This window comes from Pavona decussata, unplaced genomic scaffold, assembly GCF_977016875.1.
Source record: "Pavona decussata unplaced genomic scaffold, jaPavDecu1.1 SCAFFOLD_322, whole genome shotgun sequence".
Lineage (NCBI taxonomy): Eukaryota > Metazoa > Cnidaria > Anthozoa > Scleractinia > Agariciidae > Pavona > Pavona decussata.
In genome coordinates this window covers 842501-985000 of record NW_028145712.1, presented here as the reverse complement: position 1 = coordinate 985000, position 142500 = coordinate 842501, and the positions used below count along the sequence as shown (strand labels likewise).

The following is a 142500-nucleotide window of genomic DNA, read 5'->3' as shown; positions in this document are numbered from 1 at the left end:
CTTTCGCGGGATGGCCGCGTTCCACGCGAAGAGAACACATAACCTTCTGGCATCCAGGGTGAAATAAGACGGGTGGGTATTGCTATAAAAATACGAAACTGACTTCACGATGCAAAAGCGTGTGCACAAGCTAAATAAAGTTATCGTAGGAACTCTTGAAAACTGCAAGCCAGCATGGCACCTTTGAGAAAACCGTACGATTTCTTTTTGATAGTAGAGTTTAATGTCGAGTGTGTTACAACTCCTTTACAAGCACGAGCACGAGTCAGGCGTAGTTGCCTCACTTTGGACAACAAATGGTTCGGAGTGCGGTAGAAAGCGAAAAAGGAAAAACAAAAGAGTAGTACTGACAGTAGTCCTTATTAAGGCAATTTGGAAATAAACACATTATACCCGTGATATTAAAACTGAGTTTGAGATCGCCAAGACCTAATCTTTAATACATCTACTAATTTAAACTAGTTTTCACATGTTTTACCATCACAATCCTTTTTGAATTGCTTGCACTGATACGTGTTCCAGTATTCATACTATAATGGAAAAGAAAAACCAAACAGTTAGTTCTTTGTTTAGCCGAAACAAAGGAGGTGAATTTAAGCGCATTCCGGCCCTGTTTTCGTGTAAACGGCAACAATTGGGGGAGCAAGGATGGCACAGTGGTGGGAGCACTCGCGTCCGAACAATGTGGCCCGGGTTCGATTGCCGGTCTCGGGGTCATATCTGGGTTGAGTTTGTTGTTAGCTCTCGTCCCTGCATTGAGGGTTTTTCACCGGGATTTTCCAGTTTTCCTTCCCCTACACAAAAACCAACTTTCCCAAATTCCAATTCGACCTGGAAACAGTGGATAAAAGAGCCACTTTGTGGAAGCCACTAAAATTCCCATTTACAATCGCAGACGACCACTGCATGGGCGATGATATGGACTAAAACAAGCATTACACCGCACTAAGATAACCTCAAGATCCTCTTTCAGGGTTGTAAAAGGGATTATTTGAATTTCTGGGAATCAAGGCCAAAAGGGAAAAAATAATAAATTTTGTAAGCCAGGGTCTTCTCAGAAAATGAGACCAGCCATGATCAGTGGTAAAGATCTGTTCTTTTTGCAATGATCATATGCAATACTAATTATGCGCAACACAGATTCAAACGTTAGAGTAACAGCGAGCAAGCAGTATGAACACTGGGACAACAGCTAAAAGCTTTTACTAGAATGTGCTCGTGCAAGGGTGTTTTTTCTCCACAGACAAAAATCAGATGTAGAAGTACATTAAACTGAAAGGCTGTTAGTTAGGGTACAAGCACGTTGTTGCTATGCAATTTTATCACTCGGCGGCCATGTTGAGTCTCGGAGAATTTCGCACTGCAAGCCTCGGCTAGACGCGAATTCAGTGCGAAGCTTGCCGTGCCAAAACAAAGCTTTTTATTCTCCCGAGACTCAACATGGCCACCGTGTGATAAGGGTCTATTACTTAATATTAATAGAGGGGCTCAGCTTTCAAATCTCCTAAGCACAAATCCAAATCGAACCAGTTACTTTATCTCACAATCCCAAGATCAGAATAAACGACACGACCCCTACCGACTTCTCTGAGTATCCATAGTGGTCCACAACCTCGCCAAACTTGCAGCCCTCGTCATAACATTCCTCATCGATATTATCTTTGAAGATGTTATAGAAGTTGAACGCTTCTTTCTTGTCCAAAACAACCTTTTCACGCGGAATCAGTCTACCTGGAAAATATGGAAAGTCGTCTTTTTTAGACTGCGTAACTTGGCTGAAAAGAAGAAGGTTTAATTTATTGCGACGCGCATTTGGTATACTCCCATTTATTAAAACTGGACCATTGGATCAGTTGCAATCCCAGAGTTTTGATTGGCTTAGCTCCTGAGTAAACACTGGACATTAAATTGTCTTCTGATAGATAGCCAACTCGGTACTATGCACCTCCAGTTGGCTATCTATCATCTCATATCTAACGCGTGCTCGTGGAATAATTGTTAAACATAAACTGTAGATAAATCGATCTTGGTCTTTTTGGTTTTAAAATGGTTATTATATAAGGGTGAGGTATTCCGTGAAATGAATAGGGACAATCATAATGACTAGGTCTGAAAATGAGTTAGAAAAAAATTAACATTTTGTTTCAAAATTCAACACACCAAAAAAAAATTTGAAGGGTTTTTTCTTTCCTCAGCAATATATTATTTCGTCCTCCAAATCTTTATGTTCCGTTGGTGCGTTAATTATTGCGCATTTTTGCGCGCCTTACTTGCAAATAACAAAAGAAATCAACCTACCTTGACTTATATCAGACAGAGCCACAAGGACGACAAAAGATAACAACATCATCATTCTAATTGAAGCCTAAAAATAAATTAAGCAAAATTATTTTAATTTAATTATTTTAGGCGCCAAACAAGCAGACATGAAAAAATGTTCATCACTGTTATAGCTGAAACGAACCTATTTTGAATTGTTCACTTGGTCACTAAAATCATATAAACTGTAATTCAAAATTAAAACACGGAATCCTGCATAATTTGGACGCTTATACAGTGGCATGTCAACGACGTTCGATTCTGGTTTAAAATTCATTGTTATAGTTCAGTTTGTTTTGGGAAAATTAATGTTAATCAAGACATTCGAGTCCCTGGCCCTTTTAGAAGCTAACCGAGGCAAACTTCCCTTTGGCAGTGTTCCAACCGGTTTAAGTCTGCTCCTGAAGGCCTTTCACATTCACTTTCGCGATGAAAGCTATTCAGCCGTACTGTCCTGTGGTACTGTTATTCATGCCCTACAATGTCTCAGTTTTGACTTGAAAATCCTTAAAGTGGCATAATATGTTGATAAGTACTTTTCATGCGGTGCTGTTTATTATGCTGTACACGAGGCTTCTAGCTATTGTGTCTACGGACGAATTCTCTAACCATTCAAATGAAACTGCTAGTGGGCTAGCGTCTTTTCCCAGTGGTCCAAAAACGCTTCACAGAAGTTTAGTTCGGTCCTTATGTTGTACAAGGTAGTTCTATCTTTTGGGTCTATGGTCTGAACACTTAAATAAAAGCAGTGGATTTCTTTGGTGTTCTTTGCCAATTGCTTAATGTTTTGAAATTTTTAAAACAACAGCTCAGATTTTGGGGGTGCCAGTGCAGAGGTTGTCTAAGGTTTCGTTAATGGAAGCTTATTTTGGGCGATTTACGCCAGTTAGATATTAGTTTAGATGCGCATTTTAAGCATAACAAATTGAACAAAAGCAAAATTTAAATGACTAATCTTCCTTTGTTTCTTAAATAGATTGTTGTTATTAGCTTTGAATTTTCAACAATGGCTACCTGCCATGCCAATATTAGCTTTTATTTCAATTCCAAAGGGCAAACGGTTTCTTTGCAAAAAGGCGCAAAATGAAAATGGCGCGCAAACTGCTCGGGGAAGTTATACCTCGTTGATTTGTCATTTGAACTGAAAACAGAGTGAAAATATTACAATGGCCATCTTTCGTTTCTAAAAACATTCCTTTTCATGGAACGGAATACAACTTAGCTGTATCTGGATAAACATTCTGAATTTCATGATTAAATAATAGAGGGAAATTGTGGAAATAAGCGAATTTTAGTGAGCAATGAAACGCTAAAATAGAAATTAACGTATGATTCCTGACAAAAACTTTTCTATTGAATGCGGGCAGGCATGAATTCCCAACAGATATGGACAAAATAAGGTTAAATTGTAAAAACGGAGAATATTCAAGTATCAGACTTCTTACCTGTGTAATATGGTCCTCAGTTAATCGCTGCCGGGACAACTGGCCACAAGGAAAGTAATTCAGTCGTACTTATCTTGATCAATTAAAGACCGCTGTTTACTCAGCTTGACGTTAAGTGAATGGCACTGCTCAGCCTTAAACAAATTTAACGTATTTGCATAATAATGCTACTCACGAAGTAAACACGGAATTATTAGGCCAGTATGGCATATACCATATGCCTACTCTAGGCTTTATAATTATTGTCTATCTCAACATAGAATGGCTTTTGAGGGACAACTAGAGCAGTTTAAGATTATGTCAGTAGTAGTTTTGCGCTTGCTTTGATTTGGCTTCGTTAACCAAATAGAAGACAAATGGATAAGGGGGTTAGTCTCTAAAGAAACTGCGGTGCTGTGTCGGTGGGGAGTAGAAACGAATGTTTGGTTCTTATCAGAGTTGATAAGATACGTGGCCAACGTAAAGAGATTTGAGTGCTGAAGTTTAGAGTCTAGCCCTTCGTCAGAGCGAATCCAACTGGAAGACAAACGAAAATCAATTCTCTCTTTCTCGTACCCGTTTTCCCGCGCGTCGCATTTTAAGTTCTCGTTGGTTAATATTGTTGCTTACGTCTGTTGTGATTGGCTACAAAAGGGCGGTTTTCTTTAGAGTGTCGCAAACCAACACCATTTTTTATTTACTCTGATCAATCACAATAGCGACAAACAGTGCAAGAAATCAATGCAACTATGTCGCCAGCGCTAAGCGTGAGGAAAACACGTGCGACCAAGTCACGTTTGATTTCGGTTTTTCTTCTCATTGGTGGTGAGAATTCTGTTTAGCCATCACAGTTACTTTCGACACTCAACTGAAAACCGCCCGAAAGACTTTGGTTTTAACTAGTTTTACGACTAAACCGCGCTACGTTATTTAGGACCCCTATTTGAGCATGATTTTCGACGCAATGTTGTCTATTATTTAAATGGTTGTTTCGTAGTTCTCTGGTAATTGTGGTCATTTCACGCGTTACTATAAATTGGGTAGTTTCTGGTTCCAAAGCGAGGAGACGGGAGGGGGGGGGGGGGAGGGGGAGAGGGGAATGCGGAAATTCAGTAAATTTTAAGAACACTATGGATAATGAAATGTGGAATGTACTCCACTTAATAGGTAGAAGGTAGAATTGTTATTGGCCCATCTAGCTTTACCATTACCCCACCATCCAGACGCTGTCCCTGTATACCTGTCTGGCAGTCCATTGCTTGGCCTGTTGTCCACGTAACATGACTAGGGGCTACTAGGACGTGGGGTTGGACTTTGGTAGGCAACGAGTTTCGCTCATTATCAGTGTAAAATGTTCTGGGATTTCGACACATGATTTAATAACGTAACGGCAATCGTATTCGAGAAAATTTTGATAGACGATAGTTGTGTGCAATTTTTTGAGTGACGCAAACAACACATTACAGATAAAAATGTCGCATATAAAAACCGTTTGCAAAAATTGTACCGTTTTAAATCGTAAAGCCTCAAGGATGGTGCCTCCTCTTGCAAAAAGAAAATTAGGGGGTAACCGCTCATTTTTGAGTATGTATTTTAAATTGTCATTGCTAAATTATCCCTGAAAATGCGTGATTATCTCAATTTTCTTTTTCGGTTTCAATAGCTCTTGCTAAGATCTTTTCTCGCATGGTCATAAACAGCCCAAAAATTACCTCTGTATTAGGGGTACCCCATTCCACAAGCTTAGATTTGGGAGAGGGTGGGGAAGGTCGCCATTAGAACTGTCTTCGCATCAGCCAATCTGAGAGCTGACCATCTGCTGTGTATTCTGTGAACTACTTAGGAAAAAGCCTTTCCCTGGCTGAACAAACGAAGCTACAATCACCTGGCGACAAATCAGCATCTGGGTACAGAAGATAAATGTAGCCGACGTGGAATGGTGCGAGAGAAAGAAAATTAATGGTATTGGTTATTTTTCAATATCTTTTTCATCAGTTGACGGCCACTCTACATCGCCAACCTCGCTCCCAGGGTCTGGAAATGGAATATATTGAAATTTCTTCTGTAACTCCACAAATTCTCCCGAGGGATTAAAATAAAGGGCTTGGGAATTGAGGAAGGAAGTTAACTGAAAGCTGGGAACACCGCAATGGTTTGGCAGAGGGATTCTCAACATGTTCTTGGAAAATAAAGAGGTTCTGTTTACTGCGTGTCAAGTGAAGACTTTTAATCGCTATTTTCTACTCGAATCAAATGATCATAACTCACAATTGCATTTCCAAAATGACAAAAACTAATGTTTGAATAGATTATCTCAAATTATACCGTACTAAATATACGGATAAAAAAAGTCACAAAAATTGTAACACAATTTCTGAGTGCGTAAATGAAATTACACGGATGGAGTCAATTAAAAACCTGGGTAGCGGAAGAATTAACTAGTCAAAGTAGCATTACATTACCCCTCAGTCGAATGACTGTTTTTAAGGGGCCTACCCAACATATTTTCCTGCCATTACACGTAGAGAACTTTAGATTCTAGTACGAGTAAGATTTTTCCAATAGAGAAACGATGCGCACCCGTGAAGTGGTGCCATTTTAACTGGAAAACGAGATAGCCGTCGTTATTTAACTACGCGTTTTTGGGAGAACGGCGTAGTGGCAGAATCAAGTCCTCAGAATATAGGTAATCTTGTACTTTTTGTATCACAAAAGGGCTTAGCTTTCATCATTCAAAAACAACTACATAAAGTTCGTCGCTGACAAAAAGTGAAATCGACCCTCCTTGAATATATCTCTTCTTAGTACTTCGCTGTGTTCTTAGTAGTAGTCGTACTAGAATCTAAAGGACTCTATTGCAGAGTCTGCTGTGGAAATGCTAGTATATATGTGTATATCCCCCACACCCATTATTTCTTGTGTAATCCGCCTTATCAACTATAGCAATTAAAGACTAAGCTGATTGTAATAGGGTCGCACATTTTACAGAGTGACCAGAATGGGGTCACATTTTAACACAACTGCCTCATTTGAAAATTAAGTCTTGCAAATTTAACAAACTAGTGTTAATTCATGTTAAGAAAACGTAGTAAAAAGGTTTCACAAGGTGGACGCATAAACACACAGTGATTAAAGCTGGTATCGCTAAATTTACATGCAAAGAAAAGCGAGTAAGATTTCTCTATACTAAACTAGCCGCAGAAGAAGGTATAAGGGGTAAGGGTTATAACATACACACCCAGCTAAAGGTGACCCAAGCATTCACTGATATAATTTAACCGTCCTTAATCCACAACCACCTGATGTAAACGGTATTGGGATATTTGAGGAGACAGGGTCGGTCACTACTGGTCCCAGATTGTTGATTTCTTTCTTAAGAAGGATACAACGAAAGCAACGAATCCTTAAAATGTCGATGAAAAACCTTAAAGACCTTCCATGAGCTTCTGATCTTCGAAGCGTTTTAAAAAGTCCTCATATTCGAAGTGACTGACAATGTAACCCAATAAAACTTTCATCAGGAGGCTAAAAATGTGGCTTGTATGTGGGATATACCCTTTATAATTAGGCACCGTCCACACTAGTCCCAGTAAATTTGATAACGCATCATTCTTTTCCACCGGTTTGTCCTTCCGTCCACACTAAACCGGCGTATTCCACCATCTGAAACGAATCTTTATAGAAACTTGGATTAATTAATATTTGAAAACGCAGACGTTTACACATAGTGTACACATGCTCCACTGTGTATTTCAGTGTTTCTAGGGCGGAGGGGCTTTCTATTAAAGACGGCAAAACGATTGTGCGGACGGAGAACAGTCTGATGCATAATGGGGCGTAAACACCGTCATTTTAAATTTTACCCGGATTAGCGTGGACGGTGCGTTATAATCATAACCCGGCCCACGATAACAGCTAAACATCAAAGCGGAAAACAAATTATCGCAAATCAAAATCTTCGACATTTCAGCGGTAGTTCTAAAATACCTGAAAGTAATCAACGAACATTAACACCAAGGAACACGTGATCGTTGTTTAACTGGGTCTTCTAAACCACCCTACAACTGTACTAACTGATTGCTTATCACCAATTCTAGTGACTGAAAAAGGGAAATCTCCTCTTGCGGAAAAACTTTCTTCGTAGTTTCATTAACCTCCTCTCCTTTATCGAACCTGCAAAATAACAATAATATTTTATCCTGTTATCAATGAGGAAAACAAATTCAACGGCAACAACAACATCAATAACTACAACAACAACAACAACAACAACAACAACAACAACAACAACAAGAACAACAACAACAACAACAAAACTAAAACGTCAGCAACAACAAGGAGTGTATTGTAGGACATCATACACCATATTCGTATTCTAACAATTGAAATACGGCGAGTGTAAAGTGCACTTCCTTACTTCAGGACAATAATTATATATATAGTTCCTATTTTGTACTAGATTTTATTATTCTCTCTAGATATCAGCCTTGTCACTGAACGATCTCCTTTAGCCGCGGATCCCCTAATTTAGGAGTGTTTACATGGCAAGCACGGTGGACAATATTTTCACAGATCTCAGTGAATTTTGCTTTCTTTGCTGTTTGTCTTTCGCACCTCAGCGCCACGCAACGACAGACTTAGCTGGGCAGTTCGAACCATCGTTGTCATAATCGACATTGTTCTTTGGTGTCGGCGAATGAGGTTCAAAGAGCATCAGCTGAAATTTGTTCTTGAAGTAATTTGTCAAGATTTTTCTAAACAAAAATTTTTGGCCTTCAGTTACGTCTTTTACTTTTGAAGACACTTTGAACGAGAAAAAAAAATCATATATTTAGGTTAGAAATAGAAACTTGTCTCCTTTCTAACACCGAACCGTGGTAAGAACAAATACAAAAATTTACCGGATTAACAAACGTACCTGAGGCAGTTGGTTTAGCCTGTAAAATCATAAATTCGATCTTAGAAATAACACTGGCGTCCAAGTTATCCGGGGACGAAAGGCTAATCATGTGGTCTGGAGATCCAAGGGCAATTTTGGTCAGCTCTGATTCGCTGACCTCAGGAGTGATCCCAACAGCAATTACGTTGGAGGTGACTTTCTAAGAAGGAAACAAAGTGATACATTTGGCGTTAATGAAGTTCAACAGAAAGTGTTATGTATTCTGGAATTCCCCATAAAAGTGTTCTCTATTGATAGGCGATTTTCGAGTTGTTTTGAACCTCAAGATGAAAGCGAGGCTTCGTGCATAGTTTTTATCGTGAAAATCAGTTTTCATTCAAATGCAAAAGACTAGTTTCCACTTGAAAAGCTTTGCATTTAACCTCGCATTCGTAATAATAAAGGCAAAAGTAATGGTAAAGCGGTTTTCAGTCGCATTTGATTTGGGTTTGTTTTGTTAATGCACTTTGCTCTTAGTTTAAACATTCGTCCAACTGTCTCAATTAATTAGAAGTGAAACTGATCAACAAACCAACCAAAATTTTCTGGCACACGTTCTCCCGCGCTTAGCGCTGTAGCACACTTTTGATTCAACTTCTGATTGGTTTATTGTGATCAGATAAGCCAGTCCGAATTGTTACATTGGTTTTGACTTAATGTTCTTCTGCTTGCGAATAACACATTATAGAGGGAGCCCATTACTTAAAAGCCTGTCTCATGGGCTTCCTCGCGACCTTTATTTCATCATTATTCCCCTTTTATTTTATTATAGTGGCAAAAATAAACTTGAAACTGTTAAGAAACCGCTGTCATCGACCTTACAAATAGGAACTTCAGGAATCTGGATTGGATTCCCGAACTGCATCTTTATTACAAACTGATGATCAGATTGATGCTTTTTAAGCGTGGTTCTGATTGCAATTTCTGAATGCTGGTATACATTTTATGAATTTCCAGAAATGTCTGAAAAAACGTGTCAGTACATGGAGAGAAAAGGTGTTCTCTGCAACATCACGGAAAATCCTTTCATTTCATGATCTAATCATTCCTCCTCAACAGGATTTAATCGCTCCTTCTCTGCCAAATTAGCCTACGCGAGCAGATGCGTTTTGCATCTCTCATATGTTGTAATTCCTTTCAATTCATGTAACTACTGACAACACAGGAAAGATTATAAACGCGAACAAACGATTCCAGAGACCAACCCAACAGTGGAGCTCAGTTGTGAAAAAGTTTACCCTTATAATTACGGCAAAAGACTTCCTCGAAGGATTTTAAGACTAAATTGTTTCGTCACAGCATTAAATAAATTTTAACTAAAATTTTAAACACGGATTCCAAGATAAGCAGCGTTTGTTGTTTTAACTTTTTTCTTTATAAGTGTAGCTAGGTAGATAGATAGATAAAATAAAGTTATCGTATCGTATCGTATCGTATCGTAACGTAATCCCCGTTTACCTTAATTGCGGGCGATAAAACGCTATCATAGGGCATAGATTCAGGATCAGTGTTCTCGGACGTGAACACAATCATCACGTTCTCGTTCTCTGGACGGTTCCGGCATCCCTCGGGGCAGAAAAGATCCAGCTTGGCTTGCATCATGGCAAGGTCGGTACGGTGGCCCCCAGGAAGATACTTTATTCCCTGGATAATCGGCGACACGTCAACGTTATCCAATAAAGGCTTCAGAGTCATTACAAGTTCGGGTTCTTCGCTGTAGACAATGAATCCTAACTGAACTGGCTTGAAATGAGTTCTAATGGAAGCGACCAACTCTGCCACAAATGTCTTGAGCTTCTTAAATTGTTCGGGAGTCACACCAAATGAGCTGTCGATGAGAATTGCCAAGTCCAACCCTTTGGTGGGGGGCTCAGTTGTTGGTGCAGTAGTCTCAGACGGAACGGTCGTAACACCTGTTAAAGAAAACATAATACAGTGAAACCTTTCGTATAAGACCTATCATGACACCAGAAGGGATGATTGGTTAAGGCCAATCGTAATAACAATTAGCCCCGGCTTTACGTTCCAGCATTATTCTACAACATTTGCTGGTTGAACAATAAAACGTGGCTTGCATACAGTGGTGGAACCACATCAACAGGTAAATGGAGATCCAGCTCTCGAAGGCTCGACTTGCTTGTCTTCGTAAAGCGAAATATCTCGGCGCCTTGACTCGGTTTTGTTTTAAAGAGTAGGGGGAAGGGTTGGGGGCTCCCCTGGGTCCGTCACCGGAATAGGCATTTTTTAACACGATCAAAAAATCGTTAGTTTTTTAGTCATTTTACCTGTGGTGATTGGCTCGGTTGTTTCCTCCTCTAGTAGAAAATAAAGGAAAACAAATAAAATTATTAAAAACAGGAACATTGTATAATGCAATTCCAGGGTTTTGATTGGCTTAGCGGTCGTGGTATATGAACCATTGTACCATGCCCGAGAAATAGCGGCCATTAAATTGTCTTCTGGTTGTTCTTGTGAAGCGAAATCAGCAAGATCTAGCAGTATTTCTTGATTGTTTGTAATAAAACAATTATTCCACTCATGCTTGTTGAATATGAGATGATTACAGCCATCTAGGCGCGTAGCACCTCGTTGACTATCTATTGTCCAACGCGCGCTCGTGGAATAATTGTTAAATAGACTAATAAGCTCAGGACCATAAACTATTTTATTCCAGTTCCATCACTATATTCTATTGAAAATAGCTCTATTTGTTTCTGATTAACAACAGTTGGTGAAAAATTGTGCGCACGTGCGGTTTGAACGTTATATTGATTGTAAATCTCACCGGATGTACTTGGATTGGTGGTTTCCTCCTCTTCTAAAAGTAGATAGAAAAAAGAAAACAAAAGAAAGCAAAAACAGAGGTAAGATCTAAGATTATTGAAATGATTGATCCGGTAATGACAAGAGAAGCTGTAAATATACCTGAGGTAGTTGGACCAGTGGTTTTCTCCTCTGCTAATGAAACAAAAAACAAAAAACGAAATAAACAAAACGTAGATATAACGGTGACAGAAAAAGTAGATCAACTTGAAAAGCGCAGCGTTCAGCAATAAAATATCAACATACCTGATGTACTGGGACCAGTACTTTTCTCTTCTGTTAAAAAAATCGTAAGTGTATATAAAGGTCAACGATGGTGACAGAAAATGTAGTATGAGTTACAACTGTAAAATTACAGCACTTTCGTACTGAACAATATCTTTAGTACTTGTAAAGCGATAAATACAACAATAGGAAATAACGATAACAGGGAAGCCAATACTCTTGACTTATTATCGTACAGTTTGCTTGAAACTTACCGGATGTAGATGGACGGGTGGTCTCCTCCTCTGATGAAGTTGTTGATTCTTCTACTGCAAAACAAACATTGAAAATTTAAGTTTTGTCCTTGATTTGTCAAAATAATAGTTTCAAGCAGTATTAGGAGGATTACTAGTTCCTCCTAGATGGGACATATTGCAGGGTTTCCCTTCAGCTTTACATGGGTTTCCTTTTCAAACTATCAGTGTTCGTTTATACACCTGTGTGGTGAAAGACAAGGGCAAGGGCAAGATCGTTCCTGTTAGGGGGGGGGGGGGGGGGGGCGGGGGGGAAGGGAAGGGGGGGGGGGGGAATCTATGGAATTTGGTGGAGGCTTGCGGCTCAGTTCTCCAAAAGATGTAATTTTCTGGTACCCATTTTCAGATCTTCTGAAAAGAGTCAAGATTTTAACCATTTTGGTCTGATTAATAATCACCGGGTGTGGAAATTTTCGGTACAAATACGAAATGATTAAGCTTGTCTTAACAACAGATGAATAACATGCAAAATGTATGAACATCAGCTGTAAATCCCAAAAGGAGTAATAAAAAAGCATCACTTTGACCAGAAGCTCATAATTTCAGAAGTATTTCAAATGGAATGATGTGTACCATTTGATTTTCCAACTGGAATTTCCTGGTTTTCCAGGTAAATGGTAAGCACCCAAGGTCATCCCCTTCCTTCCCCTGTCCCCCCCGGGGGCCAAAATAACCAAGATCGACGAGCTGATCCCGACTAATAAACCACGGTGCCTCCACAAAAAGTGAGGATATTATTTCTTAAAGTCAGTTCAATTTGTTGACTAAAATGTAGTTGGACCAGTAGTTTAAGCTTCCTCCTCTGTTAAGAAACAATACCACAGCTAACCAAAAGTAAACAGTGATGGGAAATGTAGCGCAAAGTTCTGGCAATTCTAAATTATCTTATCCAGGTTTCAATCTAATGACAACAGAAGCTGTTATTCACTATACCTGATGTCGTTGGACTAGTGGTTTCCTCTTCTGAAAAAATAAAAAACATAAACAAAAGATAAATGCAATTTGTAAGTGACATAAGAATATTGTACGATTGATAATAATAAACTATGGAATGATAGAGATTTTAGTAAAACATTTAGCACAAAAAGGAAAATACACACGATGTTGAAGGGCTAGTGATTTTTACGCGGGATGCCCCGAGGGGGCATACCGTGTCTTAAAACGGGTCGATTTCTTTTTTTTTTTTTTTTTCTTCGTAGTAGCTACAAATCGGTACATTAATTTATTCATTAAACTCTCCCCTCTCCTACTCGGGATGAATTGTTCTGATTGTCTTCAACAAAGGCAGGCCAATCAAAATCCATTCTTGTCGCTTATATCGTGAGGGAGGGGACCTACTCACCCCTACCTGTGTGACGTCAATGCATCATTTGATATATTTATTAATGACGGATTAAATAGTCGCGCCATATTGTTTTAACATGTTCTGGACTCAAGTGTGCCGTTTTCAAACGGAAATTTCACCATTTTGAAGCGGTAAATCGAAAGAATAACTTCTAAGAAGCACCCGACACGTAAAACGGTGGAAATTGGTGAGTTCCTGGCGAAGGAATCGTGCTTTGTTTGACAGTCTTAGACCACGACGCGAGACTGAAAAGAGGTCATTGAGAAGCTTACGTTATCGTAATGGAATTTCACAAATTTTCCGTAGCCTCCCACGCAGACGTTCTTGGGGGTTCGTCACGCGTTCCTGCCCTAAGAACGTCTGCGTGGGAGGCTAAAATTTCCGGTGATACTCTGAGTCGCGTAACACAAAGGAAACAACGTAACGCGATCGTCGTGACTTAAACTATTCCACTAGCAAGGATAGTCTTATCAATCGGCAAAGCATACAGTTGGAATAAATGAATCAGCCCCAGCATCACGCGTAATGCCAGTGTAGCAGGCATCTTGTTTCTTCTGTTAAAAGGAAACTTAAAGAAAACGTAGCACATGAAACCTGTCTCTGATACAGCATATTAAGCGAATGATAAGGCATCCAATGTTCGGCATTCATACTGGAAACTGTTTGGCTAAACTATGTAATGTTAGAAATTTAAAATCGTTTTGTTAATATATATTAAAACGATTGTTTACGATAGTCTGGGTTATCTTCATATGCTTATATATATATTTGTACCCCTGAACCTGCCGCAGTCAAATCACTGTCATGATGTCTATCATAACTGATGTAGTTGGAGCGGTAGTTTCCTTTTTCTCCTCTGAATAAAGACGGAAATAAATAAAAAAGCTAAATAATAATAAAAAAATGCCAGAATTGCGTGGACGCATTTTGTGGGAGAAATGAGTTTAAAAGCTCGGCGAACGTGCTTACATCTCTGTAAATGTATATGCTGATCTCATCTATCACATTTTTTCAACACGCCTCATAAATAGACTAATAGTGAAAGCGATAGACATTTTAAAAGACAGAACTGAAGATGACAGTAGAACTGTTGAAACATGTCTTTTAAAATATATAAAAAAAACGTTGTGTCTTTTCTGAAACTGGATTGAAACTTTTGAATGCAAGGGACCCCACGATGCACAAATAAACTGCTCTGAATACTTTTCGTTGCCGGATCTCTTGTGATCAAAATAAACCAAACTGATTGCAAGGCTGACACTAAAACAAAGGGCAAGTTATTTGAGACAACATTTCAACTTGTACCACTAGTCTTCTTCAGGGCCAGGGTTACAATGAGAAAAAAATAACAGCTCTTAATACCTTCAAATGTAAACTTTTAAGGGTCGTTATTTTCGCTCATTGTAACTCTGGCCCTAAGGAAGACTAGTGTCACAAGTTGAAATGTTGGCCCAAATAAATTGCCGTTTGCCTTTGTAAAAGTAAAACTAAAGTTAATTTATTTATACACGTCGGTTAAATTTAAATCTAGAAGCTTGTGGGGCCGTGTAATCAAACAAATATTACAAACAGAACAGAAACTCCTTAAAGTGGGAGGTCGTGGGTTCAAATCCCGGCCGGACCAACACTCAGGGTCTTTAAAATAACTGAGGAGAAAGTGCTGCCTTTGTAATGACATCTGCAAATGGTTAGACTTTCTAGTCTTCTCGGATAAGGACGATAAACCGTAGGCCCCGTCCCACAACACTTCAATGTTGATAACCCTGTGGGACGTTAAAGAACCCACACACTAATCGCAAAGAGTAGGGCATGGAGTTCCCGGTGTGCTGGTCTGGTCTTTGTGCTGTTTCATTATAAGTAGTAATGTAAACCGCATTTGAATATATGCATATAGAAAATGCGGTATATAAATACCATTACCATTACCATTACCATTAGTGCCATTACGACGAAAAGTTTTTATTTTTATTTCCCCCCTTTTCGTGTTCCAATCCATTTAATGAGTACGTAATTGAAAAAATAGCTATAAATTAGCTTTATACAAGCTTACTGATCCTGGGAAAAAGTGGCCGGAATAAGTAACCAACCGGCAGGGAGGCCTACTAGTCGGCTATTTACCGGCGTTGAAGCGTGGCCAAAGGATTTGAACAGGGGACCACCCCGAAACAAATGCAAGCTAGTGGTCAGAGAGGGGACTCGAACATGGGACGTCCAGATTACGAGTCGGCGCCTCTAACCACTCGACTACGTCGCCTCCCTCCTGTCAGCCTTGCAATCAGCTTGATTCAAGTTAAAGTTAGTAATCTTTGATTTTCTCTTTTTATCCTTTTTCTTCTTGTCGACCTTCCTTTAAAGCAGGCCGGGTTACAAGCCTCTTTGTCTTCACATCGACGTGAGCAAAGGTTTCACGACCAAGGTCCCTCTCTACCTTTTGCTATTTATGTGTAGTTGAACGTTTTGAGAGGCAGTTTTGCCCTCACCTTTGCTGTAAATGTAAAATTAGTTTCTGCCTTGTATTAAGTGAAAATCTAGTTCGAGAGAAAACAGCTAGTAAAGTGGCCAAAATATGGCCCACTTTGGGTGTCTTGAGTGTATCTTATACCAGCAAACAGAGCTCAACAATATCAATGTACTTGACCAAATACAATAAAAATAATTGTGGGAAGGAGCGTGGGGCATAATCTGTATTACAAATAATTACACACCTCGTCCATAAAGCTCCGTCCTCATACAGACCCATCCTTCAGACTCCACAGGAAATATACGAACGTAAGACGCTTTTACAGGGAACGGTAATAATTGCTTTGATGTTGATTTGGAATCTTTGTTGCCATTGAAAATCTATGAAATAAATAAGGGTTATGAGCTTTGCAAGTTCAGAGTAAAAGCTGCGACTAAACGATCAAACATTTCCGTTCAACAACGTCTTAGAAAACATTTTTCGATGTTTAGCAGCTTTAATTTAGCGTTCTTTAACTCTCAGGCGCGCTGCAAGGACTCGGAGTGAGGACGAAGGCCGATCGTGATCGGGCAAAGCCGGACTCCTCGAAAGAGAGGTTCCACAGTAGCAAACTTCGACCGGTAGTGGAAGGGTTGCCAAGTTTGAACATTTTTGATTCAACATTTTGCGTTATGAACAAATGTTCAATTCTTGATCCCCCTCTGCGCGAGCAGGAAATATAAACCAATCAGAAAACGGAGTTTGTATGGTATCACAACTCAAAAAGCGTTATGTGGCTTAACTTGTCCGATGTTTGGTCAACACTGTCTGCCTGTCTAGCCACCGAATTTTTTCTGTGAAAAACACGATGTTGGACGAAAATGTTTGATCGTTTAACCAGGGTTTAATGCGATTCCCTCGAAATAAAAGTTGTCGGAAAATTTTTTCAAACTTTCTATGATTTTTGCTGGACAAATTCACAGGCCTACGGAGGAGCTGCGATCCGCCTAAGCTACCTCGTGATAGATTGAAATATTGAATTTGAAATTTGAGTCTATTTAATCAGTCCTTGCGACTTCTATTACTATTATTATTTGCGACTTCTATTTTAATTACAGATGAATTTATTGGCAGGGAAGCACATTATAAAACATTATTGACCCAAAACGTTTTTTGCGTGCTTGTTCTCAGTATCACTATTTAATGCCCAGGAGTGGCGGTGAAAAAGCTCGTGTTTCTGGCGGTGACTCATTCGTCCTATCGTTATTTTTTCTACAATTTTTTCAAGACAAAGAGGGCAATAGGTGAGTTAAAATTACGAGATAAAAAAGATCCACTTATAAGTGGAATCATCTTAAAATCTCTGAGAGTTCTGAGAGGCAACAAACTGATCAGTCTATTAGATCTGATTTCAACGATATAAGCGTATAATCACTCGATCCTGTTCATATATAAATGGAAATCGCAAACCGTTCAGTAACATTCACTTAAACAGCCGCAATTAAAGATTTAAAAAAACGTCCACCACCTTCGAGAGTACAATGATTAAAGAGTAACGATGGGAAGTAGTGCTCAATATAGTTTTCATTCGGATTTGTCACACTTTGCTATTTCTCTTATGTAACGCAAATAATCAAATTCAACGTTTTAGAAAGCTTGGCTCTAGGAAGGGCACCTAAAATATGACAGGGAAGATAAACTAGTACCTTCGTAGATCCAGATTGCTTAAGAACTTGCCATCTCTGTCCGTCCTCTGAATAACTCAAATAATAAGATTTAACGTGTTCGTTTCCCCCACTGAAGCCAGTCCCCTGGGTTGCAATAGCGCAGATGGTTTCTGCCTGTGGTAGGTGGATCTCTAGGTATTCTCTCCTTCCTGAATCCTCAGCAGCGCACCAGGCCATTGGGCCGTTCAATCGACCACCTGACGGGGCATACTCTCCATATGAAGAGGACCCTGTAAAGCTAGAGCTTGGTAGCTTCCCTCCTTCTGCGGCACCAAGCGGGTTATCCTCACATGGTACTTCTATAAGGAATAAAACGCTGATAAGAAAATGTGTACTTTTGTATGTTTTCGATGGAAGTGACCATGGCTTGCGGCGTGTATAAAGCACGAAAGCGAGACAGTCCACGTGCACGAGCAGCTTTCAAATTATTACAATCTCGCCTTTTTAATTTTCGCTCCCACGAGTCTCCTATAGCTCAGTGGTAGAGCATCCGAACTTAGTCTAGTAATCGGAAGGTCTTAGGTTCGACTCCTGATAGGAGCACTCGGATTTCCTTCCTCCGAGTTTGCCTGTGTCACTGGCTGAATAATGCATCATTCTTTAGGCCTTTTTATTTGTAAATTATTTTGAGGTTGAACTCAGGATTTGATTATATTTCTTTATAATGATGAACATTGACTGACCACGCACATCAATATCCAGGCTAAAGGTTACTTTTTTGCTTCATAGTGACTTTTCCAACTCTCAAGACAAATTGCAATTTCATCTGTGGTTGAATGCAATGTTTTTAGGATGTCTGAAATTTATACTGCACGGCTATTTAAACTTCGCTACAAGGTTTTTTTCGGGGGTGGGGGGGGATTTTAATTGCTTAGCTTGATTGTTTCCTACCTGTTGGCGCTGCTGTGGTAGGAACCTCATTCACTCCTGCGGAAGATAAAAATGCTGATTATTTTACACCCAAGAGTTTGTTGTATGCCATTCTTTGGGAAGAAGGTGTGCTTTTACATCAAGAGCGGTCTCCTCGGGGGAGCAGATATGGAGCAGTGGTGAAAGAACTCGCCTCCCACCGATCTGGCCCGGGTTCGATTCCGCGCGCTTTACAGTGGCAAGACAAAAAAACCCAGTGATACCCAAGACGGGATTGCAGCTAAGCTACCGAGTTTACTGTATTTTAATAAATTTCGATTGAATTATAACAACTAAGGCCTACAACTGTGACGAATTTTTTTTGTTTTTCTCGTCGAAAAAGACATCGGGTGACTATTACCAGACTTCGGACTACTGTTACTAAACAAATATTCGCCTCAGGCTCAGTAAATATTGGTGTATATTCCGCTCGACTTCGTCTCGGGGAATATTCACCAATATTTACTGGCCTGAGGCGAATAATTGTTTCACTATAATCACCCAGGTGTTTCTCATAGAAAAACAAGAGCCGTCTGAAAATTGTCAATTTTGTTTGTTTGTTTCAAATTGTCAAGGAACAATGAACAGAGACGCGCTGCAGTCTGCCGATCACATGCTCAATCGATAAACTGCTCATACAAGCAGAATGCAGTATTCTTTAACTGCTGCTTCATTGAAGAGAAGCAGTGACTTCTGTGAATGAATGTTAGGTTTCTCCGACCGGTTTTACAAAAAAGATGGAGATGAAACAGGCTGTTTGGTGTAAAACACATGGATCACAAGTGTTAGCGATAGCGCTTCGTCGCACAATTTCTTGTTGATGGCTTCATCGGCTATTAAGTGGACACCCTCGCAGATAAGATGCTTCAGGTAGGAGTTAAGTTCTTGTTGGCTTCAGTAACCAAGTAAACAGTTGTCGCAGATGAAAATTTTTTTTGTTGTGAGGCGCTGACTAATTTTCAGATTATAAAAACTGCCGTCTTCTCTCCTCAATGAAACGTAAAACTTATAGAGACATTTTTTTCATCTCGTTTACTTCCATGCTTTCAAATTCTGTCTTGGTGAAACCATTCTGTTAAATAAAGAAAATCTTGCGCGAATTTAATTTGTTGTTTTCATTTTAAGCTTATATTGGTATCGACATCGACAACATTTCCACTGCAATTTACAAGGTTTTTTTTTATTACAACTAGCAAAACTTTTATATCTTGCTTTCGAAAAGTGTCACCTCGGACTTAGCTGCATCTTTAGTGCCTTTCAGAATTGCATCTTCTTTCATCCTATTTATTTCTTCCTCAGAAACATCAACAAATCGCTAAGCGGTCATTTTTTTTAAAAGTGCTCCCGCTATAATCACCTCGCGCGTGGTGATAATAGTAGGATATGACGCAATATTTGACCAATGAGATCAACAGAATCTCTATAATCACCTGAGTAATTATACTAACTTCCGATAACCAGTGCCGGATTTTGTACCAAGTGACGTGTTTTGTGCCAACAAGAACGAATGTTCCTGTTACGCGGCGGATATTGCATGATGTTATTCATTTTGATCAATTCCGGGTAAGAAAATATATTGCGAGAAAAGTAAAGAAAAGTAAAAGGATACTTACCAGAAGTAGAGGATTCACCAGGTGCTATTGCAAGGAACAAAAGAATTAGAAATTATGACAATATGGAAAGGATATGTTACGTGAAAAGAAAATGCGGATACTTGAGAAAAAAAATATTACCAGCAGTAGAAGATTTTTAGATGATTGTTAGATGATTTTTAAAGGAAACAAAACTGGAAGTAAGGAAATGAAAATTTTCCAGTGGTAGAAGGTTCTAGAAGGTTCTTAGATTACTAAAAAACGTTTTTTTTTGTTAAAAAGAAAGCTTACAATGACACAAAATTCGGCGCTGTCAAAAACAAGATTGAAAAAGAAAATGAGATCTTACCTGCGGTAGACGATTCTTCTCCTGGTGCTGCCAAAGGAAAGGAAATTGTTAGAAAATTGAAAAAAAAAAGTTTTTTTGTGATGCTGGAAAATGAAGAAAATACAAAGAGAAGAAGGTGACTATTTACCAGCAGTAGTTGATTCTTCTCCTGGTGCTGAATAACAAAACGAAATTGTTAGATGATCTTTGAATGATACAATACTGAAAATATAAAACGAAAATTTGCCAGTGGTAGGAGATTCTTATGGTCCTTGAAAAACTTTTAGAAACGAAATTGGAGATTTAACATATAATATAAAACAAAATTGGGCCCTATAAAAAAGAAAACTCAAAACTAAGGTGAGATCGTACCTGCGGTAGATGATTCTTCTCCTGGTGCTGTCAAAGAAAACAAACTTATTAGAAAATTGAAAACAGATGTTTTTGTGATGCTGTAAAATCAAAAAAACACCAAAAAGAAGGAGGTGACTCTCTACCAGCAGTTGATGATTTTTCTCCTGGTGCTGAAAAACAAAACAAAACTGTTAGATGATCCCCCAATAATACAATACTGAAACTATAAAACTGCAAAATTTTCCTGTAGTAGAAGATTCTTTTGGTACCAGAAAAATTGTTAGAAATGAAAACCGAAAATTTGCCCTTTCAAAAACAAAACTGAAGAAGAAAATGAGATCTTACCTGCAGTAGAAGTTTCTTCTCCAGGTGCTGTCATAGAAACCGAAATTGATAGAAAATTGAAAATGGAAAATGGTTAGATAATCCTTGAATGATTAAATACTGAAAATATGACAATGAAAACTTTCCAGTGCTAGAAGATTCTTATGGTACCAGAAACAGTGTTAGAAATGAAAATGAAAAACTTACAAACATTTAGAATCGGGCCCTCTCAAAAAGAAAAATGAAAAAGAAAATGATATCTTACCTGCAGTAGATGTTTCTTCTCCTGGTGCTGTCAAAGAAAACAAAATTATAAGAAAATTAAAAATTGAAAATTGTTTGAAGATCCTTGATTGATACAATACTGAAAATATGAAAATGAAAATTTGCCAGAGGTAGAAGATTCTTATTGTACTAGACAAACTGTTAGAAAAAAGATGGATTGGGCCCTATCAAAAAGAAGACTGAAAAAGAAAATAAAATCTTACCTGCGGTAGATGATTTTTCTCCTGGCGCTGAAAAACAAAACGAAATTGTAAGATTATCCTTGAATGATACAACACAGAAAATACAAAAATGAAAATTTTCCAGTAGTAACTGATATTTATGGTACTAGAAAGGTTGTTAAAACAGGGAAATGGAATTTTTTTTACAATATAAACTTGGGCCCTTTCAAAAGGAAAACTGAAAAAGAAATGATATCTTACCAGCAGTAGATGTTTCTTCCCCTGGTGCTGTCAAAGAAATAGAAATTATTAAAAAATTGAAAATTGACAATTGTTACATGATCTTTAAATGAAACAATACTGGAAATATATAAGGAAATGAAGACGGTAGAAGATTCTTATGGATGGAATCAGATATCACGCGATTCTTTTTGGTCAAAAGCTAGGTAAAAGAAAATATAATGAGAATAGTAAAGCGTAAAGGCATATTTACCAGAAGTAGAGGATTCTCCCGGTGCTATTATAGGAAACAATAGCGTTAGAAATTAAAACAAAATGGAAAGGATGTGTTATATTTATTAAAAGAAAAAACGGCACTATTTAAAGGGAAAGGAAAACATTACCAGAAGTGGAGGATTTTTCTGGTGCTGAAATTGAAAAACAAAGAAAAATTGTTAGATGGTCTTTGTATGATACAATAGTGAAAAATATGAAAATGAAAATTTGCAAGTGGTAGAGGATTCTTATTGTACCAGAAAAAATGATATAAATGAAAGAGGACCTTTTACTGATAATAATACAAAATTGGGCCCTATAAAAAAGAAAACTAAAAACATAAGTAAGATCGTACCTGCGGTAGATGATTCTTCTCCTGGTGCTGTCAAAGAAAACAAAATTATTTGAAAATTGAAAAACAGATGCTTGTGTGATGCTTGAAAACCAAGAAATTTCGACTGGAAAAAAGGAGGTGACTATTTACCAGCAGTTGATGATTCTTCTCCTGGTGCTGAAAAACAAAACAAAATTGTTAGATAATCCCTGAATGATACAAAATTATTAGAAAATTGAAAATTAAAAATGGTTGGAAGATGTTTGAATGATACAATACTGAAAATATGAAAATGAAAATTTGCCCGTGGTAGAAGATTCTTATTTTACTAGAGGAACTGTTAGAAATTAAAATGGATTTGCCCTTTATAAAAAACACTGAAAAAGAAAATGAAATATAACCTGCGGTAGATGATTGTTCTCCGGGTGCTGAAAAAAACAAAACGAAATTGTTAGATTATCTTTGAATGATACAATACTGAAAATACGAAAATAAACATTTTCCAGTAGTATAAGATTTTTATGGTACTAGAATTATTGTTAAAAAAGGAAAATGGAAAGTTTCTTATGATATAAAATTGGGTCCTTTCAAAAGGAAAACTGAAAAAAAGAAAATGATATTTTACCTGCAGTAGTTTTTTCTTCTCCTGGTGCTGTCAAAGAAATAATAATTGTTAAAAAATTGAAAATTGAAAAAGGTTAGATGATCTTTGAATGATACAATACTGAAAATATGAAAATGAAAATTTGCGAGTGGTAGAAGATTCTTATTGTACCAGAAAAATTGTTACAAATGAAAGAGGACCTTTAACTGATAATAATACAAAATTGGGCCCTATAAAAAATAAAAATAAAAACGTAAGTGAGATCGTACCTGCAGTAGATGATTCTTCTCCTGGTGCTGTCAGAGAAAACAAAATTATTAAAAAATTGAAAATTTGACCAAAGACCAAAAAAGAAAATGAAATCTTACCTGCCGTAGATGAAACTTCTCCTGGTGCTAAAAAAACAAAACGAAATTGTTAGAATATCCTTGAATGATACAATACTAAACATATGAAAATAAACATTTTCCAGTAGTATAAGATTTTTATGGCACTAGAAAAATTGTTAAAAAATGAAAATGGAAAAATTTTTATAATATAAAATTGGGCCCTTTCAAAAGAAAAACTGAAGAAGAAAATGATATCTTACCCGCAGTAGATTTTTCTTCTCCTGGTGCTGTCAAAAAAAACAAAATTATAGAAAATTGAAAGTTGTTTGATTATCCTTGAATGATACAATACTGAAAATATGAAAATAAAAATTCTCCAGTGGTAAAAGATATTTATGCTACCAGAAAAATTGTTACAAAAATGAAAATGGAAAGCTTCTTATAAATAAAAATTTGACCCTTTCAAAAGGAAAACTGAGAAAGAAAATGATATCTTACCTGCAGTAGATTTTTCTTCTCCTGGTGCTGTCAAAGAGAACAAAATTATTACAAAATTGAAAATCGAAAATTGTTACATTATCTTTGAATGAAACAATACTAGAAATATAAAACGAAAGGAAGACGGTAGAAGATTCTTATGGATGGAGTTAGACATCACATGATCACTTTGATAAATCTCCAGGTATAAGAAAATATAATGAGAACAGAAATGCGAGCTAAAGCATATTTACCAGAAGTAGAGGATTCTCCCGGTGCTATTAAAGGAAACAAAAGTGTTAGAAATTAAAACAATATGGGAAGGATGTGTTATATTAAAAGAAAAAAGGGCACTATTTAACGCGAAAGAATAACATTACCAGAAGTGGAGGATTTTTCTGGTGCTGAAATTGAAAACCCAAAAAAAATTGTTAAATAATCTTTGTATGATACAATAGTTGAAATATGAAAATGAAAATTTGCCAATGGTAGAAGATTCTTATGGTACCAGAATAATTGTTAGAAATGGAAGAGGAAGTTTAACTGATAATAATACAAAATTGGGCCCTATAAAAAAGAAAACTTAAAACTTAAGTGAGATCGTACCTGCAGTAGATGATTCTTCTCCTGGTGCTGTCAAAGAAAACAAACTTATTAGAAAATTGAAAAACAGATGTTTTTGTGATGCTGGAAAACCAAGAAATTACAACTGAAAAGAAGGAGTTGATTATTTACCAGCAGTTGATGATTTTTCTCCTGGTGCTGAAAAACAAAACAAAACTGTTAGATGATCCCTCAATAATACAATACTGAAGCTATAAAACTGCAAAATTTTCCTGTAGTAGAAGATTCTTATAGTACCAGAAAAATTGTTAGAAATGAAAATGGAAAACTTATAATAATTTAAAATTGGGCCCTTTCAAAAACGAAACTGGAAAACAAAATGATATCTTACTTGCAGTGGATTTTTCTTCTCCTGGTGCTGTCAAAGATAAAAACATGATCAGAAAATTTAAAATTGAAAATGGGTTGATGATGTTTGAATGATACAATATGAAAATGAAAATTTTCCAGTATTAAAAGATATTTATGCTATTAGAAAAATTGTTAAGAAAGGAAAATGGAAAGTTTCTTATCATATAAAATTGGGCCATTTGAAAAGGAAAACTGAGAAGAAATGATATCTTACTTGCAGTAGATTTTTCTTCTCCTTGTGCTGTTAAAGAAAACAAAATTATTACAAAATTGAAAATCGAAAATTGTTACGTGATCTTTGAATGAAACAATACTAGAAATATAAAAGGAAATGAAGACGGTAGAAGATTCTTATGGATGGAGTTAGATATCACATGATCACTTTGGTGAATTTCCAGGTAAGAGAAAATATTATGAGAATAGAAATGCGAGCTAAAGCATATTTACCAGAAGTAGAGGATTCTCCCGGTGCTATTAAAGGAAACAAAAGTGTTAGAAATTAAAACAATATGTAAAGGATGTGTTGTATTAAAAGAAAAAACAGCACTATTTAACGCGAAAGAATAACATTACCAGAAGTGGAGGATTTTTCTGGTGCTGAAATTGAAAACCAAAGAAAAATTGTTAAATAATCTTTGTATGATACAATAGTTGAAATATGAAAATGAAAATTTGCCAATGGTAGAAGATTCTTATGGTACCAGAATAATTGTTAGAAATGGAAGAGGAAGTTTAACTGATAATAATACAAAATTGGGCCCTATAAAAAAGAAAACTTAAAACTTAAGTGAGATCGTACCCGCAGTAGATGATTCTTCTCCTGGTGCTGTCAAAGAAAACAAACTTATTAGAAAATTGAAAAACAGATGTTTTTGTGATGCTGGAAAACCAAGAAATTACAACTGAAAAGAAGGAGTTGATTATTAACCAGCAGTTGATGATTTTTCTCCTGGTGCTGAAAAACAAAACAAAACTGTTAGATGATCCCTCAATAATACAATACTGAAGCTATAAAACTGCAAAATTTTCCTGTAGTAGAAGATTCTTATAGTACCAGAAAAATTGTTAGAAATGAAAATGGAAAACTTATAATAATTTAAAATTGGGCCCTTTCAAAAACGAAACTGGAAAACAAAATGATATCTTACTTGCAGTAGATTTTTCTTCTCCTGGTGCTGTCAAAGATAAAAACATGATCAGAAAATTTAAAATTGAAAATGGGTTGATGATGTTTGAATGATACAATATGAAAATGAAAATTTTCCAGTATTAAAAGATATTTATGCTATTAGAAAAATTGTTAAGAAAGGAAAATGGAAAGTTTCTTATCATATAAAATTGGGCCATTTGAAAAGGAAAACTGAGAAGAAATGATATCTTACCTGCAGTAGATTTTTCTTCTCCTTGTGCTGTTAAAGAGAACAAAATTATTACAAAATTGAAAATCGAAAATTGTTACGTGATCTTTGAATGAAACAATACTAGAAATATAAAAGGAAATGAAGACGGTAGAAGATTCTTATGGATGGAGTTAGACATCACATGATCACTTTGGTGAATTTCCAGGTAAGAGAAAATATTATGAGAATAGAAATGCGAGCTAAAGCATATTTACCAGAAGTAGAGGATTCTCCCGGTGCTATTAAAGGAAACAAAAGTGTTAGAAATTAAAACAATATGTAAAGGATGTGTTGTATTAAAAGAAAAAACGGCACTATTTAACGCGAAAGAATAACATTACCAGAAGTGGAGGATTTTTCTGGTGCTGAAATTGAAAACCAAAGAAAAATTGTTAAATAATCTTTGTATGATACAATAGTTGAAATATGAAAATGAAAATTTGCCAATGGTAGAAGATTCTTATGGTACCAGAATAATTGTTAGAAATGGAAGAGGAAGTTTAACTGATAATAATACAAAATTGGGCCCTATAAAAAAGAAAACTTAAAACTTAAGTGAGATCGTACCTGCAGTAGATGATTCTTCTCCTGGTGCTGTCAAAGAAAACAAACTTATTAGAAAATTGAAAAACAGATGTTTTTGTGATGCTGGAAAACCAAGAAATTACAACTAAAAAGAAGGAGTTGATTATTTACCAGCAGTTGATGATTTTTCTCCTGGTGCTGAAAAACAAAACAAAACTGTTAGATGATCCCTCAATAATACAATACTGAAGCTATAAAACTGCAAAATTTTCCTGTAGTAGAAGATTCTTATAGTACCAGAAAAATTGTTAGAAATGAAAATGGAAAACTTAAAATAATTTAAAATTGGGCTCTTTCAAAAACGAAACTGGAAAACAAAATGATATCTTACCTGCAGTAGATTTTTCTTCTCCTGGTGCCGTCAAAGATAAAAACATGATCAGAAAATTTAAAATTGAAAATGGGTTGATGATGTTTGAATGATACAATATGAAAATGAAAATTTTCCAGTATTAAAAGATATTTATGCTATTAGAAAAATTGTTAAGAAAGGAAAATGGAAAGTTTCTTATAATATAAAATTGGGCCATTCGAAAAGGAAAACTGAGAAGAAATGATATCTTACCTGCAGTAGATTTTTCTTCTCCTGGTGCTGTCAAAGAAAACAAAATTATTAGCAAAATTGAAAATTAAAAACTGTTATATTATCTTTGAATGATACAATACTGAAAATATGAAAATGAAAATTTGCCTGCGGTAAAAGATATTTATGCTACTAGAAAAATTGTTAAAAAATGAAAATGGAAAGCTTCGTATAAAACAAAATTGGGCCCTTTCAAAAGAAAAACTGAAAAAGAAAATGATATCTTACCTGCAGTAGATTTTTCTTCTCCTGATGCTGTCAAAGAAATAAAATTGTTAGAACACGTTGAAAATTGAAAAGTTGTTGATGCAGTGATACTAGAAAATCAAGAAATAACAAAAGAAGATCAAAGAAGGAGACGACTATTTACCAGCAGTTGAGGATTTTTTTGGTAATAAAAAACAAAACAGAATTGTTAGATAATCTTTGAATGAAGCAATACCGAAAATAAGAAAATGAAGACGGTAAAAGACATTTCTTATGGTACTAGGAATGAAAATGAAAAACTTATTAGAAAATTTTGAAAAAGGAGATGTTAATGTGATACTAAAAAACGGACAAAGAAGGCGATGACTATTTACCAGCGGTAGAGGATTCTTCTGGTGCTGAAAAACAAGACAAAATTGTTAGATGATCTTTGAATGAAACAACACTGGAGGTGGTAGATGGCAGAAGATTCTTATGGTGCTAGATACCACGTGATTCATCTTGATTAATTCCACGTAAGAGAAAATATTCGAGAATAGTGAAGCGAAATAAAGCCTATTTAGTTGTAAAGAAATCACCTTTTGATCATTAATTAAGATAACATTTTACTAATATTGATCATACCTGATGTATCAGGACTAGTGGTTTCCTTTTCCTCCTCTGAAAGACAAAAATAAATTCGAGAATTGCATGTTCACGTTTTGTGCACCGGGATCAGTACTAAGACCTCGATTACAGTTTCCTTACATTATTATCTTACTCCATTTCCCAACGTCCTTCCATCTTATCTGTGACAATTTTCTCACATACTCCAGGAATGTATCGCGACTTTTCATCAATTTTGCAGTTACTTCCGGATATATTTACTTTCCAGTATCCCAGACAGCTTTTTCCGATTCACTCCGTTTGAATTCTTAATTCTAATTTAAAGTTTAAAGAAAACGATAAAAGACATGTTTCGACAGAAACTTCTAATATAATTGTAAACATTTTGTCGGTGTAGGCAGAAATTGAACATACCTTATACTTTTATACATACCTTTTAAATTTTATTTTGTTTATTATAGCGTTAAATTTTGATTGCTAACATTAGGGTTAACGTCCGCATTTCTTTTACGTTTCCTCGTGTAATTCATCTTCTCTTTGTTTTAAAACTGTCTTTCATAATTTTTAATCAAACTTTGTTGGGTATACACACAGATATGAATGGCAGAGATAAGTACATAATAGATATCAAAAAGGTCGCCCAAAAGAGAAAGGCACGAACGGGACACTCCGACCCTTACGAGGCACCCACCCAAGGGATTAAAGAAGAAAAATATGACTCTATGTATGGTGACATGAACGATCCTGCGAGATGGTCCACGAATAGACCAGGTCCATATAAAAAAAAACTGACATTAAAAGAGACTTAAACGTATTCTTCAGAAATTATGATAAAATAAATGGCATTGATAAAAAGCCACCAATACCTACAAACCTCTTCCATAAAGCTCCACCCTCATACAGATCCAACTTTGAGACTCCACAGGAAATATGCGAACGTAAGACGCTTTCACAGGAAACGGTAATAAATGCTTTGATGTTGATTTAGAATCTTCGTTGCCATTGAACATCTGAAATGCATAAGGTTTGTCAGCTATAAAAGTTCAACGTAAAGCCACAAAAAACCATCAAATTTTTTTGTTTTATTTTATTTCATGAACTGATGATATAAACGTATAATCACGCGACCCTGTTCCTTTTTGAAGGAAAATCCCAAAATCTATTTTTATTAATGCCCAGTAACTTTAACTTAAACAGTTGCAGTTAAATACCTTCAAGCTACAACCACCCATTTAACATGATATCGTTCCCAGGGTTTACCAAATTTTACAGCTTTTAAAGAGGGACGAGAAGAAGTACTGCTCAACAGACCTCATTTGATTGGTCACACTTTGCTATTTCTCTTTTGTAACACAAATACAGTCAAACCTGTGTTAAGAAATCACCTCGGGGAATAGCTAAGTGACCGCTTAATACAGGTTGCACAATATACGTCAAACACAATAAAACTGAGATTTTATGTAACATTTGACAACTTAGTGTACACCTTATGCACAAAAACGCTCACAAAACTACTTACTTTGGTAAGAAACTGAAGCCATAAAATGGCAAACAAATGGTAAAAAGGTAAAATGGTAAAAGAAGAATACAGTATAAAAACGGAATACAAAACAGTAATGTCAAGATCCTACAGTCAGCATTGTACATGCAGGTCGTTATAACTAGGCTAGGCAGGTCAAGACAATAAAAATAACTCGTTGGGACTTAGGCGACCGCGACGCTTAAAGGGGAATAATATCGGGAATTTTGACCTTTTATCGTTAAAATGGTGCGACAACACCTTCACTTAGATACAAAATAATTCTAGAACATCATGAAAATAGAAATCAACTGAATTCTTAAAAGCGACGACTCATGACCTGCTCTAGTGCATTTTCGCAACGAAAACGCGAAAACTGGAAAATAGCTAGCCTAGCTTTTTTCAACGTCTGTGTTTCTTTCAAAACCATTTTTGACAATTTTTGATATTTTTTTATATCAATAATATCCGATAACTTTTTTCAAGTTGCATTCCATTCTAACCCAGTCCATCTGTGGCCAGAGACACCCATCGATGGTCTTAGTACACTGGGGGGGGGGGGGGGGGGGATAATTTACAACAAATTTGAGCAATACGTTAAAAAAAACCTTTCCCGTGATACTTCCCCTTTAATAGAGGTGAAAATGTTCGGAAATGTTTTATAGAGGGTAACCGCTTAATACGGTGCCGCTTAACACAGGTTCTACGGTAATCAAATTTAACGTTTTACAAAGCTTGGCTCTACGTAGGTCACGTAACAAATAAAACGGAAAGATACACTGGTACCTTCGTAGATCCATATTGCTTAAGAACTTTCCAACTCTGTCCATCATCTGAATAAGACAAATAATAAGATTTAACGTGTTCGTATCCCCCACTGATGCCACTCCCCTGGGTTGCGATGGCGCAGATGGTTTCTGCCTTTGGTAGGTGGATCTCTAGGTATTCTCTCCTTCCCGAATCGTCGGCAGCGCACCAGGCCCCTGGGCCGTTCAATCGACCATCTGACGGGGGGAACTCTTCATATGAAGAGGATGCTGTAAAGCTTGAGCTTGGTAGCTTCCCTCCTTCTGCGGCACCAAGTGGGTTGTCCTCACATGGTTTTTCTATAAGGAATAAAATGCTGATAAGAAAATGATTACTTTTGTATGTTCAGTCAATGAAAATAATTGTGCCTTGTGGCTTGTGTGAGGCACGGAAATCATACACTATGTGCGCGAGCATCTTCCAGATTGTTACAATCGCGCTTTTTCATTTTTGCAACTGATTTGAAAAACTTCAAGTGGTGTTTATTTTGTTTTGTTATGTTTCTTTATGAAACCAAATTCAACCTGCGTTTATGGAGCAAAGCAGTGTTGACCCATCATTTTATGATCCGTGACGCCAGCATTCCGCGTATTAAAACAAAAATAATAAGCCCTTATCCTTGCTTTGTTCTGTTATAAAGCATACGAGGAAACGGCGGGAGTACTCAAGAATTTTGGGAGAAACACTCACTTGCGGCTCATAAGTTTCATCCAACTGAAGACAGTTATTTCATGCCCTCGTCACATCCTTGCTTACTTTATAACAGAACAAAAACACATACAAGGCTTTATCAAGTCAAATTGCAATTGCATCTGCGGTTGATTCAAGCGAAGTTTACAAGATGCCTGATGTATACGTTGTAAGTGAGCAGAGTCCAAACCTACTGAGCTGATTTAAAAAAGTGAAATTCTAAAACAGTCTGTAATGAAGCCAATGAACGTTGTGCCGCTTGGACTAATGACACAAATGATGGATCAGAGAATTAGCTCTGCAGTGTGTGTTATTAAAGTGCAAAAGCGAACCCATGAATTTGCCTAGCGTTAGCCCTGGTAAGGAAGTGGGAGACCGCACGAGGCCGCCGGGCAAAAAAAAAGATCTTTGACCTCGGCGGGAATCGAACACACGGCCCCCAGATTTGATCACCTTTGCTCTACCGACTAAGCTACCTTCCAGACGGGAGCAACTACGAGGTCAAAGATTTTTTCTTTACCTTGCGCATTGCATGGTCTCCTATTTCCTTTCTAGGGCAGGGGCCCATGACTGACTAGAGATAATGCTTTGTGGAATTCATGAGTTTACTTAGCATTTTAACTTACGCTGCAGAGTTAATTATTCCCTGCCTTCAGTTTAGTGTTAGCCTGAGTATCAGGCTTTTCGGGGGGGGGGGGGTGGGGAGGGGGAAGAGAGGAAGGGGAAAAGGGAAGAAAAGCCTGACACAGAAGCATTGAGACGAGTATTCCGCCCCCTCGATGAGCATGACGCTTCGCCGTAAACAGTAGCCAATCAAAATAACTTCCGGTCATGAAACTGTCATGTCAGCGATGACCGCTGTGAGAGATTTGAATTGAAGTTACACAGACAGCTCCATTGCAAAAGACTCCCCAAACAAAATATTTTCTGTTGAGCACCACTGAGCAGAATTCGCGACTAGATACAGCTTCATTACAGGAGGAAAATACAAATCTCACAGTTCAGAACGGCAAGAAGTGATGACAAAAACGCAGCCGTAATTAATCAAAAGACAAATAGCCGTGATAAGACACACAAGATCTCAGCTACGAAAACAAATAGGCGGCCGGATAAAGATTATTAAAGGCCGAGTTTCACGGTTAAGCGCATGCGCGAGATGACCGGGCAAGAATAAGTTGTACGGGTCGACACTAAATTCGATGCGAGCTTGTGGTTGAACAATCTGTTGAAATCGCGCCCGAATTTGGATCATCCGCCCTTCATTCTTCACTTTTTATAATCTTTGTTGCTTGTTGTAAATATAAGATCAATTTTTGTAAGGTTAAAGTGTTTTAGCATCCAAAAACGACATTTTGTCGATAGATCGTCAAAGGAGACGTCGCGGCCAACCGGCGACGGGACTGTCTCTGGACTCTCTTGAAGCACAGATCAAGCGGACAGAGTGGAGTGCCCTCAGTGGATGTAGAAATCCTGTGTGGTTAACAAGATACGTCCACCATACGTGGAAAATTGGTAAAGGGATAAGTCAGTTTAAAGTAAACAACGATTTTGCGGCACATCTGCTTTCGCTGGAAATGGCAAAGGTCACCGACTGGCTTTGGATGAACTCGCGAGGATTTTCTAGCTTTCAATCGTACTGTTTGTTCATTTGGAAGTCAACTGTCAAAAACGAAGAATTCGACGGACAAACAGCATCAAACATCAGTGTTTTGCCTTGGATGGAAAACAATTTACAACACCGAGACGCGAAGCGAATAAATATCTGATCAAATGTGCGAGCTTATAGTTGTAGTCGTCTATTACTGCTATTAGCGGGCTCGAATAGCGGGCAGTAGAAAAAAACAACAACAACAACAACAAGAAAAAAAAAAAACAAAAGACTTGCGGCAAACTACACAATCTTCTGTAAGGTATTCATTTATCTATAAAATTATGGTCATTGCGAATGGCAAACGCAGGTTTGATTTGCCACCATGGCAGAGTTTTCTCAAATGCATTTCAGCACCTCGAAAGGACGCTCCGAGTGTTGTTGTTACTAAACGGTCGCATCGCTTCTTGAAGCTTGCAGTTTTCTCGTTCTTCGCCTTCTCGCTGGTCTAATAAAATCAGGCTATCGAACGAACACACTATAGTAAGTTAATCACTGAACGCTGATGAAATACTGGTTTGAGGGAACTTCTCGGCTTTTCGAACCGCGTGTAATAAAAAAAGGTCGATGCCGCGAGATATCGACATTGTACTAAAATAAAACCGTATACGTTCGCATAAGTTCATAAGTTCTGGCATTTCTTGAATATCATGGGACATGCACGAAGCAGCGCTGCAAAAATCCTGATGTATTTTACATGGACAGCCTTTTTGTTTCTTTCTGAAGCGTGACCGAAACACTGGCCGGTCAGTTTTATTTTTATGCCAGCAAGTTATAAGACTTGCCTGCCGTATCCTGCCGGTGTTTACTCGCTTCTAATTGGTCCAAAAACAATTGGCTTGACAGCGCTTACGCTATCGCTCGCACATGCGCCGAACCGTGAAACTCTCCCTTTAAACAGTTCAAATCCTAACTAGAGAGGCTGTACTGTCACCGGACGCACTGAAACAAGCCAAACGTACCAAACCCAAATAAAATGCCTCAACGGGTATAAGAACTACGTTTGCAGAACAAGCCGCAGCACTCGTAACCAGAAATGACGGAAAATGAGCTTTGATATCAAAATACAAAACATGCGACAGTTGCATTGTTTAGTCTATCATGATAATTTTTGTTTCCGGCGGTGTGACGTAACCTTTTGTGTTTCGTCCAATCAGCGCCAACGTCCAAAAATTCGGACGTTCGACACAAGCTTCAGAAAGGATTTGTGCCAGGCCTTCCTCTCCTTTTCTCCCTCTTCCTCTCCCCCTCCCCCTCCCCTTAGGAAAGCCTGATACTCATGCTAGTTTACTGTTGCTTGGAAAATTACAACGCACGGCAAAAACATTTATCGGAGAAAAATTGGCTTCGCTTGAGTTTTCCTACCTTTTGGTGGTGCTGTGGTTTTTATCTGAGCCAGTCCTGCGGGAATAAAAAAGCTTTTTTAGACTCAATCAATCAATCAATCAATCAATCAATCAATCAATCAATCAATCAATCAATCAATCAATCAATCAATCAATCAATCAATCAATCAATCAATCAATCAATCAATCAATCAATCAATCAATCAATCGATCGATCGATCGATCGATCAATCGATCGATCGATCGATCCATCGATCGATCCTAACCAATCCTCCATCCATCCGTCCATCGGCCTGATTCAAAACCTATCTAATTCTGCCAGAGATTGTATAGATCGGGCCGATTTTCGTCTGCGCGTCCACTCATTTTCTTTGTCAAATTGAACCAAATCGTCCCGATTAATCTGTACGCAAGATGCAGTTGACCTGCTTATGAAAAGAGTCGAGGATTACGTGTTCACTTACCAGACCCAGTCGTTTCTATGACTGCAGAAGGTGTCACTGGAAGGAAAGAAATTACATTGAGCATTAATAACATAAACAGTAACCATTTTGGTCAGCCCATAGTGTGAACTCCGAAAACATTGTAATCCTGTGAAATGAGCATTTATATTAGCTAAGGGTAAGCGCGTTTGTTATACTTCAAACGTTTATGACGAAAGCGCTGTTAGGTTGCTGTATTTTAAGCGTTTTCCTTTCATTCCTTTTTGACAAGTATGTTGATGTCTTCGGGCTCTCTTCCACCCTAAGTATCCAAGCAATGCTTTTTTTTCTTTTTTTTTTTTTTTCATAATAACAAATTTATTTGGTAAAGTAGAAGCAATAGGTCTCATTGTGGCCTAAAAATGAAATCGGGTGATGGGAAGGATAATAAAATGATGAAAAATAAAGGAAGGAATGTTAAAGATAAAGAAAACAATATTTACCAGCAGTAGTAGATTCTCCAGGTGCTAGAGGAAAAAAATAAGTATAAGAAATAAAAAGTGAAAAAGATGATATCATGATTAAAAATGAAGGAGGAAATGTTGAGGACAAAGACAACAATATTTACCAGCGGTAGTCGATTCTCCTGGCGCTGGAAAAGAAAAATAAGTATAAGAAATAAGAAACAGAAAAGATGATATCATCATTAAAGATGAAAGAAACAATGTTGAAGATAAAGACAACAACATTTACCAGCGGTAGTGGATTCTCCAGGCGCTGGAAAAGAAAGATAAGTATAAAAAATAAAAAAACGGAAAAGATGATATCAGGATAAAAAATAAAGGAGGGAATGTTGAAAACAAAGACAACAATATTTACCAGCAGTAGTGGATTCACCAGGTGCTGGAAAACAAAAATAAGTATAAGAAATAAAAAGTGGAAAAGATGATATCATGATTAAAAAAGAAGGACGGAATGTTGAAGACTATGACAACAATATTTACCACTAGTAGTGGATTCTCCTGGTGCTGGAAAAGAATAATAAGTATAAGAAATAAAAAATGGAAAAGATGATATAATGATTAACTTGAACGAGGGAATTTTGAAGACAAAGATAACAATATTTACCAGCGGTAGTGGATTCTCCTGGTGCTGGAAAAGAATAATAAGTATAAGAAATAAAAAAGTGAAAAGATGATATCATGATTAAAAATGAAAGAGGGAATGTTGAAGACAATGACAACAATATTTACCAGCAGTAGTGGATTCTCCGAGTGCTGGAAAAGAAAGATAAGTATAAGAAATAAGAAACGGAAAAGATGATATCATGATGGAAAATTAAAGAGGGAATGTTGAAGACAAAGACAACAATATTGACCAGTGGTAGTGGATTCTCCTGGTGCTGGAAAAGAGTAATAAGTATAGGAAATAAAAAAGTGAAAAGATGACGATTAAAAATGAAAGAGGGAATGTTGAAGACAATGACAACAATATTTACCAGCGGTAGTGGATTCTCCTGGTGCTGGAAAAGAAAGATAAGCATAAAAAATAAAAAATGGAAAAGATGATGTCATGATTAAAAATGAAGGAGGGAATGTTCAAGACAAAGACAACAATATTTACCGGCAGTAGTGGATTCACCAGGTGCTGGAAAACAAACATAAGGATAAGAAATAAAAAGAGGAAAAGATGATATCATGATAAAAAATGAAAGAAGGAATGTTGAAGTCAAAGATAACAGTATTTACCAGCGGTAGTGGATTCTCCTGGTGCTGGAAAAGAAAGATAAGTATAAAGAAAAAAAAAGTGAAAAGATGATATCATGATTAAAAATGAGGGAGGAAATGTTCAAGACAAAGACAACAATATTTACCAGCAGTAGTTGATTCTCCTGGTGCTGGAAAAGAAGAATAAGTATAAGAAATAAAAAGTTGAAAAGATGATATCATGATTAAAAATGAAGGAGGGAATGTTGAAGACAAAGACAACAATATTTACCAGCGGTAGTGGATTCTCCTGGTGCTGGGAAAGAATAATAAGTATAAGAAATAAAAATTGAAAAAATGATATAATGATTAAAAATAAAGGAGGGATTGTTGAAGACAAAGACAAAAATATTTACCAGCGGTAGTCGATTCTCCTGGTGCTGGGAAAGAATAATAAGTGTAAGAAATAAAAAGTGGAAAAGATGACATCATGATTAAAAATGAAGGAGGGAATGTTGAAGTCAAAGACAACAATGTTTACCAGCAGTAGTGGATTCGCCTGGTGCTGGAAAACAAACATAAGTATAAGAAATAATTAGAGGAAAAGATGATATCATGATGGAAAATAAAAGAGGGAAAGTTGAAGTCAAAGACAACAGTGTTTACCAGCGGTAGTGGATTCTCCTGGTGCTGGAAAAGAATAGTAAGTATAAGAAATAAAAAGTGGAAAAGATGATATTATGATTAAAATTGAAGGAGGGAATGTTGAAGACAAAGACAACAATATTTACCAGCAGTAGTGGATTCGCCTGGTGCTGGAAAACAAACATAAGTATAAGAAATAAAAAGAGGAAAAGATGATATCATGATTAAAAATGAAGAAAGGAATGTTGAAGACAAAGACAGCAATATTTACCAGCAGTCGTCGATTCTCCTGGTGCTGGAAAAGAATAATAAGTATAAGAAATAAAAAGTGAAAAAGATGATATCATGATTAAAAATGAAGGAGGGAATGTTGAAGACAAAGACAACAATATTTACCAGCGGTAGTGGATTCTCCTGGTGCTGTAAAAGAATAACAAGTATAAGAAATAAAAATTGAAAAAATGATATAATGATTAAAAATGAAGGAGGGAATGTTCAAGACAAAGACAACAATATTTACCAGCAGTAGTGGATTCACCAGGTGCTGGAAAACAAACATAAGTATAAGAAATAAAAAGAGGAAAAGATGATATCATGATGGAAAATAAAAGAGGGAAAGTTGAAGTCAAAGACAACAGTGTTTACCAGCGGTAGTGGATTCTCCTGGTGCTGGAAAAGAATAGTAAGTATAAGAAATAAAAAGTGGAAAAGATGATATTATGATTAAATTTGAAGGAGGGAATGTTCAAGACAAAGACAACAATATTTACCAGCGGTAGTGGATTCTCCTGGTGCTGTAAAGGAATAACAAGTATAAGAAATAAAAAATTGAAAAAATGATATCATGATTAAAAAGAAGAAAGGAATGTTGAAGACAAAGACAACAATATTTACCAGCAGTCGTCGATTCTCCTGGTGCTGGAAAAGAATAATAAGTATAAGAAATAAAAAGTGAAAAAAATGATATCATGATTAAAAATGAAGGAGGGAATGTTGAAGACAAAGACAACAATATTTACCAGCGGTAGTGGATTCTCCTGGTGCTGTAAAAGAATAACAAGTATAAGAAATAAAAAGTAGAAAAAATGATATAATGATTAAAAATGAAGGAGGGAATGTTCAAGACAAAGACAACAATATTTACCAGCAGTAGTGGATTCACCAGGTGCTGGAAAAGAAACATAAGTATAAGAAATAAAAAGAGGAAAAGATGATATCATGATGGAAAATGAAAGAAGGAATGTTGAAGTCAAAGACAACAGTATTTACCAGCGGTAGTGGATTCGCCTGATGCTAGGAAACAAACATAAGTATAAGAAATAAAAAGAGGAAAAGATGATATCATGATGGAAAATGAAAGACGAAATGTTGAAGTCAAAGATAACAGTATTTACCAGCGGTAGTGGATTCTCCAAGTGCTGGAAAAGAAAGATGAGTATAAAAAAAAAATTGGAAAACATGATATCATGATTAAAAATGAGGGAGGGAATGTTCAAGACAAAGACAACAATATTTACCAGCAGTAGTCGATTCTCCTGGTGCTGGAAAAGAAGAATAAGTATAAGGAATAAAAAGTGGAAAAGATGATATCATGATTAAAAATGAAGGAGGGAATGTTGAAGTCAAAGACAACAATATTTACCAGCAGTAGTGGATTCGCCTGGTGCTGGAAAACAAACATAAGTATAGGAAATAAAAAGAGGAAAAGATGATATCATTATTAAAAATGAAGGAGGGAATGTTGAAGACAATGACAACAATATTTACCAGCAGTAGTGGATTCTCCAGGTGCTGGAAAACAATAATAAGTATAAGAAATCAAAAGTGGAAAAGATGATATTATGATTAAAAATGAAGGAGGGATTGTTAAAGACAAAAACAACAATATTTACCAGCGGTAGTGGATTCACCAGGTGCTGGAAAAGAAAAATAAGTATGAGAAATAAAAAATGGAAAAGATGATATCATTATTAAAAATGAAGGAGGGAATGTTGAAGACAATGACAACAATATTTACCAGCGGTAGTGGATTCTCCAGGTGCTGGAAAACAATAATAAGTATAAGAAATCAAAAGTGGAAAAGATGATATCATGATTAAAAATGAAGGAGGGAATGTTGAAGACAAAGACAACAATATTTACGAGCGGTAGTCGATTCTCCTGGTGCTGGAAAAGAAAAATAAGTATAAGAAATAAAAAATGGAAAATATGATATCATGATTTAAAATGAAGAAGGGAATGTTAAAAACAAAGACAACGATATTTACCAGCGGTAGTGGATTCTCCTGGTACTGGAAAAGAGAAATAAGTATAAGAAATAAAAAGTGGAAAAGATGATATGATTGAAAATGAAGGAGGAAAATAAATGTCGAAGACACAGGCAACAATATTTACCAGCGGTGGTGGATTCACCAGGTGCTGGAAAAGAAAAATAAGCATGAGAAATAAAAAATGGAAAAGATGATATCATGATTAAAAATGAAGGAGGGAATGTTGAAGACAAAGACAACAATATTTACTAGGGCCCAGCTGCTTGAAGCCCGATTAAGCTAATTCTGGATTAACCAGAATTTTGATTCGAGTTTAATTACTAAACAATAAATATTTTAAAAAAGATTTGCGTCCCTCAGTTTTGACTTTGGCTTTTCTTCACTATTGGCTTAAAATTAGATTTTACAAACATTTTTAACGAGCGAGGTGAAAGCCTTGGTTATAACTTTTAATCGTAGATTAGCGTTAATCGGCTTTCGAACAACTGGGGCCAGCAGTAGAGGATTCTCCTGTGCTGAAAAATAAAAAAATATTAGAAAAGAAAACAAAAAACGGGAAAGATGATATTATGATGATGAAAAAGAAGGGAGAATGTTAAAGAATCTTAACCAGATGATATATAATTCATAGATATCACTTTCACGACGAACTGATCGCTGTTTATGTATCAGTCTTTAAATTTTAAAGACTGTTTCCATCTTTTTTAGGTTATTTAATATACATAATCTTACAGTAAAACCCGTTATAAACGCTTATCTTTACTTTAAAGTTTAAATATTAGGAGCCGCTAATTTTATTTCATTGAAGCCACGATTCTGAAGGAGAATTAGTCAAAGTATATTGAACTGTATTGACCTGATAAAAATTGACCTTTACCTAAGTGTCGGCCAGTAATAAGATTGGTTTGCCTGTAATTCCAAGGGTTATTAAAAGAAACAAAATAAAAGGTAAACTTACCTGAAGTAGTTGATTCTTTTGGCCCTGAGAAATAAATGAAACAAAATGTTTGAGATATACTGAGATTCATGGAAAAGTCGATGCCATGATATAGCTATGTTATAAAGTGTTTGCCCATAGCCTGCAAAATGAGAGGGCGTAATGTGACATTACGTCACGACATGGCCTGCGAAATGGGAGGTCGTGATGTGACATCACGTTACGACATACGTCTCCGTTTTTTTTCTGAAAGGCCGATCCTCAATTCAACTATCCCGGTTATTCTTAATTTCTCCATAATCTCAGAAAAGCACCCAAATTGACTCAAAAGAAAAAAATAGAAAACGCTTAAATTTTAAGAAAACAAAATAAATTTAACAGCGAAATGCTGGAGTGAACAACAATAATAATAATAATAATAATAATAATAATAATAATAATAAAAATAAAATACAAATCTTGACGTGGTTGCTATGAACACATCGAGGCCGGTCACGTGAACAATAATCTGTTACGTCTGCAAAATTTTGCTAGATCCATGTTAAGGAAATACAGGAGGTGTGTGGCTTTCCTATTAAGGGGGGTTACAGATGCGTTGCAATCGTTTCCAAGGGGTGTTGGCTTTTTGACCGTTCGGAGACTGGTAACCTGAGTAGCAGGCGTAATCGGGGAAGGGGAGGAGGAGCGAGAAAAAGTGAGAGAAAGAAGGGGGGACTGGGAAAAGGGAGGAAGCAAACGCCTTCCGTATAGACCCTCTCCACTCTCCCTAATCCCCCTTTTTTCTCTCACTTTTTCTTGCTCCTCCTGTCCTTTCCTGATTAACGCCTGCTACGCATGCACAGGCCAGGGGATTAACAGCGAAAAATGGGAGGAGAGAGAGAAATCTCGTTCTGCGGTCCTTTCTTATTTTATTAAGTCTTTTTTTTTTTTGCTGTCGATCAACAAAAGACCAAGAAAAGGTTTTGCTGCGCAAGCTGGTGTGGGAAGGTTTTGTCTGCCCCCCTCTGCCCGATCCTGGATGGCAATAAGGGATGATAAACTTGATGCCAACATAGCAAAGAATATTGAAATAATGTATACATGAAGAAACTGACAATAAATGTCGCTATAATAAATGAAAGCAAAACAGCCAACAAAAAGTTGCGTTTTTAAACACAACGGATAATAAGGACGGAGCCCTCATATTTTAAACTTCAACCGTTAGGCCATCAAATTTGTTGTCTTATTTTGGTCCTTGAGGGTACATGGTTACTTTACTTTCCAGGTTTGTAACATTAAGCTCTTGTCACTTACCTTTGGAGGAAGGTGGACATTGGCAGTCGCATGGTTTCACAAAGCAGGCCATGACATCCAAGTACTCTCCAGGCTCTGGACAATCATCTACCACGCAAGATCTTTCTCGGTTCATCACCCCTCTCCCTTCATCAACACTACACTCTGACCACTGACTCCAAGTCCCGTACGGGGACTCACCCTGCACCAGCAGGGCTCCTTTGTAATCAGTAGAGAGAAATAATGAGGACTCAGGAACACTGTATTATTGTTAAGTTCGCGACAGTCGGCACCCAACGGGAATATTTTGAATGATAACGATGAGAACTTGAAAGCTAATTTGTACCCTCAAAAGTTCATCATTTATTTGTAATGGTAGTTTTAGTTCAAAATTTTCAAAGTGTTCCTCCGTTTTATTTGAGAATAACTGATTAATCGTTTTAAAATTCTAACGTTAAATTAAATAATGCGATAATTCAATTAATTAGTCCCCACTTTAAGCATCCATGACAGCAACGACAACGAAAACGTCACTTGAAAATACAACTGAGTCGACGTAACGTTATTTCAACTACTTGGCGATTATTCCAACTCGTTTAATTTGTGTCAAGTGGCCGAACTATCAAAAAAAAAAATTGGTAGGAACGGCTATCAAGTTTAGACAGAGAAACCCGCCCATGCAGAGAGCTATTGGTGTTTTCATTAATTCCTATTGTTTTTGTGCCGTTCTTGTATTCGTCACCGTAGTAGCGGTGTGAATTCCTTATCAGTATACATTGGCAAGTGCACTGAAATGAATATCATCCTCAGCACGGTTTTCTTTGCGGAAACTTTACACAAGGAAATTCCTGTCTCGCACTATTTTCCTCCTTACATATTACCACTATAATGTACTATCTGATTATTTTAATACTGCAGACCATAATTACTCACCTGTAACACACAGCACGAAGATACTAACCAGCAACATGATTCCACGAGAACTAAATGAGAGGAAAAATTGGAGGTGTCAGGTGGAAGAAAATAGTATAGTTATATTTCAGCAGTGTAAACATCCTTATATTATAAATGTTCAAGGTTTTCAATAAAACTAAGAATGACTTGGTTGGACACAGACAACATTTCTAGGTCCGGGAGAGGAGGGAGTCCGCTCAACTGAAAAGTTTCTTATGGGGTGGCCCCGCTTCGAGGTTTAATCTCCCACTCTTTCAAGTACTTGCTTTTGCTGTCGCGGACAGTACCCCTTAACCATGAAGTACCGTAAATCCTCGAATCAACGAGTTTCCAAACTAAGCACCCCTCCCGCATCCTGTTTTTTCTGGTTGACTACTGAGTCAACTGGGCGTTGATCGTGTTTATAAATCGTCGTTTGTACAATCATAGGTAATTCGGAACCAAGGTTGAACTGCTTTTGACTATAGTTACATTCATTATAATACAAGAGACAATATTCTTTTGCAGCGTATGGAGAACCCCTCAGTATTCACAACATCCACCAAGTCCACCGAACACACCAAGACATAAATTAATGTAAACAAATCAAGGGCTTGTTTCTCGAAAGTCCCGATAGTTTAGCGGGCTCTAAAACTAAATTATGCTTACATTCAGCTCAACAGAGATTCAATATTTAACGGCGGTGCCTACCAATACAGCAGTAGTTTTGCGCAGTTTATTGTTATGCAGAAACAGCAGATCTTTAAGTAAGAACTATTGAAATTCAAAGAGGAAAACGGGGGTAGCCGTGCATTTAGGCAATAATAAATCCGAAAAAAAATTAAAATACAAAGCAATGTATGGCGTTTTTCTTCAAATTGAACCGCAGTTATCTCTGAAAATGCCTGGTTACCCCAAATCTTTTGGGACACCAATAATCCATTTTAAGATCTTCTTTTCTCGCATAGTTATAAACCACGCAAAAATATTGCTATGTTAGTAGGCACCGCTTATAGGAAATCCGGGTTTCTCGGAACATGACGAGATTCGCAGACCGTATGCACAGTAATAAAAGGAGGCAATCGTTCTTAACGATTTTGCAAAGCTTTAGAACTCTGTGAAACATACTGGGAAAAATTTACTAATAATCAATTGAAAATGGATTAAAAAAACTTATCGGCCCCACTATGTTATCGGGACTTTCGAGAAACGGGCGCCGGGCCACAACGCATATCAAGGGAACTTTTAAAAGTGTATCTGAACTGATTCTCTTTCTAAAGAGTAGCTTGACCGAAAGTCCCGGTTTTAGTTCTCTGTTTTGGCCACCTACTTGAGCCGAGTTCAACTCTTCTAGAATATTTGCTTTCTAAAATTGTTTGAATGATCCTCACCAGCCATCGTTGTACAATTCAGTTCTCAAGAATAAGGAAACAACTTTATTTTTCTAGCTCCGTGTGATGTATTATCATTGAATTTAACGAAGAGATCATAAATTCTTTTCTCTCGATTTACATATGAAAGGAATTTGATCTTTAAGAGGTTGTATCGGTACTAGGATGTTTGTTGTAAATCAATAATTAGAATGCCAATTCATGTCAAGAGGGCGCCAAAGACAACGAGAACTTTAAGATGCACTACAAACAGCGATCTGTCTTCTCTATCAGAAAACGCTCAACTTTGGACGAATTCGGGAGGTAGGCAACACACAACGGACATCACCGCTTCCTTTTACTTGAGTGCTTTTGCTCAACGTGTCACTCAGTAAAAAGGAATTTTTCAATAAGCAATAATCGATGTTAATTTTCTGGAAAACGCAATATCAATTGCTTTGGAAAATTTATAAAATTGAGTTCGTTGAAAAACATGGTTCAGTAGAATACTTTAAAGTTTTGTTGTTGTTATTTTACCAAATTACGCGATGCGAAACAACTATGCAATTAGTTAGCGCAACGGAGGTGGGCAACGCGCGAAACCCAAAGTCCGATAGTTCATTAACTACAAAGTATTAAACTCTTATAACCTAGATGATAGTTAAGTAAGCTTAAAATTATCAGATACATTGGGAGCAGTCCAGAGTAATAAATAAACCGAGCTTTTACGAGTTTATAATTAGAATTATGAAAGAATATACGAGCCGACTTTGTCCACTATGGTGTGACACACTAGTTTGATCAAAACTTATCACCAAAACTCGTTACAGCTATGAAAAAATTGATCGTCATCTTCTTAGAATAAATGTTTCTACGTTTCCTTTCAAAGTTAGGGTATTATCCATACGAAATCAGGACTGTCAATCTCTTGCAAGTTTATAATACCAATAATATTTACAAGCTATCTTCTCTTTCAAGCTAGACGGTGGCGTAGTATATGCCTCAGAAGGAGTTCGTTAAGCGGTACGTGACATGAGATCAAGGGGCCTGATCCTAAGTATTATTTCTAAACAATAGGTAACAAAGAAATATGCTGATAAAGAAAATTAAAAATTAAAACATTTAAAAAAATTTCTCTCTACACTATGTGGGTGCCTGGGAAAGGCAGCAGTAAAGACTGAACAAACCACCGTTGACAGCCTCAAAGAATACAATTCAGTTCATATTCTCTACGTTCCAAAAAGTACTGAACTCTCAACCAGGACAATCAATATAATCAACTTTTGCCCCTCAAAAAAATTTTGCCTGACTTCGCCGATAGGCATAATTAATTATAAATTACATTCGGCATGCCAATTAGTTATCCGACAACAGAGCTTCAGAGACTGCATGTGCCTGAGCTGTACGAGTTTCTTTACTACATGCAGTATCTAGAGAATCGATAAATTCAAAGGTACGAGGTATATAGTCGTTTCTAAATAAGCCACCGTTTAATTCATGCAGGCGCCAATTCCTCAAGGGGCGGCTGAAATTGGCGGGAAACTGCAGAAACCGTTTCCAATGATCATAGATTGAAAAACTAAAATATTACGGATGGCAAGAGCCGTAAATTTATACAAGCCGAAAACTCAGACCAAAGTAATAATAAAAACTCTGCAAATTTCTTTCAAGCGCAATTGATCGTGACAAATTACAAATCGACAATTATACCAGCAGAGACTGATTTAAGAAAACCGCTCTGGTCACCTACCGCTGTGATAGTTAAATAAGCAACTAAAATTTTGAATCAAATCTAGCTTAAAACACTACGAGTATTTCCTATAACAGCACCGAGCATTGCGCTCGAATGAATAAACATTCAGTAGGCTTGACAGTCCAGACCAGTATAGGCTCATACTTAATATTATACAAAAAAACTTTCCAACTTACCTCTCGGTTGCTTTGGACAGAAGATTATTTTTGTAACTTGGATCTTTCAGCCAAGAATGTCAGCTTCCTTTCTGTTTTGGAAACTTTGAAGCTCTAAAATCACCGAGAAATGCGTTCAAGGAAAAATTTTCTCGGAGGACGATTTCTGGAACGAGCGCCTGTACCAGCTCAATGGAGCGAATGAAGCTCTGGTACGGTGGGGAAGGAAATTAATGCTATACATGCTTTGTTGTTCATTTGTGAAAGGAAATCAGTCAACCGAAAAGTAAATAAATTAAGAGTACGTTAACTTCACTGGTATTTCGAGTTTTTCGTTGTTAATCTTTTCCTTTGAGTGTCTTGAATTAAACAGGGGCAATTTCAGTTGAACGCTCTTTCAAGATATTTTATGAAAAGAAAAGTGAAAATAAAAAAAAGTGATTTGAGTTTTGGCGGGATGAGTTTGCGCCAGGTCAAATAAAATTACAATGTGAAAAAACTGCCAAAGACACAAGTTACATTAAGTTCTTTTGAATGTGTGATATACATACACCATGTAAAATAATTATAAACCGTGACTGAAATCATTTTAAAGTCTGGCGGGAGTTTGCCCTGCGTCCGAAACTTTCGAACTTTTCGCAGCAGACATTGTTTATTTGAACAAACAGCCAGAAAATGGATAATAGATGATTTGTAAACAAAAAAAAAAAAAATCCAGTGTAAACGTTTTAAGAATGTTAAACGATGATGTCTGAGATCCCAGTTAGGAAGGTTGAAAGGAAAAGAAAAGAAAGAACTTAAGAATGTTTATCTGTTGGCTTGCATGAACTTCTTTTATTATCAGCAATAAAAAGAACAGAGGCGGTAATTACTAAGGTCCTTTGTTTTCAAATAGATATACCCGAATACAATAAGTTCTTTATCTTTTATTAAAAGGTCTAAAAGCCGTTTGTTCTAAGATGCGTTACGCATGGAATAACTCAAGGATAACCGCGCGCGCGCTTATTTTCAGGCTTGCAAAAAATTACATCGTAGTTGCTAACATTTCTTTTTTTCTCGGCACATATCCTCGAAAAGTCTTTAAGCTGTCAGTCAAGTAACGACTGACATATATCAAAATGAAGAACAGTGGGAGGAATTCAAAAGAATAATATGCAAAAGTTTGTACCTCTTTCTAGTGTCCAGGCAGATTTTTTCTCGGTCAGCATAATTAATATTTGGCGCGCATCCAGTTGCTTCTGCCTAATAACATATCAGTGAGAACCGAGGGCTTAGCAACTTAACTAAGGAGCTCGGTCGAACTGATTTTAGTGGGTCACCCGGTCAGCTGGGCTGGTTCAGAGATATCAACACGGCTTTTAACACATCGCGAATTTTAAAACTGCCATTATTTGTAAAATTCTTATAGATTAGCCGGGATTTTAGTCTTCGATACCAGGGTTAGCGTTTTCCATGTGGTGTCATTCACAGGACTAGTCTGTCGGCTACCCGGGCTGAGAACTGCTTCAAAGGAAAATTTCCACTTCAAAACAGTTTCCCTTTTTGTATTTAGCGAAAGGCAGGTTATAGCAGACAATAAAAGTACATTTATCTGAAAATAGTTGCATCAAAGCACGGCTGAACAAAGAAAGGTGAACTGACTTAATATATGTGGAATGCGGTCAGAAGATTTGTTTTAACCTCGCGAGAGAACTGAAGAGCGTGTATTACGGAGCACGCACAGATACGGCTGTGTCAGGGACGAGCTTTGAACCACCACAACTGTTCCGGACTCTGTCTTGTCCTTGTTATTTTTTGTAGTTCGTTGAGTTCCAGGTTTTCAGATCAATATCTCGAACTTGTGATTTGTCAATAAAATAATCTTTTACTTCTTCTTCGCTGCTAGCGGCGGGCGGAGTAAAACCCCTCCAACTTTTTCTGGTCTCTGCCGTCTTCTTTGCAGCCGCCAAACACACCCCCACAGCCCGTAGCGCTGACAAACAGCAATGTTTGGACCAGCATTCCCTTTTCGTTTTACCCAATAATTATTATTTCAGTCTCCTTGTTACAAGTTGCCGCTCAACATTATCGGTGTAAACAGAGCCACCTCGGCTCATGTAGTTCAGGTGGAGTTCAGTCGGCTGATTGCATACAGCCGACCTAAAAAGAGAGGGAGGGATGTGATCGGCCAAACTAGACAAAAAAGGTCAGTTATATGTTGTTTTTGTTCACGTTGGACTGGAATCTTCAGTTGAAGTCAAGGTGAATCATTTCTACCCGTAAGCGGGTGTTTAAGTGATTGTTTATGATGCAGGCAAAGAAAAAACAGATGAACTCAAGTAGGACAATCAAACCAATCAAAAACCAACTTAATATAAATAACAACAACAACAACAGGAACTCTTTGGATCCAGTCAATAAGTTCCCCTTTGCATATTTTCACTAGACTATTTAAACTGTTGATACACACACACGCTAATTATAAATAACAACGACAGCTTTTAGTCCACACCTGAATATATTTTATTAAAACGATTAATAAACCCTTTTTCCGTACTTCAGTGAATAATTGACGCCTATAGGCTTAGCAGGCAGGGCCAGTCTACATAAAGCAGTTTTAGATAAGACTGGATTTTTCTGCAGTCGTTCCGTGCCTTCAGCAAACCATCTTCAGCCAAGTGATCCAGTGAAGCCGGCACAAGAGAAAACCCTCCAAATCGCAGAGAGTGGTTGCAGAAAATTCCCATTTATCTTAAGATGCTTTGTGCAACCCGAGCATGGACACGCCTGATACTCTGGCTCGTATCTTAGTTGTAACTTTTTTCCTCTGTTCGGTTATATATACCAGTCTTAAATATCGTTGTATAAATAATTTCTTTTTCTCGCTATTTTATCTTGATCTTTCATCTTGTAGGATGTCCCACACCTCAGTATATTTGTTCCCCAGTACCTGCAAATATAAAATATAAAATTGTCACTTAATTTTGATACGATCAACAACTATTTTGCTATCTCTAGATGTAAAACAAGCAATCAGCTTTGCCAAATACGTGTATACAATGGAGAGATTCAGCATCGAGAATTCACCTGATGTTTGTGGTGTTAAACGAAAGATCTCCTCGTAAGCTTCACGTTAACTCAATAATGAGGGGAAAAAGCTTCCCCACACGGTGGGGGTAATTCCCGTTTTTGAACGAAAACGCATTAACGTAAATCGGGACGAAACCATGACTACAGGGGAAGTATCAGGGAAATTTGACGTTACGTGAAAACTCTAAAAGATTTTTTTTTGTCAACAGAAACCTTCTGAGGTATTCTTTAATTATTTGTTGTAAATTAACACCCCAGTGTACTAAGACTATCGACGAGTGTGTCTGGCTACAGATGGACTAGGTTAAAATGGACTGCAACTTGAAAAAACTTAGGGCGCGTTTTTTTATTCACAATTCTGGAATGAGAATGGACAGAATGTAAAATGCGCGCGTTTTTCTATTCCGCATTCCTATTCCGGAATGAACAGAATGCCATTCCATCCATTCTGCTCCAAGGGGCAGAATGAACAGAATGTTGCGAATGAAATCCAAGATGGCGGACGGCGAGATGAGCGCTGCGGATTCAAATACGTCTCTACAAGGGAAAAAATTATCAGGTTACACTTTTGGACAAAATGAAATTTTGCTTCTAATTTCATTGTACCAAAAGTACAAGGAAAATTGCTGCGATAACGGCTGCAATGGCAGCCTCTTCGTCGGCTGCCATATTTGTTACGCGATGTTTACTCGGCCAGGACTAACGGGCGTTTTTTTATGCAGACAATCCGAATTATTCCTAGCATTCCGTACCAACCATTCTTATTCCAGAATTGTGGATAAAAAAAACGCGCCATTAGGCTAACTGTTTTCAAGTTCTACCGTTTTCTTTCGCGAAATACACTAGAGCAGGTCATGAAGTTGTTCCTATTAAGAATTCAGTTAATTTCTTTTTCTTGATATTCTAGAATTATTTTGTAACTATTTTTAAGGCGTTCTCACACCTTTTTCACGATAAAAGGTCAAAATTCCCGTGATACTTCCCCTCTACTCGTGAGAATGATAACCAGGATTGAAATGAACGCGTGGCGGGATTGTTGTAATTCAGTATATATATGTACATGTGACTATGTGAAGAAAAGAACTAATTCTGCGACATGAACTCCTTTTGCCAATTTCACCACAACCAAAAATACTTACCCTGAACTGAAAATGTTCTCTGTTGATGAGAATTTTTAGCCTGGTATGTCGCACGTTAAGGCGGCAATCTTTTCCACTTTGGATTCCAAATCCTGAAAACTGCTGAATAGCTTCATTTTGGGCCCCGCAATTTGGTACAGTACCCGCTCCTCCCGTTCGTTGGGTCCAACGCTGATGGTTATCATGTTGACATTTTTCTCATCCTGATGAAACACGATTAAAAAAGCAAAATATAGTAAAATTATAGGGTAAGCTATTGAAGGGTCCAGATCAAGAGGGCAACGCAAAAGCGCTGGAGGGACATACTCTCCAGGGACTAAGCAACTATCTCAGTGTCTCTCGATGATGCTGCATCTCAAGAAAGCCAGGAATGGTCACTGAATGGTCGAGGATTGCATGTGGACCCTCTATGTGATTTATCCATACAAACATAGGAGTGAGTGAGTTAGTCAGGGATATTTAAGAAGGAAGATGTGGTTCATTGGCTTGACACGAATAATGTCGCACGTTTTCAAGGCATGGTCCTATTTTCCTCGGGCACTCATATACTCAGTCGCTCATCATTTGTTTAGTCACTCAGTAACAAATATATTTAGTCATTGAGTCACCCATTTATCAGTTGCTTATTCACCTCACACATTTTTACTCCGTTATTCATTTACAGAGTCACGCAGTCACTCATTATTTTGGTCACTCATTTATTCACTTAAAAATTAGCGACCTTCGATCAGGGACGACGGCGATGCCACCGAGAAACGTAACCCAAAAAATATATTCGTGTTTTCTGAATTACGTAAATTGTGATAGTTACAACTGATTTAAATTACGTAATGCCGCCGAATTATCCAGAAGCTGAGTTCGTTGGGGCAGCTTTCACGTTCAGAAACAGGGAAGGAAAATTCATCCTAGGGTGTTCACATCCTCCACTGAAACCTTGAATTTGGTCATTTCACGTTGTTCTTTTGCAGTTGACGGCAAAAAATGTACCACAGTGTTTGATATCAGTAACTACGCAAGTGCAGAGCCAGTGTTGTTTTTCGAAAGTTCATTACACACACTTTTATCATTATTTTTAACAAATATATAAAGACAATTTACACAACCCGCGTATAGCATTAGCTAATCTTGGCGGGTATTAGTAATAGACAAAAATTACAATATTGCTGCAACATCGGTACTACAACGTAAGACTGTGATATGCCGCAGTTGTAAACGAAACAAAAGGCTATTAGGTACAATAATTAGTAATAAACAAAAATTAAGTATTAAAGCTAAAAGACAACAATATTGCTACAATATCACTATAATATAAGACTAAGACATGCAATTTTAACCGAAACACGTGGCGAAACACATAGCAATAATGTATTGTACAATAATTATTTACATCAAATTTCAATATTAAAGAATGGGCGTCAACGTAATAGTTCCAAGTACGGTTAAAAGATAATTTATGAAGTTTTCTTTTAAAAGCTCTTTTTGTTAGCCTACGCCAGTCGGGGTGTAGACAGTTCCACAATCTCGCACCAAACGCAGAGAAAGATTTATTGAGAAAGTTCATTGGTTTTTGTTGTTGGTGGTGTCGTCGTCCTAGGTCCCTCATTATGCATTTATTTTGTTATTGACGGAAAAGATTATTCATCAGGGTAGGCAAACAGCAGCCTCTTTTGTACTTCATACTTAAATTCCTTAAATTCAGCTGTTTGACTTGGTAATATTATACCCCACCCCCCCTCCCATCGCCACCCCAAAAATGAGAAAGGCTATCTTACCTTCAAAGAAGATACCGTCTCAGTTATGTCATAATCCTGTCCGTTTTGGATTATTCCGTCAGTCACGAAAACGGCCACGTTCTCGGAGTCTGGTCTGTCTCCTCTTTTAGCGGTGAATACGTGGTCATGAACGTATTCAAGTGCTATGTCAAGGCGCTTTCCACTGAAACTGGCTCTTGGTGTTAGGTCAGGTGTTAGGTAACGCAGAATTGCTGCGACGGCACCACTGCTTTGAAAGAACAGTTGATCAAAGGAGATGATGCTGCGGGCTATTCGATTGTATAGCACTATGTGGACGTGTGTTCCATCCAGCGAGATGTCGAACAAGTGCAGTAAATTGCCAATAAACGTTCTTGCATTATAGAAATGCTCCAATCCAAGTTCCTGTGAGACTTCAAGGACAATCGCCAAGTCTAGCTTCAAATCTTTGCACTTTGGAGGAACTACGACAAATGTAAAATAAATTGAAATAAAAATGACAATGGAATGGAATATAATGTGTAAATGCTTTGCTGATAGCGGATCGAAGTGCACTTAGCTGCCTAAGCTTAAGTTAACAGCAAGAGAGGATTAGCTCTCTAGTTCACAGAGACTTCACTTATAACCTGAAACAACATCGAATGACGGCTAGAGAGATGATGAATTTGCTCCAAATGGAAACTCAATTTCAAATTTTGTTGACAGCAAACAAAAGATCACTACTGCTTGGCAGCTTAAAGCTGACAATTACCCCACCCTGCATTCTTGGTTTCACAATGGCCTCGTAGAAATGTAGTAACAGTTTGTGTGTTTTACATCGATGTAATGCGCTTGTGAACCGTAATTACATGGAACGCGCGTGCGCAATATAAATTTATTATTGTTGATCATTATTATTGATCAAGGCAGGTTCCGCGAACCTAAACTGAAATTGCTTAAATGCCATTTTTGGGCAAATAAATAAGAAACTTCTTGTTCAACTACTAAGTTTTGTAAAGAGCAAACTGGTTAGCTCTGCTACCAGTTAAAAACTTAAAAAAAAAATGTTTATTTGCCCTACAGTAGTCCTCAATTTAAGCGATCCCGTGCTAGACTTCGAAATAAAGTTGAGTGATTTTAACATGCGTTAAACGATCTCGAAAGAAACAACATACAAGCTTCTTTCGCCATCGAAAGCTGCATGAGGTTTCTTACCATGAGGGCAGTAGATGTCACCGCAAGCCCGAACTTCTGAGTACTCTCCTTTGCAGTCGTCTCCACCCTTTCTGGGTGGAGGAGCCGTGCAACTTCTGCTACGTATCTGAGTACCTGCTCCACAAGAAGCACTACATAGACTCCATAGGGACCACTGGGTATAATCTCCATCAACAGCTAGGAAAGAAGGATGGTGACTCATTCATTGACCGGAAGTGAAGTGACCTAGAAGGAGAGGGGGGTTGGGTGCTGAAGTGCCCCCCCCCCCCCCCCCCCCCCTACTGTCGGAGAGATTCGAAGACCCTTTTGGGGTTTGAAATTAACATTGTGGAATTTTTGGGGTTAGAAATTTTATAGTGAACGTTTTTGGGAGGAACGATGTTTGCATAGCCATACAGAGCTTTAAGCGAAGGTTAATGGAACTTTTTGATTTACATTCTGGACTTCCGGGACTTTTGCTTGGGTCTGGTTTGAGCAAGGTGGGACTTGCTTTTGTGTCTGACAACTTGGCCTTATTCGCAACTCTCCGTCTCCTTTAACAAACCTTAGTGCCCTCTTCCCCTGGTGGGCGTGAATTCCAAATGTAGAAATATTAGCCCAGTGCCATTGAATTATTTCTTCTCTTTGACAATTTAATCCTCTGAGATCGCGCGGAATAACGCCTGATACTAATCAAAACTCGGCCAAAATCAAGGGATATTCCGCCAGATTGTGCAGGATAATTGTTTTATTATTGGCCGAATGCATCTAGAATAAAAGCTCTTATATCAGACGTGGCACCCTTAACCCGTTTTCACTGGTCAATAAATTACGAACTTTTATTAGTCTTCTTAATCATAGTAGGAACATATTTGTTCTACTAGCTCTTGTTTTTCTTGACAATTAGATCTCAACTCCTGAGGAAATTAAAGCTATCTGATAAGATACTGATCAAGTTACGAAAACAAAGGTTTGGTGAAAATTCTTAATACTTTAAAATTACAAACGGTCACACTGCAGTTTATGGGTTTTTTTTTGCGCTATGACACCATGAAATTAAACTTACCACAAACCATTTTTTTTATTTGCTTGGCATAGCTTGCGTATCCAGAAGAGCTGTCTCGTTGCATGACCAGGACATTGTCACCTCCTATTTCTTCCAGGACCTGTCTATTTATTGGTCTTGCCTTTCTCCCGTAACCCACAGCAACTATATGAACTTTCTTTTCATCCTGTAAGTAATAAACAGAGAAAAAGAAAACATCTATAAAATAAATGTTTAATAAAGTAAAAATAAAATAAATGTTTAATAAAATAAAATAAAATAAAATAAATGTTTAAAAAATAAAATAAAATAAAATAAAATGAAATAAAATAATTAAATAGTGGGAATTTCAGTGGCTTCCAGGTTGAATTGGAATTCAGGAATGTTGGTTTTTGGTAGGAAGTAAAAACTGGTTTTAATTACCTGTTGAAATACCCTCGGAACAGGTACGAAAACCAACAACAAACTCAACCCACATATAGCGTCAACACCTGGAATCGAACCTGAGCCACAATGGTGGGAGGCGCGTACTCTCAGGACGCACCATCTATGCTCCCCTACATAAAATACCTCCCCCTTCCAAAAACGACGAGAAACAGGAAGAAAACAAACTCTTACTGATCACCTCGGCAAGGTAAAATATGTCTCAGTTTGTGCCTAAAGAGCGACTTAAAAGAAGTTCAATGGAAAGTACAGTATATTGCCATTAAAGTGCTTCAGTTTAGTTGAATGCTGGTAAGGCCACAATGTTTTTTCTTTCCAAGCTGTTCCAAACCATGATTAATTTTGACCTTCCAAAATGTTAGTGTAAACAATCGCAGTTCATATTTTTCAAAGTTTATTTTTTCCCTCTTTGAAAGAAGATGTTGAAAATCATTAACGCGAGATACGCAAAATGGGATTCCTTCATGGTTATCTTCTCTTACATCTCCGTTTCGATTTTGTTGTGTTCTTTTGGAAACTATAATTTAGCGCTGTCTTTCCATTTTCATGAGGCCTTGTCACCCAGACATTCCTAAACCCAGACCCCCGCAGCATTATTGACAAAAATCATCGTAGGCACTGGGAACAAGGGTTAAGGGGACGATATCAAATAAAGTTTTGAAAAATTTCAAGGGGGGCAAAGAACTAGAACTAATTTTCACTTATTGGTAAGAAAGAAAGGAGGAACTACAATAAGTCGGTTTAATTTTGCATGTTGTTACATATCAAGAAATGGTCCATCCTACCGGATCAGATTCCTCATTACACCTGTGCTGAAGAGCCTTTTGTTGCTTCTTGCTCTCAGGGAATTTTGTCGAGAATTGACGAAGATGAGGTAGTGATTATTGGAAAATGACGACGTATTAAGTTAGCTGCATTAGGGAAGTGGGGTGTGGAAAGTTGCACGTTAAGTTGTCGTTGGGACTGGAGTACCCAGAGAGTAGATTTGGCGCCAAAAATCTTGGTCGGTGTCTTTGAATTTAGTGCAGCAGCGAAATTTTTTATTGGTAATTTTCACCATGAATGGTGGACCCATTTCGGCTCTCCGAAACCAGTAGTGTATTCAAATCGATCCTAAACTAAACCTGATCATTATTTTTAGGTTTTCATTGGTGCAAATGGTTGTTTTGTCTTTTTGACAAAGTGATTGTGCTTAACAATCTGCAGTCATCTTAAGAAGCAGGACTTTGAAAATACAAAAGTTAATTAATACTTTACCCTCAAAGGAGGAATCGTCTCGTTGAAAGGAAGCACTTCGGCAGGTGGATAGGGCCTCCCATCCGTAAACACAAGCAGAACGTTTTGTTTATTCTTTCTATCTCCCGCCCGTTTGGTGAACAACTCTTTTCTGACAGAGAGGAGCCCGTGATCGATTCTAGTTTTAAAAGTAGTTTTTCCCACCATGTTGCTGATCTTGGCTTTCAACATCGGAAGCGCTTGAAAGTTGCTCTTGGCAAAGTTGAACTCGAAATGGCTGTTACTGGAAAATGTTATCAAACCAACATGCGTCTTGCGTTTTGACACGCCAATCATGCCAAGAAAAGACGGAAGAAGAGTCTTCAATAAGGCCTGTAAACTTGTTTGAGAGACACTCCATGACTGGTCGAGGAGGATCGCAAGATCGAGTCCCTGCTTGCAAGGCGATTTTCGCGCTATAATATAAGTAGTTAAAAAGAGATTCAAAACCATCCATTCATAACAAAAAAAGTGGCATACACTCTTGAGCTTGAGATTAACCAAATTTCATACTAAGAACTGCACCCCAGACTGAAAGTCAGTGAGAACGTAAGTTTGACCGTTCGTTTTTTAATTGTGTACAGTCGAACCTGTATATAACGGCCCTGTATTGAGCGGCCACCCTCTATTAAGCGGCCAGTTTTTAAAGTCCCGATTTTTCGCGCATACAAACGCTGTATTTGGTACCTGTATTAGGCGGCCACCTCTATTAAGCGGCTGCGGCCACCCTGTAGCAGTCCCATGTTTGTCTTTCTTTGTTATTTTTACCTGTATTAAGCAACCACCCTTGAATGGAAACTAAGCCATATGCACAGTACCATGGATAACAGGAATTGTCGCTGGGAGTGCCGACAGTCAACGACTTGCTCTACAAACAAAAGTTTCAAATTCCGAGGTGCCAAATGCACGTGTCCCACTTGTTTAAGTCGCTGTAATTCTTACCCTATTCCTATTTTAACTCGAAGAATTTTGTTATATATTGTGTTACTTTTAATTAGCAACATTACCGTTATAACTCAACTATGAAATGACGGAATGTGATGTTTTGTTGTGAACTGCGAGTCACGCAAGTAAGTGAGTTAGAAATACAGTACTGTACACTGTACAAGAGTAAAGGACAATTTATTGCACAGTGCTTTTACACAATATTACGTATATTACGTATATTATACCATTAAGTCACAAGTTGGCACTGAGCTTTGTTTAAAGTATTGATCTCTTGAAAGAGTGTTGATTGTCCTATTGTTTCCTTGCATGAAATGTTTTTGTATGATACACCATTAAAATTGACATTAGACAACGCCCAGTGAGTATTTTTAGTGATCCTGTATTAAGCGGCCAGTTCCTCAAGTCCCGAGGGTGGCCGTTATATACAGGTTGGACTGTAGTTTGAAAATGGTAGACCAAAACCAGAGTAAACGCGAAATTACCAGCGACACTCAACTGAAAACCGCTCTAAACTTAATCTAAAGGTTTGGGATAAGATAGTTGTGCGCCGTCGCTAAACATGTCTCGTGGCTATTCCACTCAAATTAAACATTTTACATTGCTGATATACAGTGCATGTTTATGTACCACACCGAATACCAATCTATTGTTTTAAGTCAGTGTACCTTTTTTGCATTTTTCCAGATTGCAGTCCGTGATATTTATGGCTGTTCCTAAAACATCACAGGATTTTCCATTATCTTGTTGAGGTGGGTTGACGCAGAGTCTGTGACGCATCTTTTTACTTCTCCCGCAGGTGTGGCTACAAACGGACCACTCAGTCCAGTCGCTGTATCCACCGTCAATGTCTGATAACAATATTTAATAAATTATTCCACGACCGCGCTTTAGATATGAGATGATAGATAGCCAATGAGACGCCTAGCGGTTAGTCGGCTATAATCATCTCATATCCAACAAGCGTGAGTGGAATAATTGTTTTATTAAAAACGACCAAGAAATATTGCTAGGTCTGGCTATTTCGCTATGCAAGAACAACCAAAACACAATTTAATGATAAGTATTTCTTGAGCATGGTATAATGGCTCACATACGCTACAATGATCCAGTTTTTAATGATAACCATAACAATGATAACGATGATCACTCAAAACATGCGATCAATAATAAAAATTCCAAACTGGCGGTCAAGAAGGAATGAAGAAAAACAGTTTGTATAGTCCATCAAATATTTTTACTGTGGATTCATTATCCCTGAAAAGCCTTTCATGTGGATGGTTAACGTTGTAAAAAATCTTTCACTTGAAGCATTGCTCACACTGAAGCTTTAGCATATATTCTCCAAGGATGATGTCCTTCAGTTTTCAAATTTGAGTCGTTTCAATGCGATGAAAAACATTCTATCAAAATACGAACGCTTTTTAAAAGGTTTTTAAGAATTCAGTTTTGAGTAGATTCAACATTTAAAGGTTTTGTTGACAACCCATTATCGGACGCTGGTTCTTGTGTCGGATACATAGTTCCAAGCCTGTTTACTTTATATTTTGAGTGTCCGAATTCGCCCAGCAAGCTTACGGACTTTAGCCTTAAAACTGAACCAACTCAGTGAGGACGGTGCGTCCTAATACAGAAGTATTTTGCACAGTTTATGACTACGCGTGGAAAGCATATCTAGTATTGACTACTGGAATCCAGGAAGGAAATTGGGGGGTAGCGGGGAATTTTCTTTTAGAAACAATTACGAAACAATTATTCTAAAGCGAGTCTTTGTTAGATCACGGAGGGTCGTGCGTTCAGTCAATTCCAATCTGGAGCTCGGATTTTTTTCCGAGTTTTCCATGATGCGAAAACTAATTATACTAAAAAGCGGTTAAATACAAAGCAATTTATGGCGTTTTATTTCTAAATTGAAGCTTTTTTTATAATGCATGGTTACCCCCTCCCCCCTAATTTTCTTTTTGGATACCAACAGCACTTGCTAACTTCTGTTTTCTCCGCATAGTTTTAAACTAAGTAAAAGAATCCCTGTATTAGAAGGCACCGCCCATAGGAAACCCGAGTATCTCGAGATGCGTAAAACGTATGTTTGAAATTATTTCTTTAAAGCTGATCTAATGTTCTAACGTGATAACAACCCTCTTAACCAAAGTAGAGCTTAACGTTTAAACAAAGTTGGCTATAATTCCTGCTTAGTCAAGCATACGGATTTTGAAAATCAAGTAAAAAGTCACAAACTGACACATGTTAGAGAAAATACGAATGTTGATGCTGAGGCTAAATTGAAAGGTTCGTTTTGACGCAATACATCAATGACGAGGAAGAGTTTTTGTTCATCCGATTTCCAAACACCGAGGAGAGAGTATAAAAAGCGCGAGTTTTTTTAAACCAACTTTGTGGCTTATTGATAACAGACGAAACACTCTTTCCAGTGTTTGACAAAAATACAAATCAAAAGTTCTCCAAATCTTATGATAATTGAAATCTCATTTTCAAACCTCCTTCACAGTAGTGATTTTCCTTGTTTTCTCTTCAAGAATTATTAATTAATAAGCTTAAGAATAACTCTTTCCAAGTTACCTCCACAAGGTTGAGTGTTGCATGGGCGTGTATCCTCAAAAGGCCCCAAATCATCACAGTTTTTACCATGTTTGGATGGTACTGGGTTTGAACATGTTCTGCTGCGCTGTTGCTGACCCCCTCCACAGGTTTTGGCGCATGCGCCCCATTCATTCCATTCTGCGTAGCCTCCATGGACGACTGAAAAGTTCACAAAAATTTTTACGATTAGAACCCAAATTGTCAAGAAATGAAATTTTCATCAATTGTCCGTAATACTAAGAATTGGCGGACAATAAATTGAATACAGTTGAAATATGCTAGTTATCCAATTTGGATTCCTGTCGTAACTGTTTATGTTCTTCTTAAGGTTAATTCCAATTCGATCTGGAATCTAAGGGCGACAGGTTTGTCAGTCGTAATATACTGTTAAGCGTCACCCTCGTTAAACAAAGTTGAATTTGAATGTAAGATTTCCAACAGTATACTAACGAGAAGGGTGATGGAGGTAAAGAGTATTTATCTGTTTTTCACGTCATATTGTCCCCGCTATTCAGTGCAAAAGTCTTTTAACAATACAAAGTCAAATTATTTTTAAAGGAAAATTAACGAAAGAAACGTTACATGACGTTTCGACGACTTCACGTCATCATTATTATTGCCACTTATCTTAATTCTCTCACAGCATTTGATAATGATGACATGAAGTCGTCGGAAACGTCATGTGACGTTTTTTTCGTTAATTTTCCTTTTAAAATGTTTCTCAAAATAGATCTTGATAAAAAGTCAAGTTGGAAGAAAAAAAAAGGGAATTGCAAGCGTTTCTTTTTAGTGACCATTATAGCTCTCTTTATTTTTATCAGTTATCTTATCAATTGTATACTAACGGCAAGTCGATTCAACAATTTGTGGCAGTTTTTGCAGCGCATCATAAATGTCTTCCACGAAGATGGCATGACCCCGCTTTCCAGCGATTCTGGATGCTTCTCCCTTGTCCCAGGACACAGCCACGATGTTTACTCCGTTGTCCTGAAAAAGATAAAACTTCCTTCAGTCAGGCTTTGCGGCTGTCGGGGTTTTCTTTGTCTTGCAATTTTTTCTTTGCTCGTATCTTTGCCATGTAGTTTGTTACACGATTTAGTCACCGTTTTCACTTTGATGTCGATCTTTAATAACGTCTCGCCCGCTTCCGTCTGGTCTTCCTGCCACCCATTTGTCAGGATATTTTAAAACTTAAGATTTTAAAGAAACATTTAAACAAGAAAATTAACGATAATAAAGCAGCATGACGTTTCGACGACTTCGTGTCGTCATTGTCAAATGAGTAAAACGGAAATAACGGAAAGGCATATTTATAGGTATTGAAAGTGAGAAAACAAATTAGCATGAAAGCTTTTATACTAATTTCATTTGACAATGACGACATGAAGTCGTCGAAACGTCATGCTGCTTTATTATCGTTAATTTTCTTGTTGAAATTAAGATTTTAAGCAAAACTATTGACACTGCTGTAAAGAACACCTTAAAGTTCAGTCAGATGTGGCTCTAAAAAATTCGGAAATTTTTGCAGGCGTTTTGGTACGAAGACGAGCAAAACTCCCCCGTTTCCATGAAAACGTATATAAAATTTTCAGCTTTGTCTTCGCTATTTCAAAAGACAAGACTCTCAAATCTGCAGGACTATTTACTAATTACTAATGAGTTTTTGTCTGTATATCATTTTCTAAAATCATTTTTCAAAAGGACATGTACTTTTTTTTCTGAAACATTACTCAATTATTAGTTAGTTAATTCCGATTTCTGTAGCAGCTTAAATTCTCATCTAAAGCATCCGAACAGATTTTATTTGTATTAGCTTGCAAGAATATGTCATTAAAAGACCGCAGAACGATCTGGGAAAACAGGGAAAACATTTTGCGTGTTTTGCTTAAGGTTCTCTCTTGGTTGCCCCTGATTCATAGATATAACCTCAAAAGGCAGAAGCGGAAAGAAAAGGAACATTTCAGCTCTCTTACTTCTAAGCTTGGTACGATTTCTTCATACAAGTGTGGATTAGGTGTCGTCCCACCAGTGAATACAAACAGCACTCGCTGTTTGTTTTTCGGTGCTGGCTTTCTGAACATGACATCGTGTGCTTTTATTAAGGCTTTCTCGGTCCAAGGATGGCCTCCGGGCTCTATATCTACCAAAGCTGCATCAATGGCGCTTTTTGCCGCGTCGAGGGTTTGGTATTCTTTGTCGTGAAGTCCGAACAAGATACTTGCTTCATTTGAGTACGTTATCACACCCAAATGGGTCTTGTTGGCGTCAATGGCGTAGTAGCTCAAAAACCGCTCAACAAAGAGCTTCACGTTCGTCCACTTCTCTCCCTCACCGTAACTTGAAGATGTGTCGATAAGTAGAGCCATCTCTATTTTATCATGGCAGTCATCTATTAAAGAACAAAACATTGTTAAAAACTAATTGAAATGCGATGCGATAAAGTAAGGCCTGTCATGGTTAATAATTATTCTACGAACGCGCGTTGTAACTGTCCGCGGCATTTGGTTCAACAATTGTGCTGAGCGCATGATGTTGAGGCAAATGTTGAAACCGTTTAAACGGGCCTTAAACTGAGAACAAAATTTCCCTTTGGAAAGTTACAAACTCAGCGAACTAATGGTAAGAAAAAAAATCACTTTGTAGCTGATTTTAGCCAGGGTATTAAAGCAACGACAATGAAACCTAGAAGGTAAATAGTACGTCCATATATGTTTCATACGCCACATCCACAAAATGGCACGAGCACGTCATATGATCATTTGTAAGTCACACCTCTCGATTAATCTTCACTGCACAAGTTAATTTGGAGAGTAAAGGTTAAGGAATAGAAACATTAACTGACTACTTTAACATCAACATACCTTCGATATGAGACCCTGAAACAAAGAAAACGTACTAAATGAGCAGACTGAACATTTAAAATAGAGTGCTTTCGGAAGTATTTAAGTTGAAAATCTCTCAGCGTCGTTCGCCACAACCCGGTAAGTACATATCCCCTAAACTCAACTCTTCTTATAAGTTGAAAGAAACGATTAACCTTTTAATGAATGTTAAAATCCAACAGAGTTGATAAGGTAATCTCGCCGCCGTAAAGAAAATCAAGTGCTGATAGTTCTAGTTTTAGTAGCCCTTAGTCAGAGTTAAGGAATTGTGGATTGTATGTGATTTACATTTTTAAAAATATTTTTTTTTATTTCCTCCACTTAGCACATACTTACACATTATGTTAACATTGAGTTTGTACATTATATATTACTTAAGAGTGGGTGGGAGGGGGGGCATCTAGGTTAACTAACATTGTGCCCTTACTACAATTGTTGTTATTGTAAATGAGAAGAATAGTTAATTTTGATCGGCATATCCATAAGGAGTAAGATACACGAGTATTAATTACACAAAGTTCGTTTGAGAGCAGAACAGATATTTGTACAATTTTTCGGACAATATTTGTGGTTTATATAGTAGGGGTATCGAATAGTCTTTGCGGGCATTTGCGAGCATGCGAGCGGTGTGTTTATTTTTGCGAGCACGAGCAATTGTCAAATTTTCCTTGCGAGCAGCGAGCACTTTAGAAAAATACAGATGGCGAGCAGCGAGCACTTCGGGTACTTCGTAAATTTTCCGCTTACCGGAATCTCTCTTTTATTAACAGGATACGTTGTTTTGCACCAAGTAATAGCTAATAATCTGGCTAACACCTCCAAAACAGAACAATAGGTGCAAAGTTAGGGCGGTTCAACCAGTCCCAGCATCTTACAGCCAATTGTACTAATTGTGCCCTGCTTGATGCCAAATTACGCCAAGTGAATAGATGAAAGATCACATATTTGAACTGCGGAACTGCACCCCTCTCAAGCAGAAAGCCTGCGACGATGATATATGATAAAGAATAAAACAATAAACGAAATGCTTATCACGGAGCTTCGTGCGTTTTCCCGATAATACATACAGCGCCTCCAAAACAGTTACTGGCTGAACTGTTGAAGAAAGACTGAAGCCAGAGGTAAGGATGTTTCAACCTTTTGTTTTAACCATATCATAACTGATTTATCGTTTATATATGAATAAAAGATAAGTGCAAAGCAGGATAACGAAATTTCGAACAATCGATCACATGCTAACGAGAATGCGAGCATGCGAGCAGTTGCAAAAATTTTGCGAGCTTGAGCAAGCGAGCGCCCGTGTAATTTTTGCGAGCAATTCGAGCAAAGGCCAAATTTTGCGAGCTCTTTAAAATTGAATGAGACCATTCGATACCCCTTATAGTGATCATGAGCAGTGGAGCTACAGTGCTATTGGTGAAAACATGGTAAAATGGAAAACTTGGAAACATTACTCGAAATAAAAGCGTTCGTCTATTCCGTGGGGATAAAGAGGACCGATTTGAAGGATGAATTTCTGCTCTAAACTTTTACGGCTTTCTGTACATGTTATCATGATGTGGAGAAATTCCACAGACAGCCATGTGTATGTAAGAATGGCTACACATTTTCAACGAACGAATAAGGTGGATTGACCTTTTAGCTAAGTTTAATCTAAAACCTCATTCGAACTCAAGTTAATTAGGCTTAAACTTCAAACCTTACATATAAACTGGTTTTAAGCTTTATTACACTCATTTTGAAATCACTGGTGATCCTTGCAATCTGATTGGCTCTCAACAGTGCAATTTATTCCCAAATTGCACCATTTTTTGCTCTAAATTGCATCCTTTCTTTAGCCCATCAAAATGGAATGAAGTAACAAAAAATAGAATATTAATATTGACAATAAAACTCCGTGATTTCAAAATAGGTGTAATAAAGTGGTAATTGAACTTTGTGTCGTGCAATTTTGGTCTGAAATCATACTTGTGATTTCAAATCAAACTCGCGCTGCGCGCTCGTTTGATTTTGAAATCACGCGTATGATTTCAGACCAAATTGCACTCCACTCAGTTCAATTACCAATATAAACACTTGAAAATTTTAATTAGCAAAACGACTCAGTGGAAACCGAAATAAATAAAAATGTGAAAATTACCGCGTAAACTGAATCATATTCATATACTTATATGCAAATTCCAAAGAAACCAATATGACTGAGATGAACTAACGCAAACTTTTACGCCTCGCAATTATTTTATGAAGCGTTATTTCTCTATCAGATTGATGTATTATTTGTTCATAATTCAAAGCTTACCAGTGACAGAGAGAAAGCCGAGTGGTGCGAGGAGAAAATAAAATCGAAGCATCATCACGCCTCCTATAAAAGAGCAAATAGCAAAAGATGAGTAAATAATAAAAACTGTAGCGCCGGATTGGCTACAATCATCCAAAAGGGCGAGTGAAACAATTGTTTTATAAAACAACAACAACAACAACAACAACAATTAAGACCAAACAAAAACAAAACAAGAACTTACTGATTTCATCTTGTACCATTTCAACCTCTATTTTCGGGCATGCTATAATTTACAATTAGCTTTAAAACAACACACAGTTTTAAGTTTGAAATACATGTTTCGGATGACCTACATCCACCTTCAAACTTAAAACCATGTATTGTTTCTTAAAGATTATTTCTTGCCTGCTGTTATTCCGTAAATTTACAATTATCCTGCGAAATCGTGCGGAATATATACTTTTAATTATTTACCACTACAAATTCATAATTTTAATTTCAATTTTACTCATATCACCTGATACTTAGCCGACGAGGCCGCAGGCAGAGTTGGCTAAAATCAGAGGATATTCCGCAAGATTTGGCGTCATCTGACTGCAACTACCAGAATCCTACAGTTTGTTGTTTTCTCATGCTAACTGGAACTATTGTTCTTTGCTCTCCACTGGGATTACAAAATTTAAATTTGAAAAGGAAAAATAAATGAATTCTCGGTAGTTGTAGTTGAATGATGCCATCATGAATTTGGCCTGTTGCTTATTATTCAACAACAAAGTATAGTTTTATTGCAGAAAAGCTGGCTAAGAGTTTTTTTTTTTCCATTTTTCTCCCCGAAGCACAAAGTTACGTATATCGTAGGATATCTATAGGTTATGGACAACGATGTTCAGTGCACCATGACCATATTTGGGTAGTGTTACAATGTGTTGAATAATTAAGAATTGGTTCATGCTTAGCGTGCGTATATCGAGTTATGGATGCACGCGGAAAGTTTGGAGAGCACGAGAGAAGCGTAAGAGTTGCTCGAGGCGTAGCCGAGAGCAACTCTAGCCTCTTGAGTGCGAATCAAGAAATCTAGATCTTGCAGATTTCGCTTTGCAAGAACAACCAGAAGACAATGCATTAATCTTGGTCTCTACCGTATGCAGACAGGGTTTCTAGTTTGACATTAATTTTGCTTTCACTCCTACACAGAAAGTTGCCTCTACGATGTTTAGAGAAAAAAAAAAAAACACCGATGCTTTTTGTTTTAAATTGTCATGACTTTTTATGGAGTTAACGTCTTGTTTAGCTTGAAGCAAATATTGTCTGTCATTTTAAAACACAGTCGATGCACTGCTGTAAACAAAGGGAGAAAGTCACTGAGCTTCCATAATTCAAACGCACTATATCAGCGGAGCGAAGCATTTGTAAAAACACAGTCGTTATTTAAATACAATTCAATTCAGTATTACTGTGACAAGTAGCATAGCTCTATAATGACATGCTACAACGATTACTAGAGAACCAAAAAACCAAATAGCCGTGCCAAGAAACACAACCCCTTGTGACAAACACTAGCCCGGCCCGGCATTGCAACAATTACAGAAGGAAGCTCATTGCATGATACAAGCAATGATTAATTTCTGTCCTAATATTGGCAAATCTCAACAAGAAAGGCAGTTGAAACTATCAAGCACTTGCCAAACCCAGCTGAAATGCCCTATGTGGCATAAAAACACCTTCGTTGAACACACGGAATAAGAGGTCATATTCAAAACGAAGAAAATTCAAAAGAGGAAACTCAAAAATCATTAGGCGCAAATGACCTGTCGGATGATGAACATATGATGGTTAAATCCAAACCCGCTACAAATATTTGCGAGCAGCGCAGGCTTTTAAAACCAATTTAACTCTGAAAAAAAAATACTTGTATAAGCTAGATTTAAAAAGGCTAAAAGAAAAGCGCCAGAAAGTGGCGTAGACTTGTCAGTCTTTATTTACACACCAAATTCTAAACCATAGGCAGCCCAAACTGACAAAATCATTATTTTCATGAGAAAACCGGTACTGGCTTTTGCCTCAAAACATTTTCCAAAATAATTATTTGGAATTCACATTGATGGCATATTTTTTCAGTCAATTATTCGATTTTCTTGTGATCAGTGTGATGTTAAAAACAAATTGAGTTTTCCTGGCGGGGGCAGCTTCCCCCTCTGCCCCCGCGCCATGTACGGCCCTTTTCAGTCCCTAAATGCCAGCATTTCTAACTCAGTTCGTGTTAGATTTGGGAAAACTACCTACCTTCTTACCCTTAATTGCAGACAAGTTGGATCGCCTGCGGAAAAGGAGTCTTCCTCGCTGACCTAAACTCTATCTGAAAGACAAGAGAAGCTGGCGTAATAAAAGAAAAACACCTAGAAAGCTCTGCTCAACGCAGTTCACCCTTTCAGTCACTAATGGCTCGTTCAGGACATTCAGATACACATAAATGTAGCTTTAAGTGGGAAATACAACAGAATCGTATTATTTTTGCTACTTTCACCCTGTAACCCTTAGCTTATTAACTTGAAGAATATTTTTGCAGAATACTGTCTCACAAACATTTAGATTTAGGGGCGATTCTTAGACTGTTTCCAAGACAAAGGAGGTGGCTATGGGCGAAGACCTAGTATTTTTTTTAGGGAAATTTAGAAAAATTAAACTTAGCTTAAGAGCGGTTGAAAATTATATTTAGGGTTAATAATTAATAGACTAGCAACTAAAGCTAACTGATGAAGCTTATTCCCTTTGTCGCCTGTAAGCCATGTATATATTATGGTTCAATTTTTGTTTATCTATGTTTTATACTAAAAGACAAAAACTACAAGATATATATTATTTTAATCTTCATATCGCTGTTTGTAAGTACTTTATATCGATTGATACAAATTGTCCTTCTAATGTAACCATGCACATCAATTGTATCTTTTAGTCTAAGAGGGAGGCCGATTTTAATTAAATTTTCCGAAATCCGAATCCCGCAAGGTCATCTTCGTAAAGCAAAGTTGATTAATTTATTTTTTATTTTGAATTCTTTTCGAAGGAAACTGTTGAACGTTCAGTGCCACTTTTGCCTTGTTTTTGTACAGTCTGTTCTAGTCTTTGCCATGCGCATGTTTCCATGGGAGCTACGCCATTCTCAGAAACAATGATAATGCAATTATGGTAAAAAATTTATGAGAAGTATCCAATAGTTTCTTTGTATGCATGACACCTTCCTCTAAAACTGTAAGTTTTGAATAAGTTTAATCTTCGAATTCGAATAAGCGTGACTACAGCAAAGACGCACTGGTCATAATCGACAGTTTCTTTAGTCCACTGAAATAAATCTGTAATTGAATCGCAATTCTTTTATTCAATTTCTTAAGTCTTTTGTCTTGAGGACCGCATAAATTCGCGTCATCAGTGGTTTCAGGGTGAGCTTGCAAGCCCTAAAAGCATCCAATTTAACTAGTACTGAGCTACTGCGTTCGTTATGAAAGGGATACAATAAGCATCTCTGAGTTGTGCCTCGCGAAAAAAAAAAATCACCCTGACGATACTACTTTACCTTTCAGTAGCTTGTTTAAAGTCAACAAGCAAACAAAAAAAAAAAAATTAACCAGGATAACGGCAGTGAATGTCTTCCGTTCCTCCATACATGTCCAATCCAGTCGAGCTGATACGACCCGAAAAGCTATTTCAACCGGTACAGATAGACTATTTGAACTAGTATGGCTCGTTCTCAAAGCCTGACACTACGAAGTACATAGTTTTGGACATCTATAAGCAAACATTTATAAACAAATGTTAATTTAACCCAGAATTTGTTGAGAACAACCTTATAATTACAGGTCGTAAAATGTTTGAATGTTATTCTCGCTAACTTGACCATGAAAGGCGCGGGTTACGTTGTAACTTAATTCCGGTTAAACGAACCTTGTGGATATTTAAATTGAAAATCCATTACTCGTTTACTTCCCCAATACAAAACAAACAGTTATAAAGTTAACTTAGTCTAGAATTTGAGGAGCTCAGCCTTATAATTGCAAGTCGTAAAATTAATAAGTGCTTCTCGTTAACTTGAAATGTGGGCTACGTTTTAAGTAAATTCCGGTAAAACGGCATCCATTGACTTTTGTAAATGCAAAATCCATTACCTGTTTAATTTTCACGTGGTGGTCCTTTGGGGATTCTATTCCAGGGCTGTGTGTTAGATACCTCTACTGAAGTCTGGTCGAAAACCTCAGAGCACTGATAAAATATACGATTTCGAACTACCATGGCAGCAAAATTTGCATGTATAATCAATATGTGCAGAAAACGCCACAAAAAAACAAAACATATTCAGTGCTATAAATGAATGTCAAATTGAATGTTTTCTTCGTATTCGAATAAACAAGAAATGAAAAAAATAAAATTAAGGGTAAAATAACGTCTCTAGGTCGGTTTATAATATAATAGGCGAGCAAAGATTGTCTTGAGCCGTTTAGCAGAAGTGTCTAGCAAGACTAACGAGGCCGCCTAAACCATAAACTGATAGCAATTAAAAATATGCAATCTGCCTTCTGATATCATGAATATAGACAACTTCTGCCTCAATGTGAAAATTTTGAGAAAAGTATTAATCAATTTGTGGAATACTTTTTTTCCGTTTTCGCCAGTCACGAGAACCGGTAAAGCAAAAACGATCGAAGAACATTCGAAGAAATTTTTTTGTACAGAAAAAAACAATCGCACATTGTTAATCCTAATGTTAAAAGGCGTTATCCTTTGAAAAGGTGTTATCCGCCTATTCATTTCGATATCAAAGTGTAAAGCTTCAGTACCTAAAATGTTGTAAGAAATTATTGTGTTATAGGGAGCTACAAGATTTAAAAATTCCCCAATACCATTAAACGTCCAATTTTAATTTTTCATGCGAATATCTTTGACAAATGTCACAAAAATCTATCGTATCTACATACCGTAATGATTCAATTTAGAACCATCCTTACAATAAGCGTCCCCTATCTAATAATAACCACCTCAGAATGTCTGCTTATCGCGAAATCGAGCACCCTATCTCAAAAGCAATCCTCGTACTGAAAAGAGCCCTTCCGCATATTAGCCCCCCTTGATGGTTAGTGACAGTACTGAAGCTATGGACAAAAATGACTATAAAAGCATATATCATTACGATCCTTTTCTGACTGCCTTGCTTTCCTGTTTTGTTTATTTGGTGTTACGCGCTCTCATTTGTTTATGCAAGCAAGAAATAAACACCCTCTCTTGAGCTCTAAAAATTAAACAAGCGCCACGGGTGGTATTCAGAATATTTACTCTCAGTACTACCAATCCACTTTAAGTAGACATGTTTCAGTTCTGGAAATCGAGAGCGATGTTTTTGTATGTTGTTATTTTTCTGTTCAAATTCTGTTTAAATTCAGCGCGGATATACAATTGAACTGAAGAAGCAAGGATGCAAACTACAAGGCATTATTTATTTTGTCAAAACAAAAGCAAAGTTTAAGTACGTCTAAACATAAGTAAATATTTTTTTAATAGGAGATTGGCGGCTTTAAATTCTAACATAAATGGTTTTATCCCTTTACACGCTTATAATTATGGCGCGTTTTTAGTGTCAAAATTCAAACTATCAATTCAAATATTCGATCCTTCAATTCAAATCTGCAATTGTTCGGTTCAAACATTCGATCCTTCAATTCAAATCTGCAATTGTTCGGTTCAAACTTTCGATCCTTCAATACAAACATTCAATCCTTCAGTGCAAATATGGAATGGGTCGATTCAAACATTCCATCATTCAATCCAAATATGGAATTGTTTGTTTCAAACATTCGATTCTTCAATCCAAACACCCTTTTCTTCAATCCAGAAATGCCATTCTTCAAGTTAAACATGCATTCATTGTATTGCCTGGCCTATCATTCAGTTCAAGCATGCACTTCGTCGATTCAAACATGCCATTTTTCAATTCAAACATTTGATCATTCAATCCAAACGTGTATTTCTTCAATCAAATCCTGAAACTCAAACACTACACCATAAATTCCGCGTTCAATTTCGATAGAAAATGCTGAAATCCTGCTGTTGAAACATTCTGCACTTTAATTTTAAGATATGAAATCCAGATTATAAATTCAAACATAGTCTCGATTCAAACATTCACTTCGGCGATTCAAACATTCACTTCGGCGATTCAAACATTCAGCTCAGCAGTCCAATCTTTCAGTTCCTCTCCAGTAGTCTGGAACCGAGGGGACTCTGTAAAAGAAGGATACGGACGGGCGGATGCGGACGGCGGATTAAATTTATTGGTTAATTGTCACCTTCTAGGAAATGCTAGCTTTGGCTTTTTTTTTAATTTTTTTTTTAATTTGAATTGATTTAATATTTTATTGTCAGTCAAACAGCGAAAACGCTATGGGATGTTTCTTCTCGTTTTTCAACCAAATCAGTCTGAGTTTGCAGTGGAACTCGGTACATTAGTCGACACACCATCCGGAAAAACAACAATTTCACATTATTCATGAACATTTACAGGATAATCTGATTAACAGGTAAAGTACTGTACGAGCTTTTGTTAGGCATTAAAGATTGGAAATCGTGGTTATTGTTCAAACAGACAGATCGATACAAGTTATTAAAAAATTATTTTAAGATTTCCCGGCGTAGGATTTCTGAACGTGTCATTTTCTTCCCTTTAAATTTGTACACAAGCGAAATTTTCCTTGCAATATGGGGGCTTTTTTTGATCGGGTTTTGCGTCTTTTCGGTTTTGATATTCATTGCGGATTTTGGTTTTTCTCATCTTGGAACATTCAGATTATTTTATCTGACAGAAAAACATGTTTTTTTCGGTCAGTTACTGGTTTTCCTCCGGTTGCCTCGGCGGCGGCCTTCAGTCCCCAGTCAGGTCAGGGGTCGTCTTCTCCGTGAACTTGGTACAGTCGAACCTCGATTATCCGGACTCGTTGGAACTTGAATAAAATGTCCGGATAATCGAAAATATGAATATTAATGAGACAGGAATGTAAAAAAAATGTAATAAAGAAAGCAGAATTTGTCTAACCAACCGGTTGATGCTTTGAAGCTTTCGCGATTGGTCGAACCAGGCCCCGGTTGTTCAAAGAGTGGATAACTTTATCCACCGGATAAGTCGCTATCCAGCGGAGCAAATGTACTCCAACTACCGGTAACGCCTTTTGGCAAGTTTTCCACACAATCCCATACTTAAATTTGACATATGTTTCTACTCTATTCATAAATTATAGGGCTATTGGGAAAATCTTGCACGCATCTCATCTGCTGGATAGCAACCGATCCAGTGAATAAAACTATCCGCTCTTTGAACAACTGGGGCCAGGCGTATAAGGTTTTGTCCAATTGCTCTGAGACGTTCGCAAATCTGACGCAGGGAAGTCTTTGGACGTCTTAAAATAATTTTTTAATAACTTGTATCGATCTGTCTGTTCGAACAATAACCACGATTTCCAATCTATAATACCTAACAAGAGCTCGTACAGTACTTTACCCGTTAATCAGATTATCCTGTGAATGTTCATGAATGTGAACGTGTTGTTTTGCCGGATGGTGTGTCGTACTTATGTACGGAGTTCCACTGCAAACTCAGACTGATTTGGTTAAAAAACGAGAAGAAACATTCCACAGCGTTTTCGCTGTTTGACTGACAATAAGATATAAAATTAATTCAAATTAAAAAAAATAAAAATAAAATTTAAAAAAAGCCAAAGCTAGCATTTCTTAGAAGGTGACAATTAACCAATAAATTTAACCGTATCAGCATCCTATTTTCTTCCACTTTTTCTTCTTTTTTTTTTTTTTAAAGCCCCACCCGCCGTCCGCCATCCGCCGTCCGCATCCGCCCGTCCGTATCCTTCCTTTACAGAGTCCCCTCGATTCCAGACTACTGGAGAGGAACTGAAAGTTTGGACTGCTGAGCTGAATGTTTGAATCGCCGAAGTGAATGTTTGAATCGCCGAAGTGAATGTTTGAATCGAGCCACTGCACAACTACATTGTGAGACTATGTTTGAATTTATAATCTGGATTTCATATCTTAAAATTAAAGTGCAGAATGTTTCAACAGCAGGATTTCAGCATTTCAATCGAAATTGAACGCGGAATTTATGGAGTAGTGTTTGAGTTTCAGGATTTGATTGAAGAAATACACGTTTGGATTGAATGATCAAATGTTTGAATTGAAAAATGGCATGTTTGAATCGACGAAATGCATGCTTGAACTGAATGATAGGCCAGGCAATACAATGAATGCATGTTTAACTTGAAGAATGGCATTTCTGGATTGAAGAAAAGGGTGTTTGGATTGAAGAATCGAATGTTTGAAACAAACAATTCCATATTTGGATTGAATGATGGAATGTTTGAATCGACCCATTCCATATTTGCACTGAAGGATTGAATGTTTGTATTGAAGGATCGAAAGTTTGAACCGAACAATTGCAGATTTGAATTGAAGGATCGAATGTTTGAATTGAAAGATTGAATGTTTGAATTGAAGGATCGAATGTTTGAATTGATAGTTTGAATTTTGACACTAAAAACGCGCCATATATAATTAACTTTCCTAACGAGACGCTAAATCGCAAATGAGGTGACACAAAAAGGGGTCTTGACTAATCATTCAGTGGCAAAATCAACTATCGTTTGTGCACGTCGGTAAACACCATATGTTGTTTTACAAACTTCAGATCTTCCATTGAGGTCCATTTAATTTGACTGTCCAATACTGTCGACCTGATACAATTTTTAAATCGCAATCGCTGCACCTGGCACACCTGGCGATTTTCGCCGATCGCGGCGATCGGCGTATAAAATCGCCAAGTGTGTCGCTGGAGGCTTAAGGGCATCACTTAAATGCAGACGGGTTGAGGAGATGAGGTGGTGTAGGAGGGGTGGGAAGGGTAGGAGACAAAACCAACTGGCTGTACGTCAGCATACAATGACGTGATCGTCTCAAGTTACACATGGTACTGAGACAATCATCTTACATATGGCAAATAACTGTTCCATGAAAAAGGAGCTTTTGAGGTTCTTGGATATTGAAACCTTTGGAGTGGTGCCTTAAAAGAATCCTGGTGGTGATCAGAAGCCTTGTTTAATAAGTCTCACTCGTTACAGTTATTGTCCACTAAACTGTTGCCAATTAATCTCAACGATATGCCTCCCAGGGGAACTGAAAAGCTTAGACGTTTCAGTAGGTGGCGAATGATGGAATGGACTCGGCGTGTTCTTGACGCCTTCTTAAGGTCAGTGAGTTGTAAAATCAGAGACGAGGTCTCTTGAAGAGAATGTGGTCGATCGTACTCAAAGAACACCTATTTTAAGTGTCATTTTGAATAGCTTAAAAACAGTTCAGCTTTATTAACAATAATCATACTGTGCCTGTAAACGCAATGCCGTGAAAACGCCCAGCAGCATGGCGCCAATATCCATTTTTATTATATGGCTGGCTCCGCGAGCGGGCAAGATGAGTCAAATCCTGCGCTGTGATTGGCTACCCGAGTGGGCAAGAAGGAGCTATCTTGCCCGCTCGGGATTACCCGTTGCCCGTCTTCTAGGCATTGAAAGTTTAATCCCGAGCAACAACGCAATCTTTTCTTCGATTTTCTCATTGTTCTGGGGGAAAATTCTCACTAAAATTTTCGGTCAACTCTCAATACCTAAAGTAAAGGAAAGAGAATGGAATAATCTTGGTGTAGTGAAAATTTTGTTTCAGCTACAATGGATGTGAGTTGAATCGGTGAGTTGCTCTGTGTGTAGAATGTTAAACTTATCGTCTCAAGTCGAGTACTAAATTGATCAGTTCTCTAGGTTTGCAATGACTTTATTTAAATCAGGGTAGTGATAGTTGCGTTAAGTGTTTAGAGCAGTTCAGAAAAGTGTTTTTCTCAAGTTCGCCGAGGAAGCTCACGTTTTAATTCATGATTAAGCCGCGTCTTGCTATTTGTAGTAAACAACACAAAAGTTTTGCCCAGTTTTCTGATTAATGGACTGTGACGCCTTGTCTTTCTCTCAGGAGTGGGAGACCCAGGAAGTGATAACTAGTTAAAATGGCCTCAAATCAGCCCAAAATAACAAACAGACAATAGGCAGTACACCTTAGAAGCAAGGTATGTCATTTTTATTAAGAACTTTCCAATTTTTTGTACCTCCTAAACCACTGATCGTAAATGTTCCCACACAAACTCTTATATTTGCGCTGTGACCACTATTACGCAAGATGACTGCACTGCTCACAGCTTGAGCTTGGGCAGCCTGTGGCCGGCTATGAAGAATTTCTTTCCGAGCAGAACAGTTTCACTTTCTGTTTTGTTTTTATTGTTGTAGTTTTAACTTGAAGAGAAAGCCATATAATAAATCCGTTATTGACCAAGCTTGTTCGGTCAAGATGGCTGGATATTGGCCTGGTTTTTTTTTTTTTGCTTTTTTATAAACGCAAAAAAGAACTTGGCCAATATCCAGCCATCTTGACCAAACAAGCTTGGTCAATAACGCATATGTACACCTTAGTGAAGAGAGACAATGTGGAGGAAAGTTTTTACCTTGTCTGATCACTAGACAACTACCAGTTGATCTGACGGCAAAGGCTTGTGTCAAACCACCCACATAAATATCAACGCAATAAGTTATAAGCCACCCAACGGGAACCAAATTTTGGCTGACACTTGTCAAACCGGTAAGAACACGGATATTTGGTTTTATCGGCCGAGTTGATAATGGTAAATTGGCCACCGTAAAGAAAATCAAGTGTTCACGTTTTAGGCATTAGCCCTTCGTCAGAGTGAATCTGAACCCGACTCCACTCTGATGAAGGGCTAACGCTCGAAACGTCAGCACTCGAATGTCTTTACGGTTGCCATATTACCATATCAGCCCGGCTGATAAAACCAAATACTCGTTTCCGCTCCCCACCGACGCAGTACCACAGTTTGTTTGAAAACTAACCTCCTCGTCTATTTCTTACAAACATGACTTGTCCGTTTCAACTATTAATTTTTAGCCAATTGCTTTGTTCTCCAGAATTGACGAAAAATGCATTCGAAAATTATGCAAACGGTGGCAAAGGGTCACCTAGTTGAATGGTTTTTCTTTTTCGTTCGATTTTTTGAAAGCCACAGGCAATGATCTCCCGATTGCTCTCATTACAAAATGACTTGTTGTGTTCGGTCCTATTCCACTAGCGCCTATACAAATAAAAGCCATGAATCGAACTTCAAAAAGTCGACGCCACATTTTGAAGTCGCTATCGTTTTTTCTTTCCCAGCCATTCCCAACCAAGTAAACTTGATCAGTTAGTTTCCGAGCGTAGGAATAGCCACTTCAAATAACAGCGAACTGACAATTTAGGCTGCCATTTATGCAAATATATCTGTTGGATTTTCACCGGCAAAGAGATTCTAAAACCAAATGAAAACTAGTGTTAAAAAAATCTTCTCCTAAGCCAAGTGTGTTATTTCTCCTTGACTCTCCACCTCTTCAGCCGGAAATATTCAACCATTCTCTGCCCTTAAGTCTCTGTGATGTGAAATATTTTCTTGACACAGCTGAAATGCAGTTTTGCCCTGCTGAACAAGAATTCCAATCAGAGACGATATCGAAGATTGCTCGAGTGGAAATACGCTGTCTCGGCGATTTCGGCACGGTTGCCAACGTCATTTGGTCTGCCAAAGTTCTGAAAACTGAACCATTGGTTTTAAGACCATTTTTCTACAAACACAGACCTTCTGTGCATTCTTTGCTTTTCGGATAACGTAGTCTTCAAATTATAGTGTAGCCTGAGTGCCTACGTTTTCTACTAAAACGTAACCAAGTTGGAATCCTGGCACTTTAACGGCTTATCCTGGGTCATCACCCATCGGAGTCGGGAACGCGACAGTCGGTCAGAAAAAACAAACGAACCACTCAGTTCATCTTACAACAGAACTATTCGAGTTTATAAGCCACAAGAATTGCATGGCAACTGTAGATTACTTCTTGAGTTTCCTCGAAATTGACTGGTTGTACGACTTGTTAGCTACCACTGTAATCAAAAAACTGAAGAGAGACATGGCACTATATGGAATTGAGAGAGAAATCGCGAATAAATCAACCCGGGTAATCAGCGTCAACAACAACTCAGAAGAATTTGCCTTCAAGTTTATTTATTCTTACTCGAGGATAAACCTTAAGCTTAAATGCCAATAATGCCAATCTATTGCGTACTGAAATTAAAAGCGATGTAGTTCCTCGCGAAGCGAGGGCCGAAGGCCCGAGCGTAGCGAGGTTAATAAATTTGTCGGGCCGAGCCGGCCCGAGCGGAGCTAAGCCGCGCGAATTCGAGCGAAAAATATATTTATATATATATATATGTTGATATATGTTTATATCTTTGAAGGTGTCCGCACAATGACGTCAGACTGTCTGGCGTCGTCTGGAGCAAAATTTGCATACATCGCAAAAAAATATGCGTGCATGATCAAATTTCAACTGCAATGTTCATCAATATTCACTGGATACAGAACCATCTCCCCAGAATCTTTTCCCTTTCTTTTAGAAATCTTTTTTGTGAAAGAGTGCATTAAAGAAATTACACGCTTTGTGGCCGCGGTAAATAATTTTCCGTGGGAAATAAATTCATCGAACACGACAGCGCTGCACGCCCGTTGTACATTACGTCGCGACAGAAATAGATTTTCAACCGCAAACTAGCCCGTGGAACTACGAAAACACTATGCTCATCAAAAAAAAACTCTTATGCGCCTTCTAATCTCCTCGTTTGATGCTACAATACGAGTAAAGAGGGCTTTCCACCCAGCCCCAGCTTCGCGAGGTTTTGCGAGTCACGTATTTCTAGTTTAGAAAATATAAACGAAGTAAAAACATTCCGTAAAATTAGGGGCATTAAATACGAGAAAATATACTCGACTCGATTTCTCTCCCACTTTCTCCAGTCGATACGAACAGTCAAGCAGAGCAGAGCAGCGCGTTGCATTGTGGTGTCCACAAAATTAACCACAATGCCTTGTCCCTTTGATCTTACCGCAACCACAATACTTTGCATTTTGCAAGAAAGGTGAACGAAAGGCCCCATACGTATATGTTTGTTCCGATTGCAGTGCTGCCTTGCTCGGTCGTTTTAAGTTCCCTCGCTGCGGCAGCAATAAGTCATCTCCTTAGTCTGATGGGAAGTAATTTTAGAATCTGGACTATTCGAAACTTATCATTCTAATGCTGTCTATTCCTTTTATCCCTATAAATTGAATCCTAGAAAACGTTACTGGTGGCTTGTATGATTGCATGACTGCGGTTTGACAAGTTAATACTGCCTGGCTTGTCTCAAGTCATAAGCCCATTTTTTCCCTTGCTAGCAGTTGGTAAGCATCGTTCTCAAAGCTCAAGGAGGTCATTTAAGACAGCTTTACCCTATCACGAAACTTTCACTTTTTTTGTTTTAATAAATGCAGGCAATAAGAATTCTGCTGTTTTTATTTGGTGACATTAACCTATTGCTGTGTTTACAATTGACTGTTTTACCGAGGTATTGGAGTTTACTTACCTAGGTAAACATTTTGCGTATGTAAACGCCAACTGATACCACGGTAATCACCGCCCGAGACAAGGTAAAAGTTCGATTAGCCCTGTGATCAGGCATGGTTACGGTCGGTAACAAAGGTCGAGATGACAGACATACATTCCGTGGTGTCCAGATTGCGTCAGTCTCATTCGATCACGTTTTCGCAACTTCATTTTCACGTTTGTTTTTTATCTACCTATTTGTCATGGCAAAAGACAAAGACATTAATCCTCACGACGACGAACAACTCGAGAGGTAAAGTTAACATCATTGAATTGCTTATTTGTTTGCCAAATGCGGACCAACCACTCGGATAATGTAATCGAACGTACGTCTAGATATCCTGAAGTTCTCTTTCCACCAATCTTTAACGAAACGTCCGTGCAAAAGGGTTTCAAACCAAATTTGGTTTCTCGGCCATGACCACACACGTCAAACGCACCTTGTCTTGCGGAGAGCAATAGGCCTTATCACGGTTTTCGACGCCATTTTGACGAGTAGGCAAACACGTCTGAAATAACAGTATGCAAATCCGATGACAAATAATTTTCAAAAAACAGCGCTTCTGGAAAATTCATGAATTGGAAACTTTTGGCACTAGGAAAACGATTTTAAGAAAAAAAAAATTGGAGGGATGTAACTGTGCCTGAAAGCGTCCAGTCGAGTTTTGAACTTTCCATACATTTGTCTGTATAGCGAACCAGCCGTGAACTGCTACTAAAAATAGTTCGCGGGAAAAAATGAAGGGAAATGTATGGAAAGTTCAAAACACGACTTGGCGCTTTCTGGCACAGCTACATCCCTCCAATTTTTTTCTTAAAATCCTTTCCCCAGTCCCAGAAGTTTCCAACTCATGATTTTTTCAGAAACGATGTTTTATGAAAATTATTTGACAACGGATTCCCATACAAACACTGTTATTTCAGACGTGTTTGCCTACTCGTCAAAATGGCGTCGAAAACCGTGATAAGGCCTATTTGGAGCAAAACAAATCGCTTTCGCCTCGACTTCTTGAGGTGCTGCAGAAGGAAAAGCCGCTGAAATCTTGAGACTTGCGTTTGCAGCTAAAGGACAAGAAAATGTAACGCGAGGACTACAAGAGCCACAGCTTCTGTTATAAACGCGGGCATTTTATGCATGGATTTTAGAATTTGTCGCCATTTCGATTTGATCGTGATCGTGATTGATGACAGGTTTACCTCGCTTATTTGAGCCAGTATAAACACTGTACAAATGTACCAAGGTTTAGTCAGTAAATGATTACCTCGGTAAATGCTCAAGTGTAAACACAGCATATGAGTCATTAAGTGTAATAATAATCTTAGTTTATTCATTAACAGGTTTGCAGCGAAGCTTGAAAGTTCGAGAACGGTTTTAACAGATGAAAATGTAACCTGATAAAAGTTGTTTTACTAGTTAGAACAAATTTCTCTACTGACTTTGTCTTCCTGTAGCTTTAAACTAAAACTCTCAATAACAATACATTAAAAATTCCATATTGCAGCTGACTCGAGGCAGAATCATTATTCATATTATTTTATTTACAATGTTATCCTGCCGTTCTGAAGAAAGACGGAAACATTGTTCTTGCTCTCAATTTGCCTTTATCAAGGCATCAGTGTACAAATGGTGTCAATTGATGTGCTTTTAAAATTTTTACTGATATCAACAATATTACTTTAAAAAGCCTATATTAGAGACCCTCCGTCATGAAGCGTTAATGGATAGTGACATGCACTGACATGCACTGACGCTGTCTGTCACTGTATGTCTGTTTATTTTTCAGCCCAAGATAATAACCTTTCAGATAATTACCTATGTATTACTTAAATAAAATCATCGTTTTTGGCCGCCTTCCATTAATCAGCAAATGTATTTCCTGGCTTTCCAAACTGACAATATATTAATGGTAGTTTGTAAAAATTCCTCTCTCTTCCGTTTAACCTTCTTGTCTTTTTTCTCTTCCGATTGCATAAAAATTCAACCTTAGTTGTCCCTACGTCTAGGTGATACCAATTATTTTCTTCACTGTGATTTTCACAATTTGACGAATTTCTCGATATCGCCAACAGTACACAAGGGGATTCAACGAAGAATTGAGAAGGGCCAAGAAATGTGTAGCGAAATATGGTGCCAAAAAAGAACTTCGAGAACCGCTAGTTTCATATAACATTAAGACGCAAAAATATGGAAGATAACAGATAACAAAAACAACATAAATAAACAGAGCATTAAAGGCGGACTTCTTCTCTCGGTGTAACTCCATTTCTTGACGATGTGCCTGTTGAAGTTGACTTTGTATTTGGTTCTGGTGATATCTCACAACTTTGTAAATACGAATATATGCCACGCTTGTCAAGAGAAATCCAATCCATCCTACAACCGCTGCTGCCATGCCAAAGTGCTTTGTAAGTGAAATGATTATGGAGGAAGCAACACCACTTGTCAGCCATAAAGACACCAAAGCGATAACGACCCGTCTTGAAGTGACAATTTCTTGATATCGCAGATGAAGAGAAACAGCGAGAAGTCTATCGACAGCAATGATGGTTATATGAAGAAACGATGCATAAGCGAGAAAAAACATTGGTAAATAACAAATTGTTAAAACTGCTGGACAGAGGAAGTCGAAGTCATAGCTTTCATTCACTGCCATCTTCAACATCACCGCCATTATGACACCGTGCATTAGCTGTGAAAACAGTCCAACAGCAAGATCTGAAAACGCGAGGCTTAGGAAAATCTGCTTCAAATTATCTGGCATCGATGAAGCTTTCCAAATGGCGTGAATAACAAGAAAATTTCCGAGAGTAGCCACGAGCGAGAGGATGAAGTTTAAAACACAAAGAGTGAACATGAATGTTGAATGCTGGTAAACGAGTTGTGCCAGTCGTTGTAACCTTTCATCGCAAAACTGGCCGGCAGGCATGGCGAATTAGAATCATTCAGAACGATCAGTCCCCTGATTCAAATTGAAGTACATATAATTATGAAGCCTGTTGTTAGCACCAATGCGTTACGTGGTTTTCGATAAGACGAGACTGAGGAAAATGTCATTCAGTTTGTTGGAATCATAATAACGGACAATATGACGGTAATAAGGCATTTGAAGGCTTTCGCTTAAAGGTTCAGTCTTAGCTTAAATTTTGCTCTGTGAATTTGAATTCGTTCAAACATAGAAAGTAGCAGGTGTTTTTTTTTTATAAAAGAGTTAAAGGCAAATTCGGCAGCTGTCGTGAATAACAATGGCTTCGACTTTGACGTTGTTAAGCTAATTAGGCTGTATTGACAAGGCACTATCATGAAACTCTAAATACATAGAGACAGACAAATAAAATAATACCACTGTTGTTTATCTCTTTATTTCTGAACGTAACACAGTTATCAAGTCACGAAATGAGTTCCCGCGCAAGTGATGCCTACGAAGACAGCTTAGTCTAAAATCAACCCTACAAATACCGGTTTAAATTAAACGTTAAATGTAGTAATGTTTATGTGAAATGCATAAGTGATTCACTAGCTAAACACACATACAGCTTAAACTTCCTGTCGCTTCAAACTAACGATCTCCAAGGTAAAGTCGGATAGGAGTTACGGGTAGTTGCGACTACCGCGTAGATGGGAGGAGCCAATGAGCCACGTACGGCAACCGAAAGTCAAATGTTTCCTTGGTTGGCGTGGTTTTGGTTTTTACCACGAACCGGAAAAGTTTTTGTTGATGACTGTGGTATTGACGTTACAAACGTAAATAAATAAAAATTTCGCCGTTAATTTCCTCTACAGATAAAGAAAAAAATTTTGCAAAATAGTGTATCTGTATATTAAAAGGAAAATCAATACACATAAATATATATGCAGAGAGAATATTTCGCAGTTATTGAAGTTTCATTAACGGCGAAGTTTTAACTCTGTGTAATAGTGTAGCCTGAATATTTCGCCATCATTGAAGTTTCATCAACGAAATTAAACTTAAGTAATTGCGAAATATTCAATCTATACTATTATACAGAGTGAAAACTTCGCCGTTCATGAAACTTTAGTAATTGCGAAATATTCAGCCTATACTATTATACAGAGTGAACATTTAATTTCGCCGTTAATGAATTTTTTAACTGCCAAATTTGGGTTTGTATTATACACAGTTTCTTAAGGTGGCCGAACACAGTTTGCGCGCGCTTTACAGATTCTGTTAGTGATGCTATTAAGCGCGCACTAGGGTTGTGGTAAACAAATTCTATCGATCCCTCGATTTTATACCAAATGGATCACAAAGGCGAGTTTTGCTCTTAAAATAACTCAGTTTCTCGTTTGTGAATCCTTCTTCATTTATCACCGAACAAAGAAAGCGAGTTCACGAAGAGCTAATTCTTTTTGCACGCTTTATATCTCTGCTGAGAAAACCTAATTAAAAGCCACGCATGCGCATTTGACCAAAAAATTGTGACTGGTTGTTTTAATGAAAATGAACTGTTTTCTAAGGAACCGCTCGTTAGAATTTCGTGAAATTTGACAAAACAGTCGTTCTCTAAAAGCGTAACTCGCCTACAAACAAAAACCAAAATCTAACAGAGGGTAACTTCAAAAAACGTTAAAGTGTAAAACCAACATTTACAGGAGATCTCTCTGTTAAAATTACATGAAAGGAGCGTCACCTTGTCAGAATTTTGTGGGTTTTTCTGGATACAAAAAATGGAAAAAATCTAACGAGTGCATTTTCTGAAAATTAAGAAAAACCATTATTTGTGGACGGCAAATAGCTTGCTGCGTTGCCATGGCAACGGCACCTTGCTCAACAAGAAGTATCAAAATTTATTCCTCCTTTGTTAATCTTGCACCATGCTAATTTCGGGTACCCAAAAGTACGTAGTTTTGAAATAATGTTTACTAACACCTGTATACTGGAAAACTGTGCGCGGCCACCTTAATTCCAAAATCTCATTTTTGTCTTTTATAGTATTATAATTGCAAATTTAATTTTCATATGTCAAAGTACCGAACCATACTTATGCACAGAAACTAGAACCATTTCTCTTTGGCTGCGGATGGCTAGGATAGAAATGGGTTGCAACTTGAAGAAAATTACAATTTTTCCAAGGTCTCCTGTGTTTCTTGGAGAAATGACTAAAAATTTATTATACTGAGTTTACTCTTGCTTGGAGAAATCATTTCGTACATAAATTATTTTCCTCCCGGTGCTCTAAGAGCAATCTTATTTTAGAGAAGAGGTTCTTTATCAAATATCTGAACAGTTTTTTACCAACATACGTATACAGCGAAAGCTCCGTGACAGTGCCCCTTTAACAAATTAAGTATTCCTCCCTTTCTCCTGGCGTGAGCTTGTGCTTCCTGTACAACTGTGGTCTCTTTTTGCACTGAAATTCGGTCAGAGTAATAGTTCGGTTTTTTTGTTGTCTTGCGTTGTTGATAACGCGAGCTTTTTTCGAAATCGAGCTTATTTGCTGACAGTTTGCAATATGCGTTTTACTTTTGGCCTGATGTAACACATTTCTTGGACCGCTATAAAACTTGCTATGAATTGTTATTTTGGGGGACGAATGGGAGTTTCATTTTACAACTTGCAAAAGGATCATATTGTGAACGAAATAATAAAAATAATAATAATAATAATAATTGTAATAATAATAATAATAATAATAATAATAATAATAATAATAATAATAATAATAATACACTACAGAACAAAAGGATCCTATTTAGGACGGTGCCTACTAATGCAGAAGTATTTTTGCGGAAAAAGTAGATTTTAGCAAGGGCTCTTGGAATCCAAAAAGAAAATTGAGGGTAACCACTCATTTTACAGAGATAATTAAGCAACAATAATCCAAAAAAGCAGTAAAATACAAAGCAATGTATGGCGTTTTTTTCCAAATTGAAGCCTTATTATCTCTGAAAAATGCATGGTTACCCCCAAGTTTCTTTTTGGATACCAAGAGCACTTGCTAAGTTCTTCTTTCTGCGCAGCATAGTTTTAAACCGCGCAAAAATATCCCTGTATTAGTAGGTATCTCGAGATGCACAGAACGTATGCGCAGTAACGAAAGTAGGCACCGTCCTTAACTGATGTTTAAAATGATTTCTCAGTTAAAGCTAATCAAAAGTTCTGACGTGATGACAACCCTCTAAGCCAAAGTAGAGTCTAGAGTTTAAGGTCGCCGAACACAGGTTTCCAGTATACAGGTGTTGACATTATTTGAAAACTGCGTACTTCTGAGTACTCGAAATTAGCATGATGCAAAATTAACTAAGAAGGAACAAAATTATGATATTTCTTGTTGGCAAGGTACCGTTGCCATGGGAACCCAGCAAGCTATTAACCGTCCACAAATAATGGGTGTCCTTAATTTTCAGAAAATGCACTCGTTAGATTTTTTTTATAAACTCCTGTAAATGGTGGTTTTGCACTTTAATGTTTTTTGAAGATACCCTTTTTAGTTACGCTTTTAGAGAACTACTGTTTTGTCAAATTTCACGAAATTCTAACGAGCGGTTTCTTAGAAAACAATTCATTTCCATTAAAACAACCAGTCACAATTTTTTGGTCAATTGCGCATGCGTGGGTTTTAATTAGGTTTTCTCAGCAAAGATGAAAAGCGTGCGAAAAATCTTAGCTCTTCGTGAACTCACTTTCTTTGTTCGGTGATAAATGAAGAAGGATTCACAACGAAAAACTGAGTTATTTTAAGAGCAAAACTCTCTTTGTGATCCATTTGGTATAAAATCGAGGGATCGATAGTATTTGCTTACCACAACCATAGCGCGCGCTTAACAGAATCTGTAAAGCGTGCGCAAACTGTGTTCGGCCACCTTAAATAAAGTTGGCAGTGTGAATGGTCGCGTTTCCTTATCAGGACATGGTGGCATGCACTGTAGCTCGGTAAAGAACGCGATTCAGTGCTAATCTCCCAGCCTCATTCGAGTTGGCTGTAACTGACCAATCACTTTTTACAGTCTTCACAGCCAATAACATCACGGCTTACTGACAAACTTCGTTGACCAACCAGAAACATATATATACCATCTACTGACGTTCCACAATTCACTTAACTCTGAAGATAAAAGTCACCCCAACAGTCCTTCTCAGGACTACACTTACCCGGATGATCATAATTTACGTACTTATGACATGACTTCTGGGTTCAAACCATCGTTTGTGCAAATATTAAAAAATTTTATAAACGTTGAAAGTCGGTGCGGACAGAATCCCCACTGATCTACAGTGTATTGCAATGGCCCGCATATATCACATAATCTCATGGCGGTTTATAATTCTTCTGTGGGGTGAGATCGGCCGTCAGCATGTAGGAGCCACTGGAAACCTCTATCAGTCCATATTTTAATCTCACCCACCCACCCACCCACCCAACCCACTCATGGATGTGAAAGACTGATGAAATCAGAGATAGAGCTAGACCACTACACCGGTGACTTAACTCGTCCCCTACTCTTTTCGAACAGTAGTGTGTGGGTCTTTCAACTGATTGTTAGGAACAATTTGTGTCGACGGGACCGACAATTTATTGTCCTTATCCGACAAGACTAGAAAGCCTAACCGTTTTCAGACGTCGTTACAAAGGCAGCAATGTCTCCTCAGCTATATAAAGACCCTGAGTGTTGTTCCATCCGGGGTTTGAACCCGCGCCCTTCCGCACGGTAGTCCGGTGCTCTCCCAACTGAGCTAATCGGTCGGCGAAAATGCAAAAAGTGAGTCTGCACACAGTCTACCTTTACTTATGTCTACTACCGACCGAGTGTAACATAAAAAATAGTATTTCAGTTGTGACCTTGCGCTGTCCGCTGAGATCTAGCCTATCAGATCACGCTGTCGTTTTCAGGGTAGTCGGGGCGCGTATTATTCTCCTCCCAACAATACCACCCCCGAGAAGACGACTGCGTAAGAAGCTTACTGAGACAATCTAATCAAATAAAATCAGATTACGGTGTTTGGCTCTGAAAGGGAACAAAATATAACTAAAATTATATGATATCTCGCTCGACCCGGGGGCTTATTTTGCGTACTGAATTTTTCAGAGTTTTAAAACTTGACTATGAAAAGGTGCTACGCTCTACGTCCGTCAGGGTACGCAAAAATGACAATGAAACGCTAATATTTTTCAACACAGATTTTATTTGATCCTTATCACCCCTAAGTATACAACGTATGATGAAACCCGTTGAATATATGTTCCTTTGACTTGTTTAGGCTTAATGTTTAATTAGGTTTAATATATGTTCCTTTGGCTTGTTTAGGTGTAATTTCCCATTAATTCATCTTTTGATCAGTTGTCTTCATAATACTTCCTCTATTACTGCAATGAAAGAAAGTTATTAACATTACTGCAATGAAAGAGAGTTATCGATTAAAAATGTCTGATACCGCTAAAATGAAACTGCCATTGTGCATAAGCATACGTGCAGGTTATTCGAATTCATTCAAATTGAACTAGCATCTTCAGTAATATGGTAGTTTTTATGTAGCCGGTCAACAAGGCGTTCTGTGGATAATAGGCGAAAAGAAAACAGTGAAGCTGGGCGAACCGGGGAGAAACTGAACACTTTCCAATTGAGAAACTATAAAATCAAACCAAACAACCAACCAACCAAACAAAAAAGCAGACAAACAAACAAACAACAACAACAACAACAAGAAAGAAGCAAAGAAACTTCGAATTTAAAAACAGAAAAGAAACACATTCTATCGGCGTCTAATACAATTCAAGGTAGAGTTAAGAATCCAATCTGCACTCCGTTCTATTTTTAGTGCATTCACAACTAACTAACCGATGAGTGGGTCAGTTTCTAAGAAACTGTAGTGTTGCTTGGGTGGGGGTGGGGTGGGGGGAAGTGAAACGAATATTTGGTTTTATCATCAGAGTTCATAAGGTAATTCGACCAACCTAAACAGATTCGAGTGCTGACGTTGCGAGCGTTAGCCCTTCTTCAGAGGTCGGATTCGCTCTGACGAGGGGCTAATGCTCGAAACGTCAGCACTCGAATCTCTTCACTTCGGTAGCCAAATAACGTTATGAACTCTGTTGATAAAACTAAATATTAGTTAAAGCTGACTTAATTACCAGTGGCGGATCCAGACCGTTCTTCGGCAGGTAAGCGGGGCCCCGCTCTCGAGCACTCGACCTGTTTCTCCTCGTAAAGCGAAATATCTCTGGAAGAGGGCCGGGGTGGGGGGAGGGGGGAAGGTTGAGGGGGGCAAAGCACCCTCCCTCCGATTCGCCTCCCCTTTATCCGCCACTGATTACTTTTTGGGTGTGCGACTTGAAGTACATTCGACGCCACTACTGAAGCGACGTTATGAATTAGGCAACCACAGCGGTCATGCATAACATATGGTAAGGAAATCGCAAGTGTGACTTGGAGGGTAGTTTCCTTTGAGGTCCGCAACGCGAATTTAGGACGTCGTATGACGTCATAATTAGGTCATGTTTGCCAATTGGCGGCCATATTGGATTTCTGGATTTTCCCAAAACTTCAGGAAAGTGCCGAAATTGAAGGAAAAGTAATAAAACCAATAAAGAAACACTAATATGAGGTAAAATCATAAACGTTACGGTAAGAAAAGAAATTTCTCTTCATTTTAAAAAGGAATATTCTATTTTCTCTAGGCACTGCCTGTCAAAAATTGGTTTCCATGGTAACATCAATCGACACTAACCGGCTACATCAAATAATTTCAGGATAAATTCCTGAAAAAGTCCTAAAGTTTCAGGACGTTTTCTCAAATATTAGAAAAGTTATTTAGGTTCAAAGTCGCCGCGGGGACAGTCCGCCCCCTCCCTTCCCTGGTTTTGATAGGGTTAAAACAGGGTAATCTTAAAAAGTTTAATAAGTACACGAACGAATAAATTTATTGAACATACCCCATAGCTCATAAGCCACTTTTGTTGAGGATGCTGGGCTATTCATTGGATGCAGTTACATTGCATGCATGTTCCAGAATATCTGGGATTCTTTCCCTCATGTCAATGAAATCTTCCACGTAGAACCAATTCTTTTCTCCAGCCATCACGTTGAGATCCTCCTCGCGAATAGACGGTCCCACACCAAAAGCTAACACTTTCACTTTTTTACCATCCTTTGATGAAGAAAAAGACAAAATGTGCGTCATTATTATGAAGATGATCAAAACATCACTGATCACTTGACTTGCAAACTTGATAGCTCCGTTGGTAGAGCACTGCACCTGTATCACAGAGGTCGTGGGTTCATCTTTAGCATGCGCAGTTGCGTTGAAAACAACGATGGTCTCTCATTTACTCTTGACTTACGATTGTTGAAAAAAAAAAGCATTTAAGATAAGAAATGTTTTTAAATTACGAAGCGCATAAGGATATATGGTTTCGAGCGCTATTAAGAATAGGCCATTTCCGAGTTGCTTTGAACCTCATTATGAAAGCGAGGCTAAATGCAAAGTTTTAACATGAAAATTGGTACTCATTCATATGCAAACAAAACTAATTTTCAGATGAAAAGCTTTGCACTCAGCCTCGTCGGTTCATAATGAGGTTCACAGCAACTCGGAAATGGTCTATTGGAACAGTGCAACCTGTTTGCTTTCGATAAAACTGCTTTTTGTTTCACACTTGGTATTTTAAGGACGGTGCCTACTTTTGTTACTACGCATACGTTCTGTGCATCTGGAGATACTCGGATTTCCTATGGGTGGTGCCTACTAATCCAGGGATATTTTTGCGCGGTTTAAAACTATGCAGAGAAAGCAGAAGTCAGTAAGTGCCCTTGGTATCCAAAAATAAAATTTGGGGTAAACAGGCATTTTTAAGAGATAATAAAGCTTTAATTTGGAAGAAAAAAACGCCATACATTGCTTTGTATTTTACTGTTTTTTTTTAAAGAATAATCATTGCTTAATTTTCTAAAAAAAAAAAAAAAGCGTGGCTGCCTCCAATTTGCTTTTTTCGATTTCAGTGGCCCTTGGTAAGATTTGCGTTCCCCGCATAGTTAAAAACCACACAAAAACGCTTCTTTATTAGAGGCACCGTCCTTAAATCAGTGCAAAAGACCACTCACCTGGACAATGATCTTTACTAACCTATTCTAATCTCGGTGAGTTTGCCATGATTTTAGTCGAATTGAAAGTCACGGCTAAGGCAGATTCAAGGGTACATGACATGTTGCACCGCGCAGCACTGGCTCAGTACAACATAGAAATCAAAGAATCAACTCTGCAGTGTAATTTAAGTGCTGGAAGGAAACCAATTAATTTTTCTAGAGAGCATACACTAAAATAAGAATATTGATGCATAGAAAAAGAACTAAACAAACCCGTAATGGAGGAACGGTAACATTATACGGGGCAGAACCCTTCATGGTCTTCCCATCCGTAATTATCATGGCCACATTAGGGGCATCCGCTCGATCGCCATTCTCTGGGGTGAAGACGGTCTTATTTGCCTCAACCAATGCTCTATCGGTGTAGGTTCCCCAAGAAAGCTTGTCTGGTATGTTTTCGATAAGACCGTGCGTACCATCTGAGGTCTGGCATTGGTTGTCTGAGAACTTGCAGTGTACGGTAGGATGCTTTGCAAAGGTCATCATGCTGAAGTGTGTGTTAGGCTCAAACTGGTGAATGAATTGCGTCAAAAAGGTCTTCACGCGTATGTAGTTTGGTAGTTTTACGCTTAGCGACGCGTCCACTATCAGGGAAACGTCCATCTTCTTACCGACACATGGCGATAGTCCTAAGAAGAATCGAAGCGAAATTAGTTAATGTAGAAGATATTCATGAGATGGTTCTGTGAATTTGAGCTTTTGAAAGACATTTTTGTCGATTACGAAGCAATGATGACCGCGTCATTAACCAGTTCTCTTCATTTTCTAGAGCTTTCAAAGATCAGCATTTATGAGATCATGTAACTGATGGGGCTATGTAAATCTTTCTCATGGTTCGAGCTTAACGGGAGATTTACATCTGAAAAAGAGGAAAATGGAGAAATAGCTCAAATTTTGGCGACGGTCTGCCTCGGTAGACAATGGTCTGTCCGCCATGAGTTCCTCTATGAAGGAAGTGTACATGTGCAGTGTCTGTTGTGGCTGTGTAGCCCAATCCTGCAATGGCAGACTTTGCCGTAGTTTCTTAAGGAGAAGGCGGGTGTCAGCTGTCAACCATGCATGTAACCCAGTAATACCTGTAAATGGGTCAGGTCGTTGACGACTAAATCGGCTCCCCCACCTGGGCTTAAAGGTAAGCCAGTTGAGTGGACACCCAGTAGGATTAAAAACAAGAACTCTTAAAGGGCAGAAATGCATCACAAGGAAGCTTTGCTTTTACTTACCTCTCGGGCATTCGCCCTCATTGCATTCAGCTGTTTCATAAGGCTTTCCTAGTCTAGAACAACTCTTTCCTCCCTTCCGGGGTGGCGGTGAATTGCAGACTCTGCTTCGCATCTTCACGCCGACACCACAAGTGGCACTGCAAATTGTCCACATGCTCCACTGATTATAACCACCATCAACACCTACAGGAGGTAAAAGGTCTGTTTGAGACACTAGCGAAATGACATGCGATGAGGACATCAAAGAGAGTATCAATGGAACTAACTGTGGATGTTGAAATGGCTTAAATTTTGGTATCCCATCAGCCGATGAATCAAGGTATTATTAACAAACAACCAGAAGTTTCCTTAAGGGTTGCAACGTCAACAAGTGGAAAAATATTTCCCAAAGACCGACATATGAGGGTTTATTTTATCACTCCTGAGCAGATCACATGACCAGGGTGAAAATGTGTTATTCCATTGATTGGGAACTCAACCATTGCGTTAAAAAGTCATTTTCATCAATATGATCGCCAACAGCCAAGTCTACACCTTCATTAATACCTTAGCCGCGATAACCTCATCTTCTTCCGAACAAAACCACATACAGAGCTTTCATGCCATTCAATCAGGATATTTATATGCTCTAGGGCGAAATGACCTTCTACAAGATGATAAACCAAAGAACAGTTTTTCTGCGAACCCCTTAACTGAGAAGGTATTTCAGTTTTACAAAAATATGCCAAAACTTACTTTCTTATGACTTTTTGTATTTAAGCATTTTTAATGTCGTTAACCAACAACCTACACTGGGCTAATGACAAAACAAACGGAAAGACAAAACGGTAGGATGGAAAGGAATACCGCACCAAAAGTAAACATCAAGAAGATCAGTATTGAAACCTCTGCTATTCCTATAAATTTAAGAGGAGTTAAGTTTTTTGTTCATCCTCTGTTTTAGAATTGCATTAACATTAATTTGCGAGGGGCTTGAAAGTAACTGTTAGCTCCAAAGACTAAGTCGCTGACCTGAAACATATGATTAGTGTTAGGCCTGATTATCAGCAAATATCAATTACGTTACGTGTGCTCAATTGCAACATTCAAGGACAAGAGCTTAGAGAGGAAATGCAAACTTGGTAAGCTAGTAACCTTTCCGCCCTCATGATTGCGGTACTTACTGCAGACCATCTTTTTTATTTTCTTCACCATCCTCTTTATTCGTCTTGGCTTCGACACTTTAATTACGTTATCACCTGCAATCTCTCCGAGTTGAGTCATGTTAAGCTTACTCGGCACACCGTATCCAATAGCAACCATGTGACAGCTTTTCTTTCCCTAAAATAAGAAAAAAGTTTCATGTTCTGCTGATACTTACCCTATTACAGGAAGTTGTTGAATTCACGTTGTTTAAAGACTTGAAATTGATTAAATTCTTTGAGCGTTAATAACCGCGTTTTGACGTATCGCTTACACCTGTCCACACTAAAACGCTGGAATACGATGAAAACGAGTAATGAATAACCTGGGTTTGCGCATGTCTAGATCCTCGAATTTGGACTAGAACTGGATATCATGCGATGCTATTTTCGTCATGGTTTTCAGTCTCAGTTTTCACCTGTTCATATTAAAAACGACGCGTTTTCAAAGTGACCACTTTTGAGACCGTTTTCGAAAGTTTCCGCTTTCATCAGCGTCTTACTGATCATTTACTGTGGATGATAGACGAAAAAAAGTGTTCACAGGAGTTTTTCGAGGCCGCTGTAGGTTTACCTTGCGTTAACGTCCAACACTTTTCAGCTAGAAAACCCACAATAAACGCCAGGTTCACTCAGGCGAAAAAATATAAAGAAAACGCTTCGGAATACAACGCGTTTGCTGGCGTTTTACGCGCGAAGATAAACATTTGATGAACTGCCCTTTAATTTTGTCCTGCGTTCACGCAAGGGAAACTGCTAATTTACGGGCTTCTTCCAAAATCGGAAAATGAAAAACTTATATGCTAAATTTTCTTAGAATTCTCCGTTTGATAAAGTCATCGATGAATAAGGGTTTTTCCGCGCTTAGCTTAATTTTTCTTTGACACTTTAACGGTTGGTGAAACGTGGTTGCTCAAATTTATTTTTCTGAGCAAATGTTTTTTTCCGTCTAACGGTAACATAAAGCCAGAAGCAAAAACAAGTGTAGAATACCCATAACCAAACCTACCGTTAGTGGAGGAACTGTTTCCGCGAATGGCTTTATGTGTTTGGCTGGATAGGCCCGACCATCCGTAAACGTCAGCAAGACGTTTTGTTTGCTAGATCTGTCGCCATTTTTCTTGACAAATAATTCCTTGTACGCCGCTTCCAGTCCTCTGTCAGTACGCGTAAGAAGAGAAACTTTTGGGTCAATGTTTTTTACAAAGGCGTTCGCCTTTCTATAAGACCTGGAATTTTTTCCGTTTAAAGAGGCGAGAACGTTTGCATCTCTGTGGTAAGTAATGATACCAATGTGGGTCTTCTTCTTTGCAATCTTTATCTTTTTGAAGAACGGTGGCATAAATTCTTTGAGAAGGCGTTCGAGGTGTTTCTTTGTAATGCTCTGTGATTGGTCGATTAAGATTCCGAGATCAAGTCCCTGGTCACATGGGGCAGGCTCTAATAGATTAAAAAAAGAGAGAAAGCAAAGCAATAACAGTTAGTGCTTATTTAGCTGGCCGCAAGTCTAATTTCCCGGCTATTGATATTGTCATCAGATTGCCTATTTAACAATTATTCGCCGAAGGCGAAGTAAATACTGGTGAATCAGTTCCCCGAGACGAAGTCGATTCGAAATGTCGATTTTGTTTGTTTGTTTGAAATTGTCACGCGTCAATGAACAGAGACGCGCAGTCTGTCAATCAGATGCTCAATCGAAATCACATGCGCAATCGATAAACTGCACACGGCCTCAAGCAGAATGTCAGCATTCTTTAACTGCCGCTTCACTGAGACGCAGCACTGACTTCTGTGTATGAATGTTGGGTTTCTCCGACCCGTTTACCAAAATAGATGAAGACGAACCAGGCTGTTTGGTGTAAAACTCGAGCCGGCATCACAAGTGTTAGCGATGGATTACACAAATTATTTCTTGCTGACATGATAGCTTCGCCGGTTAACGGACGTCTATAAATTGCCCTCGGAGATAAGCTGCTTCAGGTAGGAATTAAGTCCTTCATTGGCTTCACTAATCAAGTACACGGTTGTTGCAGATGAAAATGTTTTGTTGCGAGGCAGAGACTTTAGCTGGTAGTCGAGAGCCGCTCGAACCGACAACAAAATAGTTTTCAGATCATAAAAACTGTTTTCTTCTCTCGTCACTGAAACCTAAAACTTACAGAGACATTTATTCATCTTTTTTTACTTCCATGCTTTCAAATTCTGCCTCAAATTCGTTTTTTTGTGTGTAATCATTCTGTTGAATAAAGGAAAATCTTGCTCGAATTTAAATTAATTTGTCTTCATTTTAAGTCATGGACATCGACAACATGCAATTTACAAGGGGGTTTTTTTTTATTACAATTAGCAAAATTTTCATATCTTGCCTCCGAAAAGTGTCACCTCGGACTTGGCTGCATCTTTAGTGCCTTTCGAAATTGCATTTTCTGTCATCCTATTTACTTCTTCCTCAGAAACATCAACAAATCGCTAAGCGGCCATTTTGAAAGTTAGTGCTATAATCACCTCGCGCGAGGTGATTATAGCAGGATATCACGCAATCCTCGACCAATCAGATCAACAGAATCTCTATAATCACCTGAGTGGCTATACTAAATCATTATATCTGAAATTGCAAGTCTCAAAATGTTGATTCTGCAAGGGCACGTTTTGCTGCAGCATCATTCTTGCAAATATTACCGGTCAGTGGTTAAAAAGAAAAAACAAAAACAACACCACTTGAGGGCAGTGCCTCTTATAGCTAATATAGGGGCATTTTTGTGCAGTTTATGACTATGCGGGAAAAGCAGATCTTAGTTGGGATATTGAAATCCGAAAAGAAAAATTAGGGTGCAACTACGTTTTTTCAGAGATAATTAAACACCAAAAATTCTCAAAAAGCTTTAAAACACATAACAATGTAAGATTTTTTTTTCAAAATTGAAACTTATATTATCTTCTAAAAGATAGTGTATTCAAGCCTTTGTCTTCCTTCCAAGATGGTCTCCAGGCCCTTAAAAGGGATTTTGTGTACACTAACAGTTTGATCTGTTCGAATCCTTTTTCTGAATTTCTAAGTCACAGGAAAATTAAAGAAACAGAGCCATATCCCTCGAATTTGCGAGCTAGGTAACCAGGTATAGTCTTATTTAGCTTTAGCGACCAACTTCGTCCTTTAGAAAACAAATGGAATTTTAAAATTTTCCCAGGTTACACATGAAAGGTTGATATGCTGGAGACTTTCTCATACTTTTTTGCTGTTTCTTCGTTCTTTGAGCTTTTGTCTAGGGTACGCAATAGCATGACAAATTATTGTTGCCAGTTGCTTTCACGCTCCAAATATTAACCAGATCTAATTCATTTTGAAAACATTCAACATTGCGAGAATTATGTATTATTCAATGAGTGAAACAGGAATACTCGGAGAAAGGAAATCCAAGTGCTCCTATCAGGAGTCGAGCCTAAGACCTTCCAGAAGGTGAACTGTATACCTGTCCGTCCATATCTACACTCTATACAATTTATTTCCTACCTTTTACACACTCTTCCTTGTTGCACTTAATGGTCTCTTGTGGTTTCCCAATTACATCACAGTTTTTACCATCAAGATAGGGTGGTGGATTAGTGCAAGTTCGGAATCGTATCTGTTCTCCTCCACCGCATGTCTTACTACACTGGGTCCACTTAGTCCATCGAGTATATCCCCCATCGATTGCTGTAGTTGAGAAAGGTTTCAGTAACTGAATGCTGTAACATCTAATTTGTATAAGGGACCGTTTATGTTTTGTAAGAGAGAAGGTGTGGTGGAATCTCATAAGCTTATAAATGGAAAATGGAATGGAGAGTTTAAGTGGCACATCCACAGAGTGGCTATTCGTCCGCTGTTTCCAGGTCGAGTTGGAATTTGGAAATGTCGGTTTTTGTGGAGGGAGGAAAACCGGAGTACTTGGAGAAAAACCCTCGGAGTAGAGATGAGAACCACCAACAAACTCAACCCATATATGGCGTCAATTCCGGGAATCGAACCCCGCCACATTGCATGGTGGGACGCCAGTGCTCTCACCACCGCGCCATCCCTCCTCCCTCAACCTTATCAATCAAAATATTTTTTTAAGGCATCTTTACATAGGAATTGGCTCAAGTTGAGAAGCTCTAAACAGTTGGAAAACTCTTGCTTTCAGACGTCAAAGAAATTTAAGTATAGCAACATGACTCTCATGCAAAATGTCGAGATGGCATGCAAGCTTCCTGTCTTTTCCCGTATATTCTTCATCGGCGAAAACGAAACAAAAAACAGGTTGGAGAGGAAGTTTTTAATTTCGTCGGTGAACTTGAACGCGGCTTTTTTCTTGTCTTCAGCCGCCATCTTTTTCAGTTCGTCACAAATGCCGTAAAATAACGTGAAGAGAGCGCGACATCTGATTGGTTAAAAGTGAACAACTCGCGTTTGACAGTGGTTCACACTCCAAATGTTCATTTCCCTAAAGAGAAACACTGGGGAAACTGTTGGTGAGAATAGGGGCAAGTTCTAGTTGTTGGTAATAGCCGGCTTGCTGACCTGTTTATCAACTGTTTTTGCGAAGTTCACACATGCCAGCTCGAGTTTTTCAACTGTTGTTTGCCGTGTGAGGGCGCCTTTACACGCCTCTCCGCAGATTACCATTTCTCTTGGATGACCCCTTCCGTAAAGAGGAACGAAAAGGAAAATTGGCCACAACTCACTTAAAATTAATAATCTCGTTATTTCCTTAACCGATCCAATGTTCATTGAAGCACAGTCGATATATGCAGGCTTGTTTAATTATCTTTAGATTGACCCTCTTTGAAGCCATTTGTGCACTCTTCTTCCTCGCAAATTCCACTAACCCACCCACCTTACAAGAAATGAAAGACATATAATGGCCGTTCATATACCCCAGCATACTCGTGTTAAGTAAGAGAATCCCATTGACTGGCGGATGTTTTGAATCCTCCTGAAAATTATTGCTCAGGGCATTTGTCAAATAGCTTCCTGTTTACTTTCCTGTGTAGCTTAAAATTCCGGATATAAGCCTCTCACAAATACCCTCTTTTCCAAATCTCTGAAACAACTACATTCTTTCAGGCCAATAAAGCCTCCCGATACTTGCCCATGAACTTCCAGGGCTAACGTTTTAAGGCCTTAGGCTTTTTAGTGTTTGAGGTTGTCTTTTTTAATCCAATTTTGCATTACAAAACGCCTTCCAATAATGAATTTCCTCGAATTAACAAACTCTTCCAAAAAATGCGCTCTATAACAACTCTTTTTTCTTTTCTTTCTTTTTTTTTTTTTTTTTTTTTTTTTTACAGAAAATCACCGTAGACTTATTTTCGTAATATTAGCGAGGGGAAGTGAGAAAGACCGGTAACAATAATATGTAACTTTGGAGGTGAAGGAATGGTAACTTACATTTATCGCATTCTGGAAGGTCGCATGCCTCTTGTTCTTGTGGTGGTCCTATATCATCGCAGTTTTTCCCTCCTCCCATTGGCTCTGGATTTGTGCAGTTCCTTGAACGCGTTCTGGTACCTTCTCCACAAGTTGCGGTGCACTCTGACCAGTCAGACCAATGTGTGTAGCCACCATTTATGACTAGGATAATTGTGAGAAAAAAGAAATTTTAATGGAATATAAATGTTTGATGCTTTTACGCTTTTATCCAGTCTGTCCACTTTAAAATCAATCAATCAATCAATCAATCAATCAATCAATCAATCAAACAAGCAACGAGTAAGTCCGACAACAGTCTGTCTATCTATCAATCGAGGAATCAACCAAACATTTAAAGAGAAAACACTTACTGCAGACTTCAGCCAAAATCTCGTTCAGTTTTCCTGCGAGGGCATCAAAATCCGGCACTTGTACCACAGACCCACGATCACCCGCAATCTTCTCCAACTCATCTTTTTTAATCGCCTTCCCAATTCCAACTGCAATGATGTTGACGCCTTTGTCCTTTTGATGGAGGAAAGATTAAAACATTTTTCATTGATTATCGACTAAGGATGCCATCATAGGAAGTATTTTTTCCTGTAACTTGAACGCAACGTTGTTTCGACAGAAGCTAGGACGAGACGAATTTATTCGTAATTGCTTGTCTTGCAACGTAAAGTGAAGTTTCCAGTTGCTGGAAAAAGAGATTTATCTTTTACTCTTCTTTCGGTAAGTTTAAGACCGGTCAAGTGGCAGCATGTAAGGCTGCAACACGTATATTCGTACTCTTGTCTTTATTGGAGGACAACTTGCCTCATGCATGTAACAGCATCTTAATTCTTGAACGTTCTGTTGTTCAATTTCGGAATACTAATTTTTCTTTACTAATCTGCCTGATTCAAACAACGGGCCTCGAGAACAGAAACTTTTATATTTGTCTTTTCAACCAGCTGATACTCAACAAGCGAGAGCGTATGGTTGGCCATATTGAGCCTTGTCATTTTGGTCTTCGTCACATTCATCCTTAACCAGCCCCTTCTGTTTGTGTGCGCTCTTACGAGTATAGAAATGAGGCTAACATCTCTTTAAGCGTGACGGTTTTTGATACGATTTCACAATGCATTTTTTCCGCTCAATAAATTCACGCTGAAATTTACCTGCCTGATCATTTGTCCCAACTCAATGGTTTGCGTATGAGAGAAGTTGCTTCAGATCCGATCAAGGACAGACGATTCATTGCAACAGATTTTGCTGAATTTAACACGAAATAGGTCTTAACCCTCAATAATACCATCGTTTTGTTAAATTGTCATGACTTTAAACAAGCAATGTTAGGATATTCCAGATAGTGAAAAACCAAGGAGGACAAGGAGGATTAAAATCGGATGGACTTCAACTCGGAGGCAAACTACCGAGCAATGATAGTTTCCCTGAGTATCTTAGGAAACGTCAAAATCTATGACAAACTGTTCCAGTACCATGCAGTGTCGCGGAAGTAAGCTCTGTACCTTCAGCATTTGCTATTTGCTATTTGTCACTACTGGATAGTAAAAGGGGAGACTTAATCATTGATGTATCTCTTCAGTCAATAACACAGTAAGTCCTACTCAGACTAAGGAACATCCGAGTTCTCCAAACAGCACTCGAACTTATGACCTCTCGATTGCTAGTTGGGATACTCTTCCATTGAGCTACAGGGGACTCTAGGTTCATGTGACAAACACAAGGGGAAATTTGCTCTTCATGAAGGATTACTCCATAGAAAAATGCGAAACCATTACGTTCAAGATAACAAAACAATTTAATGAAAAACTAAAATTCCATTGTTCGGCCATTGATTGTTGTTACACGTCATACCTCAAGCGGCGGAACGGTCTCACTGTAGGGCGCTGATTCATCTGCAGTTTTTCCATCGGTAAATACCACCAGTACATTGGGACGCTTTGGCCTGTCTTGTCCCGTGTCGAACAAATGATCATGTGCCTTCATCAATGCCAAATCTGTCCGGGTTCCAGAGAAAAGCCTGTCTGGAAGCGAGTCGATTTCCCTTTTCACGGCTTCGTTACTGTGGTATTGTGAATCAGTCAGATTGAACAAGTGTTTTGCAAAACCAGAAAAGAAGATGAAAGACACGTGCGTTGACTCTTTGGTGATGTTAAAGTTGTCCACAAAGGTCTTCAGTGCATTCTTCACGGTTATGAAGTTATCCTTCCCGACACTTTTTGATCTGTCCACGATGACTCCGAGATCAATGCCTTTTTCACATGGGTTTTCTAAAATGGGCAAAACATAGAGGCCGATCAAACTACTTATATCACGCTTCTCCGCCAAATGATCGTCTGTTCTCCCAAACAATTGAACTCAAATAGACTCGTAATTTTGCAAAATAGTCGGTTTCTGTTTCCCCTGCAGCCCGCTTTTGCCTAATTCTATGGATAATCAAGTAATAGTTTTCCTTTTCTGAACAATTTGGAAAAGTTTGGGTTCGGTGTCCTTGACAGAAACCATGTGGGTTGTAGCTGGAGAAGAGAGGGGAATCGTTCTGCATCACTTGGTAGGTTCATAATATGTTTGATATGTTGGCAAACCGAACGTTGCTTCTTTCCTTGAAATTTATCAGGGAAGAATTAAGTATGATAAATCATTGTTCCTGGAAAAGATAATTTGACAGTCAGCTTTTTTGCAAAATTTAGAATACTCAGCCATGAATAGCTTCAACAGTTTTTACTTAGGTAAGTGCTTATATACTTGATTTTATTTACTTATTTATTTACAAGTGAATCCCACCCCTCAAATTTGAGGATTATTGGCTAGGGTCAGCATCAAGTACAAATATTAAATAACTTCAATTAGGATTAATGAGCAGGTAGATGGTAAAAGGCCTATTTCAGAAGGACGGAATTGTAGACCCTCAACGATTCCGTAGTTGAATAAGCGGCCACTTTTGTCCCAGGCTGCCAGCTTTTTTAAGTAGGGTTTTCCTACTGGCCAGTCAAATATAAGAACTACAAGAGCAAAGTAATTGGTCGCAAAGAGCAAACATGGACACTGACAACTGTACTTCCTATAGCTATTTGATTTTGACTAGCCGGTTGAGTAGAAAGAAAGTCAGTCAAAAAAACTGTTGAAATAAATCCGAAACTTTTTCAAGTAGCAACATTTACATGAGCGTGCACTGTAAAATAAAGCTCGAAAAGCTTTATGCGAGACTCACCAACTTGTCCATTCACAGCTCCTACAAAGAGAAGAAGCATACATTGTTTTAATTATTGAAGCAATGATGATAAAGTAAAACTATGTTGACGTTATCTGTATATGTTAGTAGTAAGTAACTAATAAAACGAGACAGCCTATAGGAATTGAAAACGAAAATTAATCAATCAGTTTTAACTTATTTTGAAACTTCATCCGCAAATAGAACCTAGCACCACTACGCTATTGCTGAACAGTTGACTTTAATTTGGTAATCTTAGTGTCAAATGTTAACTTCAAAACTTTTGAGAGTGGTTCTCTCCAGCATGAATGACACACGAATTTTTATTTCCTTTCTTTCTTTTTTCTGACTCAAAGTCACCATGTCATACTCTAAACAGATGTTGTACATGACAAATTGTCCTATATTTGATTGGTAGTTGCTTCTTTCATTAAAAATATTGCAATCTAGGCGGGTTAAAGTTAACGTGGGTGTTGGTCACGCGGTCTCTTAGCCCAGGTTGATTTTAACTTGGTTGTCTAAGGACAAATTATCTTCAATAGTAATTAACTTCCCAAAAGTAATTTTTCCACGAAAACAGCGGTAGCTAACTCGGCTGGCTTATATCAGGCAGAAGGAGTCATTTATTTGTGATTTATTCTGTAAAAAGACTTTGTACTTACCAAAAATTGACAGCAATACCACGAGAGCAACAGCTGGAAAATTGCGTGGCATTTTTACCTGGGAATGACAATGGTAAAAGGGCTTTTAAATAACCTTCCCAAATTTATTCAATTTATTTCTCTTTTAGCCACGACACTGGTGAGGTAGCAAAGAGTTGTTAAACCATTTTGTTATTTTGATGCTCAGTACACATTTTAGGCTGGTAACCTTAGTTCAAACTGATGAAAACATTAAGTTAAATTATCATTATGGTAAGTCTGATTTGACCCAAGATTCAAACGACTGAATATAATAAAACAAAAATCCCAACTTTTTGTTACGCCTAAAGGTTGACAGAACATTAACAATTACCCTGTCAAAAGACAAAACGCTACAAATCCACTTTTTTCAACTGAGATCATGCTATCATCTAAGTTGTATTCTACCAGCCATGGAAAAAATGGCTAAAAAATGCTTTAGTCGGGTGCTTTGCTATGACCTTTTTACTATGAATTGATCATCTCTCACATCACTGGTGATGTCTACAAAGAACTTGGAGAAATTGCAAGTAATATAATAACCGTCTACGTAATATCTGATCATAAAAATCGTCCGAAAAGAATGTCATACAACGTCTCAAATGTTCCAAAGAAGACTACCAAATATTGTTACATTTTTGAAAAAAAATTCCATAATTAACTTCTTAAAACGACCAAACTTTTAGAATTTTTATGACCAAAAGAAAAAATGTCGAAAACATAATATCTTTGTATAATACATTTCTACATAAAATCTCATCATGAAAACAGGCCGAACTGAGAGATTCCTCCATACAACTTACGTCTAAAATGTCAAATATTCTGAAAAAAACTACCAAATTTTTTTTTACAAAATTATTTAAAATCATTCCGTAATAAACTTCTTAAGGTTACCCGGGACCTTCAGAGGTGTCTCACGTTTAAGCGATGTAGCGCGTCCAGTTTAAACTGTAGATACCTAAACCCCTATATCAAATTAAAGCTTATAGAGATGGCTACCAAACCATACCAAGAATTTTGAAATAAAATGAATTTGTTGAATTTTTCACGACCTCTAATTGCGAGCGTCCGAATCACCTTTTTAAAGTTACAAATCAAAGTGAATTTTGTTTTTTGTTAATTTAATTTGCTCTTCAGTTTCAGGACCCAAAGCGCTAAAAAAACGTGTCTGCGTTTTGCCATATTCAATCGCAGTGAAAAGTTATAAAGCATTTTCAAAATAGGATGAAAAAAATGTCGAGTAATCGTACAAAAATCACTCCCGGAGTAAAAATATTTGGAAGGAAAAAATTCGCAGACACGTTTTTGTTGTTTATATGTTAAACTAGCTACTGTCCAAATTTGAAGGCAAACGAACAAATTCCTTTTGAGTTTTAGCTCTTTGAAGTGGATCCTCCAAGTGAAAAAAATTTATTCAAGAAAAAAGCGCTAAAAACTCGGCAATTCATTTTATTTCAAAATTCTTGGTTTAGTTGGATAGCCAGCTCTATAAGCTTTAATTTGATATAAGGGTTCAGGTATCTACAGTTTAAACCGGACGCGCTACATCGCTTGGACGCGAGGCACCTCTGAAGACACCTCTGAAGGTACCGGGTAACCTTAAAACGACCAAAGTTTTAAAATTTTATGACTAAAACAAAAATGTCAAAACGCTCAGAGTTTAGATTGAAAAGTTATTTTCTCCGTCTTTGAAGATCGATGAGTCTTACCCGCCAATTGCAAGCCGGAGTACTAGCGCACCAATTTTACTTGCAGTTTTCCCTCCCTAAAGTTCCCGCCTAGGAACAACCAAAACTCGTTTTTCAGTGCCAAAAAATTATATTTTAAAGGAGATCAGTGTCTCGATGAATCATTGCATTTTTATTCGTAGAACTACTACAGTGATTCGTACCATTGCTCTTTGGTTTAAACTTCCTTCTTCATGATTTGGCTAATGACTCGGCGTTCTTATATCGAACAGGATGCACATCTCTATTATTGACAGTGACAACTACTAGAACCCATTGTTGTCCTTGTTCAAAATGTATTGCATCATTGGCCATTGCTGTTAATTTTAACTCTGCATCTTCACGAACGACAAAAACATCGTGATCAAGGCTAACATTTCACTTAAGATCGTTTTAATTTTTCATCGCAAAGAGAACTGAATTAGAATACTGTAAGAACCTATCAGTTGAAAAATGCTTACAAGGAGTTTTTAACTGTTTTTAACATAATGTAGTCTAGAATAAGTATTCAGTGAATGTATATACGACTGACGTGCATATAAAACATAAACACTGAACCAAGGTTCAGTAAGCATTTAATGAGTAACTTGCACTTGTAAAACAACGAGCTGGGATCGAGTGATTTACAAAGTTAAAGCTAGAGATTGAGTCCAGGCTAAGCCTTAACTCCACTTCATGATCAACGTTCCTAGGAGAAGGATATTGCTTTGAACTTTACAGAATATAATTTATTGGCTGACACACCGTCGATCAGAAAAGAGGTCATCTAGAATAATGCTGTGAGATGTTGGAAATGATGCAGCTTTATAAGATGTAGAACCAATAACTGCGGCGCATTTCCGACTGCTAGTTATGGTTATAACATGTAAGTGTATGAAATCCGAACGTTTGACCATTTAAGTGACTGCTACTGAAGCAGCACTTTCTAACTCTTGAGTCTGCGTTACCTTGAAATCCTCAAAGCTTAGGTGTGACAATCCAAATATTAACAATTACTGAGTGGTTATGTCCTTTGCGCGGTGCTTTCTCTTCTCAGAAATTGCAATGTTTATTTTCAATTTGAGGGGAGTCGAGGATTTTGTTCAGCCATAACATCATGTCAAACTTTATTACGTCAACCTTTAAACACTTTAAGTTATTGTACCTGAAAGGACAATAAATTTTAATTAAAATTTGGGCATCATGCCACTGCAAACTTAAAGGTTTTCCTTTAAAGACTTGATTTAATTTGGACGAAACATTTACGCGGAAAACAAGTCAAAAACGCTATATAACAGAATCTAATACTTAAAATTTTCCAATCCTAACATCGATCATGAGTGTCATCGCTTCAAGCTGATAATCTCGGCAAAAAAAGCATAAAATCGCCACTGGAAATTAAAGTCAACCAAAGTTATCGCATGAACCACTTTCCTAAATGTGTATATGTCTGGATTGAAGCCAAGGCAAAGTTGTAGATAAAAGTTTTAGGAAAGTCTGCAGATTGAATCTTGCCACTAAAACAGAGATATTTGCATGACAGTTTAGTCTTTGTTGATAGAGTATGAACCCGACTCATATCAAAATTAATTATAAATCAGTGACATGAAAGCAGAGTTGCCCCTGAGGAGGACCATTGGTCTGTGGACATCCAAGTGGGTGCCGCAATATTTAATAATAATTGTTTTCGTTGTTTGTATAAACACTACGATGTTTTAATATGGAAGAGATTTTAATTTAACAACAGCCCAGAATATGAAGTAAACGACCTTAACATTGCGAGGCTAAAACAACAAAAGATCATCGCAGTTGGAAAATTTGGCATAGCAACAAGGAGACATGCATGCTCCATCATGCTCCATTTGTAAAATTCCCGTTCCTCACGGAAGCTATTTCGTGGCTGATTAACAGTGCTATATAAGCAGAAATTTGAACACGTTAGAGATATACATTTTTCAGTCAATTTACAGCATCGAACAAAAAGAAAATCAAATTTTCTCTATCTTGAGCCAGACGGGCCTAGTTTGAGCATACATTACATTTAACAATCTAGGCAACGGTGTAGTATTTCACAAACATGTACTTTATAATACAAAACGGAACAAAATTTGTAACCCTAATAAATACAGCGTTTCGTATGGCGAAAGTGGAAATTGAAACATGGCTTTTTTTGTTACAGAAAAACAAACAAGCTGATAAAATAACCGAGACCAATTTCCTCGATACGGAACTGAAAATTACCTTGGAGAAACGCTAACCGAGTATGGCTGTCTGGTGATTCTTTAAACAGAACATTTGCATCTTAATATACGACTTAAATTTATGAAAAATAAATAAAAAAGTTATTTTCAAGGATAAAATTTTCCTACCATAAAATTTTAACACGATCTTGTAAATTTAAATTGTCAGCCATGGAAGCAATTAACTGCTAATGCTTCTTTTGACGCGGTACAACATCATTCAGTAAAAAGAGACCAAAGACACCTATTCCATTTAACGTTGCGTTTTGTCAATGAAAGCCGTGAAATCCTCTTCAGATAAGTGGTTTTTCTAGGGCTAAAAGAAAACACATACCTGAAACTAAAATGAACTGAGAAGAACTGGGTCGTGTACAAAGTCTACTATATCGTTGATTAAAGCTATTATCTGCTGCAGTTCCGGCTTGTATCAAATAGTGTCTGGTTTGTGAAGGAATACGTCTTTGTCAATCCAAGCAATTAAAGTTTATAAATTGCATCAAAATATTCATACTTTCTAAGGAGGCATCACAAGGGTCGATAAGCACTAATTGTAGCATTTTTTTAAAAAAATAGGAACTGGCTTTCATGATAATTAAATGGGATTTTTAATTTTACATACAGTTGAATAATTTCTAAGAATTGGTGAATCCCCGAAAGCAGTCGATTTATGCGTGAAGTCTCCCGTAAGACGACACCCCAATTCTATAGCTGGATGGAAATCCATGAAGGTTTAATACATAATACGAATCTAAGGCCGAAAAGCCAAAACTGTTCAACGAGATCAAGACGGGTTTTTCATGCAACATAAAATCGCTTGAAATGCAAAACTGGCTAAAGGTCTGCAGCGAAAATTGGTGTCGCAGTTGTCCTTCTCGTGCGACGTCCTTGTGGTTCATACGCCTTAGAGTTCCGTTCTGGTATATACTAGGTACAATAGTTCGCTAATGACTGCAAAATCAATTCGAATACGGCTTTCGTTTGACGGAAAAAATTATCCTAATTTGATCCCGTTGGCATTTAAAATTTTTATCGGTTTAACACGCACTGAAGATTTAATTTTCTTCTTTGGCGGAAAGAATTATCGTAATTTATTTGTTGTCACGCACAGCAAAAGATTGTTAACAGCAATCCATTGAGATTCTGCTCTTGCCAACTTGGCAGGTGTTATGAATTTTTTTTTCCTGGATAACATTTCTTCGTCTTCGGTACTTCAGTTTAAGAAGTGAGATTAACCAATGTTCTCTCTCAATTATTTTACCTCGACTCAAAAGTGAACGAAAATTAGTGAGTGGAGCCTGTAAATACTAAACAAGAACCCGAAAATAAAGGTGAAATTTTTAACAAGTGTACGCAAACGTATCCGATAGCAGACGTATTTTGAAATGGCGCGCGCAATAATTAATATCTGTCGCTGTTGACAGCCACTCAGCGTACTAAATAAAGGCAGGGTGGCGAATGCCCTTTCCCAAAAATTGGCGTCTCGCAAGATTCTTGCGAGTGCCTTTGAAACCTAAGACAGTCTTTGGCTCACAGATAAGAATGCTTGAATTTTCGTGATGCTCGAATTTACCTGATTTGACAACCTTAAACGTTAAACACTTACAATGGTTTTAAAGGGAAGAAGGCATAAAATGGTCTTTCATCACTTACCAGCCTTCGTGTTAACACCGAGCAGACTTGCTGTACACTGGCAGCTTATGGGCTCCTATTCCAAGGGATACACATTTATAATTCGTTTTCGTAGACAAAACTCTGGTTTTCTCATGGCAACCAGCCTGTTGCAAAGAGAACTCTTTCAATTACTTGGTGCTAATAATTCACAATGTGACGTCGATGGAACCTTACGGGATCTACCAGATCTGCTAATTAAAAATTAACCAGGGAAATATGAACCTTTAGAAAGAAAAATATATATTTTAAGGCAACTATTATATTTTAGGGAAGCTCTTAAGAACCGTTAAAAATAATGCCAACGATGTTAATTTGAGAGTCATGAGTGGTAATTATTACTAATATGTGTCTACCATCTCGCAGTCCCTGTCCCGGAACGAAACATCATAAGTACGACTTAGAAATTTTCAAAAATGGTGAATTATAATCTACACGTGAAGATGTACGATTTTTAAATTCAAAATGTTCAACTGAATGCATTGCATGCCCGATTAGCCCATACATAACCGCCTCACGTTATTTTTGTATAACCAACAGGAATCAATCAGGTTGTCATTAAACTGTACACACGTACTCTGAAAGGTGTATTGATTTTTATTAATGTCTCCCGCACGGGGTGATATGAGTTGTTTCGTTGTTTTCATCACAGTTTCCTACTTGAGATAAAAATTTAACAGAAATTTTCACCGTCTGAAACTCTAAATAACAGAGACATAGTAACCCAGGGCAATACATGATCGATTACACCGTGTCTCGTTCAGAGAGAAGTAACTAAATAAGCTATAAATAAATAAGCTATTTATCTTCATCTCAGTATAGTCAAGTTAGTAACGTGAACCTCAAATTCACCGGCGTTGCTAGTTTTAAAAGTATGCCAAAAATTGCTACTGTCATTAGAAATCTCTGTCAGGTATGAAAATTCGGCCAAGCTGTTAATATTTCTTCGCTTATAGTCAAGTATATTACCCGGATCAAATTCACATGTTAAACGTGGCTACTGCTATTTGAAATTTCTTGTCTAATATGGAAATTCGGCCGAGCTTTTTATCTTCGCTTATAGTCAAGTGTTATGCCCCTCAAATTCACAAGCTTTGCTAATTGTAAAAGTGTGCTAAAAATTGCTACTGCTGTGCATGTTAAAATTTTCTGTCAAACATGATAATTACCCCCAGCTACATATCGTCGCTTATAAGTTTTAAACAGTCAAACACGATCAAGCTATTTATCTTCGCTTATAATCAATTATTTTGACCCTCAAATTCACAGGCCTTGTTAACGTTAACGGTACGCCAAAAACCGTTCTGCTATTACAAATTTCTGTCAGATATGGAAATTTGGCTGAGCTAATAATCTTCGGTAGATCAAGTGAACTATACCCTTCAAATTCTCAAGCTTTGCTTATTGTAAAATTATGCAAAAAAAAATTGCTATTGCTATTAAAATTTTGTGCGGCAAACATGAAAATTCGCCCGAGCTACATATCTTCCCTTAAAGCCGTCAAGTCGTATAACCCTAGACATGGCTAATTTTAAATTAAAGTATTCCAAAACCTACTACTACTTTTACAAATTTATGTCAAGCATGAACATTCTACCAAGCTATTTATCTTCGCTTATGGTCAATTATTTTACCCCTCAAATTCACAGGCCTTATTAACTTTAAAGGTACGCCAAAAACCGCTACTGCTATTACAAATTTCTGTCAGATATGGAAGTTTGGCCTAGCTACTCTGATCATAGGTTACAGTCAAGTGTTGTGCCCCTCAAATTCTCAAGCTTTCTTAATTGTAAAAGTATGTCAAAAATTGCTGCTGCTATTACGGAATTTCTCTCGACAGCTGTGAAAATTTGCCAACATATAATTACTTATTTTTTACTCAAGTTTTATCGCGCTCTAATCAAAGGTTTCAATAATTTTGACTGTTGATGTTCCAGTAGTGATCGGAATCTGATTTCCTTACAGTATCACTACTTAATTAATCACCCGGCTTATGAGAATAAAGGAAATGATCACTAATTATAAAGATCCTTGATGTTGTTAATATAACAAAAATATGAAGACAGTGAGAAGTGTATGCATGTGAATATTGGGTGGGCATAAAGGGTTCAGGGATCTTATTAGTGGTATATATATCAATGGAATCCTTTCTTAGGCAGAATACTAAATGAAGAAAAAACTGGGAGGTGTTCAGTATATTAAGAAAACAAACATGCTACGGCTAATAAGTAAATTTCTTTTAGTGTAATTAGAGAGTTGATATTTGCGTTCGACGTAGAAAAAACGCACTCCTAATACAAATTGGAGTCGAAATTACATGGGACATCGCACGTAATGAATGGATCTTGGGACGCGTATCTGGCATCCCCCGCAGATTTTGCATTTGCGAATGACATCATCAACAACTTGGTAGAGGAGAGAAAGCCTGGGATCGAGATTGTCGAACGCACTCCGTGATCTTTGATTATTACTACTAATAGTAATGGTAATGCTTTTGTATGAGATCAGGTGCGTAAACTCTTTTTAACCCCATGGGTTTTCGTTTACACGACTACACATTTTTCTAATCCCTGTTCCTTGCATTAATGTTGTAAATTAGTATGTGGAAATAAGGAAACTTTAATCTTTAAACATGCAGATCAGAAGCGGTTTACAATTTGCTGAGTAACATATGATATGATATAAAAATCCAAAATTAAGCTAACATGACGGTCGTAATTAATTTTACATTTAATAGTAAAAAAAAGATAAAGTAAATGGTTGCAACAAACCATGTGTAAAAATTCCTGATAGCTCTGGTGGGAAAACATTTATCAAAATCGAAATATGGGTAATTGTTAAGTTCATTGACACGCCTTTGATGCTTTGAAATAAAATTTAATTTTCTAGTTGCCGGCAGCCTTTTTATATCTGTTAAAGTGCTGATCTAGTAGATGAACACCATAAGAATACCATTTAAGCAACAGGGGACTTTTCCCGTGTTTACATTGTCTCATCTAAACACGGGGGGAAAGGTGGGAGAATTGAAGACAGGTATGCAAACCTACCTGTATTATAGGGTTTGGATTTCGAGAATTCTCCCAACCCACCCCCCCCCCCCCTTATTCTTCATTGAAATAGATTTCTCGATTTCTCTCTTGATAATCATATTTCCCCCTAGTCAATGAAAACGCGCATCTGACAACACATGAAGCGATCAAAATTCGGGCGTTATAAAAGTCAAAATCAAGTGAAATTTGTGGCAAGATCCATAGAGCGCCGTTCATGTGAAGGCGATTTCAGTTTTGAATCCTCGTAAATCTTGCAGAAAAATACTGAAAGTTCCCCGAAAACCAGAACAAATGTTCAAAGTATAACATTCTGTAAGGAAATAACTTCCAGATGATGAGTTTATTTAAGTTGAAAAGAATATGACTGTGCTTAATTGGTCGCTCTTCAAAGTGACGTTAACTTGCTCGATTTGGCAGTCTGAGAGCATGGTTGAGAAGTTGAATCGATAAGCGTTCCTTGTGATGTTTTGCTGATTAGAAATCAAGCACAAGCGGCGGATCCAGATTGTTGAAGTTGTTGCTGGTAATAGTAATAGTAATAGTAATAGTAATAGTAATAGTAATAGTAATAGTAATAGTAATAGTAATAGTAATAGTAATAGTAATAGTAATAGTAATAGTAATAGTAATAGTAATAGTAATAGTAGTAGTTGTAGATTTTTACGCTGAGAAAGTCTCAGAGAAATACATTTTTAAGAAAATTTGACAGCCAAAAATGGCCGTGCAAAGGTTGATTAATTTGAAACATTTACAGTCTGTAGCTATTTGTTGTGCGGTTTTCGTGTACATTTATTTGATAAAGAATGTCTTACTGAGAATTTTATTGTAGTACTTAGACGCTAAAATTTCCTTAAAAAACGTTTACTGCGTATCTTGTTGCATATTTTGTCGTCTTCAGTTGAGCTTAATCCCTCGAAGAGATCGTCTAGCTCACGATCATCGAGGCAGGCAAAGGACTGTCGTCCTTCCTTCTTTTTCTCTTTTAGCTCTGGCTCAAGGGACAGAGATAGACAAACCAAAATAAAAATTTGGGAATTTTTTCTCCGTTTCCTTTAATATTTGTACTTGAAATTACTTTACGAGTCTTTCGTGAGAAACCGTTTTTCATGCTCTCATCTAAACACACGACCAATGAGAGCTTGCGTACTATTTCAAATATTTTATAAAATTTGGATATTAAAACGTTTTTGATATATCATATGGCTTTGAACTTAGTCTCTCTTTGAAAAAGAGGCCGAAGGCAAGCTACTCAGTTAAGACCTTGTCTTTAAATAAAAAAGAAGAAGCGTTTATTCGTAAAATCATCGCGCTACGACAAAGAATATATACATTAGGTTATAAACGTGGATAATTCATGAAAGGCTGGTGAGAATTCCAACCTACTGCTGTGACATTTTCATAAGGAAAGACGATTAAAAAAGCAAGAAAGTTCTGGAAAAATTACTAATTAATCCAGGAAAGAGTGACAAATTTAATAACGTAAATTATAAATCGTTTAATCTCAATTTCAAAGCACTGACTGCATGACAGACCTTACTTCTGATTAACTTAACATCAAAAGTTCGAAATAGCTACCAGAAATCTCAATTAACCATTGAGGTTATATTTACATTTTTTAAAAATTTTTCTCGATGATTTGATCAGCAGGTTATTCACACTTTGTAGAAGAAAAGAAAAGAAAAAAAAAAGAAGAAAAACAGCAAAAACCACAACAAACGGGATCATGCTGTTATTAAAATTAAAAAGGTGAAGAAATAGGAATTGTAGAAATAGGTGATGTAATTTGGTAGTTATAACGAAGTAAACTGAAAACGTTATGGGAAAAAATGCTGTCTTTTGAAGATCCAGTTGTGTATACTTACCAGTTAAAAAAAACGTACAGTGATGAAGATGTCACGAGCGTGCATGTAGGACGAGGAAAAAGTTGGCCAACGTATTAATCAACTGACCCAGCTGGATAATTTTAATAATAATATCCTTCCATGCACGGACCGTAAAAGGCTACAGGTCAGTAGAATTAAGCAATAATCATAGAACCCTACTGGCATTGTGAAATATATGATTATATATATGACAGTCTATAAGCATTATCATGCACCTATGGAAGTAATAAAAGTTGTTAAAATAATAAAAAGACTTGCTTTTTCTCTCTTGAATGAAGACACACTTGCAATGATGTTCCACTGTCTCAATACAAAGCCATAAAAGCACAGGGCGGTAAGAAAAGTAGACTATGCATTTAAAGTGACTTTTAAAATCTCCTTTATGTTACTCGCAGCCGGCTTTAAGTAATTTTCTACAGAAAAATTTTTTATAGCTACGGCACCAGCTGGCATAATCGCAAATCACCCTAAATATTGTTTAAAAACCAGGAAAATATATCCCTTCATGATCGATCATGATAACCCGGGTTAGTTCTGACGAAAACGTATAAGAAACAAATTATTATGCACCTTGTCGCAAATGATTTTTTTTTGCATTTATCCTTTAGAATCCCCAAGTTTAAGACAGAGAACTACTCTTAAATGTATTTTAACTTATTTAAAATTGGGCATTAATAGAAGTGGCATTGAAATTACCGCTTTATTTCAACTGGTTAGACTTTTAGAGACTGAAAGTAAATGGTTAGGATTAAACCATAAGACGGTGGGGGTTTGATAGATTCCAGCCTTTGCTCAGGAAATTTCCCTTTAAAGAGCTGCCCGTTGAAATTATGAAATTGTAACTCTCTAGGATGTATTACATCCCCTTCAAAAATTTTAAATTTCTTTTTTGATCAAATTATAACATAGTATGTAAGAGAACCGGCATATGACATATGCATATACCGACATAGAGGTGTTATTTATTAATTGTGAAAAACTGGCAGTGGCGTGAAAACATGTGAGGTCAAAGTTATGAGTACACCCTCAGTAAATTGAACAGATTGCTTACTTGCAATTGCACTGCATGGTCGAGCTATATTCAATAATGAGGACAACGTTATTAAGAAAAGTAATAATGAATCAGAAGACTCAAGAGACAAGAGTGATCAGAATTACCGGTGGGGATTTGATAGATTCGAGCCTTTGCTTAGGAAATTTCCCTTTTAAGGAGCTGCTCGTTGAAATCATGAAAGTGTAACTCTCTAGGATGTGTTACATCCCCTTCCGAGTTTTTAATTTCTTTTTCGATCAAAATAATATGCAATGTAAGAGAACATATGACACATTATTCTGTGGACCAGGAACAAAACAAATAAGGCACATGCAGTTTGAGGGAAATCCTAAACATTTGGCCAAAGATTAAGTTTCTCTTAAATATAGTTTTGCACTTTAAACGTATTTCTATTAAAACAGGCATAACTTCCTTCATTAAGGGAGATCAGCGCTCTAATCAAAAAACTTTCAAATATTGTATGTACCGACATAGAGGTTTTATTTACTCACTGGGGAAAAAAGTGGCGTAAAAACATGTAAGGTCAAAGTTATGAGTATACTAATGCTTTGAAAGTTCAGTAAATTGAAGTTACTCGCAATTGCACTGAATGGTCGAGCTATGTTCAATAATGAGAACAACATTATTAAAAAAAAAAGTAATAATGAATCAGAAGAGTCAAGAGACAAGAATGATTAGAATTACTGGAACACCTACCAGTTCAACCAGTTCACGTTATTGTGTATGTCTGAATGCACGGGAACAAGAGGTAATCCAGGCTCGTCCTTTACTTAAACTAGACTCATGAGTTCTGTCTATATTCGGCTGGAAAAGTACGGGATTACTTCGTTTATAATACGGCGTGTTTATGGGTCATATACAGAGGGCAAGGGCGTGACAATACAGCGATATAAGGCTGTGTACCTGTTGTGGCGAACAATGCTTCTCTGTCGACTCAGGAGCCGATGACAGCTGGCTGAGTTTCCTTTTAATCTTTCATTTTCTCAGAATTTTTATAACTCTTCACAGTTACAAACATCTACATCTAGTGACACACTACAACGATATATTGAATGGGGAACTTGATGTCCTCTTTTAATTTCCTTAAACGTTAAACGTTATTTTACGCTGGGCTGAACATTAATATAAGTTTCCCGATGGCATTGCAACAATTCCTGAGAGAAAATGACCTAGCTGTCTACATTGTTTTATTAATTTGTTTGCTGACATTGCCCTTTAAATGTTTCTGGATCGTGAATGACATGAAACACCAAAATTAATAATGTTTAGACAAAATATCGCGGGACAGGTACAAATTGAAAGCATCTCTTAATTTGTGGAGCCATGAACTTGTAGGGACAAATTCTGTAACGTTTGTGTAAGAATTATAGTTGCAGCTTTTCTATCACAAAATCACTTTTAAAACAACATAGTAAAATAACAACCTATTAACAACCTAGCTATGGTCAAATAACTCATTTATTAACGATCTTTAGATTTTACATTGGTTAGAATTCTTTGTGCCCACTTCAATTTACCTGTACTCTTTGCTGCGAATTCTCGTTAACAGATGCAATCTGGGACGATTTAGTATTTACAGCAATGGAGAAGGAATAGCGTCATGTTCTCTACAGTAGGCCTTTTTATCCTTTGTATTGCTTTGGCTGTCAGGGGTAAGCAGTTGTACTACTTCGAAACTAGTATATTTTTTAAATTACTTCTCTCCAATGGTCTGCGAAAGAATTTCAAAGTTTATGACACCATTTAAAAGCTACTGATACCTTTTTTATAGCCCTTTCCGACCGGACTTGTCCATTGTTCATACCACTAGTACTGTTGCTGTCATTTGATTTAATTTTCTATCAAAATCTTCTCCATTCGCAAATCATACTTGTCTCCTCCTTTCAACTTATTTCCAGGATGCCTTTGTGAAACAAAGAGTGAGACCAGATTGAGGAGAAACATCTTCAAGAAATACAACCCAAGAGTTCGACCTGTTTTACGGCAAAATGACACAGTGGCGGTCACCTTTGGAATGTCGCTTCACCAGATTATCGATTTGGTAGGTAACCATGGTAACGTGTGGCTTTAACCCTAGCGCCACGCACAAATTCCTAGGATGTATATGCTACCCGACTAATGCGTTTTCAAAAGTGTCTGTAATCATTTCGGCGAAAACGAAGCAGAACATTTCCATCTATACTAGCGTTTTCGTATCGTTTTCACCTATCCACACTAAAACGCTTGAATTGGAAGCAATGGAAGCGACTAGAAACTGAGATTGTGCAGGTGCTAACATCACAAGACCATCCGCCATCTTGGATAGATGCTCCGATTTGGACTGGAACCGATGGCATGTGACGCTTTTTACGTCACCGTTTTCAAAAGTCTCCGCTTTTACCTGTCCACACTAAAATCGAAGCGTTTTCAGAACGCTGTGTTTTCAAAAGTCTCCGTTTTCATCGGCGTTTTCGGGCGTTTTAGTGTGGACGAAAGGCGAAAACTCTGGCGGTATCAAAAAGCATGCGTTTTCAAACGAAAATGCATCAGTGTGGTTGGGGCCTAAGATCCGGGTCAAACGTCGAACTTCAAATGAGACGAACTATAAAACTGAGCGAATTAAGTTCATTGACTCAATTGAGTTCGTACGGCTCAATTTAGATCGACCAACACGTTCTATCCATCTGATTAAGAGGAGTCTTCAGACAGATAGAACGCCGATGTGAAGATCGACTTTTGGACAAACGTCGATCTTTTCATGAATCGAACTTAATGAATTAATCGCGCTTCTCTCAATTTGGCTCGACGAATTATGTTCGACGTTTGACCCAACGGTCGAGCTTCACTCATTTGGGTCGATCCAAATTGCAATTTAGTTCGTCTCATGTGAAGTTAGACGTTTGACCCGGTCCTAAGGGGTTTAATTTGAAGTTTAGTTATCACGATATTTTCGAACGCCGGCATTGATAAACTGAAGCAAACAGATGCAAAAACCGTGTACTCCAACGGCTATGTTGGCAACGATAAATATCTGCTCATATCATCACATTTTTTTGGTATCTGTGCATATTCGAAACCAGATGTTTTCGCTGAACGATACGCGTACCGCCGCTCTCTTAGAGATTTTGGTCTTGGTGTCACTGTTTTTTCTACAACAACAAAACGTTCTTCCATCTTGAAGTTTTTGAGTGTCTTCCATTGAAGAAGGGGAATGTTTAATAACTTGGGGATATTACTTGCACTGAGCAGGAATATTATCGGATATCACACTTTTAGTCGGCCCATACTGCGTCACGAGGTGCATTTTGAATCTTTCACTAGAGAAACTGCCATATTAGTGCAACTGAACATCTTTTATACCGCCTATTTTTTCCCTAGATAATAAGCGTTATGGTGTCGCAGGAGGGATTGTCTCGAACCGGACATTCTAAATATAAGCCAATATAGTAACTCGTAAACTACTTGAACATTTTAAAGGTGCTGTTGCTAAGTAATTTTTCCTGCAAGTTGTCTCGCAATTTAGTTGCGCCACAAGTTGCACGAGTCGTTGCCTAGTGTAACACGCCCTGAAACAACCATGTCTCGCATTTTTTTTGTTGCGGCAATCATAGCGAGAAGTAGAAGTTGGTTCTACTTGTGCAACGGTGACTGCAACAAACTCGTGAGGCATGTTCATTTCAGGACGTGTTACACCGTGCAATTTGTGTCACAACTGCGCATGTGCAACGAAATTGCGAAACAACTTGCAACAAAAATTGCCTAGTCAGTAACAGCACCTTAAAGGGGTAGAGTTCACGTTGCGTAATACTCTATTCTCTCAAAGTATTTGTTTGAAACATTATTTATTAGGAGTCCATGGGCTCCTGCATTTTTCTATGACTCCACTATCCCCATGTATCAACAGTTTTTTTCTTAGTAGCTAATGCACTACTGGTTGATGATATGTTTTTGTTGTTTAGTTTGCAGTTAAGTATCTCGTTGCTATCGGGGCTACTGTAAAGCCGTCGTATATGGCCTTAACTGAGCTTTAACTTGTTTATTTTTATTTATCTTAAATTACTAAAGAATGAGAAAAACCAAATCCTTGTCAGCAATATGTGGATACGGCAGGTAGGAAAACCTCATACGTAATGCTAGTTTATACAGCCCATAGAAAGAAAGGGTTACATTTTGATCTTTTTTTTTTTTTCGAATCAGTTATAGTCATTACTCTTTAAAGGCTGTTAGCTCAGCCAGTCATGATCAAATACAGTCAATTCCAAGACTGACTATCAACCAGAGTAGTATGTTTATTGGTAAGATTACGCTGGCTGTGCTCAATTGATCTAGTCGGAACCGCTCTAACACCTCATTAAGGAACTTAAGCAACGACGACGGCGACGGCAACGGAAACGCCACAAAACAATAGGTTTAATGAGCAAATGCAATCCCTCTGCACGTGCGTTGTATGTTTTGGAACATTTTTCTGCCGTCATCAGCACACGGCAGTGAATTTCTCATTCTTCCTCATTGAGTGCCCCGTTCCTATCAATTGAGTTCCAGAATACTTCGCCGGCCATATTGTACAACTTCAACGAATTGGGATCGCGAAGTAGTAAGAGAAACGCGAAGTTATATTTTCACATGACGTTTTCGTTGCCGTTCCCGTTGCCGTCGTCGTTGCTTAAGCTCCCTATTGGTTAAACTTTACGCAGTCTTGGTACGTAGTACCGATGACCTCAAGGGTTATCACGTGGGCATCATTTCGCGACATAAATAACACTCTGGGTTTCCTTAACGTTTGCTGCAAATGTCAGTAACTGTCGAGGCTGCAACGTATGCCGTGAATGACTGTCGTTTACATGAGTTTTACAATTGACGTATGAAATTTTTAATATTTTAATATGGTTTACGATGTAAATTTCAATATATTGTAGTTCTTTCTTTTTTAGCTAGAGTTCAAATAAGCTATTTAGTTAGGTGTCCACTATTAGTAGAGGGGACTTCTCTCCTCAGCTACATTCCTTTTGTTACACAATAATAAAGTTATTATTATTATTGTTATTATTATTATTATTGCTTAATAGACACCATTAATAGTTATCATTCCAATTATTATTGCTTAATATGTTCGTTAAGTTAAGGATTTGTCTCAAGGCGTTTTGTGTAGCAGTGTCGTAACGAGTGATCCTTAATATCCACATCTTCAAGGTATGGTACAATCCTCTGATTGTCTGGGATCCCAGGAAGAGTGGAAACATCACCAAAATAAACGTGTCTCCAGAGCTGGTTTGGAAACCCGACCTTGTTTTATATAACAAGTAAGTCATTCTGAAACAAATGCTTTTTATAAAACTCCTGATAACTGACTTTATTGAGTTTCCTGAGTTAAGAAACCTGTTTCCAGGCAATGTGGAGCAAGCTTCACGGTGAGTTATGAGACTTTCTCAGCAGGAAGCAGAAGTTATTCATATACCAAAGTTTCTGGTCAATGAAACAGTACAACGTCTTGGAAGACCATTGATCCGATCATGATCAGTCAAACTTAAAGTCGACTCAGACCTACTCAATGTTGAAACCTGATTCCTGTCTCATGTTTTGTAGGTATAGAAAGCGGTAGCAACTGGCGAATTCAGACGTTCGCATTTTGATACGATAGAGAGATTAAGAATCGCGTTTAAGGCAAACAGCAAACGTGAGATGTTTTCTTGAAATAAAAAGTACAAAGATGAGAATAGTGCAAACTAATTCTGGCCTTTGATGCTAACGCTAAACTACTCGATTTGACAGAGAAACTGAAAACAGCAAGCGGCAAAAATAGGATAAACATGGTCACGTGGTCATAAACCGTAAACGTCATTCTTAACCTCTCTAATAAAAGATGGTTGCAGTACTGTCGGTCTTGTGCCAAGGACGATGCATACACGCAGCGTTTGTCAATCTGGTCGTTAACATTACGTAAAAGGAAACTAATAGTATAAATCCTCTCCTTTTCAGTGCTAATGATAATTCAGACGGAGGGCTAAATAAGTTCGATACTGACATTGTAGTGGAATTCAACGGTAAAAACACATGGCTTGCACCAGTCATTTTTAAGAGCACGTGCAAGATTAACGTGGCTTACTTTCCTTTCGATGAGCAGGTTTGTACAGTCTGTTTTTGCTGTTAGCTAGATTTTGGCTTCTTTCTGGCTTTGTTGTTAGCTAGTTGGTTAGCTTCTTTCTCAAAGGAGGTTCTTCAGCATTCGATTTCAGTAGTAATGAAAGAATCATATTGGAACCGCTTGCAACAACCCTGAGATGATTCGACAATATATCTCCAGTACATTTACCAAAAAATAAGACTTTAAAACCACTTTCAAAGAGCGAAATGAAAACCTCGATTAAATTTTAATCGTAGATAAGCGTACATCGGCTTTCGAACAACCCGGCCCTGGAGATTATCTCGCCTCACGTTAATGTAAGCCAATGAAACTACGGCACTACCCGAGTCAACTATAATGGAAAGAAACTTCGCGAAATCGATCACATTACAGTCGCGTTTTCTATCCCAAGACGCGCGTGGTAGATAGTTCTGCTTTGAAAGCATTTTCAATCATTACAATGGTTATAAAAACACAAGCGTAAATTTATACCAAAGTGAATGCCTTGCCTTTCTCGCAAGACGCGCGACGTTGCCCAAGGAGCTTCGCAGAAATCAAACCTCGCCCAGCAACTATTAACACAAACCCCACAGTTACAGAGCTGAGGTTTTGGTAATGGCGAATTTTGTAACAAATGCATTCTATAGATATAATAAAAAAAATTAACCATATACTTAGTAACTTAGTTATAAACTACTTAGTTAGTAATTTAGCCGTTAATTAACGGCAATACAAACCCAAATTTAGCTGTAAGTTAAAGGACAAATTTGTTCCATGTAACATACATAGAACTCGGTTTTACAGTAACTAAATCGAGGTCCATATAATGTACATGGACGTGGCGATGTTTTTTCCAAATTTAAATCTTTTCTAAGAGATCAGATTTTGAACAGGCAGTTTCATTGTATACTACGTACAAAATTTCCTTGCAACATCTCACACGACCTATTCGTTCCCTTTTTATTTTTCAATACTCTTATGTATTACTTTTTGCTTGCTTAATCTTTTTTATACTCAGAACTGCACGCTAAAAATTGGTTCATGGACCTCGGACGGCTTAAGACTCGATTTAAGACCAGAGTCCGATGAGGGAGAAACTGAAAACTTTGTCAGCAATGGCGAATGGGACTTAATAGAGTTCAAAGCTCAGAGGAATGTAAAATACTACATCTGCTGCAAAGAACCTTACCCAGATGTCACTTTCAGGCTTCAGATACGCAGGAGGACTCTGTTTTACTACATGAACCTCCTGATCCCGTGCTTTTTACTAACTGGTGAGTGTACAAATGAGCTGAGAGACCTTCCTGGTACAGGATGCTCGAATAATAGTTCTTAAATAGTACAAGCGGTTCTTTTTATAAAGCCACTGACAACAACCCGGCATTATATTCGGTTTGTTTGAATGGACCGCCGACCCGTAGTTCGCGGCACTGACTATATAGATATAGATATAGTTAAGAATTATTCCAAGAGCGCGCGTTGGATATGAGATGATAGATAGCCAACGAGGCGCGAAGCGCCGAGTTGGCTATAATCATCTCATATCCAACAAGCGCGAGTGGAATAATTGTTTTATTAAAAACAATCAAGTAATATTGGAAGGCCTTGCTGGTTTCCTTTTTAGCAACCAGAAAACAATTTATGGTCGCTACTTCTCGGGCATGGTATAATGGCTCATATACACCATTGCCGCTAGGCCAATCAAAAGCCTGGAATTCATTATACAATGATCCAGTTTTTAATAAATATAGATATAGATATAGATATGGATTCATACTTTAAGTAGGTGATATTTGCCTTTACTAACATTGTTACGGAGTCCGTTTTGCCTTTACATTAATTCTTAAACAGCAAAAATCCAACACTTAGTAAAAAAAAAAAAAAAAAAAAAAAACTCACATATTACCGAGCTCTACGAATCGTCTGATATGTCTTATGTTTCAATTATTATTAGGTGTGAATTTCTTGTCCTTTTCTCTCCCACCTGATTCTGGAGAGCGGATTACTCTTGTGGTCACCAGTCTTCTAACCATGACCGTATTCATGCTGCTTGTCGCTGAGATAATGCCGCCAGTGTCTGACGTGGTGCCGATCATCAGTATCTACTACGTCACTGCCATGTTTGTGGTAAAGTTATTTCAAACACTACTGATAAATATTTGCAGTTTTACTATGGGACCAAGGTTTTTATGGGTCTATTTAAAAGTGTAACGTGTGACCTAAGTGTATTATTAGAAATAGGGCAAACGCCTGATCATAAGTTAAAGGGGCACTGTCACGGCGATTTTTCTGCATTTTGGTCAAAACTGCTCAATTTTTGGAAAAAGAACCTTTTTTTTCTAACATGAAATTGCTATTAGATCACCAGGAAGAAAATATTAGGGGAAAGAACAAACAGTAACCAGGTTTTAACGACTTTTGTACAATGCACAGGAAGAGCTTGAAAAAATTTTCAAGTTGCAATCCATTTCCATCCAAGCCATTCGCAGCCAAACATAACTAATAGATTTTCTATACACTAGTAGGTTTATTGTTAACAAAACTGAACCATAATTACGTATATTTCTTTTGGTTGTTAATTTGGTTGTATTGTTTCTATTCCCATTAGGGGTTTCATGCGCCTTTATAAACCACTCCTTGCGCATATCACACCACTTGACGCCGACCAGTTTTTCTCGAGGCTAATTTTTTCCGTATATAGTTGTTACTAGTTATCATTTAGAGTAAAGTTCTAGCCTTGTCTAGACATTTTTTCTATATCCTACTTCGAAAATGTTTCGCTGAGTTGTACTTTTTGTTATTGTACTGTTCAGCATTTATACTTTGTTTTGTAATTGTATATTTTATATGGACTGTGTTTTGTCTTTGCTTGTATCTTGGCACTGTACTATTGTAATAAACGATAATTACTGGCGGCTCCCTCCACTACTGTTGTGTTCATTACTCATTCCACTTACATTAGAAATGATTTCTATTCGGCTGAGCGTAGCGATAGAGAATAGAATTGACGATTTCATTGATTAAATTTATTTTTCGGCTTTTCAAACTGACACAAAAAAGTAGATGACACTACTCCTTTAAAAGGAATTTTTATGTCCTTTTTTTAGGTGGGTCTGTCCATGGCTGCCACTTGCCTTGTGTTGAGATGCTACTTCAGGACTGCAGATCGGATGGCAATGCCCCTGCCCCTGCGTCTCTTCATTTTTCAGGTGTTGGCAAGAATCGTTAGATTCAAAACCTCTAATAACACTTTCAATGGGAAAGGAACACTTAATATTGCCTACACTGCCTCGAATTTTTCGTCGGCATGCGCATCTGCGCCGAGGAAAGCACCAAGCGATCTTTTGCCGAAAACTTCAACAAGAGCTTGTCACGACGGCTTGATTGTGCAACACCTGAGCAAAATCGCTAACATCTTGGAGGATAAAATGAAATCGGAGAAGGAAAGCGAGGAATGGCAGGAGGCCGCTATAATAATTGACAAGTTCTTCTTTTGGTTATTCTTTGTGGTGACAGTTGCAGGCACGATGGTTGTGTTTCTTCAGGCACCAACTCCGCAGTATTAGTAGAGTTTACAATGAAATACGGGGTATTTTTCCTGTATGAACTTGTTACTTGTCGACCTAAGAGTATGCCAGTTATATCGTGATTGTAGTCTAAAATGGGCATACTGAGGCTTCGACCTGGCTTATTGTTTACAACAGGAACACGGTTTGCGATGATCTGAAATGGGATGTAGCCTTTCCTTATATTGACCGGTAAATTAAATTAAACAAATAAATAAATCAGTTAGTTAATAAATAGGAAAATATGTAATTAAATAAGTAAGTAAGTAAGTAAGTAAATCAATCAGTCAATAAAATAGCCAAAAAGAGGCACATACGTAAAACGTCATTGTTAAAATTTTGTTTTCCATTAATTTAAAGTGTTATGCAAAATACCCTACACACTCAAACATTTTCTTAGCCATGTCTCCCAACTTACATATAATCTGAGAGGATAATGTACAGATAAATAAGCATAAAATACACTACAACAAAGCCCTTTTTGAAATCTTTATTTCCCACTTAAACAACATCTTTATCAGTGGATCTATAACAACAGAAGATTGCACCATCGCAATGTTAACCTGACGTACAAGTTCACAGCAATGTTCGTCCAAACAGCGTATCCAGAGTAAGATTTAAAGGGACTGCCACGTACATTTGGATTTGAACAAACTACGCTGAATGCGTTCTAGACTATTAAAGTTCTCTCTCTCGTGCACAAAATAATTGAGAAACTTGACAGAAGGTATTGAAAGCTAGATAACACGCAATTACAAAAATTGTTGGGGTGGCCTAAACTTTTTAAACTGTAGCACATTTCGTTGGCAATTGCACACTCAATTTGGTTGCAAAAGGATAGGAAATTTTATCAAACACAAATAAAACTAATTAAAACTGGTCCGGCACAGATTATTTGAATTACATGCATTGATATGAAGGATACCTCTTTGATTGAAGCTGACCTACTTACAGTCCTTTTTATGATATTAAAGTTTGAAATTCAGTACTCAGTTTAAAAGACAGTCTTAAATTTGTTAAAACGATCCACAAAAAAGATGAAAATTTCATCCTTTGATATTTTTCCATGCTCCATACTCCCATTATATACCCAAGCTAATCCTTCTATTTTTTTCTATTTTATTTGAAGCAAAAGCTGGCCACCTCATCCTCATAATTTCGAAACTAAACCCGCCTTTGATGATTTTTTTTATCCCAATCCTCATAATTAACTCATTAAATAAGACCCAAGTTGCAAAAAATGCTGTGGTTCTAGTTGCCCGACGGTTGCTGGTTTTTTTTTTTTTTACTGATTGTGTAATTTTCAGAACGACCTAACACGACTTATGCTATTCAGGGTAGTGTCGTGTTGAAGACTTTTAAGAACTGCTGAGCTTTTAAAGACTAGATCCGAATATTTTTTTTAACGAAAACATTCGTCTTTGAGGCGAAAACGCCATGCCCTAAGAAAAGTCGAGCGGCCGAGAATGTAACCCAAGAAATCAAGTCTTCTCCCGGCATACAAACCATGCACGAAAAAGAAGCCCAGCCGAAATATTTTACCTATAAAAAGATTGTAAGATTGGCGCTGCAAATTTAATGAAGAGTGGTCTTATTTAATTATAAATAGGTACGCTGTATTCAATCCACCCTTATACAAGAATAAAGATATAGATATTGTAAACTGAACCACAATATTTTTTGGCTAATCACTATAAACCATTTAACCAACGCAGACAGTCAACCCCTAATTGATTTTCCTGTGTGTCTTTTGTCCATGGGTTTATTTCTCAACTCGTTCAGCTGCTGAGTTCGCCTAGAAATAAACAAACCCCATAAAATTAGGCGGTACATACAGTCATCGAAATGGCTTTGCAAAAATACATTTGGCAATGCCCCTGTTTTTTTATCTCTTTGCGTTTGTTTGAATTAAGCCAGTGATCGAGGCATACTTGCCCTCTTCATCTGGAAAGTACAGTTTTTGTGCATCCGAGATGCTTTTCAAGGCAATCGATGTTATGGTTCGTGTATGTAAAAGGTATCTAAAAGAATAAACTCCGTTTCCATGGGGATACTCAGATCACCCAATATACTGACTGAATTGGCTGGCCTTACTTTTCTGTTCTGTAATACTGTAATTCGTGGATATTTTTTGGAAAGAACTGAATGAGCCTTCTTATTTGTTCGGGCGTGACGTTGGACTGGCGATTTAATTTACGTATTTTAAATCTACTTGTTATACTTCTTTGATCTCCCACTGACGAGCTGGAGCAAACACGTAGACAAACAAAGTAATGAAAAAAGTAACTTTAACTAAAATACAACAATTTTAAACGAAACGAGGGAAGAAATTTCTTCCGTTTATAATAATTTAAAAGCAATCATTTCCAGTTTCCGCATTTCCTGTCATCATTTCTAAATTTACACGATTTTGTTGGTGGGTATGTTTTCTATCACTACGTGAATACTTTAGCGGCACAATTAGGTACCTCACTGTTGCGAGCAAAGTGTGGCAACGAGCACGCCACCAAGTTGCACTTCTTGGTTTCCACGGCGGGTCCAAAGTGACTGCAGTCTTTTCCTCCCTTTCTTGGCGGAGGAGCAGTGCAACTCCTGCTTCGTATTTGAACGCCATTGCCACACGTATCACTACAGGCAGACCACTCACCCCATGGAGTGTAAAGACCATCGATCTCTGTTTAAAAAAGACAGTGATATAATAATAATAATAATAATAATAATAATAATAATAATAATAATAATAATAATAATAATAATAATAATAATAATATGAAAGGTAACCCAGTGGCTAACATAAGACAAACAGAACGTTCTTCACGGCGATGAATACAGATTGTTAATTCTTGACCTGGCCCCTTTATTAAGTCGCTATCCAGCTGATAAAATGTATTAGTTGCTCTGCATTTTATCCACTGGTAGCGATTTATCCGCTCTTTGAACAACCGGTGCAAGGTGTATTTAGACTGTTTACAGTCCCCTATTTTCCCGTGGGATTTTCGATCTTTCTGCCAACATCTTGGCCCCCCAGTCATGGTACATTGTATGGGGGTGGAGGGGCGCTCCTCTTTCTCTCCCCCACTCCTGCCCCCTCAGTAGTTTAGACAATCTGCCCAGGTTGCGCTCGTCGTTACAAACCAAGATGGCGGCAGTTCGATCGAGTCTCGAAATCCAACGGAAAAGAAGGCGACTGTGAACAGTCTAAGATGTAAGATGTATGTAGTACAACTAGCATTGAGAGCTGTCTCAAGTATATAAAGGAGCATACTTTTATTTGAAGGGGAGTATTTGTCCAATATCCGTGAAACTTAGCAAACAGTTTGTAATAGATATCCTTATTAATCCTACAGACTTTTGTTTTTCGCGTACCTGGCATGAAAACGACTAACAACAATTATAATCTTTACTTTAAAATATGGGGTACAGAAAGTTAAATTGAATGAATTTCATTTGATCGTGTAAATTATTTTATCAACAGAATATAAAAGATCCTAAAAATCTCTGCTGGGATTCGATTAAGTTTCTTGAGGTAGCAAAAAACAAAGAGCAATTATGGTGGTAAAGTAAAAGCGACAAGGAATGATTCTACACATAATATTTCTGTTCAGATTAATAGTCATCTGAAAACCATACCATGCTTGCGACATTTTAGCTTATTTTCAATCAAAACCAAATTTGCTAAGGGCTTACTTTTTAGCGAATTTTAATTACTCGCCCCACTGAAAACCACTTTTGTACTGTGACGTGGGTCCCCTGTTGAGAGGTGATGATGAAGATGATGATGATGATGATGATGATGATGATGATGACTGTTATTATTATTATTATTATTATTACTATTATTATTATTATTATTATTATTATTATTATTATTATTATTATTATTATTATTATTGTCTTTATTTCTATTGTTTCTTACCGCGAATGGCGTTCAGGAGTTCTTCAAGGCTTGCTGTCGTGTCGCTACGTCCTGGTGTTGTAAAAGGTATGACTTTTCCAGGCGCTGCGGCTTCAATTAGCGTTCGGTAGTTTATTTTTTCTGGCGGTCCATATGCCATGAGCACAATGTGAACTGCGCGATCAATCTATGACGAGAAATCAAGTGTCTCTTGAGCTGCAGAAGGATTGTATGCATACCACTTTTATCTGTTCTGAAGCTAAGGTCATAAATTATTGGTCATGGAAACATGTTCGAAATGAAAAACTGGCGAAGCGTTTCAATGGGATCTTTCAACAGGAGCACCCAAAAGGTTCATTTCTGCGGATAACTGTTCGGAGTGTATTAATCATCTCAAAAATTCGTATCTAGTCGTAAAAAAAATGTGAACTTTTCCTCTGCAAACTTTCAACTCAAAATGTCGCAACACAGTAACACTAATTCCTTTCGTTTTCATAGAGGCAAATATGTCGTCAAAATGTGGAAAAAGGCCAGCTAGCACTTTCGTGCCCCAATAAAGGCCAGTAATCCGGAGAATAAAATTCCATTTGCTAAGACTTTCTGCAACTTCAATTTTTAGCTAAAGTTTCCGAATAGATCAATCACCGATATCAGCTTTTAAAAATTATTTCTTGAGAAGGGAAGAAAACCACCTGGCAACACTGAAGTTTGAAGCATTTTACTTATTATGGTCTCGTTAAGTGCCCCTGCCGGGGTCTGCAAGATGTTGTTTCATTATAATAAAGAAAATCTCAATCGAAAATTTCGCCTAACGTTGCTTTTTTTTTTTTTTTTTGCTTCATAAAGAATAACAAGTAAGGTCACAATTGCGTTATGTCCTTCCGTCCACGCTGTAATGTCTTCGAGTATTCCTTTTAAATCAAAGCACGTGTAGAGTAGCTCGCTCAGCTTAGCGGGGAGGTACCAGGAATCTTTTTAGCTCTTCTTTATTCTTTAAGAAACTGGCTGAATGTAGAATTGATGTAGTGAGGTTTTTCACTACATCAATTCTACTACAATTCAACTACAATTTATCAAGTATCACTCAAATCACGCCTTACTTTATAGTGTGCTGTAAACATGTTTACAACTGTAAATCAACAAGGCCAGATGGTCCCAACCAGAGATAAGAACTGGGTTTTGCGAAAATACACCGACAGAGAAGAACAGCACAACTGGTCTAAGGAAATAGATAGAAGGGCAACCAATCAAGTTGATGTTTTGCCTTGACTTCAACCTTCGAGGAGGCCCAAGCCAAGGTTAAAGGAAGTAGGCAAACCTGTCCAAAGCACAACTGTTAACTCTAATCTTTGAACAACAGGGAAAATCTGTCAAAACTACAGAGAGGAAATAACAGGAGTGTATTCTAAAATTAAAATCGAAAATACACCCTTACATTAGCCTCACAACAAACGCGCATTAGATGTCAGCGGTCTCGTGTAACTTATTATTTCCACCTTTGATTAACAGACTTACCCTAAGAGGTTGTAATTTTTCGTTGAATTGGTTTGTTGTATCGTTAGGAAAAGGTTTTCCATCGGTGAATACGGCCAGCACATTCGGGAACTTTTCCCTGTCTCCACCATCCCTGGAGAAAAGATCTTTATAAACCATTTCGAGCCCTTCGTCTACGCGAGTGCCATATTTTTTCGCTAAGCGAATATCCTCAACTGTTTTAACAAGTTCATCTTTATCGTAAGAAAGCCTAGTTGTAAAATTGCCAAGAATTTCAGCTTCTTCGTGGAACAAAACAACAGCCACGCGCGTCTTCGTCTGACCGATGTCAAAGCGATTTAGCAGCATGGGTAGGAACGCGTCCGTCAGGTTCCCCAAATACTCTTGCCGGATACTTCTCGAGGAATCTATCAATAAACAAAGATCTATCCCAGGAAATTCTGTAAGAAAAGCCAGGAGACAAACAAAACAATTGCTAGCTGTCGTGTTTCTTTAATAGTTAGAGAACTCTTAGCATGTATTACCAAGGGGCAACGTAATTCGCCCACACCCTCCGGGAAGCTGAAGGTTTTTGTAGCGGTAGTATGGAGTAGCTAGAAGCATCACTATTCTTTCCTAAATGGGATGCTAGTCTTTTGCAGGGCTCCCTCCTGCAGTGTTCCGCCCGTACCAACTTAGACGCACCAGGTTCAGACACTTAACATTAGTGAGGTAATTTGGAGTAAACCTAATCCCAGTAAGTAAAGGGACCAAATATGGGAACAGAGGTTTCCGATTTCAAATCAGTGAACTTCATATCTAAGGTCGCTACACCACAACACCCCCACATAATGATTAAACTGAAATGAACTTGTTTACAATGGCTATTACCTCCTTTTTGGCAAGAATTACCACATGAATTTGCTTCTGTCGTACCACCAATACATTTCTTTCCTGGTCCTTCGCGAGCTTGACGAGTACAAGAACGGTATCTCATCTGCATCCCATCGCAATCTTTACTACAGGCAGACCACACTGTCCATCTGCTATAGAGTTCATCAACATTCGGTTCCTCAGTTTCAGCTGTAGTACAGAAGACAATGATTTTTATAAGGAAATTTTCTTCCTCTTAACGTGCAGAAAAGTTCGCTCTGGTCAGATTCCACCCCATCCCCCTTCGGTCTGTTCTATAAAACAGTATTAACCTTCCTTCAGTACAACTCGAAACTAACGTTGAGGTACTCCTATTGATCATTACGGTAGTGCTTAAAAGTCATTTTTACTTAAGTTGAAGTAAATTACAGTTAACAATAATATAAAAACCCCCTTACCGCATGTCGCTTTAAAGACATCATCAACACGCATTGGTAGGTCAGCAATATTTTTGACGATAACAACTCTGTCCGCATGGCCAGTGATCAACTCAAGGTTAGCTTGGTTGACATCATGCCCAAGTCCGACGGCAACCCGATATATGTTTCCCTAGAGATTAAAAGTATCTTTAGTTTAATTTGTTTCGTTCGATTTGTTATGTATACTTTTATTTTTCTTAACTATGTTTATTCTTTAGATTTAACACCTAACAATGAAGTTACCTTAACTATGACCATTACTTTTATTACTTTTTGCTTGTTCAGTGGGTATTGCTTGTAGACACTGCTCGCGTCGTCTAGCTCTTGCTAGCTAACTGCTGGCAGTGCACAATTATTGTTAAAAAATACTTTATTTTTATTTTTTATTATTTTGTAAAAAAATTATGTCAAAATCAATAAACTGAAACTGAAACTGAATCTCTCCCCACGAATATCACTATCACATCACCGGACACCATCACCGGTTAAGGTGATTCAGACCTTAAAAGAAATGTTGTCATAAAACTTTTCTCAAACTTTCTGTGATTGTTTACTACGATATGTTATTTAAAAAAAATTAATAAAAAGATAGGTCACCATGCCCACGAAAGAGGTACGATCTACTAAAGTTACCCTATAATTGCTTGGAAAATCCGCTATCAAATTTTGAGTGAGCTTTTGCCATGTGTGGTGGAAACAGAAATTACATAGATAAAGCAAAACTTAGAACAACGATCGATACCTTGTTTTCCTATTCACAATTTTTCTAAAAAAAAATTAAACATATAGAGGATAATATGATAGGACGTCATGGTATCTTTTTGGGGGAAAATAATCATTTAGTAATTGGCTGTACTTAGCATCAAGGAGAACCCACTATGTTCTTATAGTGCGCGCGCGTTATTTACTCAAGAAATTATGCTCAGCTTAGTAAGAATACACAGATCAATTCAGTGGAATCACTTTAATCATTGTAGCCACGATCAAACACCACAACCAATACTACTCTACTCGCTGAACCACGTTGTCATCATCATCATCATCATCATCATCATCGTCATCGTCATCACCTCACCACCACAAACAATGTCTCTATTACAGTATCATCCTACATGTCGAAATTATCCAAAATCAGCCTTACCATAAACGTTGTTGGTAAGAAACTGTTGAAGACTATAATTAATGCACTTGTTTTTAGTCAATAACTTTAATCATCATCATCATCATCATCATTATCAAAATTAATATGTCATCATCATTACATTATTTATCACTGTCATGATCATAATATTCATAATTATGGAACACAATGAGAAAATTGCATTGCGTTAAGTTAACGTGCATTAGCATCATAATTAAAATTACCATCACCACCGCCTGTACTATATCTTTCACTCTAACTCTCACAATCATCCTTATCAAAATCCACATCCTCCTCGACCTCCTCCCCCTTATCCCCTTTATCATCATCATCATCATCATCATCATCATCATCATCATCATCATCATCATCATCATCATCATCATCATCAACAACATCATCGTCACCCTCATCATCACCACCACTATCATTTCCGTCACTATTACTCATCACCTTTATCGACATTGTTATGTCGTTGCAACGACCTTTCCAAAAAGAATAAATAAATAAATAAATAAATAAATGAATAAACATCATTTACATCGCCATCACTTCTGTTGTGATCAACACTAGATCACTGCCACTATTAACAATACCAAGAGCAGTATTACTACCATCATAAAAAAAAGATAACTTCAACCAAAAGTCACGAATTTTAAAAGGCCATTAGTCGAACGACTTATCCCCTTCCTTATATCGCAACGTTCAGAACACAGTCCCCTTTAAAAAGAGGGTAACCCAAAACATCTGTCCTGCAAAATCTCAGACGCTCAGAATTTTCATGGACTGGCCAAACTGAAGCCCACTCATTGAAAAAGCTCCTAAAAGAAAATATTTGGCACTGTTAAAAAAGCCCTTTGTATATGTATATAATTCCAGGGCATATGATAGGATATTTTTTATTTACTGCGTTAAAACACGATGCACTTACATTCAGGTTTTTCACTGCATTATCAAATTTATTCCATTTCCCAGTCTTGGTTTTGGCATCTGTGAATATTATCATGACATCAGGAGAATTTGGACGGTTTCCAGGTCCACCAAAAGCTTCATTGACCTTTTCCAGAGCCTTGTCGATACGTGTAGGCTTGTGTCGAATGTCGTCTTTCATCCTCTCTAGCAAATAATAAAAGCTCCGCAAACTTAGCTGCCCACTAAAAGGGACACGAATAGTCGCCTCCTCGTGGAAAGTAACCACAGAAAAACGCGGCCTGTTGTGGCCATCTCCAAAAACAGAAGCAGCGAGCAAACTGGCAGCATTCAGAACTCTGTGTAAGTCTTGAACTGTTATGCTTCTGGTCTCATCAATAACAAAGCAGATATCCAAGGAATCTTTACAGGAAGGCTTCATCTGGGCAGCTTAATGGAAAATTAAGGGAAATATATGTAATAAAATACTATACTCAAACAGGACCCACCAAACCATAAAGTAGATGGTGCTGCCTCTACCCCCTTCCTCAACCTGTAAAGATAGTGTCTTTACTGCGTAGCCATCCCTCTATCCCGCAGTAAAAAGTGGCAATGGGATTCAAACTTCACTTTTCTTGTTTATCAAGCAGTTTTGACTCTTGCTAGCTGATTATTCTTGTTTAAACTCAAATTTTAAAGCCAATTCAATTTTTTTGGTAATGTTCATATTACAGGTAGTGTCTTCGATAACCCCCCTACCCCAAACAAGGTGGGTGCTCCTCGAACAAACCTGTTATGACCAGTTCTCTAATGACTCGAGACTCACTCTAATAATCATTATCACAAACAAGAAACTAAGGATCGTTATCTTCGACTTGTCTTCATAAATGTATCATCTTAAACGACGAGAAACTTCAAACAACTTTAACACAGCAAATATGTAATATAAGCTTTGCAGGTAAGAATCGGGCTAGTGCTTTGATTATTCGCTAGTTTTTCACAGGAATACTCAGCTCAAAAATAATTTGACTGAAATAAGCATTACTTTTGTGGTTTACAAATCAGCAAATCAGTACATCTAACATTTTTTCCAAACCTGCGTATGCTGAAAACAGCACCAAACACCAAATATTCCACTGCAGCATCATGGGATAGTGATTTTTAGCCCTTCCTGAGAAATGAAAAGAGAATATAGCGTATTGATCTTTTGAGTCAGCCCGTGACAAATAGAATTATTTAATTGGTGAAGTAAGGGCTGTCTTTAAACACCTTATTACCACGGTGACCGTCGCTTCAAAATGTTCAACGGCCGTTTTTATTTTAGAGGACCCATTATCCGTCTGGACAAACTTGGGAAAACATTCCTTGTTCGTCTGGTTATTCGTCTCTAGTATAAAGACGGATACAACTAACAAGACGCATTATCCTTCTGGACGAACCATCTTTCGTTGTTCATCGCTCAAGACGTACCATGGAAGTTAGTTTGTCTAGCCGCGTAATGTGTCTTGTGCCTATCTTTATACTAGAGACGAATAACCAGACGAACAACAAATGTTTGCCCAAGTACGTTCGTCCAGACAGATGATCCGTCCTCTAGTATTAAAACGGCCAATGTCACAGAAATAAAATTTAACTCGGTAAGTCGGCCGATTAATTACCTTCTACACAAACCAAACAGTTTTGCGCGCCTAATCCTTTGGTCCTTTTGGTCGACTAAAATTGTGCGAAAAAAAAAAACAACAACAACAAATTACTGGTAAAATCACAATAAAGAGAATCACTTTTCGATTCCTGAGGCGAAATCAGCGATAGTTTACAAGTGGAATTGCTCAGCCGATATTAAATAAAAACATCGTAATGATCAGGTGTAAAACTGCATCGGATTTCCTTGGGAATACCACTGCCAGTGAAATATGTCATAAATCGCAGAATTAAAAAAATAGTCAAGGTGTGTAGAGGCATTGTCTATTACAACAAAAAAGAAGAAAATATTATTTTTGTCTTCCACTTCGATCGGATTTAGATAAACCCTACCGAGGCAATTTTCGCTCAGGAAAATTGGTTTATATGTTAATTGACATTGAGAGGATGAAAGAAACTGCTATTTGGCCTAATAAAAAAGCAAAATTTTAAGGCCCGTTTAAACGGTTTCAATATTTGACCAACATTCGTTCAACAAAAGTTGAACGCTTGTTGGGCAAATGTTGGACAAATCTTCAACGGAGTGTTCAAACGGCTTCAACACCATTCAACATTTTCGAGAACAAAGGAAATGTGGTATGGATGTTGAATGAAAGTTTAAACCGATTTAAATTTGATTCAACACGCTTTATTTCAAGCTTTTAACATTTTCAGTTACGATTTCAACATTGTTCAACGTCGACCTGTTCAAACGCTCCCAACAGTTTGTTCAACGACGTGCTGAACGCATGTTAAACCAAATGTTGAAACCGTTTTAACGGGCCTTTACGCATCTCAGGTTAGAAAAGCTTAAAACCATATACATCTTAGGGCCACACTTTCTTTTGTCAGTATTCGTCTACCAGGAATTCATCCATTTGTTTCTGTTTTGAATTTTAAACAGGAAAAGCGTTTGAAATAGGAAGGAAAAATAGTCAGAACTTCAGAACTCAAACGTAACTGATTCCGGAATACCTAAGTTCTGAGGTCAAATTTGATCAGTTGCAGCTATTTCGCTTTTCCTGTGCTTGACTGAGCTACAAACTAATTCTTCTCCTTCAGTTTGCTTTGAAGATTTCTTATATCATATATTTGTTCGCATCTGGCAATATAAAACGATGGAAAGTTCAATGAGAAAAAGTTTCGATGATTATCTTACTTCAGTACATTAGACTTTCTCTGATATGAATTCATCATGATCATCGACATACGTGTAAGAATCTAGGCTTATGGTACTTTTGTTCAGCCAAAATTTATAAACAAAATAAGGCAACAAAAAGGGAGACATACCTTAACAGTCTAAAAGGTTTCCCGATAGACGGAGATCAAGGAGATGATTTATGTCACAGTACCCTGTCACAGTGAAAGTGCAAAAAAAAAAAAAGGTTTGCGCCGAAATGATTAGTCTTACAGGGCCCTGTCACCCAATGGAATCAAGAAAACGACTGCGCTAATTAAAATGATTGATGTTTCTGTCGCCTAGACAAAATTATAGTTATTGTAAATGATCCTAGTTTTGCCAACCGATACTAACGAATTCAGATCACTTTCTTTACGGCTTGTACCGTGCTGTGCGTCAATTGCTTTTCCATTTTTTTTTCATAAAGTCAAGATTTGTGCTGCGGTCCAAAACCGGAAAAAAAATACCCCAGCGTACAGTAGATCAATCTTGTTACGCTTGACACTTTTTAATGAAAATATTTACAACTAATGACAACAAACATTGCTCAGTAGTGTGAAATCCCATAAACAGAAAATATGCCCCCTATTTCCTGTAATAACAGACAATGAAAATCAATTCTGGAGAAATCATTTGGGGCAATGCCATTGTGGACGTTTTTTTCTTTCCCCTCGCACTCTTTCCCCCCCTCCCTCCTTACAATGTTTATGTTCAACGGGTGTGATATCTGCAAGTTCTAATGTTCAACTGCATCGGATAGGGGGTGAGGAAATTAGGTTAAGAAATGTGCGACCAGCAGCAAAGATGTTAAGAAGCTGCCAAGTGTCCCTAAGCCAATTGGCCATTATTCATAGTTTGCTCTTGAAGGCAAATGAGTTCTGGTTGATAACAAAACAGTTGTCGGATGCCGGCTCTATGATTGGATGGTTCCATACCAGTGGTGATTTTCAATGAATATGAATGTCAGAATGGAATGGTCATGGACCGGATTGGTCAAGACATATATTATGTTGAATTGCCGATGAAAGATTTTACGGGAATAAGATACTCTCCCTGACTGATAACCCTCTCCGGAAGAATAAAATTAAAATTGTTTCGACAAAGTAGCTGTTGCAACGGATGAGAAAGCATTGATAAATAAAAATAAATATCTGATACATTACTAGTCGAAATCAATGTATACTAATTTGTGAGATCAAGGAAATGGCTGCATTAAAATGATTTATGTCACAGTACCCTGTCACAATGAAACTGCAAGAAAATGTCTGCGCTTAATTGATTGATGTTACAGTGCACTATCACACAGTGGACAAAAACCGTGGACAAAATTTACGAGCCTATCTGCTAACCCTCTCCAGGAGAATAAAATCAGTAAAATTGTTTTGACAAAGTAGCTGTTGCCACGGATGAGAAAGCATCGGTAAATAAAAATTAGAATAGTTACGTTACTAGTCGAAATTTAATGTATACGAGAGAACTTATTCTTCAGATTCAAATTAAAATTTGCAAGGTAAAAACAAACATGAAGGCTCTTACTTAATGACAAACCTCTTCACCTGTGAACAATTAAATGTTAATTATTTCCATTAATGAGTGAAAGCTGCTTGGCAGCTGTTTTAGACTACTACTACGTAGAGTTTTTATTCTCGGTTTTCTTATTCTTTTCCTTTAATTCCTTTCCTTTCATTCCATCGATTCATTCGTTACTTCATTTGTTCGTTCATTTTCAAAACGGAAACAGCACTGCCAAAAAATTATGTTTTGAGCGAACCATCAAGTGCGCTGGTACGAGTGCCGCGGGGCCTGGAAACGAGAGGTTTGGCTAGTATTGACACGTGAGGCGTCCGCATGCTGTATTTTGCACCTTCCTTCCGCGCATGTTGTGATCAACATGCTTTTATTCCAACTTTCCCCGTCTTCTTTCAATTGCTACCTCTCCGTTGTGAGAGTCTAAGCCTTAAATGTCTCCACTCAGGAGATATTCCCGGATAGAATTTTAAAATTTAGACGCCATTTTGAACGGGTCGGAAAATAATTTCAATTTCTCTACGCTCCGAACACTGACCATCTACACGCGTGCACATCATACGCGGTACAACGCACGGGGACAAGCTCATAAATCAAAATGACATCTCGTTTCAGTCTCCATCGATTCCCTGATAATGGCTCCTGTCAACACTGTAGTTACTGTGGTCATCTCTCCGATAAGTTCGTACGGCGATCAAGTATACACAATAGAGTTACCCGGAACTCCTGTGATCTCAATATTCCCTTTTCTCGCCTTTCTTTTAATTTTGGGAAGGGACAAGGCTCAAAAGACTGAGAAGACCACAGTTTCTCGACTAAGCCAATTTGTTAACCGATGGAACCTTCCCCACACTGTTAAATCAGAATGAAGGTCTTCTGGCTAAGAGTGCGAGTGCGCGGGGAGTCGAAAAGAGTAGCTACATATTTTAGAGGGCAAGTGAGATAGAAATCAATCAAGAAATTCAGCCTATTTATAGGAAAAGAGTCACCAAGATTTCATTGTTTTTTTTTTTACTAGTTCACAACGTAAAGGAGTTATATCACAAAAAACATCGAGAGTCTATACTCATTGACGTTACAGAACGGTCGATAAGAGTGTGTGATAGTTAATCCGACAAATAAGAGCCATCATCAAAAACGCCGTGTATGAGTGTTAAGAAGCAAAAGAGTTGAAAGTTTAAATTTAGCGACAGTGCTTGTAGGCCAACAAAAGTGCATGGGAGAGAAATTGCTCAAATTAATATTAAATGACAGCGTAGGAACGTCGACCGGAGTACATAAGATCTTAGGTTTATTAATATTGGTAATTGAACTGAGTGGAGTGCAATTTGGTCTGAAATCATACGCGTGATTTCAAAATCAAACGAGCGCGCAGCGCGAGTTTGATTTGAAATCACAAGTATGATTTCAGACCAAAATTGCACGACACGAAGTTCAATTACCACTTAATTACATCCATTTTGAAATCACGGAGTATCATTGTCAATATTAATATTCTATTTGTGTTACTTCATTTCCATTTTGATGGGCTAAAGAAAGGATGCGATTCAGAGCAAAAAATGGTGCAATTTGGGAATAAATTGCACCATTTTGGACCAATCAGATTCCAAGGATCACCAGTGATTTCAAAACGGATGTAATTAGGTTTAAAATTAAAGAAGTCGAGAGTTTGAGTGACCACAAGATTTGACAAAGGCACAGGAGAGTTAACGGGCATAAGAGATCAAAGGTTTATACTTACTAAAAACATATGTTGGTAAACAGAAATACGTTGCACAGATTACACGAAGGTATCACAGGATTGGAGCTTTTTTTACCCATTGACAGTGTGCTAGAGTTGGAGAGTGCATTCCAGAAAAAGATCGAGAGTTTTGTCGTTGCTAGCGCACGAGAGTCGAAAGGAGCGCGTGAGTCTAAAGGCGATAGAGAACACGATTTTATAGTCCCTAAGGAAAAAGAGATCAAGAGTTAAAAGTCATAGAGAGAGCAAGATATTCGGTAAAAGCATGATTGTTGTAAGAATAAAAAGATGAAAAAGTTTGTAAAACTTTCTCTTGGAAATCTTAGTCAACACGTAAGAAAAGATGACAGCCCACGAGACTCGCTGGTCGGTTTGTTCTAAAATTGGCTTTTGAGAGCCCCCTATGGATATTTGGGACGGCCCTTTGTCAAGAAGAGAGGCCAAAGATATTTAAACGACTCATATAATTTGTGATAAACTAGCTGGTGGCAGTTTTAATTTGTAGCGTAGCATTTTCTGGTGTGTAGCGCAGAGACTATTTCTTATAACTACGTTTGCAGAATAGAAGTATTGACAATTGACAAATCTCTCAGAAACTGATACTTTAAAACCTCCTCGGTGCCTTACGTTTGACGTACTTCTGCAAATTCCTTGCACAATTATATTTTTATTTGCGTGTTCCTCTTTGTGTTCTATGGGCATTTGTCAAATGAGAAAAGGACGGTATTTAGTTTCAGTTTAAGTAAAAGTAGTGTTGAACAAAAATCGATATATATAGACCCTTTAAGACAGATTGATCACGAGATTGTCCGCAGAGAACCATAATCTATTTTGTTGGTGGAATCAGTGTGTATGTGTAAGAATTATCGGTGACCCTCATGAAATTATACCCGGCGTACATTTCCCCTCTAATTGCCTTGTTTGAGTTGGAATTGTAGGCGTCCACCAAGCTATAATCAGGGGCATTCAACGCTTCATTTCGGTAAATATCTGTTCGGATAGCCTTAATTGCCTCAGAAATTTGCATTTTGTTGGAAAGAAAATCTATTTTTTTCTACTGTAAATGTCAGCTCAAGGGGCAAAAATATCGTTGCCTGGAAAAGGGCAGAAAGCGATGTGGGAACACAGACGACAAAGTTTTAACTATTTTGCTTTGATGGTGTCGTTCAGCGCTCCAGCATAATTGAATCAGAGACAAATTTAACTCGACTGGAACGCACGAGGACTCAGTTCAAACTCAACTTCATCTTTATATCAGTTCTAGTTGCACCCATTTGTTCAAAGCCCATGGATTCTTGAGCATCTGTATATAGCTTCGAATGCTGCAGTCGTTAAGGATATTAAAAGAAGAAGCTGAGAACCGTTTACTTTGCGAATGTTATTTATTTATTTATTTTATTTTATTTATTAGCTTCGCCGACATAATGTAAATACATTCTGGTAATCAAACAAAGTAACAAAGAAGAAGTGGCAGGAATTCTGCAACAGCGTGAGCCAGTTATTGCAGGCGCAGAAAAATAAAAAAAATATATAACTCGTTGCTGCCTCCTGCCTCCTTAAACAAACACGCAGTCTCTTGTTAGATGATAGACTGAACAACATAAGACGGCGAGGCTGATATAACCTGCATAACAGTCATTTCAGAGAACACGAAGAGCAAGGTAACAAAAACAAGGGCCTATGGATTATCAGTAAGTTCAAAATTGGCATAAAAAGAAAGCTATTGTTATTGCCCAAAATATTGCCACAGGCAAATGCCTTCCTCCGGGAAGTGCTACTAACAATAGCTGCAAGTTAATTGATAGGGTATCGCCTATTTTATTATCTCTGTTGTTCCCGGAAATGACTGCCATTCAAGTCACAGTGGACAAAAACATTTTATTAATTTTGCAATCATCTTATTACAGTGGAACCTTGATTTAACGAACCTCTATTTAACGAGGTCCTCGATATAACGAACGATATTCTATGTCCCGGCCAAAGTTACAGTAAAGTGTGTGGAACAGAACCTCGATATTGGTGGTTTTCACCTCACACATCCTCACGCAAGTAAAAAAATTAAATCGTCAACCATTCAATAGATAAAGTTCAGAAATTGATATTTTGGAGAAGAGTGATACATAAACAACGTGTGATAGCCACGGGGCTGTGCGATATCTCATAATCGAGTTATTCGAGAAAATGTACCACGGAAAATTACAGAGTTTAGTATGGGACGCCATGTTGGTGGACACCAACATAGCCACCAACATGGCGACCGGAAACCAGCAAAAAGATCTGGAGTTCACTTTGGCTATTTCAAAGTCTTTCTTCTCCCTGCTGAACTTTCACACATTGACATTCACGTTTCTATTACATGTTAGCTGATCAGACCTAAAAAAACACGAGGCAAATCGATGTTTTCATGTACATGACATGTTTAGAGCAGCTGAATCCTTCTGTCACGCACTACGCAAAAATCTAAAATTCAAACTGCTCTATTTTCAAAACGAAGAATGCTGTCCTGCTGAAAACAAGCAAGCCGATTGAAATTTATATTTTCTTTAATGTGATGAAGATAAAAACCCAAAATTGCGTTTTGCTATGAATTTCAGTTTTTTATGACGTCACGTGAAAACCAAGAATAACGAACATAATCCGGAAGCTCAAACGTAAAATCTACCTCGATATAACGAATTACAATGTCAACACGCGACAGAAGATAAACGCTGAACAGATCAACAATCAACAAATCCTTTAATCCTTATGGTAAAGAGACGGCAACCTTTCAGTCAACGGCTTGTTATATGTCAAAGACATTGGCACATCAATTAACTTCTGCTCTATCTTCTTTGTCTCTTATTAGTTCTGCGCCACTTCTGGGTGACGAAAATTGCATTGAATTGCGTGACAGAAGTCACCTGTGTTACAAATCAATCATTAACTATGACCTCGATATAACGAACATTTTGGTCGTTTCCCCTCAAGTTCGTTATATCGAAGTTTTCGATATAACGAACCCTAAAATTAAATCGAGGTTCCACTGTAAATATGTTACACATCTACGTCATTCTACTGAATTAAATTTCACGAAAGCCAAAAGTGCGTATTTCAGTTCCAGTTGTATAACTCTACATAATTTCTCTTGAGTAATAAAAATCGAAAATCTTTGAAGTATCACCATAAAAATCGATGCGTTCACTGCACGGATTGATTTATTTCTTCGAAAATAGTTCAGCACTTTTGCTATAGTTACGAGTTAACCAAGGTTTCTGTTTTCCTTTTTAACTAATACAGTATTTAACAAGTTGGCAAAATCAGCAAGACGCAGGACAACCTTATTTTACAGGAATCCACATTATTAATAAGTATAGTAAATTATATGATCATCCGGGCCGGAGTGTAGTCCTGAGAACTTCGCGGGACTAATTGAAGTGACATTAAGAGATTGACCCTTTAAGACCGACTTGGTGGGATAAATTTTTGCCAGTGTAATGAGGATTCTTGATAGTTAATCATTAACTGTGATGTGGACACGTGCGTTTTGCCACATAACACATGACATTACAATTTTTACCCTTCCCCACCTGCAGGTCACAGCAGGTGCCTACAGGCTCGCCCTTGTCTTACCCGTTCCTCATTGAAGCAGCCTTGCTTGGACCGGCAAACAATAGCGTTGGATTTGCATATATTGTAGTGTAATTACTCAAATCTCTAGATCAACTGCGACGAATAGGTGGTTTTCACCTCACACATCGTCACGCAAGTGAAAAAATAAAATCCTCAACCATTCAATAGATAAAGTCAAGAAATTGATATGTTGTAGAGGAGTGATACATAAACAACGTGTGAAAGCCACAGGGCTGTGCGATATCTCCTAATCGAGTTATTCGAGAAAATGTACCACGAAAAATTACAGAGTTTAGTATGGGACGCCATGTTGGTACCCCGTCTGATGGGCACCAACATGGCGGCCGGAAACCAGCAAAAACATCTGGAGTTTACCTTGGCTATTTCAAAGCCTTTCTTCTCTCTGCTGAACTCTCACACATTGACATTAACGCTTCTATTACATGTTAGCTGATCAGACCTAAAAAAAAAACGAGGCGAATCGATTTTTTCATGTACGTGACATGTTTAGAGCAGCAATCCTTCTGTCACGCACTACCCAAAAATCTAAAATTCAAACTGCTCTATTTTCAAAACGAAGAATGCTATCCTGCTGAAAACAAGCAAGCCGATGGAAATTTAGATTTTCTTATATGTGATGAAGATAAAAACCCAAAATTGTGTTTAGTTATGAATTTCAGCTTTTTATGACGTCATGTGAAAACCAAGAATTATGTGTGATATTTGATTTTGTCCAATGCCAGTATAATAAGGAGTCTTAATCAATAACTGTGATGTGGACTCTGCGTGTTGGCACAAAACACATGACATTACCATTTTCTACCCTTCCCCACCTGTAATGAAATTGTAATGTCATGTGTTATGTGCCAAAACGCACGTGTCCACATCACAGTTATTGATTAACTATCAAGACTCCTTATTATACTGGCATTGGGCAAAATGAAATACCACACATTTTGGAAAGCCGTGGCCGAACAGCGAGAACAGATGAAAACAGTGATGGAAGAACTACAAGGATTATGGGTTTGCGCTGTTACTGGCTACGCTGCTGTCCCAGCTAGCATCTTCTCAGGTGTTTCTGTGTTCAAGATGTTGCATTTTGTCGATGCGCCTGTCATGCATCCAAAATTCACACATATTTTTGAAAGATGCCAAAACTGTTTAAATCGGTCGAAACTAAGTAGTTAGCGTGTCTTGCAAGTCGACGGGCTAGGTTTCCCACAGACTTGGACTCAGACTATAATGTTTAGATTTTTTTACGCTCTCGTAAAAGCATACTCTATGTAGCCTCCCACGCAGTCGTTTTTAGGGGACTCGTATTACCTCCTCCCCACAACGCCTGCTCACCCAAGCGCCACATTCCTTTCCCATTGTTTTACTCCCCAAGCACCCTAGCCAATAACCATCGAGGCATTGTCTAATGACATCAAATCAAATTGCTGGTTGCAATGGCCGCTTCCTTTTCCCGCGAGCTTTGTACAGTCTCTGTTAATGTTACATGCACTCGTGACAGATGCGGGAGTTAAGTTGGAATATATATATATTTTTTCACTTCTGGAATGGCTGGTCATGGCTGAAACGCCAAAACAAATATCGAATGTGAATACAAGCGCTTCTTGTACGACGTTTTGACACCGTTATCTGCTGGGAGAGTCAAAATCTTCGGGAAAGTGTTATCGATCTTCCCCGCCTGAGACTAACTCGATTCGAGAAAGCAAAGAAAAATGTAGAAGGTATCAAGGGGAGATCTGCAGTATTTATCAGTCCATTATAAAATAGCCAGGGTCAAGCAAGCTTTGTGATTGGTCAAACTGAGTTCTTTATAACTCCACAATGCACGAAGCATACGTATGGTGCGGCATTATAATTGTACATATGCACGGAGCACACGTCAGATTTTTTGTCTGTGAAAATCTGAGAAATTCAGCGACAGACCGCCATTATGGCCGAACAATTTCCCTCGTTTGATCGCGGTTTCGAGTTTCTCAATGATATTGTTAACACTAACCGATGGTTATCGAGCTCTGAGGTTGTATCTGTCCAAGTTGAATCCAAAGTGCGAAGCTCTCTTTCAGCTCACTCGACGCGACTGGACCGAAGCCAACGGCGCCGTGCAAACCGTCTGGCACGAAAA

General features: G+C 37.7%; 7 protein-coding genes across 8 annotated transcripts in view; 1 reads left to right on the top strand and 6 right to left on the bottom strand.

Moving 5' to 3' along the window:
- Window positions 1-3843, bottom strand: part of LOC146453839 (neuropilin-1a-like) — a 7716-nt gene extending 3873 nt beyond the window's left edge. The window contains exons 1-4 of the mRNA XM_085096122.1: window positions 3765-3843; window positions 2299-2365; window positions 1580-1731; window positions 479-530 (exon numbers count right to left, since the gene is read on the bottom strand). Coding sequence (XP_084952248.1) covers window positions 479-530; window positions 1580-1731; window positions 2299-2353 — 259 coding nt within the window. The 5' untranslated portion in view covers window positions 2354-2365; window positions 3765-3843. The remainder of the gene's footprint in view (window positions 1-478; window positions 531-1579; window positions 1732-2298; window positions 2366-3764) is intronic.
- Window positions 3844-49779: 45936 nt separating this feature from the next.
- LOC146453838 (coadhesin-like) lies at window positions 49780-66534 on the bottom strand. The gene is made up of 12 exons (XM_085096168.1): window positions 66445-66534; window positions 64180-64242; window positions 61860-61874; window positions 60972-61387; window positions 59844-59985; window positions 58978-59157; window positions 57066-57248; window positions 55435-55868; window positions 53755-53920; window positions 52710-52886; window positions 51537-51979; window positions 49780-49967 (listed from the first exon to the last, which is right to left on the bottom strand). Exons 2-12 carry the CDS (start codon window positions 64232-64234, stop codon window positions 49800-49802), a joined length of 2379 nt encoding a protein of 792 aa, XP_084952294.1. The 5' UTR covers window positions 64235-64242; window positions 66445-66534; the 3' UTR covers window positions 49780-49799.
- Window positions 66535-79138: 12604 nt separating this feature from the next.
- LOC146453837 (melanocyte-stimulating hormone receptor-like) lies at window positions 79139-80943 on the bottom strand. Its single transcript, XM_085096208.1, has one exon. It carries the CDS (start codon window positions 80687-80689, stop codon window positions 79763-79765), a length of 927 nt encoding a protein of 308 aa, XP_084952334.1. The 5' UTR covers window positions 80690-80943; the 3' UTR covers window positions 79139-79762.
- Window positions 80944-85886: 4943 nt separating this feature from the next.
- Window positions 85887-106265, bottom strand: LOC146453836 (coadhesin-like). 2 transcript variants are annotated; one of them, XM_085096171.1, is made up of 13 exons: window positions 106186-106265; window positions 100575-100630; window positions 99913-99933; window positions 98556-98971; window positions 97067-97220; window positions 96675-96857; window positions 94779-94961; window positions 92277-92707; window positions 91250-91406; window positions 90087-90269; window positions 89077-89492; window positions 87654-87868; window positions 85887-86087 (listed from the first exon to the last, which is right to left on the bottom strand). In XM_085096171.1, the coding sequence occupies exons 2-12, from the start codon at window positions 100624-100626 to the stop codon at window positions 87692-87694; spliced, it is 2373 nt and encodes a 790-aa protein (XP_084952297.1). In that variant the 5' UTR covers window positions 100627-100630; window positions 106186-106265; the 3' UTR covers window positions 85887-86087; window positions 87654-87691. The 2 variants fall into 2 exon arrangements, with proteins under 2 accessions (XP_084952297.1, XP_084952295.1); XM_085096169.1 differs by having other exon boundaries at window positions 100575-100632; window positions 106189-106263.
- Window positions 106266-112916: 6651 nt separating this feature from the next.
- LOC146453835 (neuronal acetylcholine receptor subunit alpha-7-like) lies at window positions 112917-123126 on the top strand. The gene is made up of 8 exons (XM_085096143.1): window positions 112917-112941; window positions 114092-114234; window positions 116238-116282; window positions 117363-117472; window positions 118149-118293; window positions 119312-119567; window positions 120248-120420; window positions 121401-123126. The coding sequence occupies exons 1-8, from the start codon at window positions 112917-112919 to the stop codon at window positions 121857-121859; spliced, it is 1356 nt and encodes a 451-aa protein (XP_084952269.1). The 3' UTR covers window positions 121860-123126.
- Window positions 123127-123546: 420 nt separating this feature from the next.
- Window positions 123547-125935, bottom strand: LOC146453834 (mucin-like protein). The gene is made up of 3 exons (XM_085096222.1): window positions 125776-125935; window positions 124328-124533; window positions 123547-123654 (listed from the first exon to the last, which is right to left on the bottom strand). Exons 1-3 carry the CDS (start codon window positions 125912-125914, stop codon window positions 123622-123624), a joined length of 378 nt encoding a protein of 125 aa, XP_084952348.1. The 5' UTR covers window positions 125915-125935; the 3' UTR covers window positions 123547-123621.
- Window positions 125936-129330: 3395 nt separating this feature from the next.
- Window positions 129331-131860, bottom strand: LOC146453833 (uncharacterized). Its single transcript, XM_085096142.1, has 3 exons — window positions 131726-131860; window positions 130652-131079; window positions 129331-129345 (listed from the first exon to the last, which is right to left on the bottom strand). Exons 1-3 carry the CDS (start codon window positions 131775-131777, stop codon window positions 129331-129333), a joined length of 495 nt encoding a protein of 164 aa, XP_084952268.1. The 5' UTR covers window positions 131778-131860.
- Between the last annotated feature and the right edge of the window lie 10640 nt (window positions 131861-142500).

Coding starts and splice junctions, on each gene's coding strand:
- LOC146453838 (XM_085096168.1), bottom strand. CDS start 64,234: ATGATGCTTCGATTTTATTTTCTCCTCGCACCACTCGGCTTTCTCTCT. Junction 55,869..57,065: donor TCTGGAAAAATGCAAAAAAG/GTACACTGACTT, acceptor CTTATATTATAG/CGCGAAAATCGCCTTGCAAG. Junction 53,921..55,434: donor AGACGATTCCTCCTTTGAGG/GTAAAGTATTAA, acceptor TATTACTTACAG/GATGAAAAGAAAGTTCATAT.
- LOC146453837 (XM_085096208.1), bottom strand. CDS start 80,689: ATGCCTGCCGGCCAGTTTTGCGATGAAAGGTTACAACGACTGGCACAA.
- LOC146453836 (XM_085096171.1), bottom strand. CDS start 100,626: ATGCCACGCAATTTTCCAGCTGTTGCTCTCGTGGTATTGCTGTCAATT. Junction 97,221..98,555: donor AGACCGTTCCGCCGCTTGAG/GTATGACGTGTA, acceptor CTCCATCAAAAG/GACAAAGGCGTCAACATCAT. Junction 89,493..90,086: donor TGAGGGCGAATGCCCGAGAG/GTAAGTAAAAGC, acceptor GATTCTTCTTAG/GACTATCGCCATGTGTCGGT.
- LOC146453835 (XM_085096143.1), top strand. CDS start 112,917: ATGTCTGAATGCACGGGAACAAGAG. Junction 112,942..114,091: donor TGAATGCACGGGAACAAGAG/GTAATCCAGGCT, acceptor ACTTATTTCCAG/GATGCCTTTGTGAAACAAAG. Junction 120,421..121,400: donor ACGTCACTGCCATGTTTGTG/GTAAAGTTATTT, acceptor TCCTTTTTTTAG/GTGGGTCTGTCCATGGCTGC.
- LOC146453834 (XM_085096222.1), bottom strand. CDS start 125,914: ATGGCATATGGACCGCCAGAAAAAATAAACTACCGAACGCTAATTGAA. Junction 124,534..125,775: donor ACTCCTGAACGCCATTCGCG/GTAAGAAACAAT, acceptor TTTTTTAAACAG/AGATCGATGGTCTTTACACT. Junction 123,655..124,327: donor ACTTTGCTCGCAACAGTGAG/GTACCTAATTGT, acceptor GTTTATTTCTAG/GCGAACTCAGCAGCTGAACG.
- LOC146453833 (XM_085096142.1), bottom strand. CDS start 131,777: ATGATGCTGCAGTGGAATATTTGGTGTTTGGTGCTGTTTTCAGCATAC. Junction 131,080..131,725: donor GCTGTTTTCAGCATACGCAG/GTTTGGAAAAAA, acceptor TTTTCCATTAAG/CTGCCCAGATGAAGCCTTCC.